At 43.3% G+C, this 144,179-nt stretch overlaps 2 protein-coding genes across 3 annotated transcripts; one reads left to right on the top strand and one right to left on the bottom strand.

Annotated features, from left to right (window-relative positions):
• Window positions 1-10,022: 10,022 nt before the first annotated feature.
• On the top strand, window positions 10,023-55,195 carry LOC147642102 (E3 ubiquitin ligase BIG BROTHER-related-like). Of its 2 annotated transcripts, none has more exons than XM_086802918.1 (7): window positions 10,023-10,578; window positions 10,986-11,190; window positions 11,288-11,325; window positions 50,777-50,809; window positions 51,037-51,158; window positions 54,636-54,744; window positions 54,871-55,195. In XM_086802918.1, exons 1-7 carry the CDS (start codon window positions 10,480-10,482, stop codon window positions 54,916-54,918), a joined length of 654 nt encoding a protein of 217 aa, XP_086659044.1. In that variant the 5' UTR covers window positions 10,023-10,479; the 3' UTR covers window positions 54,919-55,195. The 2 variants fall into 2 exon arrangements, with proteins under 2 accessions (XP_086659044.1, XP_086659052.1); XM_086802926.1 differs by having other exon boundaries at window positions 10,384-10,578; window positions 11,291-11,325.
• A 19,123-nt stretch (window positions 55,196-74,318) lies between these two features.
• On the bottom strand, window positions 74,319-137,660 carry LOC147642101 (protein TUNICAMYCIN INDUCED 1-like). Its single transcript, XM_086802903.1, has 3 exons — window positions 137,404-137,660; window positions 121,669-122,010; window positions 74,319-75,227 (listed from the first exon to the last, which is right to left on the bottom strand). Exons 1-3 carry the CDS (start codon window positions 137,536-137,538, stop codon window positions 74,403-74,405), a joined length of 1,302 nt encoding a protein of 433 aa, XP_086659029.1. The 5' UTR covers window positions 137,539-137,660; the 3' UTR covers window positions 74,319-74,402.
• Between the last annotated feature and the right edge of the window lie 6,519 nt (window positions 137,661-144,179).

The following is a 144,179-nucleotide window of genomic DNA, read 5'->3' as shown; positions in this document are numbered from 1 at the left end:
TCCTCCTCATGCTTATATAGGAATTTAGTGCTAAATTTTTCCACACACTTATGGGATAATTATCTAGCTCCCTCAATAGCCAACTACTTATGTGCCTTAGCCCATGGACATTGTTTTATGCCTATGCCATGGATGTAATCATCACCAAGGTGGGTGGCAATGAACATTATGTCCTTGAGGGAGATCATGGTCCTTTGTATGGCCAAGTTGTTTAATTACCAAATTTTTAAATTAATTCTTTGGTTTGATCCTTTCTACCTCATGATTTCCAGCATCGTCTTCCTTAGTCTCCTTTTACTCATCTCAAGATTCTTCTTCATCATCTTCTTGTTCCATAGTTAGTTTTGCTTCTTCTTCTTCAACACAAGAAGAAAAATTAATTCTACCTCTTCTTCTTAAGTTTCATTATTTTATATACCCACCCTGGAAAACCCTAAAATAGTATCAAAATCCCAAAAGATAATGTATAAAGTAGAATAACATAAATTAACAAGGAAGACTTATCTTTCAAAATGGGGATCATGATTGAGCCTATGAAAGAAAATCTTGCAAACCAAGAGTTTCCACACTACCCCATGATGTGTCATGATACCAAACCACTATGACAGATGGTTGGCCAACATATATGCCCAAACATGCTTTTTAGAGCTGCTAATGCCCTTGGAGGCACACATTTCTGCATGGTCCTATAGAGGCTATAGCATGCTAAGGCAGGTCACTCTACCTAACCAGCTCTCCAGTCTTCCATAAAAGACAAGGTTGAAGAAGTTAAAGATACAAGGAGTCCCTTTGGACTATATATACCCTTTCATGCCTTTGCATGTGGGATTACTGAGTATCCCTCTTCCCATCTTACAATCCCCACTACCCATGCAAGATTTACACCTCCAACACCCTCCTCCAATTGAGCACAGAGTAAAGTGGCATGGGACCATGAACTGGGGCTCTGATACCATCTTGGAAACCAAGATTAGCCACACCGCCCATGATGTGTCATGATAACACACCACGTATGACAAATGATTGGCCAACATGCCCACCGTGCTTTCTAGAGCACCCTAGAGGCACACACATCTACATGAGCCTACAAAGGCTCTTGCATGCTAAGGCAGGTAGTACCATAAAAGATAAGCTTGGGGGAGTTGAAGATAGGAGGAGTCCCTTTGGAATAGATATACCCTGTCATCTTCCACAGTGCCTTTTCATGTGGGATTACTTGGTATCCCTTTTCCCATCTTGCAATCCCCACTACCCATGTGAGATTTGCACCTCCAACATTCCCCTCCAATCAAGCATGGAGGGAAGTGGCACGGGACCATGAACCGAGGCTCTAATACCATCTTGGAAAACCAAGAGTTTCCACAGTGCCCATGACGTGTCTTGATACCATATTACATATGATATAGAGATCGCTAGCTAACATATGTGCCCAACATGCTTTCTAGAGCTGCTAGCACCCTTGGAGGCACACACATCTACATAGGCTTGGAAAGGCTTTGGCATGCTAATAAGGTAGGTCCACACTTTGCCTAACCAGCTCTCCAGTTTTCCATAAAAGACAAGCTTGGGGGAGTTGAGGATAGGTGAAGTCCCTTTAGACTATATATACCCTTTCATCTTCCACACTACCTTTGCATGTGGGATTACTTGGTATCCCTTTTTCCATTTTGCAATCCCCACTACCCATGCAAGATTTTCTCCTCCAACAAAAAAAGACATAAGAAAGCTTTATCAAAGAAGAAATGTGTTAAAGTGGTTTAGAAATAGAACAATATAAGCGGGCCTTTACCCAAGTTGCTACCTATGAGAAGATGGGTTAAACCTTGACATCTATGATATATATAGTCCTCGAAGAAGAGGAAGGTGAACAATATTGTTCCTCTTTTTCTTTGTGACATGAACACATAGAAGAACATGAAGATAAAGAAGAAGAAGAACATGAACACATAGAAGAACATAGAAGAACATGAACATGAAGATAAGAAGAAGAATTATTGATAAAGAGTATAAGGTTACCTTTGATTTCAAGAAAGATAAGTAGAAAGGCCTGCAAAGAACACAAGATAAGTAGAAAGATAAGTAGAAAGGCCTGCAAAGAACACAAGAAAAAATCCACAAGATAATTTTTGCAAGAACACATTATGAAGGTTATTATAAGATGTTATAAGGTTTCAAACAAGAGGATGGACAATGTGAACAATAGCAAAGTGTGAGAAGAAGGAAAGCAAACTTGCAAAATTAGTTTTGGCCACCATAGATCATTCACTTTTGTTTTATTTAGAAAGAGGGCAAAAAAAACTTATAGCCATTTAAAAAAATAACTAGAGTTTTGTCAATCATTTTATGACAAGTACAAGTTAGTTAAAGTAAAATTTAGTTACACTATTCTTAGCAATAATATAAACAACACTTTTACCAATGCCCATTATCTTTTTGTCAAAAAATTGAAAGAATCTTCCATAAGGCTTTGTAAAAACCATTGAAAACCAATTATAGTGAGAGTCTATCAAGGAAAAAAATCATGAAAAATCATAATACCCATTGAGATATGTGAGCTATCACTTGGAAGGTAAACTGATTCTTCTTTGGTTTATGTACTGCAATCTAGTACTCCACCTAACATTATGGTTGTTGATGCATAGCTACTATGATGATAGTTTTTTTGTTTAAGACATTTAATATGTATTTTTACTAGTGATGTCTAATTGTGTCATCGACAATCTGTGAGTATTGTATTAGGCCTGGTGTTGGTCTCATTATTACACAATGTGTCATGAGAATATATTTTAAGTCCTCTAGAAAAATATTATTTATCCCCTCTTGAGTAATTTGGGGACGCCTAGATTACTCTTGCGTCATGCCGGCTAGGTTAATATCGTGGGTGACACCACTATAAATATTAATACGTGCGGTATATGACGTATGTTTGAGGCCACCTATGATTATTTCAGTTAGGTTTGTATGGCAGGGTGATTCCTGGGGTACTTACGCCTGGTAGTCATGAGTTGGTGATGATTTGTGCCTGTTTAATATTTGTGGGATTAATTTAATAATTAATTGGGCTTATATTTTCAGGTGATGAAGACTATGGGAATTGAAGAGTTTACTTTGGAAGAAATGTCTTGGATCATCACATTTCATTTTTGGCAAGCATAGTAGCTTGTAACCTTATTAAATGATTTTTCCATTTTGAACTTTAGGAAAGATACATTTATTTATGTGGAATTTATTAAAGCCTATGGCTTTACCCTAGTCCCAATTTGACACTCTATTTTTGTTAAAGAAGAGTGCCGTGCTCTCTAAAAAGCACATCTTGTATTTTGGGAGCTATGGCCTAATTTTGGTGAAAAAGAAAGCTAATAAAGAAATACTCTTGTGTGGGGAGAGGCCACGCACAAGAGGGGGGAAGATTGCACCCAATATGGTCTTTTTGGAGCTAAGTATTTTTGTTTAAGTGTTTAATTTTTCAATTGATTTGATTTAGTTGAAGCTTACAAGCAATGGTTTTTATGATTGAATTAATTCTCTACTTTTCCACAATCAATTCCTAGAATAAGATTCCGGTTGCAGTGGTATAAGAGCTTGGGCTAGGAGATTTGTGGAGAAGGTAGGAAAGGGCTTCAACTTCTCAAAAATCAAGAAAGTGCAGGAATTTATCCAGTGGACAGAAGGGTGTTTTGCAGGTCTTTACCCAAAGGTCAAAGATTCAAAACTAGATCTACTCTCAAACCCACTCACCACCCTGCCACGGGTATCTCTCAGAAATCAGAAAGCTTTAAGGTTGAGCAACAGATTAAGCATGTAAAAAGCCATTAAAAAAATCTCCAAAAGAATTCCAAGCAAGAGGCGCACGGCGGCAACCTGCCGGCGCAAAAACGCGTGGGGAGGAGAATTTAAAAAAAAGAAGCTCAAAGAGCTAATTACTCCATAAGCCTAATTTTCTCTTAATCCTAATCTACTCTCACTTTTCCCAATCCCCATGCAAGTCCCATCACTTTTTGAACCTCTACTTTTCCCTATTTCCAAATTTGAGGAGAAATTCAAAGGTTTCCAATTCTGAAAATTTCTGGGTGCAGAAAAGTGATTTACAGGTTTTAAAAAGCTTCAAAATTGCCTAGAAAAGGCCAGAAAATTCCGAAATCGCTTCTGAAAAATTCTGAAAATTTCAAAAAAATATTACAGAGTTTGGGCAAGGTTTACAGGATTGTTTCAGCAGGTTTCAAAGTGCAAAAAAATTATTTCATCAACAATTCGACTAGCCCAAGACTCTCGAATCACGCGGAATCGTTCGAGATTTGTTTGAAGCGACGAGAACTCAAATTCAGCCATTGAACAGCATTTTCCTAAAGAGATTAAAGCACATGAGGGTACTTCTTCTAAACCATTTACTAAATCTTTTTATGCTTCAAAGAAGATGTATAAACCAGGTTATGACAAAGGCAAGGATGAGGCTAAAGGCAACATGAGTACCAATAAGAAAGTCAATGGTGGCGAACCGAAGACATCTCCTATCAAATGTTTCAAGTGCCACAAAGAAGGTCACATAGCACCGAATTGTTCGAAGCGTACCAAGAATTCAACACCAGCAGCAGCAGCTCGAGTCAACATGATTGAAGAAGATGACAATGAAGAAGAATCATTCAAGCAAGAGGGTAATTCCGATCCAGATTACTCAGAACAAGAAGGTAAACCTCATGTTCATTCTTTGCTTAAAATAAAAGGAACGATAAATGGACATGAAGTTCTTATTTTGCATGAAGCATTACCTAATGGGCTCTAAATTTCTTATCAAGACAGACCAACAAAGCATTAGGTATTTGCTTACGCAACCTCTTATTTCAGATAGGCATATCAAATGGGCAGCTTTCATTCAAAGTTTCCAACCTATGATTCAATATCAACCTGGAAAAGAAAATGTTGTTGCCGATGCTTTGAGTCGAAGACCAAATATCAACAACATTTCCATTATTGAAAGTGAACCATTTGTCCTCATGAAAGAAACTTACGAAGTTGATCCAGATTTTTCTCAAATATGGATCGAATTGCGTGAAAACAATTGGACACCTCAAGGAAGTTATTCTCATAATGATGGCTATCTTTTCTTTGAGAAAAGATTGTGTGTTACTCAACCTTACAGACAGCTTGTCTTGGAAGAGATGCACCAACCACCATTTGTGGGACATAGAGGAGTTTCCGCAACACTTTAACTAGTTTCTTGAGAATTTTATTGGCCCCATTTGAAGAATGATGTAGCTAAGTTTGTAGCTGAATGTAATATTTGCCAAACAATTAAAAGCTACAAAGGCAAAGCTTTAGGATTGCTTATGCCTCTACCTATTCCTGATAGACCATGGGAACAAGTGTCTATGGACTTCATTACTGGCTTCCCTACTACTTCCAGTCACCATGACATGATTTGGACAATAGTGGACAGATTTAGTAAGCAAGCCTATTTCATTCCATGTAAAAAGACACTAACTTCTTAGCAAGCCGCGAACATATTTGTTAAGCAAATTTTTGTTCATCATGGTCTACCCAAAGTGATAGTTTCTGATAGAGATTCTAAATTTTGTAGTCACTTTTGGGTTGCTCTTTTCTCAAACTTAGGCACTAAGTTAGATTTTTCCACGGCTTTCCATCCGGAATCGAATGGACAAACCGAAGTTACAAATAGCACTATCTTAGATATGCTTAGAGCCTATGTTTCCCAGCAACCTAGTGCATGGGATAAGTACATACGCCTACTCCAATTTGCTTATAATAATACTCCTCATACTGCTACTGGTCGAGCACCATTTGAGATTATCTATGGAAGAGCATTGCCTATTCCGACTACTAGACTCTCTCATAAGATTGAAGCTGCCGACCAATATGTTAGAGACTTTGATCGCATTTTATCTGAAGTGCGTGATTGTATTGCAAGAGCTCAAGAGAAGTATACATCTCAAGCAAATAGGAAGCGCAAAGATTTTTCATTTCAAGAAGGTGATTATGTACTTTTGAGAATTGAAAAACGTCGATTAAAGAGTGTGAAAAATTTCCCTGCAGTGAAGCTAGCGCCTAGATATTATGGGCCATTTAAAATCCTTCAAAAGATTAATGATGTGGCCTATAGACTAGAGCTTCCATCTAATTGGAATATCCACAACTCTTTTCATATCCATCTCTTGAAACCTTTTCGAGGAACACTTCCTACTCACCCAACATATGAGGAACCACCTCTTATTGAAGGAGAGGAAGAAGTCTTAGTTCCTGATACTATCATTGACCAAGAGATAACAACAACAAGGACAGGTAATCAATATTTCAAGTATCTTTTGACTTTTAAGAATCATCCACAAGAAGATGCTAAATGGATGCCTGAGAAATTTTTCCGAGTTTACCCTGAAATTCTTCATTCTTTTCAAACCCAGCAAATCCGCAATTGAGGACAATTGCAAACTCAAGCAAGAGGGATGTCATGAGAATATATTTTAAGTCCTCTAGAAAAATATTATTTATCCCCTCTTGAGTAATTTGGGGATGCCTAGATTACTCTTGCGTCATGCCGGCTAGGTTAATATTGTGGACGACACCACCATAAATATTAATACGTGCGGTATATGACGTATGTTTGAGGCCACCTATGATTATTTCAGTTAGGTTTGTATGGCAGGGTGATTCCTGGGGTACTTACGCCTGGTAGTCATGAGTTGGTGATGATTTGTGCCTGTTTAATATTTGTGGGATTAATTTAATAATTAATTGGGCTTATATTTTCAGGTGATGAAGACTATGGGAATTGAAGAGTTTACTTTGGAAGAAATGTCTTGGATCATCACATTTCATTTTTGGCAAGCATAGTAGCTTATAACCTTATTAAATGATTTTTCCATTTTGAACTTTAGGAAAGATACATTTATTTATGTGGAATTTATTAAAGCCTATGGCTTTACCCTAGTCCCAATTTAACACTCTATTTTTGTTAAAGAAGAGTGCCGTGCTCTCTAAAAAGCACATCTTGTATTTTGGGGGCTATGGCCTAATTTTGGTGAAAAAGAAAGCTAATAAAGAAATACTCTTGTGTGGGGAGAGGCCACGCACAAGAGGGGGGAAGATTGCACCCAATATGGTCTTTTTGGAGCTAAGTATTTTTGTTTAAGTGTTTAATTTTTCAATTGATTTGATTTAGTTGAAGCTTACAAGCAATGGTTTTTATGATTGAATTAATTCTCTACTTTTCCACAATCAATTCCTAGAATAAGATTCCGGTTGCACAATGGGGGATGGAAAATTAAGATAGATCTATACTATTTCCTCATTGTGTCATTATAAGTGTAGTTTATTTGTTCTTGCATTCTTTTCAATGGTAATAACACTATAGTTGAGCCTATTATGCTTTGTAGTATTTCTACCTTTTTGTTCATATATGTTGCAACACTTTACATAATAATCATTACAGCAAGTATTCTTACCAAACCTCTTTAAAAGACAAGCATGTGCTTTCACCAATCACCAGAATGTAGACTTAATTTTAAAAAAAGCAAGTCCATCTCTTTCTTGTGTAATGTAATATAATTCAAATAATTGTTTTCTTTTTAAAATAAATGTGTCAAACAACCATTGATACCTATTCATCTGTATGCCAACAAAATTACACAACCATTGATGTCTATTCATTTATATGCCAACAAAATTACATAACCATTGACGTCTATTCATTTATATGCCAACAAAATTAATTGACCTCTTTACAACATCACCTTTTAATGATATCTATTCATATGCATGCCAAAAAAATTACACAACCATTGACATCTATTCATTTGTATGCCAACAAAATTAAACAACCATTAACATCTATTCATGTGTATGCCAACAAAATTAATTAACCTCTTTACAACATCACCTTTTCATGATAGTTATTAGAAGAATCTTAATTTTTTTGACCAATTTAACACCCTTTGGCAAGTTGCCCATTGGAAAACAATTCATAAACAACACGAGTATCACTACATAGAGGTTTTTATCAATAAACACTACTTTACTCTATCTAAGAAATGTCTTTATGATAGATTTCTTCATCACAAATTGCTTCATAAAAATGTAAATCTTTTTGTTTTCCTAGTATTTCTTATAGAGAGAGTTTGAAATTTTATTTCAAAATTCACCCCTACCTCACAAAATTAAACCTTGCATTCAATTTCTTTCACTTGTTTTTTTAAAATATTAGAGCCTTCATAAGGTGTTGACGTATTTTCCTCCAAAGTCCTCCACCTTAAGTGTAATAAAAGAGTGAGCCCACAATTTCGATGAAGTCATGAAAATTCTATTACAAAATCATCAGTCTAAATTTAATCAAAATCTCAAGAAATTCTATGTGATTTTAGTTTTTTTTTCATTTTCATCATCTTGTAATTTCTTGACAGAGCATTACATGAGAATATAAGTATCTTCCTTTATCACACACCATCATTCGTCTCTTCTCTCTCTCACTCTATCTCTTTAAAAACCATTTGCAACTATGTGTCACATGACCCCTATACATTGCTTTCTTCTTTTGATGATTCAAGATTCTAAATTCCCAAATTTTTCTATAATGACAAGGCCACTAGTCATGTAAAGGTTAGAATATCTTTTTAATTATAGCCTTTTAGTTGCCTAATTAATATATTTTCAAAGACATCATATAAGTTACTCTTTGAAAGTGCCTAAATGTGACTAAGTTTCATTAGAAAATACAAGAAAAATAAATTTCCTTGAATTTTCTTTTTAACAAAGAGCCCAAAAATTGGCAATTGAAAAATGCAAGCATGCTGTACATATTGATTATGCCATACATACCGAAGAAGCTCATTACAATCATAACATTAGCATGCACTCTTCTAATAAGGCTAGGTGCATTCTTAATTTTTGCATAACCTCCTTATGCTTAAACTCTTTATGCTAAAAATATTGATTGTAGCTCTTTTTGCCACGAACTTATCATCTATGAGGGCCTACTTACAAAGGGTTTATGCATACCCCCCTTCCTTTCCACTTATTTCATGTTTTGCTCTCTCTCTCTCTCTCTCTCTCTCTCTCTCTCACACACACACACACACACACATACACACACACACACACACACACACACACACACACGCGCGCATGTATGCACACATGCACGCACGCACATACACACATATGTGCGTGCGTGCATGCACACACAATTAAGCATTTGAAATTCTTTGGTGTGAAATTTTAATTGAACATCTCTTGAATATTAAAAACACACGCACTATTATTATTCTTTGAGCCCCAACAACTATTTTGGCTTTCTAACATGCTTTACCTTTGGTTGTGATGTACACTATTTCATTTGAAAGGTACAATTGCATTAACTTTACATGTCCACTTCTATCATCAATCTGCTTTTAAAAAACTACGATGCTACATTTTTTATAATGATAGCATGCCACAAAAATAGAATCGTTTGACTTGTTAACTAGAGGCTTTAATGGATACCTTGCATCAAGCTTTACTTTTGTTCATACAGTGACTTTGCAATTACCAAAGTTGTTGTGGGTGTGAAAAAACCATGAAATGTATGGTGGCCAATGGATAACACATATCCTTGTGAGAAAATGAAGGGCATGAGTGTGTGGGAAATGGATAACAAATAAAATCACTTAGAGGGGCACACTGAACAATAGTGATGCATTATTACCATGAAGGTCTATTTCGAGAAAGGAGGCGAGGAAGGAGAAAGATGAACCAACACATACAAGATCCCCCCCATCCCCCTTCCCCTTTTTCTTAAACCTAGGACATTATTATTGGGAATACATTACAACTTGGTGTTGATCACCACCACATAAATATGTAAATGTGGCATGGGATTGTTCTCTCCAGTAAGGTTCACAAGAGTGCGCTTGCCTAAATAAATTGTTGAGGGGGCAACCCATGATTGGAAAAGTGGAATGTCCTCATATTTTGGGTGTTGACATTATATTGTAGCACACAAAATTTGGACATTATATTGTAGCACGGTGTGCCCAAGAAATGCATTTGCTAGACAATAAACTTGTAAGGATTGCTGGCCCCTCGTAGCTTAACCACCAAATGGTCTACAAGGATGCTTTGGAACATGCCCTAAGCTTGGTCACAGGCAAAGTGAGCCTTCAAAGGGTCTATCCTTTGATTGCGAGCTAGTTGATTGTAGTTGTCTGAATGTCACACAACCAAATGCCAAGAAGGTGAGTCATTGAGGGAAGGGAGAGAGAGAAAAAAAGAGTAGGGGGTGAGTCGTTGAGGGAGTCATAGGGAAGAACAAGAAAAAGAAGGTAAGGTGTAGGTGGTGTGTGGTGGCAAATAATTTTGTGCCTAGTGAGTGATGTTGGATGGATGTTGGATTGCGTTGTGCGCAACCTGACACTCCATATAAGAACCTATACGTTAAACTCACCTTAGAGCCACATTAGAGGAGTGGGATACCATACCTATCTTGGGTTTCCAAATATGGAGGGTTCGGGTACTCACGAGATGGTGCAAGTGCATTTTGTGGACGATCCCGGAGAGCTTCCCACTGAGCTCGATGCTGAGGCTCTCCAAGAACAGGTTTGCTTATACTTTGCCCTAAAGCTCCCCATCTTAGTCTAGAATCTTCTTGTTATTCAAACGCCTCTGTCTGACATCCCCAACAACAGCATTGGCAAGCTACGCTAATGCCAAATCAACCTTTTCCCTTTCATGTCCAACTAGCCCTTCATGTTTGATGTCCTCGGTTAGCCAGACTTTTCTTCGTTTTTCAATGGTTATGTTCAATCAACCATCCTACTCCTTGCGTGGCGATGACCTCTAATGTTAATTACGAGTCCCTATTAACGTCGAGTCTTATGTCCATCACACTCACAATGAATGTGGAGTCTTGACGTAACCATGCACAGCGGGGTTAGCCAATTTCTAGAGCGTTCTTATTATTTATAAGAAAACAGCATACTCAACCTTCTTCTTTTAACAAGCAGGATAGAGGTCAATTTTGGTCCCGATTGCAGAGTGCTTCCAATCATTTCGAGGCATTTGATGGGTGGGCAAGTAGCAGTTCCGTGTTTCCAGATCACCAGAACTTGAAATCGGTTTTACAGCTGAAAAGAGATGAAGCATTTTCCCGGGCTCTACAAGATGCAGATGACCAGGAGCAGTTCATGATAATGTTGTCTCTTCAAGAATGTAAGCCTCAGTTGATGGCTGATTGATGTTCACACCTTTTTTTGCTGATCACTATTACGACTCCTTACAAGTGTCGAATTATGGCTGAACTATGCAGCAGATGAAATGCCTCACATCGACAGAAACATCAGACAGGTAATGGGTTTGCCAAGCAGGTGTAAACTTGCCTTTGTCTTTCTGGATTATCATTGCTAACTACATCAATATCACTTTTTTACAATTGAATTCTTTCTCAATATATAAATTCTCTTGAAAGCACTGTGTGATTCCATCTTTTCTATAATGTTGAGATTTATAGGTCTCAAGATGTGAACCCACACCCCCTTCTGGGGTGATTCGATAGCCAGTTGGGCAAGGGCTGGCTGACTATGGTTTGTCTTGTTACCAATAGTATGGTTGCATAGTTGGTTTGGCTGATATCCACCATGTCTTGTTGCCTCTTGGTCATGTGCAACCCCACTTGAGTGCACGGTGACATGGCAGTAACTGTATATGCAAGTTTTGGGTTATTAATGTGCACCGTGCCTTTTGTGACCCCCAATCCAGGGACCAGTGCACTGGATGTGCACTGTGCCTTTTGTGACCGGTAGTTCCATGCAGTTGTATGTGTGCAAGCTCTGCATGGTTTTGTAATTGTCATGACTCTCCTACAGCTTGTGAATCCTGCCTCGTGCATGCTCCTGCTGGTGGTGTTTGTGGACTCACCCCCTGGCCGAGAGTTAGACGAGGAATCAAAGAACTAGAGGGCTTATTTGTAGGGTTACTTTATGCTCTTTTCATAGTCGCCATGCTCGACTAGCCCCCATGACTAGTTATTGAACCTGCATTTGCTGCCTGACCTGCCTGATCGCCTTCCCAGTCTGTCTAGATGGGAACTATTGCTGTGTGACAAGTTGTTTTACTATCTTGAATTGTGCATCCTACCTCTTACATGCTCTTGCGGATGCTCTGTGGACTTGCTTCCTAGGTGAGAGTCAAATGAGTAAGAAGGAATTGGAGGGCCTATTTATAAGACTGATTTATGCCCTTTCTCTTGGTTGTCAAGCTTGACCAGCCTCGACCAGCTACCCAATCTACGTTTCCTGCCCAACTTGCCCAGTCTGTCTACATGGGCTCTGTCCTTTGTGACAGGTGGTATTGCTATCTTAAAGTGGGCATCCACACCTTGCATGATCTACACTGATATCTAGTGCTGAGCTCTTGGGCTAATAAGGTGCCATACATCTATACCTGGGGCATAGTGATCATCACTTAACCCAAATGTCACCAGCTTGATCCCTTGCTTCTAGATTTAGTGGAGTAGAATCTTGGAAGATGGGAGATTGTCCAATCAATACTGCATTTGCATTATGCATGTTTGCTTGGGCATGACTTGTATACAAAAACTTGTGTTTTCAGGTGTGGACATTGCCTGGTTTTTAATGTCTGTGAATGTCCATGGATGAATGCCAAGGTAACCTTGTAGGCACGTGGTTGAACCTGTTTGATGCCTAACATGTGGTTTCCATCGGTTTTGCAGGTGGTAAGTATTGCCCCTTGGGCCATTTTCTTTCTTATAAGGGTTTATAACTAATGTGTGCATTGATTGGTACACACTTCATTAAAGTTTGGGCGGACAGCTTATAAACACGAAAGTTAGTTAACAAATTGGGTATCTCTTTTAATAGAGAATGCAGGCACCCATCATTTGGGCGCTCCTTTTCTTGTGTAGGTTGTGGGGTACTTCTGAATAGGGGGTGGGGCTGGTTGGTGGCCCACGACTAGCTCAATGGTTGGCACACAAGTTGGGCACAATATAAACCTATTCTATGGTTATTTTGATGATGTTTTTGGACCTGAAAATGGATGGCTGACCTAAAAACGACTTGCCATCCTATCCCTATATAAAGGAGGTCATTGTAAGATAGTTATTTCATAGATATCTTAGGCATCTCTCAGGTGTTGGCAAGAATCCGCGCATAGAGGCAGCTCTAGGTACAAACCCAAGCATTTGGAGAACACAACTAAGCTGTGGAGTCTAGAAGAGTAGCAGTGACATCGTCCTGTTTGTTGCACTATAGCAAGTGCCTGATTCTGTCCACTAGGAGGGAACCTTACTTGCTCCTGAGAAACAAGGATAGATGCCTCCTCCAAGAGGGAACCCATATCCTCGGCAATAGCACACCTCTACAAGCAAGCCTTTGTGCCATTGATGATCTGAACACTCCACAACCAATCTCCAACACTTCTCCAACGGAACAAGGTACGAGGAACAAACAACCCCCTCTCAAAACTGAGAGAGAAAGGGGCTGGACAATAGCAAACAGTCCACCAAAACTTGCCAGAAAACACCCACAAACGAGGTAGATCCATCGAAGAAGAGGTAGGCTGAAGATGCCACAAGTCTGTGACGCTCCACATGCGAAGAGGGGGACCACGAACCGCTGTCGAGGGCTCTCTCCAAATGCCAACACCACGAAAGCACAGGACCGAGCATACGGGAAGAAACAGCTCCATTGCTGCCCAAGGCTGAAAACACAGCCCATGCACTACCAACAACAATGGATGATGGTGGAGAAGATTGCAAAGGAGAGAGAGGTGCTGCCACCACAAAAACACAGCCACCAAAGCTAAAGCACAGCACCCGAGAAGAGAAACGCAGTCACCAATGTGAAAAACGCAGCCTTTAGGATGAAAATGCAGCAACCAGAGGAAAACACAGCCTTCAGGAGAAAAACGCAGCCGCCTGGAAATTTGTACAAAACACAGCACTCTGCTACAGATGTAGCAAAAACGCAAGCCTTCTTTTGCTCCCAAAACGCCAAACTTCTTGCAGCAAGGAAACTCACCGCCGCTGCCTTGAAGTGCCGGTCACCTAGCGATTGATACCATGATAAAGTTGCACAATGCGGAAGCAAAACATAGGAGATAGGGAGAGCAAAGGAGAGAGAGACATCAGACAATGAACATCATGTTATGTAGCAAGAGGCTTTTATAATGGCACTATCAGGCAACAGATGGTGTAGAACATGTGCTTGTCAAATAGGTTAGATGGATAACGAGTGAATACGGGAGGGCCCCTTTCATAGTGATGCTGGGAAGCCGATTGCCTCTAGGAGCTGGCCGATAGCCCACGACCAACTAAAAAGGAAGAAAAATAGGATAAAACCCATAAATAGGCATTTCCCCAAATACACTGAGATGCATAATTTCTAACAAAGGTTCATGCATGAAACTTGTGTAGTATAACGCGTAATTTATGATATATTGTTGCCGATCATAGGAGCATAAGAGCCAGGCAAGTTGCTTCAAGCAAAGTAAGATCACTGCAATGGCACAGTCAAAAGCCTTTAACATAGCATAGTAGGATGATCTGAATCCACCAAAAGCTAAGCAATAATGCAGCTACATTATTGAGCTAGTGTGCAAGAAATGGATAAATATTAGAGTTGAACGAAACTTCTGAAACGTGCACTTGAGACAAGTTGAGATTGTCTTCTTGAATTGTCCGGGAAGAGGTTATGTACACATGTACAAATGTAGATAGTGGGGCAGTAGAGTGAACAAAGTTCTTCACACCACACTGTCTAACTATGGACGATCTTGATACTAGTGACAAGCATCCAATGTCAAGTATGTGACATAGTTGCAATGAAAGGCATTTCAAATGGAATGAAACCATTTGTTCTTTGATGTGTTTTTTTCAGCATTTTTTAAAATAATGCTTTTAGACTCAAGCACCAAAACCCAAAGCACACACGTTTTCACATCCAATGTGGAACACATTCAAATGCAAGCACAAACAGAGTAGACGTAACCCTATCTATATATTATGCACAAGAATGATGTACAAATGAGTGTTGAAAATACAAAAGATATCCAGAAGGTGATCTCTAAGAGAGCCCAGACAGCTATCCCACATTGGCTATTGCAGATTTAATTCTAGCTTCTCCCCAATTGCCTTTGAGCTCCATAATAATGGGATGATAAACAATATCTCCCGCTTGGGTGCCACTTGGAATACTAAACCTAATTATGTGCAAGTATTGTGTAATGGGGGAGCGTGGATCGCAAAGCACTTAACCATTAACTTAATTAAATTAAACACACAATTAAGTATAAAATAAAATGCCAAAAATAAAATGCAAGTATTGTGTAATGGGGGACCGTGGATCGCAAAGCACTTAACCATTAACTTAATTTAATTAAACACACAATTAAGTATAAAATAAAATACCAACACCACACTGAGAGATGAAGATGGGTCGCCCCCCTCCCCCACACCCTTAGTATATTTATTACCAAGCAGTATTTTTAGTACAAGATTTTGTGGGTGATCAATAGACCACCGAATTTCTAGTACAGCGGTATGATGAAAACAATATCAAACAAGCGTGCCAATGTGGTGGGTTCATTGGGATCCTTCTACCAACAAGAGAATCCTCATCGTAGGCGTATCTGGAACACATGAAGTTCCTCCTAAAATACCCTAGTTCTCTCCTCGAGCTCTATCTCAAAAAAAATGGAGGGACTTCGTCCCGAAGTACTCTAGTTCTCCTCAAGCTATCACCAACCTAGACATTTCCAGTGTGAAACAGGGTTTGGTTGTAACTCGCCCGGGAAGCGCGGGAGTGGGCGTTCATCGCTTTGACCATGAGCATAATTAAACATTTCGGCATTTAATCACAGCCATTAAACAATCCACAAAGCTGAAAATAAAAGTTGCACATATAACACCCCATAGAGGCCGGAATGGGCCAACCCCCCCCCCCCCCCCCCCCCCCCCCCCCCCTTGGAGTATTTCATTATCCAAGGAGAAATATAACATGTACAAGCTTTGAGGGCCTTACTCTCCCCATGGGAGATGCTGGATTATCCATATACAATCATAAACTTGTCCTTCATCCAACTCCAGCATGTACCATAGCCTAACCAAGCATTTACAACAGTTAAATCGTGTACCCAAGCATAGATCACAATATTTACATGGCTTGGAAATTCCATTGGAGATTGCAAAAATAACATCTTTCCCTAAAATTTAGGAGATGATATCTTTGCGTTTTCCACCACATGAGAAATACATGTAAGCACCATGTAGAAACCTGTGTCATTGCTCGATCTCTCCCAAATCCTCAAGAGTTCGCCATACATACTTTCCACTTGTTACTTGAGCTCCAAAGCCCATTTCTATGTCTTAAGAAATCGTCTCGAGTGCGTGGACCAAGCTACGAACACTTGGTCCTCTATACTGTTGGTACTCTGGCCACATACCTTGGAGGAGAGTTGGGCTCAAGTGTGTAACATAAAATAAGGATCACTCACATGCATAGATATCCTGGTGCTCCATAAACATTTCTGCTACACATAGTTTATAGGCATTTCAGCCACCAATAGTTTTACAGGCATTTCGGCCATCAATAGAAATCCTCGATCCATGAGATAACCATGAGTTTCATAAGTCCAATGCATCCCAAATAAAGGGAACCAAAAGCATAATCCATCTCAATAAAGGGAGCTATGAAAAGAATTCATCCCATTAAAGGGAGCCATAAGTCCATAAAGCCATCAAATTGAAGAATGTCACAGGGTTCTCTAGGTTCTTGGTTTAGGTACAACACCCTCTCAGTAGCGGAGCGAAGGTACAGGGCAGGTATACGATCCTATTGGACAAAGTTTTTGGTGCCAGACTCATGTTTCGGGCGTGTTACGGGCCCCGTTTCGTCTCTGTAGGGTATTTTCGGCAATTTTTTGGAAGTTCTGGTAGAGAACTGTTTCTGCTCGAAATCTGGTTATTGTAGTGCAACAGTGCATTTTGGAAGTGCAGACAGGGTTTGCACATGTATCGTTGATACTGGGTGTATGTAACTGAGGGGGTGTTCTTCATGTACGACTGCCCACAAGGTTCTCTAGGCCAGACTGCGGTGGCCTACACTCTTTAGAGACACATCTGTTTGTCAAATGCTGTAACAAATGCCAAAGGTTTGCCCTTAGTCCCAAAGAATGATCGGATACCCCTAACCTAGTAATCTCGGAAGAACCATTTCAAAAATGGGGTTTAGACTTCGTGGGTCCCAGTAGCCCACCTGCTAAGGGAAACCATAAACATTCCATCATCGTTGCCACATATTACTTCAAGAAATGGGGTTGACTTCACGGGTCCATTAGCCCACCCACTAATTGAACCCATGCATATTTCATCATTATTGCTATATATTACTTCAAGAAATGGGCCAAGGTCAAAGCTACGCAAAAAACCAACGCGAGATCTATCACCAACTTTCTCTATGAGAATGTGTTTACTCGCGTTGGTTGCCCACTAGAAACACGGTACACATTTTATAAATGAAGTGGTGGAGTTCTTGTTCAAAGAGTTCCTTTTGGTGCACAAAAAGGCGACACCTTACTATGCACAAGAGAGAAGAGTCAAAGCCAAAAGAACAAACAAGACATACACTATTCCCAACAAGATGGTAGAAGTATTAAGGAGTGATTGGGAGAACAAGTTGTTCTCTACTCTATGAGCCTACCGCACGGCATACGAGGTGAATGTTAACATCACTTTTCAACTTCCATTTGCGCTTGAAGATGTAGTGCAAATGGAACACTTTGTTTCAAGCCTCTCAATTGTAGCTAGACATAACCTCAAGGACATGTTCGAGTGAAAAAGATAGCAAAGTGTGCTACGATAGGTTTGGTAAATGAAACCATGTTAACCAAAGTAATTAACATACTCTCCTTCCTAATGGTGACCACATCCTTGAGTCACCTAGATCGGTGGTGAAGCTTGTTGTCAAGTTGGAGAGGTGTGGATGGTTCAAGATGCTGGTGTGCAAGGTTAAGTGATAGATTCAAGATTGATCCACTATCGGATGCAGTGCATATTGGTGATAATGTTTGGAGGAACCATGGCTTACATCTCGCCATGGTTCCTCTGTCCAGAGATGTAGCAAAAGGATTATCTAAGCAAGGTTAGTTGCAAATGTACGTGTTTGTGCGTACCATGAGGTGCAAGATGTGAGAAAAAAAGAAAAGAGATTCCCTTAGTGAAATATACAACTGCCGTGCATGGTCAATGATAAAAGTTATTGCCCATGTGTACGTTCCTCCAATCTCGAAGTTTTCTTCAACTTGATTATTTTCTCTTTTTTTTTTATAGCTTTCTTTGACTATTACAAATGGTTAGATTAAATGTTAATGTGGACGAGATTGGCGAATAAGATGGTTACGAACAAGTTAAAGTTGTCCATGATAAATGAAGAATTTAGAATAACTTGTATGGCATGTACTCGATATGCGAGTCCAGGTGATGGGTCGTACCATGGGCCAGATTTGTGCTCACCATTATCTGCCCACCTAAAAAAGTACTTAGAGGGTTCCCATTGACGACGTTAGCTATGTGTACATGCATGCTCTTAACAAATCAGGTTTGGTTAATTGCGGAGGTGTGGGTGTAACTGGTCCAACATGGCCAAATAGATTCGAGTGATTCTTAACGCGTTTTGAAGTGTTGTGACTAATCGACCCTTTTACTTTGTGATAAATACCCATTATATCTCAACCTAACCAGTATATATCTGACCCTCAAAGACTTGCGTATACCTGGATCATTGCCAAGTGTTTTGAACACTGCCTTGGCTCTTTGTACAACAAGATTAACAACAATCAAAATCCCAAACTCCTCATCAAGGGTCTGCTCTAGGCCACTATCTCTAGTAACAAAGGAATGCCAATTAAAATGTCACACATTATGAAAGACTGATCCACCATTTTTTCCTTCTTTCGTGATACATGTGATTTTATTAAATTTTCAGCACTTGTAGTGTACCACTAAATGATGTCAAAATTTATGGCATTCTGTCTGATTCTTCTTGACCGATAGACCCACTACTAGAGGACTCTCTCTAGTCCACTAAGCACATGTTATTACTACTCTCCGTTCGTTGTAGCCACATTGTTGCTTACATCAGTCTCTATGGAATCCTTCACTGAAATACCATCTGTAACTTGGTTGAACACAATGCTAATCAATACACTTAAATACACTAAGATTTGATGGACACTTGCTCAAATACAAGAAGTAAATTGCTGAATTGACAAGAGACACACAATGAGTCAAATACAAGAAGTAAATTGCTGAATTGACAAGAGTCACACAATGAGCCGGAACGGCCGACCCCTCCCTCAAATAAAGTATATTGATCTTGGGAGAATCAAGTACATAGTGTCATGGGCCTTTCTGACCAGATTTCCATACCAATGCCTATGAATACAATATTGCAAACAAGTGGTTGTCGTTGTAGACTTGCAGTCCACACTACCCTCTCAAGTGCCCATGTTCCCTACCATCTGCTCTCTATTGTTCCACCAACACATGGTAGCAAAAATCTGCAAGAGAGCACGTAGGACAAGAGAACACTACACAGGGTATGTGATCTTGTAATCCGGTTCCTCCCTCCTGCTACTTGCTTCCATATTTAAGCATTAAAGCTTACCAATTGCAAGTAGAGTCGATGACAGCGGAAGTCTTCGCGATGGAAGTCCTTGGAGTGAAGAGATCTTTGATTTGTCGCAATTCTTCGCGACAAAAGTCTTCAAGAGGATGAAGGGAACCTTGGGAAAGCTTCCCCTGTGGTTCAACTTGAGAAAGGAGGGCTGAAATTAGGGTTTTTAGCCAAAAGACCAGAAATTACAGCAATAAAGAGAGTTGTTTTGCTGAATTTCAGTCATTGGGAGTGTGTAGGAGAGTGATTAGCATCCGGAATCACTCTTGGAAGCTTGAAAATCACCTTAGCAAGCTTGGAAATGGAGTTGGGAAGGAGAATGTGCAGAAAAATGTAGCCCAACAACCCTCATGAAGGAGGCGCCAATTTCTAGAGAGAGGAGGAGGAGAGAGGTGGTGAGTTGTCCAGTGTAGGTGGCAGGTAGGTGCTTTGTGGAGCAAGCTAGAGTGGACACATGGCTGGTTACTCCCTTTGTACAAAGCGGATAAGGTCTGGGCGGTGGACATTGGGTTATGTCCACCTCGGGACATCAGTGTGTGTAAATGAAACTCGCGGCGGGTGCCCGGGGGACTAGGGCCTTTGACACACTTGTTGATACCATCAATGCATATCAAAACACTTAAACATGGCCACAACCTTAACACATATCCATCATCACTTTGCATAAAACATAAAAGCTAGACAAAACATCCATAAATGCTGAAAGTGGAGCTTGCACGTGTGACACCGCATTGAGGCCGGAATGGGCCGACCCCCCCCTTGGAGTATTTTATTACCCAAGGAGAATAATATCATGTACAAGCTTTGAGGGCCGTACTCTCCCCACGGGAGATGCCGGATTATCCATATACAAGTGTCATAACATAGCCCAACACGAGGCTACCAGGCCGGAACATAGACTGTAGAAATGCCGAGCCAACAACATAATCCATATACCTCCGTGTGGGTATTGATTCTTCCCCAAAAACCACGGGTCTTCATGCAATAGAGTTGGTACAGCAAGTACAACTCTCCATTCAACCGGTACAGCAGGTACAATGGCTAGTACAGCAGGTATAGGGGTTGGTACAGCCGGTACAGTGGCTGGTAGTCGGTATGGTGGTTGGTACAGCAAGTACAACAAGTATAAATGTTGGTACAGCATGTACAGTGACTAGTACAACAGGTACAGTGGTTGGTAGAGTAGTAGAGAAGCTGGTACAACCGGTACAATGGGTGGTACAGTCGGTTCAATGGCTAGTACAGCAAGTACAAGGGCTAGTACAACAAGTACAAATGCTGGAAATCATAATAAATGATTAAATACCCTTGCCTTCAGTATTTCTTCACGATGGAAATCTCCAAAACAGTCCCCAACAGCCGGTATTCTTCATGGGCAGCCTTCAAGAGAGAGAGAGAAAGAGAGTAGCCATCATTAGGGCAGCCTGTAACGGTGGTAGAGGCTAGTGTGCAGCAAGAGAGCCTCCATTAATGAAAAGAGAGGGCTCCAATTTATAGATTTGGGCCTCCCATGAGCTAAAATGGCAAGAGAAGGCTACAATGACAAGTGGAGAGCCACACAATAGCTGAAGTGACAAGTGTGAGGCCACTTGTCTCACTTTGATCCACTTTTTGACAAGTGTCAGGCCACTTGTCTCACTTTGGTCCACTTTCTTGCCACGTCCCAATCTAAGAGATGGGTCCTTCCATAAACTTTATCTCTAAAAATATCCCAACTGGTAGACATTTTGTCATAGGCACTTTGCCAACTCTTGGTATCTGCTCAATTCCAGATGTACTGACGCGAACAGAATTTCCTCGGAGTCGGGCCAAAAATAGCAACTCTCCTAAATTTTAGGAATGTGGTCCTTTGTATTCTAGGATAATCCCCCATTCCCAAAGCTTGTACTTTCCAAATATTTAGGCATCCTGGAGTCCACCAGACCCCTTTCATACTGGGAAATGTCCAGGCTAGTGACATCCTCCCCAGCTTCTTAAAAGTTGTCTGCAACTTTAAGCTTCAAGCCATATATTCAAGATATAATCATGTCCCATTAAGTGGGGGAGACGAGACCGTCTCAAAATCATGTCCCAAAATAAATGGGCGAGAATTCCATGGAAGATATGCTAGACACAGACACAAGAGCCAATTGTGTCTCAATCACCAATATCAATGAGATAATCATATACCAATGAAAATCACGAACCAGGTGCTAAGACACTTAAATAAGTGCCATTCACACAAGAAACTAGTGCCTCGCACAGAAACATGTGCTATGCACACAAACTGGTGCCATTCAAGAGCACAAACCATGGTGACAGATATGCTGGTTCTCTTTAGTTCTGAAAATCCTTTCTCTCAATCCCAAGAGTTCCCATGTTCTCCCATACAATCCCAACTCTGATCAACAAGCATGGTGTGGAAACAATGAAACACTCACTCCACAATCGCAACACGAATCCACGTGTATGGTGGAGTGTTCATTGAATTGTCCTCTCACAATCCCAACATGAATCCACATGCATAGTGAGATGAACAATGAACCTCTTGGCCTCTGTATGGGGAGATAGTGATTCTAATATGGCTTAAAAATAAATAAATCCATGTCCCAAATAAATGGGCGAGACAAAATAGTCCCATAAGTCCAGATATCATAATCCAAGCTCAAAGCACACAAACATGTGCCAATCTACATGACCCTTGGCGTACACATAAGTCCCTTGCCAACTAGGTATCATGTCCACTTTACCACTTGCACTCCGTGTTGGTACTCTGACCACACACCTTGGATGAGTGGTGGGCTCAAGTAACAAGATAAAACAATCACTCATAGGCAGAGATAGCCTGGTGTTCCATAAGCATTTCTACTACACATAGTTTATAGGCATTTCGGCCACCAACTCACACTACCCTCTCAAGTGCCCATGTTCTCTTGCATCTGCTCTCTATTGTTCCACGCACACATGGTAGAAACAATCTTCAAGAGAGCACGTAGGACAAGAGAACACTACACAGGGTATGTTGTGCTTGTCACTACCCTTTGAAGTGCCCATGTTCCCTTCCATCTGCTCTCTATTGTTCCACCCACACATGGTAGAAACAATCTTCAAGAGAGCACGTAGGACAAGAGAACACTACACAAGGTATGTGAACCATGAGTTCCATAAGTCCAATGCATCCCAAATAAAGGGAGCCATAAAGAATAATCCATCCCAATTAAAGGGAGTCATAAACATAATCCATAAACCTGAGGATGGATCCAAATGGCCATGCTTAATAGCAATGATGGTAAGTGTGGTCCCCACTTGAGATCTTCTCTCTTCCTTATTGATAGGAGGAAGCCTCTGCTTCCAAGAAAGCCTATGCTCTGATACCAATGAAACTCGCGGCGGGTGCCCGGGGGACTAGGGCCTTTGACACACTTGTTGATATCATCAATGCATATCAAAACACTTAAACATGGCCACAACCTTAACACATATCCATCGTCACTTTGCATAAAACATAAAAGCTAGACAAAACATCCACAAATGCTGAAAGTGGAGCTTGCACGTGTGACACCGCATAGAGGCCGGAATGGGCCGACCCCCTCCCTTGGAGTATTTTATTACCCAAGGAGAATAATATCATGTACAAGCTTTGAGGGCCTTACTCTCCCCACGGGAGATGCCGGATTATCCATATACAAATGCCATAACACAGCCCAACACGAGGCTACCAAGCCGGAACATAGGCTGTAGAAATGCCGAGCCAACAACATAATCCATATACCTCCGTGTGGGTATTGATTCTTCCCCAAAAACCACGGGTTTTCATGCAATAGAGCTGGTACAACAAGTACAACTCTCCATTCAGCCGGTACAGCAGGTACAATGGTTGGTACAGTAGGTACAGGGGCTGGTACAGCCAGTACAGTGATTGCTACAGCCGGTACGGTGGTTGGTACAGCAAGTACAAATGCTGGTACAGCATTTACAGTGACTAGTACAGTAGGTATAGTGGCTGGTATAGCAAGTACAGAAGCTAGTACAGTCGATATAATGGGTGGTACAGCCGGTTCAATGGATGGTACAGCAAGTACAAGGGCTAGTACAACAAGTACAAATGTTGGAAATCATAATAAATGATTAAATACCCTTGCCTTCAATATTTCTTCGTGATGGAAATCTCCAAAACAGTCCCCAACAGCCGGTATTCTTTATGGGCAGCCTTCAAGAGAGAGGGAAAGAGAGTAGCCATCATTAGGGCAGCCTGTAACGGTGGTAGAGGCTAGTGTGCAGCAAGAGAGCCTCCATTAATGAAGAGAGAGGGCTCCAACTATGCCATATGTTTACAAATAATAATCACAATGAAAGTGAGTATCAAGAAAAAGCAAGGAGAACTTTTAAAATATGGATTATGAAATACGCAATTAATTATTAAGGATGCCTGCACCTCAACTTATAAATATTACATTTAAAAAAATAAGGGCCAATTGTCATGCGCTATTATGGATTTTCAGGTATTGGAAAAGATCGGTGAGGTGGCCTATCGTTTGAAGCTACCAGATCACTGGAAGATTCACAATGCATTTCATGTGGGTCTACTTAGACCTTTTCGTGGGGATGTGCCTGAGGATGTATCAGATGAGGCTCAGCCGGAAGTGGAGGAACTTGATGAGGTTCTTATTCCTCCTCCTGAGCAAATACTGGCACATAAGGAAAGAAAGGTACGAGGTAAAGTTTCCCGTCGCTATCTTGTGAAGTTCAAGAACTATTCATCGATGGATGTGAAGTGGATGGAGGAGGGTGACTTAGCAGATTCACCTCAGGTATTGTAGCTTTATTGTGATGCCTTTGAGTTGGAGCCGACTCTTGCTACGGCTCATTCAGGTTCAGCAGAGCATAGATCTGGAGCATTGCCTGATGCTCAAGAGGGGGGTAACACTTCCGCTCCCTTGATACAGACAGGCTCAGATGTCATTTAGAGGTTGCTTGGTGCAGCTTTTGTCTCACCCGAAGGTACTGATAGCTGACATCTGCTTATGGGACTTCTGTGATATATGTGTACTAGTCACATTGGATGTTGTGGTTGTGTATGGTTCACAGTGGTATACAACTTGGACTATTACTACACCATTGGTTTGCAGTGAATGTTGTTACATATGCATGGCTTAGAGAGATTGGGACGTTGATCTTGCCATATTGTACTTTTCGCTTTTAGTTGGATCACATGGTTGATATCTTACTGTATTGGGCAACCTTTGTTATCAGTGTGGTTCCGCTTGGATGTCTTGCTGTATCACCAGAATGCAATCGAGGACACTTGCCATTTTTCAAGAGGGGGGTATGTCATGACCCTGTGAATTTGTGCAGCATAAGTGTGAGCATGGTGGTCGGTGAGCAAGATATATGTTTAAGGTTTATAACCTTGTGGACAACCCCATGTGTGGATGTTTAAGGTTTATAACCTTGTGGACAACTCCATGTGTGGAGGAGACAAAAAGGAATAAAAGTTTAAAGGTTTATAACCTTTATAAAAACTTTTTTTTATGCATCGTGGCCCCTAGGTTAATTTGGGGGCCTACACTACTTTTGGAGAGTGGAGCTAGCACGCTTCCCCTCTCTCACTCTTGCTTTTTGGAAAAGGGGAGCTGGCGGGCTTTGCAGGAATACAAACAGACGTAGTTGCATATCACCGTGGGACTTGCTTTTTGGAGAGAGAAGGTTGGCCGGCTGCAGTACTACAGTACACACCATAGTCACATGGGATGGGGACGGGGAACGGCAAAAGGCGGGGAACGGGGGGGGACGGGGACGCCATATGGAATATGCAATTTATTGACTACAAAGCACACTAAATAAAATAATATTTATGTTTTTACACTTTGAACTTTCAAGGCATCACTTTAAATGTACAATACGTGGCGCAAACACCGAACATGCGCTAATAAGTACACCGACAAAGTTCAAACCAATATATAAGCATGGAATGATGATCGCTATCAAATAACAAAAGACTAGTGTTGAGTCAAGACTCAAAAGTAAAAACAATGAAACATAGCTTAAATGATAAATTATAGAGCCTGCAATGCTCAATCGAAGGGTGGAGCGTGAGAAGTACTGGCGTCATGATCATGGTTGCCTACATGACCAGTCTGAAAGGTAGTGGCATCGTCCTCTGGGCCCTGTTGTGTCTCCACCTGCTCATTTCCCTCCTCTTGCTCCATCTCCCACTGAGTAAAGGGATCTGCCTTTTCAGTCACACCCTTGCAAAGCATTCGCAAGTTTGCGCTTACAAAGATAAGATCATTGGCCTTTTCTACACCAAGGCGGTTCCTCTTCTTTGATGCAATATGGCTGTAAGAACTACAAAACTGCTCCAAACAAGAGGAGCTTACAGCTTGGCTGAGAATGCGGATAGCCAAGTGTTGCAACTCAGGCCCATCTGAACGATAGTCTTCCCACCACAAAGCAGCCCCAACCTTCAACCTATCCTCCTGTTGCATCCGCACAACCAAAAGCACCACGAAAGGACCTGTATGCAGCAAGCTGGTCTCTGATTTTGCGCCTAATGCCTTCATCTGGCACTAGACGATCCAAGATGCGCCCCCAACCATCATTGACCTCTCTGTCACTCTCCTGTCCATTACCTTGAAACTCAGGGTCCACCATATATATGCAGCTACATGCAAGGGAGAGGCATCGGAGTTCCACCTCGTCACACATAAGGAACGAATCTCCTTGTATGTGTCCTCATCGGGCTCTAACTCTTGGAACTTCTCTATCATTCTATCCATCACCTCATACACCTTCCCAATGCATGGCTGCATAGCATCTACAAGCCTCAACAAGTGGACAATAGGCCTCACCATAGCATCAATGCGTTTCACATCCTCCCAAAAGGAAGTGCTCTTTGCATGCTCCCTGCATAATATGCCTATGGTTGTCGAAGCCAATGTAGAAGTGGTGAACTCGTCTCGCTGATGAAGAGCTGCCTCAAGTGGGCCAGCATCCAGAAGTTGAAGGCAAATCAGGTGTTTCATTTGAGAAGTGAGAGCCTTGATTTCTTGGAGAACTTGTGGCGGAGGAACTAGTGGTTCAAGACAAATGTTACCATTTGATTGGCCTCCTGAATGATAAGCTCAATCCATGACATCTTTCCAATATCCTTTAAAAGATTGTTCAAACAATGTGCCATACAATATGACACAGTCATGTGTGGATACATGCCCTCAATAATAGCTCCAGTTGCCCTATTTGCGCCCTCGCCATCTGCAACAAAACCCACCACACATTTTGGGCCCATGAGCTCAATGCCACTTGCCCACTCTGCTGCAAGCACGTCTGCACTCTTCCCTGTTCCTGAGGCATCATGTGAAGCAATAAAGTACATCTCGCTGCAGGAATATGCAACGAGACCATGGATGGACCACTTTCGTATGTCACTCCATCCATCTGCAATGAGTGACACTCCATTCTTTACCCATAGCTACTTTGTGTTCTCTGCAGCTTGCTCGACAAGGTGCTTCTCCTTGTCGAGCAATGTGGTGCGCAAAGACTCTGGTGATGGGGGGATGTGGTTTGGACCATACTCCCCAATCCTCTTCACCATAGTCTTGAAGTACTTAGATCTGATTACAAAAAGAAACAAGTGAACTCTCAAGAATGGAACTTAGAAAAATCATGTCAAGAGGGAAGAGTCAAGGCTTACCTAGCAGTATGGAAAGCAATATGGTCATGGAACAAGAAACGAGTCACAACGGTATAAACCTCTTCCTTCTTCTTAGGATCCCAACTTCCCTCAAGTGTACTCTGTCGCCGCGCGGGTGTGGGCATCGTAAAGGAACCTACACCATGTGGCCGTGGTGTAGATGTGGTAGATGCACCCCCTAACCCTGAAACAGACCCCTCGGGTGGTGTCACAAATGCTGCAGGATCCACAGCCACACGTGCCGGCCTTGCAGCCCTCAAAGCCTCATGCCCGGCAATGCGCTCAAGAAGCTCCCTTCTCTTCTCTGATGTGATTCCCGTGCTAAATCGAACCTCGTGCCCGGACTCATGCATAAGGTGGGCTCTCACTTTGTCTGACCCACTCGTCTGCCTATAAGGACGTGAACCTCCTCCACTTCCAGGGCGGTTGGCATTAACCTCTTCCCACCATGACCAACCGTCGGTTCTTCTAGCACCACCACGACGTGCGGAGCCGAAGGTTTCTTGTGAAGACGATGCCATGAGAGAGGGTGAAAGTTGAGAGAGAGAGAGAGAGAGAGAGAGAGAGAGAGAGAGAGAGAGAGCTTAAGGCTTAAGTGGGAAGGCCAAGCACCTTTGAGAGAGAGAGAGAGAGAGAGAGAGAGAGAGAGAGAGAGAGAAAGCTCTCAAGGCTTAAGGCTTAAAAGTTAAGAGGCTAGAGCCTAGAGAAAGCTTGCGGGTTGAGAGAGAGAGAGTGAGAGAAATGAAATGAAATGAAATGATTATTAACGTCTTCAGAAGGCCAAAATGACCTATGAGACCAAAAAGGTTACAACAATTGGTGGATCTGATACAATGTCTGTGTAAGGAAAGCTAAAAACAACTAAACAACTAACTGAAAGTGAAACAACTATGAGGAAAAGTACGGTACTGGGAGCTCCTAATGGATAACATCTGGGAGGAAAACTCCAGCAACAAAGGTAAGCATCATACACATCACTATCCAAAGATGTCTCTCATCGGTCGATGGCGGATATCCTCAATGTCCTCCATGGAGAGTGAGGGAGTGGAAGAGAGAGAGAGAGAGTCTAGAGAGAGAGAGAGGGGGAGTGGGAGAGAGAGAGAGAGAGAGAGAGAGAGAGAGAGAGAGAGAGCTTGCAGCAGTAGAGAGGTCTACTGTTTCGGCTCATCAGTGGATATTTGGGATTTGTCCTCAAGTCATTACTTCGGACAGTCACCTTGTGATATTCCATTTCCTTAGATGGACAAAACTTTGGCATATTTGGACTACACGGAATGGGTTCATCTTTGATTCCTTGTCTGGAATACATGGGCACATTCTACGTATCCGCGGTTTGCTGCTTTGGCAGTTTTCTTCTCTTCTCTCAGCTCAGCTACTACTGGATGGAGATGTTATTTCGTTATGGTCTACGGGGGCTCGGCTGGCTCATCTTTGATGCTTTTATCTGGGATGCTTATTTGGCTAGGAGGCTTTCTTATTAGTGTACAGGTTTGCATGGTCATGATCCTTTAGAGGATCTTTTGTGGGGATTTTTTTGGGGCCATAGGTTCTGTGTGAGCCATGTGGCTGATGTACATTTTTACATATAATATAAAACACCATTTCACGAAAAAAAAAAGAGAGAGAGAGCTTGCTGCTTAAGCTCAAGAGTGGGAAGAGGGAGGGGGGCGGTTGGCCAAGAGTGAGAGAGTGGGAGAGAGAGAGGAGAGCTCAAGCCTTATAGGCGGCTCCAAGCATGGTGTGGGTCACAGTGCCAACGGGAGAAAATGGGAAGAAGCAACAGCCATAAACAACCGAAAAAACGGCGGGAAAAAACCAGCCAAAAAAAAAGGCAAAAAAATAGCAAAAAAATCACACGTCCCGGCCGTCCCGTTCCAGACCCGTCCCCGACAAGCTATTCCCATTCCGCCGTTCCCGGGACGCCGTCCCCTGGTGACGCAGATGCCTGAGGGGTCCCCACATCCCCAATCCTTGTGAGAGCGCCATGTCGTTTCGGGACGGCGTTTCTGCGTCTCGGCCCTCCGTCCCCTCCGTCCCCTGTGACTGTGGTACACACAGGCACATATTTAATCTCTCTCTTTGGCTTTTGGAGGGCTGGCTGGGTGTTGCGCTACAGTGTATGCGCCAGCTGAATCTCCCTTTTTCCTTTGCTTTTGGCAAGAGGTTGGTTGCACTGCTGTACATACAGGCAGAGCTGGACACAGGCATGGACTGTAGGAGGGAGTGCAAGGCTGGACAGCAGGTTCACCCACAAGTGTTCTCTCTCTCTCTCACGCGTTCAATCTTGTGCTGGACTGCAGGCGGCTGCAAAACAAGAGGGCAGGACAGAACATGGTTTTTTCTCACGCCTCCTCTCTTGTGAAAAGCGACACAAGGACTGTAAGTTTCTCTCTCTCTTTGTGAGCAGGTACTGCAGGAGGTGTCACACTTAGTCTCTCTTTTCACTGGCTCGTGACTGTTTCGGAGTCGTTTCTCTGGCCCTTTGTGAGAGGAAGGGTTTGCAGTTCGGAGGGTGGAAACAGGGCAAGTTTGTGGACTGATTTGGAAGAGTTTGTGGACTATTTTCATGGGGGGCTGAGTTTGTGGCTATGTGCATGGGCCAATTAGATGCATATGCAAGGCCTCATGGATGCACTATCTTAGCAGATTAGAGGAGATAACAGTGTGGTGTTTTTGGGACACAAAGCTGTGTGTAACCTCTATGCTAAGAGGTCCAGAGGATTGGCAGATTGGACATGCAGACATACAAGCCATGAATGGCCGTGTTGTACTCATTTAAACTTTTCCATTGAATTTGAATAAAGAAATACCGAAAGGGACGCCAAGCTTTGGGACCAACAGATGTCGTTCTTCTTTTCGTGTTGGAGCACTCTAGCGCCCATATATTTGTTTTATCTGCTGGACTACAATTGGTTTGGGTGACTGCTAGTCTACCACACTTTGGTTTCTACTAGAGGCCGGTTTCATAAACCATGAAGAATAAAAAAGTAATAGCTTTGTAACCTCGATGATACTTAGCTCTTCTTCTTTGCGAAAACATCATGAAGCCATGAGACAAATAGAACTCCATTATAGCTTGCTTGAGCTTGAGACGCAACTTCCATAATACAAAGACAGAAGATAGATGCATCCTCACAGACTCTAAGAAACCATAATGTTCACTTCCAATTATGCCTGGTACTGCTATGTATAATCCTACCAATGGCCATAGTATGCATCCTAATAAGATCGTTCTCACATAAGAATGAGAGAAAGCCTTACGCTCTGATACCAATGTAACTCGCTCAGGAAGTGCATCGCTTTGAGCATGAGTATAATTAAACATTTCGGCATTTAATCACAGCCATTAAACAATCCACAAAGCTGAAAATAAAAGTTGCACATATAACACCGCTTAGAGGCTGGAATGGGCCTACCCCCCCCCCCCCTTGGAGTATTTCATTATCCAAGAAGAAATATAACATGTACAAGCTTTGAGGGCCTTACTCTCCCCATGGGAGATGCGGGATTATCCATATACAATCATAAACCTGTCCTTCATCCAATATGGCTACCATAGGTACACAAACATGTATAAGAATCCACATGGCTCTTCTATACGCGCATAAACTTGTATGACAGCGCATATGGCTCTTCCATGAGCTCAAAAAACGTGAAAAACCAGTACATGTGGCTCATCCATGAGTGCATAGATACATCTTGCATCTCTTCTCCTGTTAGACCATGAATAAAGAAGAGTTAATGGACTCCTCAAAATGTCATCCTCATGCCAACAATCTCTGCCATGAATGGAGAGTATAAACCTCTCCCAAGACGCTCTTTCAAGAGGATGCACCAAGCCCTCATGTCCACCTCTTTTATCCGTTGGCATCTCAACCATGTTAAAATCCCCACCAATAATCCAATGGTCGGTAAGAGGCATCAGTGTAGTGAGAGATTTCCAAAAGGCAATCCTCTCACCTCTATTGTTAGGAGCATAGAGGTTGAGAACACCAATGCGTGTAGTACCCTGCATAAGAAGGATCCATTGCGCTCTCGCAGGCAAAATGACACCATGTCCAATGATGCAAGGCAAGATCAAAGCTGAAACAGAGATACAGACACCACCCTTGGTACCAACAGCCGGTGACCAAAAGGTGTGTCCCAAGAGAAGCTTGCGTGATCTCCCACATTGCTAGCATCCAGTTTATGCTCTTGCAAGAGCAATACATCCATAGGTCCACCTTTGACTGCACAATGAAGCTGGGTTTTTACAATTTGTTTCCGCCGATGCGGAAAAAAACCCCCAAGACCCTGAATGTTCCAAGAGACAATCCTCATCAATGTTCCAAGAGACAATCCTCATAAGGACTCAGAGTAGGAACGACCAGATCTTGTGGTTGACGAAGGACCCCCTTTAGAGGCGGAAGTATGTCTCGCATAGGTAAGGGAGGGAAAATCTGACGATGTAAACCTTACCTCTCTCTCCCACTCCGGGAAAAAGCCAGGGCTAGTCCTCAGAACTGGAGAGATACCATGACAATGCGAATGCGCAACATTATCCTCAAGGGTACAAGCATCCTGTAACTGTAATGCAGCATCCTCCTGTGAAGGATCCAGATCATTTGCCTGCAAAGCCTTATCCTCCAAAGACGGATGAACATCCTGTGAGGCAAGAGCTGCATAGGGGTTAGGGTGCTCCACAAGGGGTGTGGGTGAAGGGGCAGGTACGGGGGTCCGAGGGTGCTTTCCATCCCTAACCACAACCCAATGCTGTGTGGTCTGCAATGGCAAAGGAGCAACTGGAGTCTCGGCATCTGCAGAAGGCCTCTGATGGGCAGGCCCATTCCGCCTCCTAGCATGGCCTCTCGATCTGAGACAATCTCTAGCAATGTGACCGTGTCGACGACAAATCCGACACTGGTCAGGTCTGCCTGCAATCTCCATCCTCTGGCAGAAATGAGATCCGTCATGTCTCTGAAGCATAACATGATCATTAGTAATCGATGGATCAAGAACAAGCACAAGGACCCGAGGTACACCATCAAGAGTGGTGGTAACGGCTGCGGAAGTTGAGGCGGGAGAGCTCGGAAGGGCTGGTACCTCTAGAACCTAGCCAAAGGATGCCCCTATGGAAGCTAAAAGCTTCCAATAGGACCAAGGAAGAGCAGGGAACCGTAGTGAGACCAGGGTAAGGCGTTGATCCTCCGCCGCTGGATCAAAGCCCACCTGGTACTGAAAGAAGAAAATCTTCTTAGGACCAAGAGGAAAGGGGTTGCCAGCCAAAACCTGAGAAGTAGCTTCTGAAGAATGAAAGTCCACTTGGAAGAAGCCTCGACCAAGCAAACGAGTATCCTGAAAGTGCACAATCTGCTCCGAAAGGAGAGCTGCTAGAAGCCATTCACGGGCTTGTGAACGAGAGGGGTGGGAACCATAAACTCTCGCAACAAGGGTGGTTTGGACCTCAAGGTCAATGTCATGCTGAAGAGAGGTGAGCTCGTCTTGTGAAAAATTGATGATTCTCCCGGCCAGTGGGGGTGACGAAAGATTGGCTGCGGCAGAAGAAGCCATAAAGCCAATCAAGAAAAGTGGGCGGCCGACTTGAATCCAGATAAAATTGCTGTTGAAAAAGAGGCGGGTGTAGAGGGGGGAGCAGAAGGGCACCCCCTCTGCAGCTCATAGTGTGCAAGAGTCTGAAGAAGATAAGTTGATGAAGGTGCAACCATGGATCCTCCAGCACTGCGAATATTGGAATCTCCTCGGAGAGAGCACCCGCCAACCTTTCCTCAAAACAAAATGCCACCACGAACAGCAAGGAACTTTGCTTGGCTACGAATTCCCACACGAGTGTGTAGTGAACTCCAAGAATAGATGATAAGTTGTTGGACACACCGCGCTCATAGTCCCCAACAATGGACAAAAAACACATCACGTCCCAAAAGCCTTGAACAATGAACTTGGAATAGATCTAGTTCACTCTCCCGCCCACAAGCCTCCTGTGGTTGGAAGCACATGGGGGGAACTGCATGTATACTAGAGAAGTACACCATCTTGGTCGTCGTGAGCCAGAAGTGCCCTAGGAGCCCTATATGTGTTACTAGAGGAATATGTATCACTGTCGTTTGTCGTGTCTTTGTCCTTTTTCTAAGATGAAGACTTGCCCTTGGTCTTGTCCTTCTTCTTGGACAAACAATCCTTGGAGAGATGTCCACTCTTCCCACAAGAGAAGCAGCGACTCTGACCTTTCTTCTGAACTGTGCAAAGTGCCTGGTCAGAATTGTTGAGAGACACCTTCATCTTACCGTGTGAGACTAGGATGGACTCTTCCTCCAAGAGTAGGGAGCTAAGATCATCAAAATCCAAGTGAGTGGTTGTGACTTGGCACCGAGAAATCACATCATACTCCGGGGGAAGCTTGGTGAGGATAAGTGCAACCAGCTGAGCAGAGGACAAAGCAACACCCATTGCGAGTAACTGGTCATGGATAACCTTGACCTTCATGAGGAACGACTGCATGGAACTGCTACAAGAAATAACAAACCGTAGAGTTGCCCTTGGAAATTGCCCTCATCGACGAATATAGAGCAAAGAGATCCTCCAATTTAGACCATACCTGATGAGCACTTGGTGAGAGTTTGCACAACTGGTGAGACCTCCTATGTGATGGTCTACACAAGCACTGAATGCGCCTTCGAATCACGTGAGTCCACCTCCTAGAGTTCTGAGGATGCTCGGGCTTCTTCTCACTGCCCTGAACAATCTCCCACAAACCCTTGTGGATGAACCAGATTGCATTTGTAGCTTCCAATGGGCAACTTGTCATCCTTGTTCGTACAGGGGGGAGCCATATCCACAGCAACAAAGTACACAAATCTCAGCTCTCCAAAACTCCTGTCGAGTGCTTTCCAACAAAGCAAGGCATTAGGACCATACAGCCCCCTCAAATCTGAGAGAGAAAGAGGTTGGACAGCAGCAAAACAGTTCTAGAACCACCGGGAACCTCCTACCAGAAGGGCAGGGACTCATGGAGGAAGAAGAAAATGTAGTGCTCCTTGTTTGGCAACACCTCATGCAAGAAAATCACTTTCAATAGATGTTGAAGCAGAAAACGCAGCCACAACTTCACACCTTGCTTCTGTAGAACAAAACGCAGCCTTGAGGGCTGGCCGACAGCAAGAAGATGGCTGGAACAGCAAGGTACACAGTAACGTAGAATTGTTGATGCTGATCTGCAGCCAGGAGAAGCGATGGAAGCAAACGCACAGCACAGAAGAAGATGGTGAGGAGATTGCAGTAGGATGGAGCAGCTTGAACCTAAGCGAGTGATACCATGTTGGAGAATGCACAGGCAGAAGGATAAACTGAACAAGAGAGAGCTTGTGGACAAGATCACCTTTTATAATAGCAATGAGCTTTACAATCGGAACAGTCAGCAAGAGATGTTGAACAATGTGCAAGGGATTTGGATGGTGAAGTGAAAATGGGGAGACTCCTTATATAGTGAATATGGGAACTAGTCGGCAGCCCCTAGGAGCTGGCCGACTGCACCACGACCAGCTACACATGAGAAAAATAGATAAAAGCCTATAAATAGGCACTGCCCAAAAACACTGAGATGCACAAATTCTAACAACCACGGCCATGACATCAGAAGTGTACCATGACTTTCAGTAGTTCAGACGACCTCTCAGAGACGAAGAATTTCTTGGTTGGAGAACCAAGAGGGAACAAGACCAAAGAAGGGCTCAAATGTTTGCAGATTTCATCAAGGATTGAGTCAGTGAAGTCGAAGGAGTTGAAGCTGCTAAAGTCTATCTTCAGGCCAAAGGAGTCACCATTGTAGAAGGATCTAGAGCTACCCATTCTATTTCTTATGGAGGAGACAAGGAAGCTACTCGTAGGCTTCCTCTCTCAGATGCAGCTTCCTGGGGACAAGTAAGGAAAGGAAGGCAAAGAAGCCAGAGAGATCGGAAGATCATGAGATTGACATTATGCGATGAAGTTCGACGAGTGGTTTGCAGTGGTGTTTAGGCCATTGCATGTTTCAACAACGAAAGGCATGGAATCTTTGTGGACCAAATTTGAAATAGAACTCTTTTGAAGCATTGAGACTTTATGCTAGCAAAGGACCGGTGTTGGTTATTGTAGACGTTTTTGTGGTTGAACATGATAAGATTGCATTGGAGCAGTCTTGAACCAAGAAGGCCATGCTGTAACTTATGAACGTCAAAGACAACAAGGTAGCAGATGCATTATCTCGGAGACCCCTGAGCCATGCAGTTTCTATGGGTTACCATATCAATTTCACTTTGATGAATGATCCTTATGCTTCCAAGGAGGATTTCAAAAGATGTTTTGGAATAGATTCCAGAACGAAGATTTGGTGACTTTTTATTTCATCAAAAAGGGTTTTCTTATAATGCAAACCCGCTTATGTGATTTTGAGGCCAAAAGTTACCAAGTCAAGTTTGGGAGAAGCTACTTCTATTGGCCTAGTAGAAAGGACATTAAGCTATACGTTCTAGAATGTTTGGTTTGTCAAAAGGTTAAGATTGATCGACAAAAGCCAACAGGATTATTGCATCCATTGAATGTCATATGGGAGAATATTGCTATGAATTTTTATATTTGGATTGCCAAAGTCAAAGAATGATGGTATATGAACCTTTTTAGGTTACCAAGAAGATCAATAGTGTATGCTATTGGTTGGACCGTTCAGATCACTGAAGGATATATAATGACTTCCATGACAATTTATGGAAACCATGTGTAGGGTTATTCCCACAAGAGCTTGTATTGAAGGATCCTGTTGGGGTAAAGGCATTATGCCCACCCTCATAGTGTGTACTAGCCCATGTGTTTTATAGTACATAGTACACTTAGTACATTTAATGTACTAAGTGCACTATGTGTACTAGTGCAATATACATGTGTGATAGGGGAGTCACACACACACACTTGCTTGAGTTGACTTATCCCCACAACTCTCTCTCTCTCTCTCTCTCTCCCTTCTTCTCTGTGTATGTCTCCCACATGAAACCCTAATTAACTCTCCCATTCAACTGGTATCAGAGCCACGGTTGTGTCCGTGTGTGTGCGGGTGTACAGAGCCATCTTCATCGCGAAGAAGAAGCTCGGCTATGGAGCCTTGAGCTTGGCACGAGCAGAGGAGCTTTCTGGAGCACATGCGCTGCAAACACTTGAAATCGACTGTGGAAGAGCTACGGGCAGAATTGCAGCGATGGAAGTTGCCTGTGCGCAGAGCTGTTGAACCATTCGCAGGCAGGTGGGCGGAAAGAGAAGGGCAGTAGTTTAGCGGCGCTCAGCTCATCCATATTGCTATCCATATTGGCTGGCTACTAGGCGAAGTTGGCGGCAACAACAACGAGCGAGCACCCGTAGCGCGAAGGGGAGGCAGGCGAGCGAGGAGTTCTACGCGTAGCTGGAGGAGTCGGGAGAGGCTCCGTTCCATCGGCGCCTTTGGTGCTGCGTTCCATCGTCACCGACCTCACTAACGCAACTCGCCTCAACAACTGGCGTCCTCGCATAGATATGGCGTGAGCGAGGGTCTTTTGGGTGCTCTTCTTAGAGAGCTGCTGCACGATGGCGATGGCCGCTGCTGCGACTGTGTGCAAGTCGTCTCAAGCTTCCCGTCTCCTCCTACAGTCTCGCTTCTCTTCAGCCAACGGTTTCTCCGCCACCGCCACCGCCGCAGCGCGCTGCGACCATTTCTGCAATAGCAGCACCAAATTCATCTACCCCTTTTTTTGCAACAAAAAATCAGAAATTACAAGGTATTCTGCCTCAATTTTTTTGGGATTTGCAATTGAGCAGGTACAATCACCAATTGAGTAAGTACAGGTGCCAAATTGCTCAATTTTTTGAGCAAAATTGGCAAAATTGGGTGACTTTGGTCACAATCAGGATCAATTTGCAGGAAATTGGATGTCAAAATTTGGGGCTTTTGATGTAATTGTGCAATTAAGCATTCATACATGCTGTATGATGTGAGAAATCGCACATTCGGGCAAAATTGCAGCAAATTGCAGTGCAAATCAAGGGGCTTTTGTGCCGATTGGATTGATTTGCATGCAGGCACTCGCATTTGATGCTTTAGGCAATGTGTTGATGCCTGTCAAGCACTCAATGTGCCTGTAAATCAAGGGGCTTTTATGTACTGGATGTATATGTGGCTAGGGGGAAGCATTGCGAAGACTCTGGATGCCTTCATGTGCGTCAATGTACCATGTATGATCAGAAATTGATCTTAAATCAAGGGGCTTTTCAAGATTTTATGCTTGTTGAGCTTGGCAAAGCAGCAGGCAAGACTTTTATGCCTTGAATCCTCAGAAATCAGCTTGCAGTCAAGGGGCTTTTGCCCAATTTCTGTTCGGGACTGTTGTATGCAGTGTTCGGGACTGTAAAAGTCTGATTTTCACTCATTTGGACAGCCAGGAGAGCATTTATTGCTACTGTACCTGCTGGTACAGATTTGGTACAGCTTTGTACAAGTTTTGGCATGGCTGCACATTGATTTGAGTGAGCAAAAATCTCAATTTCAGCTGCTGTACTTGTCGGTACAGGTTTGGTACATCATTGGTGAGCACTTAGTACTTCTGTACAGTACTTTGGAAGGGGAACAGAGCACATTTAAGGTGCTGTCCTAAATCTGCAGCAACCAGATTTTAGTGATTTCATCACATACAGTGGGAGAAAGGTTGCATTCTTGCTTCCGCAGTGGGAGATAAACTTTGGGAGAACAACTGTGAGCACTTTGTGTGCTTTGGTGCAGTGTTTGCACATCTTGCAGGGAGTCAGGCATTGACTGTGACAGGTTGCATATTGGTATGGCAACCACAGGTGAGAGCTCTTCATTGCTTCACATCAAGAAGCTTGAAGGCTCAAATAATTATGACATTTGGCAAACCCAGTGCTATAATGTGTTGCTCCAGAAGAAGCAGCACAAGCCCATCAAAGAAAGGGGTGTAAAGCCCGCTTCTCTTACTGCTGAAGAGTGGGAAGATATGGATGAGCTGGCAAGATCTACTATCATGTTGTCTGTGTCAGACTCTTTACTTTTCAGCATTCGTGAAGAGAAGACAGCTTGGGGAATGTGGCAAAGATTGCAGGACTTGTATGCCCAGCAAAGTGCCTCAAGCAAAGTGTATTGGTTGAAGAAACTCATAGGTCTTTAGATGAAGGAAGGGGCGTCTATGGCAGCCCATCTAAATGAGTTTAATGGTATTGTCAGCCAAGTTATAAATCAAAAGTTGGCAATGGACGATGAGTTCAAAGCCACTTTTCTCTCATGCACTTTGCCAGAGAGTTGGGACACATTCAGGACAGCCACTAGCAATTTGAATGCTATGCTGTCATATGCAGATGTTGAGGGTGCTCTTCTTCAAGAAGAGATGAACAGGAAAAACAACTCTGTTGGAAAGTCCAATGCAATGAATGCACGTGGGAGATCCCAGCAAAGGGGTAAAAGCCAAGAACGGGGAAGGAGCAAGTCTCGCTCCGAAAAGGATTTGGAATGCCATTATTGTGGCAAGAAGGGACACATCAAGAAACAATGCTACAAATGGAAAAATGATCAAAAGGAAAAGGGAAAAGGCAAAGACAAAGACAAAGATGAAGCCAAAGATGTAAAGCCAAAGGGCAAAAGTGGAGTCAAGATTGAAGAAATCAATGTGTCACATGCAGGTGACAGTGAGGATGAGGTCCTATTCACGTCTTCACTTGATGCCCATTCACTTCTTACAGGAGATGGTCATGGTATGCACTCATGGATCATTGATTCAGGTGCCTCCTTTCATGTCACAGGTTGCAGAGACTTGTTTGTCAAGTATACTGCTGGCAATGAAGGAGTAGTTTATTTGGGTGACAACCATGCATGCAAGATTCGTGGCAGAGGTGATGTGAGGCTTGTGTTTTCAGATGGCTCACAGCTTATGCTCCATGATGTCAGGCATGTGCCTGAGATCAAGAAGAACTTGCTTTCTACTGGACAGCTTGATGATGCTGATTATGTTACCACATTTGGTCGTGGAAAGTGGAAGATTAGTAAGGGCTCACTGGTTGTTGCCAGAGGCTCTAAGGTGGACACTCTTTACTTCATGCATGCTGGTGTTTGTCACCATGCTAATGTAAATGCAACCGAGCTGCCGGAAATCTCTATGTGGCATAGCCGGTTGGGACACATGAGTGTCAAAGGAATGGAGCAATTGTCTCGTTTGGGTTACTTGCCTTCTCTAAAGTTTTCAAGTTTTCAGTTTTGTGAGCATTGTATATATGGCAGGCAACTGCAGTGCCCCCACAAGAAAGCTCTTGGACAGAAAGATGCTCAGTTAGAGCTTGTGCATACAGATGTATGTGAGATGCCTCAGGTTTCTTTGGGAGGGGCAAAATATTTCGTGTCTTTTATTGATGATGCCACACGCAAGGTGTGGGTTTATCCTCTTCGTTTGAAGAGTGATACATTCTCAATGTTTGAGAAGTTTGTTGCTCATGTTGAGAATCAAACTGGCAAAACACTGAAGGCTTTGCGTTCCGACAATGGTGGAGAGTATATGTCCAAACAGTTTCAGGACTTTTGTGATGCTAAAGGCATCAAGAGGGAGCTCTCTACTCCTTATGATCCTCCACAAAACGAGTAGGACCATTCAGGAGAAGGTCCGTTCTATGTTGTCACATGCTGCGTTACCTCATGGTTTTTGGGCTGAAGCTGTTATGACAGTCTGTCACGATTGTGACGTGTTTATATATCAGATTCTCTCTTCATTGCTGATTACTGTTGCAGATACAAAGAGTTACCAGCCAAAGGGAACCCCTACCCTCGACTGGTTGCGACTCTTCATCAAAGGATGTACCTCTTCATCGAATAGCCACATCTCTTCGACGAATGGTTGTATCCCTTAGTGAATGGTTGTGCCTCTACATCGACTGGACACATCCCTTAGCCTAAAAGTTGTACCCTTTCGTCTAAGGTCATGTCCTTTCATCAAAGGACATGCCTCTTCAAATGTGTCTCTTCATCCCCTACATAAGAGACCTATTGTACTCAGTTTAATAACAACAAGTCAATTCAATCTTGTCTCAAGTGTTCTCCTGAAGGTTCTTGTTCTAAGTTAATTACTTAAGTAGTAATTAGTACACAATATGCAAGATTAACAACATAATCCTCACAGTGGTATCAGAGCAAATTTTTTCCTACCCGTGGGTTGTGAAGCCCTCACCCTCTCCGCGGCACTCCCTCATCCACTCCTCACCCCGGTGTTGTATGGAGGCGGAGGAAAGATCTTCTGACCCGCAGCAGATGCCTAAAGATTAAGCCTCGCTGAAATTTTTTCCCCATCCCAACCCGATGGAGTTCTTGCAGCCGTCCCCCTCTGCCCGCGCCCTCGGTGGTCCCGTGAACGCGCCTCGCGCACCCGGAGTCACCGCCCTCGCGCCTCGTACCTAGACGGGTCCTTGCTGCCCTTCGGCCTTCGTGCGTGGCCGCCTTGCAGGCTAGTTCCACCCCTGGCGGTACACCTACGGGCGCTCACTTAATGTCCTTGAAGGTTCGGCATGGCAGTGTTGGCAATGCCATGTCCCGCGTGGGGCGTGGAAGTGCTCAAACTAGCCCCCTCCATGTTCCTTTTACCCTTTCGGAGCCTCTCCAAGTGATGCACCCCTTAGAAGGGACACATCTTTTAAAACATGCCCTTTCACATTAAAACGGCATGTTTTATAAAAGAAAAAAAGTGACCCTGGACTTTTTTTTAAAAAAAACCTGACCATTGGGCGCCCTCTCCTCTTCAAAAAAAATAAAAATAAAATTTCAGCCCCCCTCTTTGACACGCGAGCATATCAGCCTCCTTTCCGCGTGCACGAAAACAGCCCCCTTCCCCGTTTGGGTGCGCCTCATCAAGGACCAAGCCCCCCCCCTCTCTTCGCCTCTGCCAGCGTGAGCCCTTGCTTGCTGGAAGCAGCTGCCGGTCGTGAGCCTAGTTGATACATGCAGGCTGCCGACCAAGCGCCTCATCGCCGATTCGCCACCTTTTCGCTTTGCTGACGGCGCCCCTACGAAGCGGCGCACCCCTTGCTGGCCGTCACCTTACACCTAAACTCAAGCTTATACTTAAACCTTTATACACGTGGCTTCCACCAGCCACGTGAGCAGTCGGCAGCCAGCACCCAACGGCCACCCGCCAGCGAAGGGCAAGGAAACCAGCCGCCGACCAGCGCACATTAAAAAAAAAAACAAAGGAGTACCCCACGGCCAGCGATCAGCACAATCTTTAAAAAAAAAAAAACCAACAGGCGTGCGCTAATGTGAACCGGCACCCCCCCTTTCCGTTGGCGATTTGGCAACCAGACCCCCCAGGATGCAGCCCTCTTCATGTACGCCTCTCTTGTCTCCAGCAATGGCTTTCTTGGCATGCATTTTGACTACCTTTCACACTTCTCCGGCTACCTTGTCTATTTCGAAGGTTTCTTTGGCGCTTATGCTCGTGGTAGCACATGTTCCATTGAATGGTTCTTACTAGCGCAATCAAAATGAAGGCATTTCAACTACTCTTGAAGCCTTCTCTGGCAACCTGTTCGTCACACTTGATCCATGGTGAGCCAAAGCCTCCTCAAGCTCCCGGCAAGCAACTTCTCGGCGTACAACACCCACAACAGGTTTCTTGTCCTCAGCACAGTTCTGTAGAGACCACCAGACATGAAATACCTTCGTTCGAGCCTCTGCATGCTCGTCGCAAACATTCTCAACATTACAACAGTTATGAGAAAGATCCATCTTTGAATCACTATCAGCAGAAGCCAAAGCAGCAATATGAAGCTTTCAGAAGATCTCCCCTTGAAGAGTCATCAATCTCTTCGAAGTGGGCTCACATAGTGGCACATATTTGCGACCCTAGTCGAGTACTCGGTCGTGAATGCCGCAACACTGGACAAGTTCCCCCTTGCGAGCCATGCCATGCTCCTCCTACTCTGGAAGCCTTAATACCCGCTGATAAAGCTGAAGATTCAAGAGGTTCTGGTTCATGTGTGGCATCCCAAATGCACACAACTTCTTTGGCTGTGGTCCAGGCAAAAACAAAAGCCTTGTCACCGCCCCTGCAGAATGAAGTCTTTGTCTCTTACACAATAACCGATGCAGTTGCAATGGTGAATGAAGATTCTTCAAGTCTGAAGACTCCAGTTCTTACCTTGAATGGTACAAAGAATAATTCTCATACAGACTCTTGCAACATGACTTCAGTTGTTACAAATAAATCTTTGGACATAACTTGTTCCGAGAACAACTTTCTAAGCAAAGAAAACCATATGGAAGATATTTCTTCTTCATCTACGACAACCTTTGAAGACATCTGTGTTACAGACAAGCCAATGGAATCCCTTTCAGATTTCCAAATGATGGTCACTACCCAAATGCAAAGTTTGGTAACACAACCCTTGATATTGGAGATTCAAGACAGTTTGCTTATGGTTTCTCTAAAGGCAAATGAAGATTCAGTCTTTTCTTGGACAAAGCTCGAAGTTACCAATGATGTTAACAAAAGTTCTACTCAAGTTACAGATATGATTCTCGTGCTTTTGGTAAAGATGAGACAAGTTGCAGATACAGTTAATATTCAGTTTGGTATGTGCAAGATTGTTATGGTCAACAATAATGCCATGACATGGGATCTAGCAGCTAGAGCTTTGGATGCAGAAGCAATTCAATCATTTCCCTTCTTCCAGAGTCTCAACAACCACCCCTGGGTTTTATTTTAAATGGGAGGGAATGTCACGATTGTGACGTGTTTATATATCAGATTCTCTCTTCATTGCTGATTACTGTTGCAGATACAAAGAGTTACCAGCCAAAGGGAACCCCTACCCTCGACTGGTTGCGACTCTTCATCAAAGGATGTACCTCTTCATCGAATAGCCACATCTCTTCGACGAATGGTTGTATCCCTTAGTGAATGGTTGTGCCTCTACATCGACTGGACACATCCCTCAGCCTAAAAGTTGTACCCTTTCGTCTAAGGTCATGTCCTTTCATCAAAGGACATGCCTCTTCAAATGTGTCTCTTCATCTCCTATATAAGAGACCTATTGTACTCAGTTTAATAACAACAAGTCAATTCAATCTTGTCTCAAGTGTTCTCCTGAAGGTTCTTGTTCTAAGTTAATTACTTAAGTAGTAATTAGTACACAATATGCAGGATTAACAACATAATCCTCACACAGTCGTTCATCTTATAAACAGGTCACCTAACACGAGGCTTGGTGGGAAAGTGCCAGAGGAAGTATGGACAGGGAAGCCTCCGTCATACAAGCACTTGAGAGTGTTTGGTTGCGTTGCGTACGTGCACATACGCAGGGAAATGCGCACCAAACTTGATCCTAAGTCTCACAAATGCATATTCCTAGGATATGGTGACAAAGGTGAAATGGGGTATAGACTTTGGGATCCCGTGAATAGAAAGATTATACGCAGCAATGATGTCATTTTTGATGAAACATGCATGTATAAGGAGCCTGCAAGGCAACAGGAGCCTGGCAGAGTCATATCTTTGATGATGATGGACATCATGGACAACAACCAAGGGCTGTAAATCAGCCATTACAGCAGCAAAACCAGCCCTTAAATGGTGCTGAAAATGGTCCAAATGGACAGCCAGAGATGGCAGAAGATATCCCTATGGATATACCACAGTTAGAGGAGATACCGGGCATGATTTTTCAGCCTTATGGCATGGAACAGGAGCCACCAATAGGTGATATGCAGGCTGGACAGCAACCTGCAAATGATGGTCATTGGGTACGGAGGTCCACTAGACCCTCCAGAGCCCCTGACAGGTTTGTTCCAGGGGTTGACTACTTGATGCTCACTGACTGTGGGGAGCCCTCATGTTATAAGGAGGCTTTACAGAGGGCAGCCAAGGCTCTATGGGAGCGTGCTATGAAGTCAGAGATGGATTCTCTGCACAAACATGGAACATGGAAGTTGGTGCATTTGCCTGCAGGCAAGAAGGTTTTGCCATGCAAGTGGGTTTACAGGCTCAAAGTTGCACCTGATGCAAAGCCAAGATACAAAGCCAGGTTAGTGGCTAAGGGCTTCAAGCAGGAATATGGTGTGGACTTTGATGAGATCTTCTCTCCAGTGGTCAAAATGACCACACTTAGAGCTGTATTAGCTTTGGTTGCTCATGATGATCTGGATTTGATTCAGATGGATGTGAAGACTGCTTTCCTTCACGGTGATCTCCATGAGGAGATATATATGCAACAGCCAGAGGGTTATGCAGTAAATGGAAAGGAGAAGCTTGTATGCAAGCTGAAAAAGAGTCTTTATGGGCTCAAACAGGCACCAAGGGAATGGTATCATAAATTTGATACATTCATGAAATCACAGGATTTCAGGAGAAGTGACATAGATCACTGCTTATACACCAAGAAAGCTTTGAATGGCAGTCTATTGATCCTCATCTTGTATGTTGATGATATGTTGATTGCCGGGAAATCTCGTAAGGAGATGGATGCCTTGAAGAAGAGGCTGCATCAAACCTTTGATATGAAGGATTTGGGTGATGCAAATCACATTTTGGGTATGCGGATACTTCGGGACAGAAATCAGCATGTGTTGTATTTGTCTCAGAAGGAATACATTGGCAAAGTTTTTCAAAGGTTCAATATGGATGGGGGGAAGAAGACTAGTACTCCTTTGCCTCCATATGTGAAACTCAGTGCTATGGACAGCCCACAGTCAGATAGTGGCAGGGCTGATATGGCCAAGATTCCGTATGCTTCAGCTTGTGGCAGTCTCATGTATGCCATGGTTGCTACTAGGCCGGACATTGCATTTGCAGTGGGAGTGGTTTCTAGATACATGGCCAACCCTGGCAAGAAGCATTGGGAAGCAGTGAAAGGTGTCATGAGATACTTGAAGGGCACACAGCATATGCTTTGGCAAACAGGATGCATTAGTGCATGGTTACACGGATTCAGATTATGCCGGTCATCCAGATAACCGGAAGTCTACTACCGGTTATGTGTTTACATTCACAGGAGGTGCTGTGTCATGGATATCCAGGATGCAGAAGTGCACTGCCTTATCTACTACAAAGGCCGAGTACATTGCAGTCACAGAGGCTTGCAAGGAGGCATTATGGCTATCTCGGTTAGTGGTTGATTTGGGTTATACAGGGGATATTCCATTGTTGCATTGTGACAGTCAGAGTGCCATCTAGTTGGCAAAGAACCCTGTCTTTCATGCAAAGACGAAGCATGTGGATGTGAAGTATCACTTCATCAGAGAGGTGATAGAGAACAAGCAAATTCAGCTTGTTAAGATTCATACGGATGACAACCCGGCTGATCTGTTGACAAAGAGTTTGCCTCCGGAGCGGTTTGCTCATTGCAGACACTTGATGGGCATTGGATGAGGCTAGTTTCAGCCTTGATATGGCCAAGTATATTATCATGTACATGCTGATTTTTCTTTTCCTTTACTTAAGGGCACTTTGCCTTTAAGTGGGAGGTTGTTGGGGTAAAGGCATTATGCCCACCCTTATAGTGTGTACTAGCCCATGTATTTTATAGTACATAGTACACTTAGTACATTTAATGTACTAAGTGCACTATGTGTACTAGTGCAATATACATGTGTGATAGGGGAGTCACACACACACACACTTGCTTGAGTTGACTTATCCCCACAACTCTCTCTCTCTCTCTCCCTTCTTCTCTGTGTATGTCTCCCACATGAAACCCTAATTAACTCTCCCATTCAGATCCACCGAGGGTGGAAGAGCGAGAACAGATTGAGTTTCATTTTGTGAGAAAAAGAGGAAAGACAGAGGTTAGAAAGTTCCTCATGCACTTTGGGAATTATTCGCTATTGAATGCGAAAGGGATGCGAGAGGAGTACTTCTAGGACTATCCAGATATACTTCGAGTTTATGAGGAAGTGGTTGGTTCAGATATATTTGAAGTTCAGGTATATGGACGTCTTGCGATCAAGAAAGATTCAAGAGGGAGGGATTGTACCTCTAGCCCTCTTCATTGTATATATATATTGGACTAGAATTGATCATTATTCTGCTTTTAATGATTACTTGGACATGCTCTAGTTTGGGTGGCAACGATGCGCGATAGCCCAAGGAGCAAGATTTGTATTTGGGTGACAACAATGCCAGATGACACATTGGACGGCAATGATGCTCGAACGAGATTTGTATTTGGGTGGCAACGATGCTTGATGACCCATTGGACGACAACAATGCCCGAACAAGATTTGTATTTGGGTGGCAACTGTCACCACCCTGGACATTTCCCAGTCTGAAAGGGGTCTGGTGGACTCCAGGATGTTTAAATATTTGGAAAGTACAAGCTTTGGGAATGGGGGATTATCCTAGAATACAAAGGACCACACTCCTAAAATTTAGGAGAGTTGCTATTTTTGGCCCGACTCCGATGGAAATTCTGTTCGTGTCATTACATCTGGAATTGAGCAGATACCAAGAGTTGGCAAAGTGCCTATGACAGATCGTCTACCAGTTGGGATATTTTTAGAGGTAAAGATTATGGAAGGACCCATCTCTTAGATTGGGACATGTGGCAAGAAAGTGGACCAAAGTGAGACAAGTGGCCTGACACTTGTTAGAAAAAGGATCAAAGTGAGACAAGTGGCCTCACACTTGTCACTTCAGCTATTGTGTGGCTCTCCACTTGTCATCGTAGCCTTCTCTTGCCATTTTAGCTCATGGGAGTATAAATTGGAGCCCTCTCTCTTCATTAATGGAGGCTCTCTTGCTGCACACTAGCCTCTACCACCGTTACAAGCTGCCCTAATGATGGCTACTCTCTTTCTCTCTCTCTTGAAGGCTGCCCATGAAGAATACCGGCTGTTGGGGACTGTTTTGGAAGCTTCCATCGCGAAGGAATACTCAAGGCAAGGGTATTTAATCATTTATTATGATTTCTAGCCATTGTACTTGTTGTACCAGCATTTGTACTTGCTGTACTTGCTGTACCAGCCCTTGTACTGGCTGTACCAACTTCTGTACTTGTTGTACCACCCATTGTACCGACTGTACCAGCTTTTGTACTTGCTGTACCTACTGTACCAGCCACCGTACCGGCTGTAACAGCCACTATACCAGCTGTACCAGCCCTTGTATTGGCTGTACCAGCTTCTGTACTTGCTGTACCTGCTGTACCAGCCACCGTACCGGCTGTACCAGCCACTATACCAGCTGTACCAGCCCTTGTGTTGGTTGTACCAGCTTCTGTACTTGCTGTACCTACTGTACCAGCCACCGTACCGGCTGTACCAGCCATTGTACTTGTTGTACCGGCTGAATGGAGAGTTGTACTTGCTGTACCCTTTCTATTGCATGAAGACCCGTGGTTTTTGGGGAAGAATCAGTACCCACACGGAGGTATATGGATTATATTGTTGGCTCGGCATTTCTACAGCCTATGTTCCGGCTTGGTAGCCTTGTGTTGGGCTGTGTTATGGCATTTGTATAGGGATAATCCGGCATCTCCCGTGGGGAGAGTAAGGCCCTCAAAGCTTGTACATGATATTATTCTCCTTGGGTAATAAAATACTCCAAGGGGGGGGGTCGGCCCATTCCGACCTCTATGCGGTGTCACACGTGCAAGCTTCATTTTCAGCATTTGTGGATGTTTTGTCCAGCTTTATGTTTTATGCAAAGTGATGATGGATATGTGTTAAGGCTGTGGTCATGTTTAAGTGTTTTAACATGCATTGATGGTATCAACAAGTGTGTAAAAGGCCCTAGTCCCCCGGGCACCCGCCGCGAGTTACAGCAACGATGCCAGATGACCCATTGGATGGCAATGATGCCTGAACGAGATTTGTATATGGGAGGCAACGACGATGCCAAATAACCCATTGGATGACAACGATGCTAGATATCTTGGACTTTACAGTCAGGCGGTCCTAGTGACCAGATGGCCCAGATGACTATATTGGATTTCATAGTTGGGCGGTCAATGCGACCTGATGGCCCATATGATTATTGATGAATTCTCGGGCGGTCCTAGTGACCAGATGGCCTTGAGCGAATTCTCGCGGTCCTAGTAACTAGATGGCCTTGAGCGAACTCTCGGGCGGTTCTAGTGACCAGATGGTGCAAATGACTGTATCGATTTCATAGTCGGGCGGTCAATGCGACCAGATGGCCCAGATGACTATTGATGAATTCTCGGGTGGTCCTAGTGACTAGATGGCCTTGAGCGAATTCTTGGGCGGACCTAGTGACCAAATGGCTTCAGCAAACTCTCGAGCGGTCCTAGTGATCGGATGGCCTTGAGCGATAGTTTGAGCAGTTCCCCTCGGGAGCTAGATAGCTCAGCATGGCAGGACAATCCATGAACAGGAGGATTATTACTTGTGCACTGCAAATTTCTTTGACTTTGTGATGTGTGGACAATGCTTGGATTTATGGTATGTGATAGTCCACTGGGCTCCAGACTACCTAGCCAGTATCTGGAGTACCCAGTAGACGCGAATGATGCATACTTGTTTGTTGACTAGTTTTTGTCTAGTTTTTGCAAAAGGTAAGTATGCATTTATTATATCAAACACATGTGACAAGCCCTAAAGAAGTACCATCAAGAACAAAGCCATTCATCAAAGATAAGGCATAGAGATGTTGCCAGATGAGCAGATGACACACCAGATATAGGGAAAGCCCAGGTGCACAAGCTCACCCGATAGGGCTAGTATTGGGAAATATTTGAAATATATGGATATAGTTGATGTACTTGGGACACATGGATATACATGGAACATATAGATGTACTTGGAACACTTGCAGTCCACAGTTGAGGACAACTGCGATATAAGAGGGAGGGATGTAACTATTTGGTCCTCCTAGCTCTATTTCACATGATGGAAGCCTTGCCCGGACACCAAACAGGTAGAAGAAGGCATGGAGACAAGGACCATAAGGTTTGCTTTTGAAAAAGCACCATTTTTTTGGGTCAAAAAGTAGGAAAAAGCAAAAAGTCAAACTAGGTTAACTGCGAGCTAGGGGCACCATTGGCAAGAGGAGACTCAACTGGACCGAAAATCTAAAAGCCGCTTTTTCAAAAAAACTGCTCCAGGGCCAAAAAGCAAGGCCCTGAAGTTAGAAAAGCAAAGTTAAAGAACTTCGACAAAAGTCAGTAATATTTTATTATAAAGTGGAAAGCAAAAGGAAAAAGGAAAAAGCAAAAGCTTGGTTAAGCTTTTGGCAAAAAGCAAAGCCCTCTTCTTCAAGTATAAAAGGGCTTAAACCTCTCTTGCAGCATCATGAACAAGATCATTGAAGGGGTGACAACCATCATCAAGCTTTGGAGTTCACCATCATCAACTTCATCAAGATCGTGGAGATCATCCTCTTCATCACCATCATTCTCAACAAACTGCTGCTATTGCCTGTACTGCTACTCCTATGGATTGAACCACCTCAGCCGGCTGCGCCACCTGTGCCGCTGCCCTAGAGCCGCCACTTGCCAATTGCTTCACTTGCTCTGCCGCCCACCAGCTACGCCACCTGCGTCACCAACCTGGTTACGTCGCCTACTGCGGGCTATGCCACCTACGCTGCCGCTTGGCTCCGCTGCTGTCGCTGCCGTTGCTGCGGCTGCCGCTCGGTTCTGCCACCAACCAGTTCCAACATCGTCACCGCCGTCCTTGTGTGCCATTGCCGCCTAGTGCCGCCGCCGTCGCCCCTGTGCGCCGCCACCGCCACTGGCTCTCAGTCGCCACCACGGCTCAAGTTTTTCTCAGCTTTCCGGTGGAAGACCTCCTAACAAGATTTGGATTAGAACTTGGACTTGGACTTGGACTTGGTTTTGGATTTGGACTTGTACTTGGACTTGGACTTGGACCTAGACTTGGATGTGAGTTTGGACTTGGATTTGGATTTGGATTTGGACTTGGACTTGGACTTGGACTTGAGTTTGGATTTGATTTGGACTTGAATTTGTATTTGGACTTGGACTTGGACTTGGATTTGGATTGGATTCAGACTTGAATTTGCGTATTGGATTTTTTACTAGCCCGGTGAGAGATACTTGTGGGTCATCCCTCTGGTGTGCTTGGCATCAGAGATCTCGGTGCCTCGACATCGACTCCTTGGGTTTCCACACCGACATATTTGTTTGATTTTTTATTCATTGGTTGTATTGATCCTGGCCAGCGTGCTTGTGGATTGTTCTTGAATAAATTCCTTCCCCGCTCAGTGTGTACTGTGCAAGATCCCTATTCCCTTCTCCCCCCCCCATCTTTCTCTTTATCTTAACTCTCGGACACGTGGTTGAATCTATCACGCCATGCCCCACTAGGCTTACGCTTGAAAGACTGCAAGTGCGGCCATGCTTGTGATGAATGTAATCTGCATTTTGGTAGCAGTTTGAATCTTTATACTGAGAATGCTGTGGTTTTTCTCGTTGGCAGGAGGATATTGACCCGGATTCGATGTCATACGAGGTTTGCTTCTATTCTTTTCTTGAATAAAATGTCATTTTAGGTTGACAAGTCAAAGGCGGCTTGCGTAATTGAAAAGACCTTGTGGATTCTATTGAAGAAATGGAGAGTTAAAACTTCACGCGTGAAAGGCACACCTAATAACCTAGATCTGTTTAGATTACTCATTGAAATGTTGGTTTGCTGGGAAAAGGTTTCTATAAAGCTGCGAGATTCTTTCGATTTCACAGGAGCTGATGGGTTTAAGTGAAGCGCTTGGTTCTCAAAACCAGGGCCTCACTCCTGAAGAGATCAACAGGCTTCCAGTGAAAAAGTTCAAGAAGTGTTTTTTTCGAAGCAGCAAGGATGAACAGTAAGTGTTTAACTTTCTTTCCTACCCTTACATCTCTGAAAAAATCACCTCAAACAATAGTTACAATTCAAGTTCAACAAGATTTGAGGTCAACAAGTTGTTAAGACTGTTTGATGGTGGTAGATCTTGATCAATTGACGCATTCAGCTGGATAGCACTAGTAAATTCACGAGGGTGGTCTTAACTATTTATCTTGGCTTAGAAGCACTGAATTGTGTCCCCCCCCCCCCACCCCCAAAATAAATAAATAAATAAATAAATCAGTTTCATGTGCATATTGCCCCTCCAGACAGAAAACGTCCCCTCTTGATTTTCTGCCTTCCATTGATGAATTCACGGCCGGCCCTTCCCCTCTTTTACTGTGTTGTCCACCGCCGCACACCTTGACATCCAGCCCCTCCCCTTCTCTTATTCTGTAAGTATTCTTGTCTGCCCTTTTGGCCCAAAACATTTACGCTTTCTACTGCAAATGGCCAGTAGCCCTCAGGCCAACTTCGGGTCCACCCACCACTGCTTACACATGGACAGCCTGCTACCTGCAGCTGGCCAGTGCTGTTTTTCTGTTTCCTGGTTCTTGGGCTGCAAACTGCCCACTCAAGTTCACCTTGCAGTCTGAACGGAGATAGGTGCTGTAAAACGCTTGTGCCTATGTGCTAGGGTTCTGAGAGATGGAAAAGAGTGCAGCAAAGTCACACATACTGCACACATGAGTCCTAAACAATTGTTTGTATGTACAAGAAATAGTGTTACATGCTCGGGTAGAGAGCAAACTGGCTGGCTTCAGAGAGTAGAGAGGACAGTCGATTGAGCTTCGTGCGCTGAGACCCCCCCCCCCCCCCCCCCCCAACAACCCCCCACAACACCACCCCCCCCCCCCAGCCTGAGCCCCGCGTCCTTCCACCTCCCTGTGCTTTTTCGTCTTCTCCGTTCTCCTCCGGCAGCATCCTCAGCTAGTAGGCAGTTTTTTAATCGGCAAGTCTTGGCCTCTTCTGGTCTTCGCCCGCAGGAGGACTCCATGGCAGCCGCTCCATCATTCCCGACCGAGGCCATTGTTACTTGCTTATCTTTTTCTTAAACGGACCTACAGGCTATTGCGTCTTGCTACGACTATTGCATCCCTAGAGGCCTCCACTCTGGTATGGTAGCCGCCCCACGTGCGGACAACTCAAAGATCTTCAGGCTAGCCTCCTTGGTGGACCTGCAAAGATCATAGACATTCATCCTCTGGGGCATGGCTACTACTAGGTTGAGTTCGACTTGCTAGAGGTGTCAGATCTTGTCATGCAGCTGAGCCCCATTGCATTGCGCACGGCCCAAGCCTTCTTTGCACAGTGGCAGCCCCCGACTTTGACCCTGCATCTGACCCTCTCGCTGGTGTTTCAGGCTTTCCCGTGACAATCTGCTTCCCAGGCCTCAGGAAGGAATACCTTCCTCTTCTCTCGGTAATCGGTGGAGCCATTGGGAGAGTGATGGAATCCCCACCCACTACCGCTTCGTCCCTTGCACGGGCAGCCGGAATTCCATCCCTCCACATCTATATCACCTTGCCGGAGGCAGTGTCCCATGTCATGTCCATTCCTTGCCTTTGAGGAGATCCCATCATTTAGCGAGTGGAGTACTCAGGCCTTCCCAGCCAGTGTTTCATTTGTAGGAAGATGGGACACCTTGCCAGAGCTCGACGTCATTCCAGGAGACTGCCTCCGGTGGTCCCCCCGGGCCCCGTTTAAAGCCACACCAGAGGGTAGAGAGAGAGGCAGGCCCTTAGGCAGCCGAGCACTAGGACCTGACCACGGATGACTTTGTTGCCAAAGAGTGGCGAACAGTTGGCCAGGGCCAGGGCCGTCAGCTGACTAGGCGCGCACCAGGCTGGCAGAGTACAGGAGGGTTTGGTTCTATCAGAGAATCATTTCGAGGATTTATCACAACACCCACCCGTTGGTGATGGGCCCCCTCCAGTCACTACGAGGGTCCCTCCAGCTCCTCCGGTTTGGTGGTCGCTTTCCCGTTGAGATTCCTCCTCCGGTTTTTAGATTCTAGTGAGGCCAGTTGGCCCTCCACATAGGCGGGCATGCTGTTGGACAACCTACAGCTGGGCAAAGTCAATGAAGCAAAGGAGTAGGTGATGAGGTCATCGCACAAATGCTGCAGAACAATAGGCATAAACTTGGAACTTAGGAAGCAGGCATGTGGTTGTCTAGGAAACACCAACAGCAGCAGGAAGCAACCGTCCATGAGTGGCGTGCAAGTAGCAGCAAAAAGGGTTTATGGGCTTTGAAGTCCGGGAGTGAGCCACACAAGTGGGGCATCCAAGCCCACAGAGCAGGAATAATGCCATGGGTATACACATATGGTATGGCATCTCAGAGCAAAAAGTGCCCAACATAAACGGGCCCAAGCTGTGTGAGGAGACTCATAAGGAACCACCACAACTTGTGCATGACATCGGAATTGAATCGTGTGCATGTTCAAAGTCGTCTGCATAGATGTAGAGAGGTTTGCAAATGTATTTGTAGAATTTTATGTGGTGTATGCATATGATCATCAAAAGTGCTCATGCTTTAAAGTGCATTCAGAAAGTTTTTATTTGTGCTTGAAGAGTTCTTAAAAGATATGCATCTAAAAGTATAAGGGTTTAAAGGGACAAGCAAGATGAGTACATGAGTGTGGTACACGAGTGTTAAAGTGAGTATCACTTTGTGGGGTGTGTCTAGTGGGACACAAGGAGTGTTAACTTTTGAGGAGTGGTGTGATAAAAATCTATGTTTCTATGTGTGTGAGTTGTCATGGGTCCTCTGCTCAGGTCGTCCTCGGAAAAAGTTTTGTAATAAGTGCTGGACATTTATGTCAGTCTGATATGTGTTTGTACCGTCTTATGTTTTAAAAGGCTCCACTATCCCAGTTTATCCTTGTTTAGGTCCGCAGTGTGGGGGGGAGGGGGAGGTGCGTTTGTTTTAGTAGACTAATGTAAGTGAACATCATGAGTGGTCAAGCTCTTTTGGCACCTGTTCCCTAGACCTCTGAGTCTCTGTGCGTCCATGCTTATTAAGCATGTGATCCATGCTTGTTGAGCCCCTGAGCCTAATTTGCCAAGCTCACTGTCCTCTGAACCATGCTTACTAGCCTCTGAGTCTTTAGTAGGGAACATGTCTTAGATGAAGCATTAGAGTGCAGTGTTGAGCCCAAATCACAATGGCTATTGAAGGTCTATCTTGGGACATCTCCACCCTCGCTCCGAAGGGGGGTTTGTTGGGTATTTTGGCAGTGATTTGCATTCATATGCTGCCATGTGGTCCCACGCTTTACGTGCGTGTCCCATGCGTTACCCACGTGTCTCATGCTTTACAATCGCGTCCTCATTAGGGTCGGAACAACATTTTGAGGTCAGAGGTCTACATGTCATAAAGTTACTTTGCTGTCAAAGGTTTTAATGTTATCAACTCATTGAATATCTTGCCAAAAACTTTCTTTTCTATGCAGTTGTGTGATTTGCCAGCAACGGTATGAAAGTGGTGGCTACGTAATGATTTTGCCATGCAAACATCCATACCATGCAGATTGCATTAAAAAATGGCTGGAAATTAAGAAGGTGAGCAAGAGTTCTCCTCGATTCTGGAGGCAAACCCATGCTTATGGTTTCAATTTTTGATGTCTCGGTAATTTTTGAATGGTTTCTGGAATGCTAACTGATAGCATGGGCTTTTGAATCCTGCAGATGTGCCCCATCTGTAATGTTGAGGTGGTAGCCAGTAAACGGGATTAGTATCAAATTATAGAGTTGTAGTATAAAATAAAGTCCTTAATGAAAGGCAAAGCATCAAGTGAACTTAGATGTGCCCATGCGACATCAAATTATCTTTAAAATGTGAGTATTATAACTTCTACTCAGTCTAAGATTAGAAGTTACAAACTGATGCGTGATTCAGCTATGGCACAAGCTTTTCCTTACATAATAGCAGAATGAGAAATGAAAATCAGGTCAGTGAATTGATATAAACTTGAATTTCTTAGTATCAAACAGGTACAATTTTAAGCTTAAATGTTTTAGTATCAACATTTGATGTTTATGTAGTTATGATAATTGCACATAAATGGGTGAGGAGGTCAGTTATACACAAAGGTCCCCCCCACTCGTAGGAGGGACCCATCATGATCGTCAGTAAGACTTGGCAAGACAATCTTGCTTGTAAGCCTCTCAGCTCTTCCATGGGTGGGTATCCAACTTGGATAGACTTCTTAAAAGTGTTTGGGTGCACTACGAATGTACATGTACCAGATAAGGCGAGAAGCAAATTGAATCTCAAGGCAAAACAACATATCTTTAACAAACATTTCCTTGAGCAAAAAGGTTATAGATGCTATAATCCCAGTGTACGTGAGATGCTAGTGAGCATGGATGTTGTGCTTGATGGGATGGTATTTCAAGAAAGGATTCCATAGAGGTTGATGTAAGCAACAATGTGGCTACAACGAATGGATAGTAATCACATGTGCTTAGTGGACTAGAGAGATCCTCTAGTAGTGGGTCTATTGGTCAAGAAGATTCAGACAGAATGCCATAAGTTTTGACATCATTTAGTGGTACACTACAAGTACTAAAAATTCAATAAAATCACATGTATCACGAAAGAAGGAAAAAAAGATGGATCAGTCTTTCATAATGTGTGACATTTTAATTGGCATTCCTTTGTTACTGGAGATCGTGGCCTAGAGCAGAGCCTTGAAGAGGAGTGTGAGATTTTGATTGTTGTTAATCTTGTTGTAAAAAGAGCCAAAGCAGTGTTGAGAACCCTTGGCAATGATCCAGGTATATGCAAGTCTTTGAGGGTCATATATATAGTGGTTAGGTTGAGATACAATGGGTATTCATCACAAAGTAAAAGGGTCGATTAGTCACAACACTTAAAAAAGAGTTAAGAATCGCTCGAATCTATTTGGCCATGTTGGTCTAGGTACACCCACACCTCCGCAATTAACCAAACCTCATTTGTCAAGAGCATGCATGTACATGTAATTAGCGTCGTCAATGGGAACCCTCTAAGTACTTTTTTAGGTGGGGAGATAATGGCGAGCACAAATCTAGCCCATGGTACGACCCATCACCTGGAGTCGCATATCGAGTACATGCCATACAGTTTATTCTAAATTCTTCATTTATCATCGACAACTTTAACTTGTTTGTAATTGTCTTATTCGTCAATCTCGTCTACGTTAACATTTAATCTAACCATTTGTAATAGTCAAAGAAAGCTTTAAAAAAATAAGAGAAAATAATTGAGTTGAAACTTCGAGATTGGAGAAATGTACATATGGGTCATAACTTTTATTATTGACCATGCACAACAGTTGTATATTTCACTAAGGGAATCTCTTCTTTTTTTCTCAAATCTTGCACCTCATGGTACGCACATACACATACATTTGCAACTAACCTTGCTTAGATAATCCTTTTGCTACATCTTTAGGAACCATGGCGAGATGTAAGCCATGGTTCCTTCAAACATTATCACCAATATGCACTGCATCCGATAGTGGGTCAAATCTTGAATCTATCACTTAACCTTGCACACCAGCATCTTGAACCATCCACACCTCTCCAACTTGACAACATGCTTCACCACGGACCTAGGTGACTCAAGGATGTGGTCACCAATAGGAAGGGGAGTATGTTAATTACTTTGGTTAACATGGTTTCGTTTACCAAACCTATTGTAGCACACTTTGCTATCTTTTTCACTCGAACATGTCCTTGAGGTTATGTCTAGCTACAATTCAAAGGCTTGAAACAAAGTGTTCCATTTGCACTACATCTTCAAGCCCAAATGGAAGTTGAAAAGTGATATTAACATTCACCTCGTATGCCGTGCGGTAGGCTCATAGAGTAGAGAACAGCTATTCTTCCAATCACTCCTTTATACTTCTACCATCTTGTTGGGAATAGTGTATGTCTGGTTTGTTCTTTTGGCTTTTGACTGTTCTCTCTTGTGCGTAGTAAGGTGTCGCCTTTTTATGCATGAGAAGGAACTCTTTGAGCAAGAACTCCACTTCATTTATAAAATGTGTATCGTGATTACTCAGTCTTTCTACTGAGCAACCGAAACGAGTAAATACATTCTCATAGAGAAAGTTAGTGGTAGATCTGATGTTGGTTTTTTGCATAGCTTTGACCTTGGTCCATTTCTTAAAGTAATATATAGCAATAATGATGGTTTACACATGGGTTCGATTAGTGGGTGGGCTAATGGACCCATGAAGTCAACCCCGTTTCTTGAAGTAATGTGGCAACGATGATGAAATGTTTATGGTTTCCCTTAGCAGGTGGGCTACTGGGACCTACGAAGTCTAAACCCCATTTTTGAAATGGTTCTTCCGAGATTACTAGGTTAGGGGTATCTGATCGTTCTCTAGGACTGGCAAACCTTTGGCATTTGTTACAGCATTTGACAAACAGATGTGTCTCTAAAGAGTGTAGGCCACCGCAGTCTGGCCTAGAGAACCTTGTGGGCGGTCATGTCCTTAACAAAGTGTCGTCCATCTATGCAAGAATGGGCTAGCTTAACAATAGCAACAACAAAGTCATCTTCATGAATGTATTTCCTCATGATGCCATCTTGACTCTTCTTGTAAAGCATTCCCATTATCAATTGGATAGGTGGCCGCCTTTGGAATGAGGTAGTGCCTAGCTCTATCCGTCTTGATGGGACGATCGATGGGAAATCCAATGGCCAAGAAGTGGGCGATAGCTTCACTCCTCTTTTAGAAATACACTGGCATAAAGGGAATCGCTCAAACACACCATCCTTTTCTATGAAGGCGCAACCATCCAAAGAGAGCCATCACACGAATCCCAACAAGTACGAACAAATGATGAAAGAAGAGCTAGACAAGCTACAGTACAAGTAGTGGTTTGACGACCAACTCAAGGTACTATGTATCATGTCAAGAACACCAAAGGCAAACTTAAGTATAGAGAGCAAGGTCCTTTCTGAGTCACAATTTTTTTTTCTCAAGGCGCAATGAAAATAGAGACCTTGGATGGGGCTATGATGGAAGGATACTTCAATGGTAGTGAGCTGAAGCACTACTATGGACCTCTCATATGAGGACACACTCTTATAAATTTGTAAGAAAAAAGAGAAAAAATGAGAAGCTGACAATGGAAAACAGAGAGCACGCCTCAAAGCGTACAAAAAAAAGAGGAGAAACGAGTAGGAGGTCCATTTGGAGCTTGTGTCTTAACAACCAAGTGGAAACTCAGGTGTATCATGCTCCAGTATGACCCTCAAGGGCAAGTTGTCGTGAGGACTCTAGGGTAGTATCCATGGGGGCTTATCCTACGGATGTGGTGGAGGTAGGTGACTTTATGAAAAAGTGTGTCTGCCACCATCGGGATTGTTGTAAGACAATGAACTGCTTGAATGATTGCTTGTTTGATCGATGGTTTGCTACAAAATATGCGAGAGAACATGATGACCTAGGCCTCTCCACACGTTGCCAATCTCAGTCTGATAGATCTGGTCCCTAAAAAAGTGCTCCATACATCAGGCTAGTGTGATGACAGTGTTGAAGAGCCAACCCTTCTTCTTGGGCTCTTGGAAATGGGCCGAGAAGCACTATCGCTCAAGTAGGGCCAAAGCTGCATATCCCCATGTCACTCTAGCATGTGATGTTGTGGTCATGGTAATGGATCCAATGTACACATATGATGGGACAATCTCCACCGAGCTTACCCTATACCTAAAGCTCAAGTAGGGCCAAAGCTACATATCCCTGTCTCACTCTAGTGCATGCTATTGATGTAGTCATGGTAAAGCACCCAAGGGGGGGGCACTAAAAGTAGCTCTGTTGTACACATATGGAATAACCTGCATCGAGGCGGCTCCCATATACCTAAAGCTAAATCTAGATGTGTAGGGGCAACAGGTGTTGAAAACCATGACCTCAGTTTTACCAACGTTAATAGTGAGATCTCGCTGTGTACAGAAAACCTGCAAAGCATTGAGGTGTCTTTGAATCCCCTCGGCTAAATCTAATATGAGCACAATGTCATTTGCATAGAGTGGAATGAGTATGAGTAGGAGATAGCAAGAGTGTGAGAGGGGGAAGAGGGGGGAGAGAGGGAGAGAGAGAGAGAGAGAGAGAGAGAGCACATGTGAGCAAGAGAGAGAAAGAGAGTTTGAGAGGGCAAGAGAAAGAGAGGGTGTGAGGTAGGGAGAAAAAGAGAGGGAGAGAGACAGAGACAGAAAGATTAAAAGCTTCTTCCACCCACCGATCTCCCCCCGCCGTAACAAAAGCCAAGGGCTTCAACGGACCCCTGCAACATAGCCCCTGGCCTCATTACCAACACCAAAACTAGCCCACCAATGACAATCCACTAGCAAAGCAATGCACTACCGCGAACCGACAAGGCCCCTGGCGCGCCACCAAGCAAATCCACTAGCAAAGCAACAAGCCTTCCATAAGAAGATCAAGCACCTTAAACCCAAAGCCGGCACACCACACGGCACCCCCTCCCCAAAAGAAAGAATTGGGAGCCGACAAAGCAAGCACCCATTGGCATGGTCAATGCACATCACAAGAACGAGACAATGATAACAAGGCAAAACTGCCGGAGACAAGAAGCCATCGTGCAAGAAGAAGCAACCATCGGCATTTCAGCAAGCGAAGCTCAATGCAACATCGCTATGAGAGTAGTGTAGCATCGGGTTAGTTCGTAATGCTGCAAATATGATGGGACAATCTTCACCGAGGTTCCCCTACACCTGAAGCTTAAGTAGGGCCAAGGTTGCATATCCCAGTGTCACTCTCGTGCATGTTTTTGTAGTCATGGTAAAAGCGGGGGCCACTAAAAGTAGCTCCGATGTACACATATGATCAGACAATCTTCACCAGGGCTCTCGCATACTTAAAGCTCAATCTAGATGTGTAGGGGCAAAAGGTGTTGAAAGCCATGACCTTGGTTTTACCAACTTGGTTAACAGTGGGTGTATAGAAGAAAACCTGTAGACGATCGAGGTGCCTTTGAATCCCCTCGGCTAATACTCATATGAGAACAATATCATCTGCATAGAGTAGGAAGGGAATGAGTATGAGAGGGAGAGAGAGAGTTTGTGTGAGAGAGGGGGATGAGAGGGAGAGAGAGAGTTTGTGTGAGAGAGGGCGAGAGAGTGTGTGTGTGTGTGTGAGAGGTAGGGAGAGAAAGAGAGGGAGAGAGATGGATTGAAAGCTTCTTCCATCCCACCGAATCACCCCCCACCATAACAAACCCCCAAGGCTTGATTGGACCCTTGCAACATAGCCTCACCACCAACACTGAAACCATGCAGCCACTGACAAAGCAACGCACCACCACAAACCCACAAGGCCCCCCACACGCCACCAAGCAAATCCGTTGGCAAAGCAACAAGCCTCCCACAAGAAGATCAAACCCAAAACCGGCACCCACGGGGGGCCAAGAAAGTATCCCTCGAATGTCCAAGAGCTTCTACTTGGCAAGTCCACACCCCTTTCTAAACATAGCCACCTTGCCAGGCCACTTCACCCAAACCAAGCACTAACCCGGTGCCGCACTACTCTCACACAAACGACCGTGCACTTACTTAAAACTAGGAATTTAATTCATTTCACAAGGAACCTTTGCACACACACACGATGGCTTACAAAGCCATGTCCACGTCATCACCCCTGAATCGACCTTTGGATCTCTTGGATCTATTCACCAAAATGCCCCTCACCATTCTGGATGATTTATGGTCCCTAGATTCCAAAATTCTATGCACCGTCCCCGAGGATGCCTTATTCATGCCCAAGTCAAAACACCCCTCAACAACATCTTTAGGGTCACCTGCCCATCAACATAGAGAATATCATGCTACGCTCCATTCACCTGAAGTAGCCTCTTACCTCAACAAGGTCGGTCCTAGGGCCTTCATGAGACAATAGATTAGACCACTTCACTCGACATCATGAAATAAGTTGTTGGACACAATGAAGATAAGAACTCCTAATATGACTCGTTCTCGAAGCCTCACAACTCCAAGGATTAAATTCATGTTTCATGAAACCATCGACACTTCCCCACAAAAACTTGACATCGATTTGTAAGATTAGTCGGGACTAAGATTACATCCCTATTCATACTAAGTGCAAAATTACTTTTGGGAACTATCAATGATTTGTAGTGAAGATTCCTCAATTGAGGATTCAAACCCCACCTTACCCACAAGCTCTCAACCACAAAAAGGAAACCAAAGAGAAAGCCTAAGAGGTATGTCTTCATTGCCCTTAACTTTCAATATGTTGAGGCTATAAACTCTCACGAGACCTACACAAAGCAGTGGAAAATATAACTAACTTTTGTCACACTTCTAAACAAGCCAATGGCCACTAGAAATGATAAAGAGCCAAGTGGCTTAAAGAGGAAGCAAGTAGCTATAAATTTGAGATGAAAGTTCAATAAGCTTAAGGTAGTAGATGCAAAGAGGGAAGCAAAGCTCAAAGATCTTTCCAAGCCTCCAAAAAATGTCTAAGGCAAGTACCCAAGTACTTTAAGTCCAATAATATTAGGGACAAAGTGGTACATGCCCAAAGAATCCCAAGTAGAAAGCCTATAATTCTTATGATGACCAAGGTCAAATAAGTAAATGTTGTTGGCCCAAGTAAAGTACTTGAGCAATTATTTATTCCTAAAGACCTCACACCTAAATAAGAGACAAAATAGATATCTCTTCTCTAGAAATACCACCATTATGTCTTCACCTAGAAATAACACCATGATATTGTCACCTAAAACTACACCGACATGAAGGGAATCCCTCAAAACTCGTAAAACATACCAATCCTATCATGGAAAATGTAAGAAATTTCAAGCAAAGGTCTTATTCCATGAATTCAAAATACAAACAAATGGTTTTGGTGTGGATAAGCTCATTAATGTGGGATTCATTGCAAAAAATTGAGTGTACCAAATGGGTATGGCTAATTGTGATCATTTTAAAGAAGAATATACCATCCCTTTCACGGAAATATGTAAGACTATATGACCACAAATGGTCACAAAGACAAGCAGCTCATTAATGTGGGATTCATTGTAAAAAATTGAGCATATACCAGTAAATGGGTAAGAAATTTTGATCAATTTAAATAAGAACCAAAAACGGGTATGGCTAAGTTTTGCAAGCCCCATTACTAGAACAATGTTGAGCATAAATACACTACCACAAAATGGGAAGGCATATACATGGTACATGTTGTAAAAAAATACAAATGTTATCTCCTAGCAAATAACTCAAGTGAACAAGTTCTAATCTTTGTCAACCATTAAGCATTGTTGTATGTAGTGAACAAGCCTTGCATGGTAAGACAAATTACTAAAATCCTATTGGAATTTGGTTTCTCAATCATGGTACAAAAAGGGTTAGTGCATATCCATGTTGACCACCTTTTTAGAATTCTAAAAGGAGTGGAAGATAATCTTCTCAATGCTCCTCTACTTCACCTTGATAATGGAATGGAGAAAATCCATCACTTTTACCTTACCAATAGTCTTCCTCCTCCCCATCAAAAAGGATAAAGCCAAATTCCTCATAAAGAAAGCTAGCCCCTATAAATTGGTATAGCGGGAATTCTTACAAGACACTCCAAGACAGTATCATAAGAAGGTGCATTCTTGTATCATGAGAAGGTGCATCAAATTCCTTGCCTTTCTTAAGCAACCTCATCCTAGCGTCATAAGAAGGTGCATCCATAAGGATGAAAATTCCTTGCCTTTCTTGAGCAACCTCATCATGGCATCATTATAGGATTCCTTCTTGAGCAACCTCATCCTAGCATCACTGTAGGATAGCTCTAAAGGTACTTTAGGCTAGCCTATAGTAGCATACGCTCTTTAGAGATGTAGCAAATTTTGTTAGGTCCTACAACGAACACTAAAGGTTTTCTTGTCCAAGAAAGGACCGCATGGCCCTCACTCCCATGAGATCACTTCTAATATCAACCACTTGTTGAGAAGTAAGGAATAGACTTTGGTATCAACCACTTGTTGAGAAGTAGGACATAGAATTTGTTGGTCCTATTACTTTGTTCCTTTAGCCCATCGCGGCTAAAGGAACATAGACACGCTATATCATAGCTGCACCACTAACTACTTCAACAACAACATAGGCTAAAGCCATGTGAAAATTTGACACGCGATCTACCACAGTTTTTTATGAGTATATATACATGTTTCAATCACTTACTCTAGAAGTAGTGAACACACATATTTCATAATAGACGTTGACATTTTATGAGAATGTGTATAGACGTTTCAATCACTTACTAGAAATAGTGAACACACATATTTCATAAAAGATCTACCACAAAGTTTTTTATGAGAATGTATATAGGCATTTCAATCACTTACTAGAAATAGTGAACACACATATTTCATAAAAGAATTCCTTGTGCATATAAAGTTAAGACCATACTACTCATAAGCAAATGGCCAAGCCAAGAGTAAACAGAAAATCTTATGTGCAATCCTAACCAAGATGGTAGAGGTTGCAAGAAATGAGTGGGAGCAATTACCCTTTCCTATGGGCCTACCACACCAGTAGTTTTCAATAGCACACCTTTCCATATAGCATTTTCACTTAGCATTTGCACTCATCACAATCATGCCAATGGTGGAACATTTGGTCCCAAGTCTCCAAATCATAGCTAGGAATGAACTTCAATGGAATCCCCTTGTGGAAGAAAGACTCATTGCCCTTGAGTATTGAATGAGTAAAGATTTCATTCCACTTATGGGATGGTGTTAAAAACATATGGTGCAAGAAACCAAATTAATGAATAAAAACATGAAAGATGGTGACATGGTACTCATGTATAATGCCAAAAACAATAATTACGCAAGCAATACCCCATTATCACTAACTAAACTTCCAAGGATGTTCCTCCTAAAGCAGGCTCTAGTCTTAGTTTGTAGGTATGTAACTTAGCATTCAAAACCTAAGTCTTAGTTTGTAGGTATGTAACTTAGCATTCAAAACCTAAGTGTACATATCACACACCCAATTGCTTGGAAGTCCATATTAGGGAGTTTGGAAAAATTCCAATTTCCATTTTTCAAAATCAAAAAATGGGGGCACGGTAAACCCTTTTAAGATTTTGTCAAAACCCCATCATATGACATATTGTTGGAAAGCTCTTGAAGAATAGCTTCTAAATCCACATTCTCCGACAACTTTGGAATTGGTATGCTTAAGATATACCAAAAATTAGATTGAAAAGCAAATTTTCAAAGTAATGGGATTTTTCCAAACTCCCTAGTATGGTCTTTTGGTGGAGAGGACTAGAAGCTATTGAAACTGGTAGTTAACAACATGGAGAACGCTACGAGGATTGAGAAGCAAGTGGTATCTTCTCCCACAAAGCTAATAGCCAGGACTATTTGGATTAATAAAACTAGAAACTGAAAAAGAATCACAATTATTTGACTATGGTCAATTCAAAACCACCCCCTCCACGCAAACTAGATTAAAAACCACACTTTAAAGAACAATGAGTAGGAAATTAACATGTTGAAGGATAGAGAAACAAGAAAAAGAGAAAATAAAAAATCAAGCCTAAGACAAATCTAAAGGCTAATGGGACCCACAAAGTCTAAACCTCATTTTTCAAATGGTTGTTCCAAAATTACAAGGGTTAGATTCATTTGGCCCTTCTCCTATGGTAAACCTTTGGCATTCTTCATGGAATTATCAAACTCAAGTGCATCTCCAAACTCCGAAGGTCTTGATTCTTGCATCTTGTACGACACCTAAGAAGGGTTTGGTTGTATTTCCATTGGCAAGCTCCACCACAAGGATTATCCCTATGAGTGGTGGGCTACCCCATGCCTCCTAGTAATCCTTGGTGATTATGGCGACATCAGTACCATCGCAAAGATGGTAAGGCCCTTATATACGACTGGTAGCACGACATTCATTTTGTCACTTTTTTCAAACAGTGTCCTAGTTTGTTCATGGGCACTTTTGGTTGTCCTTTGGTTTTGGTTATGGAGGGAGGATGTTCAATGAGGCATGGCTCATTCTCCTCCTCCTCAAGTTCAGGTTTATCTATGTGGTAAATTCCCATTCATAGGAGGCTGTGAGGCATGCTATGTGCCTTAGGTAATAATTGCACTCACTTGGTTCATACTCACTCTGAGGTGGTCTAGAACCTTCCAATGTGTAAGGGATGTGCAGTGGTCCTTCCCTAGGAGCTGGTGGCTTTGAAGGGAACAAGATAAAGTTGTCGTTGACCTTCTTGGAGAAAATGTTATGCTGGCGATGGTGGCCCATGGAAAACCAACTTTCACCTCCCACTAAGTCCTACCTCACTACATCCAGCAATGTAGAAATTGGTTGAATTGGTTTCAAAGACAAAGGCTTCGAGAACTAGTTCTGTTTTGTGGCCTCTTGAGAATGGTTATGGATCTATCTAAAGGCATTGGGCAAAATTTGATCTTCCCTTATATTAGTCCTATGATTGGCTCTTAGATAGGGTCTGGGATATGCCTAGGTGGGGTTAATGATTCGTACTCATCCACTTGTTCTAGCACTGCTCTAGTTCTGTACCTTCCTTATAAGCCGTTGGGATACGAGGTTGGATTACTCCTTGAGTTTCTTCGAAAGGTTTTTGTAGTCCTCTATAGGTTTCTTATCTTTGGAAAAAGTGGGTTTGTGCATGAGATCATTGGATGTCTCCGCCAAGAGGTAGCTCAGAGCTCTCATCTAAACCACTTTCAATGGTCCTCACGATGTCATTGCCCTTGGATAACTGACCATGTGTTACATCGTTTTCGTATGCTCTTTGAGGTATTCTTCTTCTCGACCTCAAATTTTGATTCATAGCTCTTTGGGGATTACCTATGGATATTTGGTTGTTTGCTTCAAAGTTAAAGCATAGGCATTTTGCTTATTTGGTACCCTTGGATGTTCCTTTATTGCTGCCTCCATCTTGGCTTGGATCCTTGTGATGGTATTAAGGATGGTATTAAGGAGGATTGTGTGAATAATTCTTCCTTGTACATTTAACAAGTTAAGGCTCATCAAAGTGGAAGGAGACGCTTCTACACTCTATTAGGGCAATCCTTGTAATAAGCACGGTCAAATCCGCACTTATAGCATGTGCCTCTATAAGGAATTGCATTAGGATTTGGCATGGGATTCAAAGTGCTTGGAGCACTCAGGGGATTTGGTGCAAGGTCTTTATGTGGCGGCCCTCTGCAATACAGTGTGTGGCCCTTTGTATTGAAAGCATTACATCGGTGGCCTGTGCACAATATTGTTAGAGGTCTCCTCTCGCTCTTTGTTGCATGATGGCTTCAAACAAAGAGGGATAGTCTATGGGTGAAAGCCTCTTTAAGAAACCCATACAGATAATACTGTTCATATGGGTCTTGTTGGTCATAAGACGCATATCTCTCTAATTTGTTGTTTTTTGTTTCTGCAAGAAGGGTCATTGAGTATTGTTGTGTCGGTGTGATTCTTGGAGGAACCGGTTACAGTGGTAGTACCAGATGTGGATATGGAAATTGAGGGGTCTATACATACCTCATGTAGGTAAGGGGTCTTGATAGGTAGGCACTAGAGCTTGTACCTAACTACTGAGGAGTGAGTGGTGGGGCTTAATACGGGGAGTATCTATCGTGGTGGGGCTTAATACGGGGAGTATCTATCGTGGTGCCAGAGTTCACCCTATTAAGTTGCCTTGGTAGCATAACAATGAGCTATGTCATGGTTCCTATGGCACTAATAGTGAGCACAAAATTGGTGTTACCTAAGCCTTGGCATTGGACACTCTGTACTTGTATAATTTCATGGTAAATTACACACCAAACCATATCTCTTCATGGGAATAAGTGTGGGTGTCCTTCCTGAGAGGTGTTGGCTAAGGCTACTAGCTGTGTGAGGTTTGGGGCTTAATACAGGGAGTATCTATTGTGGTGGGGCTTAATACCGGGAGTATCTATCGTGGTGCCAAAGTTCACCCTATTAAGTTGCCTTGGTACCATAATAATGAGCTATGTCATGGTTCCTATGGCACTAACAGTGAGCACAAAATTGGTGTTACCTAGGCCTCAGCATTGGACACTCTATACTTGTATGATTTCATGGTAAATTACACACCAAACCATATCTCTTCATGGGAATAGGTGTGGGTGTCCTTCCTGAGGTGTTGGCTAAGGCTGCTAGCCGTGAGGTTTCCCTTGGGGCCAGCACTGCAGTTGAGAAGATTTTTGCCAACTCATCCATGCTCACATCTTTGACTAGGACTCTGGCTAGTATTGGTTGGGCACCCTTGGCCAATGAGGCTTTTGATGATGCATCCACTATCTCTTGGTTTGGGTAGACGACTTCTACATCCTTGTCTTACAGGTTATCGACTAGGTATATTGCCTCATGGGCAACACTCATCAAAGATGTAGTTTCTAGATGTGGAGAGATGGACGTGAGCTTCTTGCCCTAAGAGCAATCATAAACTGATGGATGAGCGATAAATCATCCAATCTTTCACTGGTGTTACATCTTATATAAAGATACTTGATTCTAGCAATGTAATCTTGCATTGTTTCTCCCTCCTCTAGGTTGAGGTTATAGATTTGTGCAATGGGGCTCCATCTCGCTTCACTGGGCGAGAATCCCAAAATGAAACTGTCTCAGGACCTTGCAGTTGGCCTTTTCAAGTGGGTTTAGAGAACTAAACAGCTAGCTTGCTTTGCCTTCAAGGCAAAGTCCAAATGAGTAAATCTTGGTGGGACCACCAATCCATCCCATGGCCTCACAAATTTAATTGAACTTTTTTATACTGAATATGGGATCTCCGGTTCCATCAAATTTTGTCATCTTCCTTGAGATGTGGATTGGCTTATTGTGCCTAACTTTAAGCCTCTAGGTGTTATGTTGGTTGCCAACTCCCTTCCCCTTTCAAACGTCATCCTTAATATGTCTTCTGCATATTCACGAGACCGTGGAACGTAAGGAGGTGGTTGTGCAAAAACCTCTATTTTAGGGTACAAGATCTCTTACCCCATGGGGTTGGGCTTTGCAGTTTTTCCAATGGCATGTGTCCTCCACTGGTCTAGCTTTGAGGCTATGGGCTCACAGGCAACTCAGGACACATTCTGTGAATGCCCTTGTGGATCCCTTTGTGTTAAGGTAGTCCCAAATACTCCACTGGTCTAGCTTTGAGGCTATAGGCTCGCGGCAACTCAAGACACGTTTTGTGAATGCCCTTGTGGATCCCTTTTGTATTGAGGTAGTCCCAAATACTGGCTCTTTATCCTTCCCTATGTTCCTTGTTCCCTCGTCCAAATAGAGAAGAATTGAAACTTGATTTTGTGGCAAAGGCACTTCTATAATAAGCTCCTATGGAGAGGAGGACTGTGTGATTAATTTTGTATATACTGAGGAACACATGTCCACGATAAAGATGCTTCTATAATCATGAACTCTTGTGGATTGGAGGATTCATGCTTATGTTGTGTGATTGATTTTGAGTGTACTAAGGAACGCTTATCCATGGTGGTACAATAAAAGAGACCTGTCTCGATTTTTCGTTGTTGGTCGTAGTCTGCTCGGGGTAAAACCAACTCAAGATCGACACCAAATGTTTGAAACATTGTGGCATCGAACATGGTTTGACCACTTCTTATGGAAGCAAACAAAACCTTGAAGTTCCTAGTCCTGGTCCTCCTGCTCCTCCTCACTAGAGCTTTGCCCAAAAATAGGGTGATTTAATACGTTCATAATAAGATTTATGATGTTATTTACAGAGCCAATTGGTGAATCCAAATCTCGAAGGACCGTGGTGGCAAGTGTTCCACTATTTCTCCGCTCACGTCTATGTTTCGTTGGCTCATTTCTTTCCAAAGCTTATCACACTGGTGGTGGAGGTGGATCCAAAGGAGTCTAGCCTTCTTAAGAGGGGAGCCCTCTACTGATTATTGATGGGATGAAAGCTTGGTGGGGTTGGGGAACTGTGGTTTGATGAGCTATAATTGATTGTATTATCGTTTCCAATAATTAGTCCAAAGTGGGTTCCCATCAATGGTCCTTAGCACTTCAGATGCAAGTCTAAAAATGGTTTCAGACATTTTTTTTTTCAATCAATTGTATTATTGTTTCCAACAATTAGTGTCATTGGATCTTTCCTTAGAGCCACAAATGTAACTTCCTTATGTGGGTGCACTAGCTCGTCCTATTGCATCCTCACTCCGTTGTCACACCAAAATACTCCTTTGCTAATGGGGTGAAGGGAGCTCTCTATGCCTAGATGGAGGCAACAAGAGATGGCCCTTCGCAATGATTTTCTCTCACAAAAGGCGGGGAAAGAAGAGGCTAATGGAAGAGGGAAACCTACAAGCAAACCTATTCAAGAAAGCATCCATCTAGCATGCATGAATTCAATAGCATACAAACAAGCAAGAAGAGGGAAGAGGAGAGCTCACAAGTAAACTATTGCAAGGGAATGATTGTGTATTTCTTATTGTCAAAAATGACTTATATACAAGTGAGTAGTTCTCACACTAGGACCTCCAAACTTAAAAATAGTACGGCCTCTTTGTACACTGACTCCGTAGACTTTCCCTATTTGACATTAAGCACATGGTAAGGCTGCTTTATATGTTCTAGCACCGTCTTACAAAAGATAAGTGCCTGTTCGAGTGGGTAAGATGACAAAGAACCATATAGTAGGTCAGACCGTTGAAACCATGTTAACCTACAGAGTGGATAACAGGCTCTTAGAATACATTCAATATGTTTTTTATTTTGTACCTATTTTTCACCTTTCATATATGTTTAAGAAGCCTATGAATGCTTTTTTGAACTATTGGTATCATAACCAGTGCTTTACTTTTGAATCGAAGGTCTTTTATTTGCATCATGCAAGCAAGGTATTTACAGTCGTGCCACTCAGACCACATTGCTCTCTTGTGCAATGTCAGTAATTGTTTACCTAGCTTCAAAAGATGGCAAGCTTTTTTACTTATACTAGCAAAAGCCATAACAATATTCTTCAATGGAATGAAGAAAAAGAAGCACAGAGGGTTTGGTCGGCGATTGCACACCTCTTTGGTAGGATTAAGAGGGATGCTATCATTTCTTTTGGTTCTATCATTTGATTGACACAGTCTGGGCCCTCAACTGAGATTCGAGGGGACTGATAGGAGCTTGTCCATTATGGTTAGGCAAGGAGTTGCTCGGCAATGTTGTCTTCAGGATTTGCCACTTTCACACTTTGTCCCTCCAACACAAAGGTTAGATAGTTCTTGGGAGATTATTGCTAGCATCTCAGCCTGGAATATCTGGAAGGCTAGATGCACCGAGGCCATTGAGGGTACTCCCGTTCTTGTTTCTCAGTGTCTTTGCAGGATTTGGAGTGATATTATTCACACCATCATGGCTACCTCGGCCAGAATCAAGGGATCTTCGAGGGCTGCGGAGAGGAAGCACGGCCAGTTTATTATGAGAGAGTGGGACATTGGTATCTTTTTCATGTCCTCTCATTCGGGACCCTATTGGCAGCACAGGGCTCCTGATTGGTTGAGATCTCCACCTTTTTTGGTGTGAAATCTCCATTTTGTAAAAATAAGCACATCCCAAAGAATATATATGAGGTTTCGAAGCACCAACTTAATGCCATTTGGGAACTCCTCAAATTTACACCTCATCAAATCTAACAGCTCAAAAAAAGGTGTTTGCTTAAGGCCAATATGTATTTCATCATCCATGAAAAACAAACGTAATGTAAATAACTCTACTAAAAGGATGACCATTTCATTATCTTTTAGATTTGCCTAGTGAAAGAGCAAGGGTTCTAACTGAAGCATAACTATGTTCATTTAGCTTTGTAGGGATAGTCCCTTTACTTAGAAAAAGTTTTCCACCATCTTGTTTAGCAACTAATTTAGACACCAGGCATAGGAATCTGCTAGACGATCCCTTAATGGATGGTCTACTTTATATGGAGCTTACATCTAACTTCATTATTAGCCTTTTAGATCCATATTTTGAAAACCCCCCTCCATACCCCATCAACATATATGTCTTATTTATTGCACACGTGAATGAGAGACCTCCCATGGTGGTATGTCCCCCTACACTAGCAAGCCCGTGTTTGTGGTAGGATTCCATGGTCAAGCTTATGTATTTGCTCTTGGCTATATAATAGGTGTGCATGCATTCATGTCTTACTCCAAAGATCCAAGCGTTGAAGTGTCTTCTTCTAACTCAATCTAGGGGTTATCTTGGTGAAGCGCATTGTAAAACATGAATCTTTATAGGCTGTGTGTGTGTGTGTGTGTGTGTGTGTGTGTGTGTGTGTGTGTGTGTGATTATGGAACTAAGAAGAGGTGGTTGTCAAGGTATATCACCTCATATTCATGACCTCTTTGATCATACACAAATCCTCACGTTAGGATTTTCCATGACCATGCAAGCAACATCACTAGTTTATCTGTTGTTCATTATGAGGGAAGAATAGAAAGTGCACTTGCATGTGTCCTTTTCTAGTATCCTTCGAACATAAAGTCCTTAAAGTCTCTTCCCAATAACACATTTTTGCATTATGTATAAGCTCCTCAAGATCCACTTCCATGTACAAAGAGCATCCATTGTAGTTCCAAATCATATTCTATTGTACATATACATATATACATATATATACATACATGTGTGTGTGCACAGACACACACACACACACACACAATATATCTACTATAATATATGTACACACACACACATATATACTATATATCTACTATAATGTGTGTGTGTGCGCGCGCGCGCACATATATACTATATATCTACTAAAAAGTGTGTATACTCTCTCTGCGCGTGCATGCACGCACACATTTATATATGTGTGTGCGCGTGTGTGTGTGTACACGCACACGTGTACGCGTGCGTGTGCATATACACACTTGTTTTTGGTGAAGTCTATTTATATTTATGTCACAGTAAACAGTATGCAGAAAGAGGACATAAGCTACAACATCAAAAGATAGCAATGTATGACAAGTACGCAAGGTAATCCAAATCACAAGAACGATTGTCGCAGAGACGCCCGAAAGAAGTGGCATTTAGCTGGAGACGGATCACCAAATACTCTATGGTTTCTGGCTTTCCATAGAGTCCAAAGAGCCCAGTAGCAAACCCAAGTGATAAAAAGATCATACCCTTGCCTAGCAGGGAGAACTCCAAATAGCCAGTAAACCTTGCCGAAGGAAGCACTAGGGAAGCGTGCCCGCAGAAGCTACTGAAGAAACTGTAAGAAATCAGAAGTCTCAGGGCAATGCCAGAAGAGATGGGCCATGGACTCCCACGGGGCCATACATCTGTGAAAAATTGATGGACCAACGTGTCTACGTGCCAAAACCTGTCCAATTGGGAAAACCCCAAGCATGACCCGCCATAAGAAAACAACCCTCCATCTAACTTCATTATTAGCCACTTAGATCCATATTTTGAAAACCCCCCTCCATACCCCATCAACATATATGTCTTATTTATTGCACACGTGAATGAGAGGGTATGTCCCCCTACACTAGCAAGCCCATGTTTGCGGTAGGATTCCATCATGAAGCTGTTGTATTTGCTCTTGGCTATATAATAGGTGTGCATGCATTCATGCCTTACTCCAAATATCCAAGCATTGAAGTGTCTTGTTCTAACTCAATCTAGGGGTTATCTTGGTGAAGGGCATTGTAAAACATGAATCTTTATAGGTTTTGTGTGTGTGTGTGTGTGTGTGTGATATATATATATATATCTATATTTATATATATGTATATATATATACATACATATACATATATATATGTATATATATATGTATATGTATATGTATGTATATATATACATACATATACATATATATATATGTATGTATATATATATATACATGTGTGTATATATGTATACGTACATATATACATATACATATATATATACATACATATACTATATATATGTATATATAGTATGTGAGTATATATATGTGTGTGTATACATATATATATATATATATATATATATATATATATATATATATATATATGTATGTATGTATGTATGTATGTATGTATGTATGTATGTGTGTGTGTGTGTGTGTGTGTGTGTGTATATATATGTATGTATGTGTATGTGTGTGTGTGTGTGTGTGTGTATATATATATATATGTATATATATATATATATATATGTATGTATGTATGTGTGTGTGTGTGTGTGTGTGTGTACACACACACACACACACACACACACATATATACACACACACACACACACACACACACACACACACACATACATATATATATACACACACACACACACACACACATATATGTATGTATGTATGTATGTATGTATGTGTGTGTGTGTGTGTGTGTGTGTGTATACACATATACATATATATACACATATATATGTATATGTGTATATATATGTATATGTGTATACACACACACACACACACACACACACACACACACATACATACATACATACATACATACATATATGTGTGTGTGTGTGTGTGTGTGTGTGTGTGTACACACACACACACACTGTGTGTATATATATATATGTATGTATGTATGTGTGTGTGTATATACACACACACACACACACACACACACACATATATATATATATATATATATGTATGTATACAGACACACATACATATATATATATATGTATATATATATACATATATATATATATGTACACACACACACACACACACACACACACATATATACATACACATACACATACATACATACATATATATATATATATATATATATATATATATATATATATATATATATAGCAGATTAAGAATGCATATACACAAACGTAGGTTATGACTCCTAGATTTATCAAACAGCACCAGCCATTCTACCATTCTTTACAAGTGGACAAGGGGCATCAGATCATGAACAAGATGACACTTTCGACAGGATCAAGCAAGTTGAACAATCTAAGCTTATGAGCTTCAATGCTTGAGAGAACTTTAAAGATCGAGAGCCTCTCTCAATCCTCGACTCCACCTCTTTAGCTATTCCTCATTTTTTATTTGATTAATCTGATGGCTCCGATGGTCAAGAAAAAAAAAGCAGTGGTGCAAACAAACAATATACAGCATTAATTAAAAGCCTCAAAAAATAGTAATGGAAGAAAAGGTTTCCATGGGGCATGCAAATGGACCTCAATATATATCAAGCGTCATAGGACTAGACGGTACAAGGTATGAAGAAAAACTCGTATATGATACATTGGATGTGACATCCCTCCATGTATATGTTTCAACATTTTTGTAGCGCTTCAAAGGTTGCACTGTAATGGGGACCAGTGTGTTGTCTTGCACTTTGGCTAGAACTTGGAATCTGTATGTTTTAACATTCGGCCTCGTCTTCCACTCCGGCCAGAGTTTGGGCTCAAAGTCCTCTTTGTTAAGTATTCTCTCTATCTCAAATTCAAACAGTACAAATGTCAATGCAGCCACTTTAGCATGAAGAATGGTGAAAGATCTTTTCCTGTAGCTACTAGAGCCCAAATATGCTTTTAGCATTTCTTCAAGAACCGACAACCTTGGATCTGAGCTATTGAGAAACGGGAAGGGCCATATTGAGGCTTTATCAAAGCTCTTGCTAAAATCTAGCGGTGGTGGGCCGGATTGCCCACCAATGTACTCACTCTCCCTCGTGTAGAGCAGTTTCACGAACCCAGAGTCAAGGTCTTCTTCTGCTTGGTGTAAAGGTAAGTCAAGGCCTGTGATGCTAGCCACCAAAGTAGGCCCTGTGATATGCAAAGACAGTCGAGCAGCAACATCCTCATTCTCTGAAGCATGACTTCTTGTATAAGCAGCTATGGACAGAATACTTGCTGCCAAGCTTCTGATTGGTGAGCTCCTATTGATGGGCAATGATAACTCCACAGGGTGTGCAAGACAAACTTCACGTGCTCCCCTGACTTCAACTGAGTTTCCAACAGCCAAGTTTACTTTTTTGAAGTCTACGATGTCTTCTCTCTCCTACAAATTCAAAAAAAATCAACAATGAATCAGGTTTAAGATCCATCTTTCTTCACAATTCAATAGTCCCACTGTTTTCAGTAATGGTATATTGACTTAATTTGCAACAACAAAAGAAATATTTTGTCAGTTTGTAGGGGTAATTTGTCAGTTTGTAGGGGTAACTAATCTACAATATGTCATTCGGAAAATGAATGTGACGCTCCTGTGGATGCCACTAAAGGTCAAATGGTTCTCTAAAAGTACAAAGATGGACAATAAGCTCTCTTCAAAAAAGGATTAAACAATTTGACGACGACTCATTCTGCAGATCTCCTCAATGACAACTATTTCCACAATGTCCCAGCCAGACGAGTCCGTCCTGCAAGAGCGACATCGCAACAAGGGCTACCACCAACCCCAACTCAGATTGTAATTTATCATCTAGCTTGCCATCAGTATCACTACTCTCAAGAACAAGACCCACTCTACAACCTTAACTTGTCTACCCGCTGGCCTCAATCAACACCTTGTTCACACACAAAAAAAAAAAGCCTCCTATCTTAACCATGCACTCCACATCACAGCCCAACATAGCTTTCCATGTACAATTGAACCCACCAAGAAAGCCCCCAGAAAGCACCAGCCTTCACAATGGATGGTATGAGGAATCTAGGCCTTATACCAGAAATGAATGAAGAATTCTTAGTCATGCACTCCACACCACAGCCACAGAGCCAATACAGCCAAGTCCACCAAGAAAGCCTGAGAAGGCACCACCACTCAAATGGAGGGTATGATGAGGAATATAAGACATTGCAGAAAAGGAATAAAGAGTTCAGCCATCACCACCCACTAGCCAGCCAAACAAAGCCATATAGGTGTCTCGTTAGATGTAAGAAACAGGAGTTTCTCGCAAAAAAAAAAACGACTGCTAGGCTTCTTCAAAAGGAAATCAGCCTGCCCCCTCACCATAGTCACCAGAAACGAGAAACAGGAACAGAAACGTTCGAGAAATGGAAACGGGGAAACGAGTTTTTAGGGGTGGAAATGGCCGTTTCCTGTCACAATGTCACTTGGGAAATGAGGAACGGCCATGGAAATGGATGGGGACCTGAAACGGAGAAACGTGTTTCTAGGGACCAAAACATCCGTTCCCTATGACTATGCCCCTCACTCACCCAGCTATACACAACCTTGCATGGGTGTCACAGATATACCATGACGACTACATCTGCACTTTTCACCACTGAGTCATAACCCAAGCTATCCGGAAACTCAAGAATGGCAAGGCGAAAAATCCAAACGCCCACAAACTCCTCAATGCAGCCAATCAACCCTGCATGGGTGTCCTATTGACTCTGATCTTTTCCCTTGCTAATCTTCAGTTTGGGGATAGCTTGGGTCATGACTCATGACTTGGCCGTGGGTCTTGACTCTTAGTTATTTACCAACGGCCAACAGTTGTACTAGCCTCACTCCAATCCTAGCCAAGATTTATACCCATTCAAGGGAAGAGACACAATGAACTCACAAAACGACTAAACCATTATGGTAGGCCATAGCGAAGATATTTGGATCAGCAGTAGAGGCGATTGGGCAGAAAGACATGGGATTCATGGGCTAGGCAAGCTTCCAGCAAGATCACTCCACACTCGACCACATCTACACACCTCTGGCCAAAACTGAGGAAAGCCAAGCATCAAGGAGAAAAGTTATTTTTGTGGATTTGCACAATGTTCACACGGTGGTCTTCCACAGGGTTATCACAGGAGCTGCAGAAATACACTTCCTTATATGTTCTCTCTATAGATGCTTTGCCACCCACCATTTCAGTACCTTGAACAACGCCACGCATCATCAAGGCAAGAACAGAATACTCATCACAAATGTCCTCTGTCCACAAGACATGGATACATCAAGGATGAAACCCACCTAACTGAGGATTCATGCACATGCACTGAGAATCTCCATGGGAAGCTCCAAGTGTAATCACATTGAGGCCCCAAGTGTTACGTACCTAATGCTAACCACATGGATAGTGGGGCCTAATCTGGGGTTAGAGGACCCTGAGGATTAGTGCAGCAGACTGTGATAACTTGGGTTAGATATAAGTGTTATCCCATTAAGTTATAGCTACTTATGAGTCAGCGGCTAATTATAGGTTGACTAAGGCTATATAAGTGGGGTGAGCTTTTTGTGTGGACAGACCATATTGTTTGCTATATCCTACCGGTGTGGTCAGATGGCAGGATGCCTATGCCTAGGCTTGGGATATGGTCCACAGAAGCCTTAGCCCAAGGGCTCGGGGATGGTCTATGGATTTAGACCTACGGTTGGGAGGTGAGCTAGCCTACACCCCTTCTATTTGGTGCCGATATTGTTGCTTGTGTTTAGGGAGATCTTGAGGAATCTTATACCAAGTCTGTCCAATGAAATGAATAGCTGCAAAGATGCACAAATATGTGATATGCATGAGGTAGTGACCAAGGAGCACACCATTCTTCAAAGCCTAGTGTACTATGAAATTAGAGGCCGCTTTCACTGCCTATTCAAAGAGCAATTTGGTCCTCTTCATCGAGTGATAATGTTAGATCCCTAACTTGCCCTTGGGTCAGTGTTAACTGTTGGGGTTTGAGAAACCCTAATGTTCAACAGAAATACATAGAAAACAGCAAGAGTGTTGGCTCAAGAGCTATGGTGGGTGTGTGCGCAAGAGAGCCATGGCTAGAGAGATAAGGAAGAGAGAGAGTATAGATAAGACACGGTAGTGTGGGCACAAAGTACACTGCTTGATTACTTGATTGATTAATTTGTGAGTACATTGGTGCCCCTTTTATGGGCTGAAAGTACCACCTCTTCTTTGACCTTATTAAATGAGGTGTGACATGACTACTTACAGAGACTGTTCCCACACTTACCTCCGATTTCCCAACAAACCCCCCTTCGGAGTGAAGGAGTGGTGAGACCCTTATGCAAAAAAGTTTCATTACCTACTCTGCTTTCCAGTCCCCCCTCGGCTGATTCACCACTCAACACCTCCCGAGGTAGAGTATAGCAACTCATCTTTGTCACCCCCCCTTACTCCTGGCTAGGATTTATGAAAGCTCAAAGTTTGGAACATACAAAATAAATACACATTTTGGGGGACGACCCGGGCATAGTACCTCTATTGACTCAAACACACATAGCTAAAACATAAAAACGTGGAAGTTGTAGGAACTTCCTATGTATGATGTTTGCCGGTGTAGATCCTCTTCCGGCGGCGACACCAAGTAGTGGACACTTGGCTCGTCATTTCAAATTAGGTGTTTGCAGGGCCTTTAATTACGGGTTAATGGTACAATTTTTTGAAAACCCCCAAATATTATGATAGCTGTAGCATCTAATTAGACAATTTTGGAGAATTCCAAAATGCTGCAAACCCTAATTTCTCACAGGTACAGTAGATACCCTATAAGTACCAAAACACTCGCCTCACATCTTGCCAATGCTTTGACCCTCGGCTGTGCATAAACTTACTCAACTGAAACACCCCATGTTGTATGTCCAGCCTTGTATTACACAAATATATAAGGCAGCCCGTCGCTTGGCTGTAATATGTGCTATCACAAGACTCTCCTGCATCATACATACTTAGCCTAAGTCCGGGTTCTACCGAAGTAGAAATAGGCTTGCAATCCTGAAATTTAAACCTTTCCAACAACCCCTTTATGTACTTGGTTGTAGCAGCACAATGCTCTCATCTGTTTGCATAAACCATATGCCCAAATAAAAGTGCAATAGGCCGAGATCTCACATCTCAAATGAGGCCTCCAAATCAACCTTGAATGCTGCATTTTTATCCTCATTTGTCCCAGGGAGTATCATGTCATCCACAGAGAGGATGGCCATATCAAATCCTCTTCATCCACCTTAACATAGAGGGTACATTCAGTCAGACTATTTTGATAGCCTTGGCTAGTCAAATAAGCATGTATCTTCTCATACCAAGCTCGAGGAGCTTGTTTAAGACCATACAATGCCTTTTTCAATCTACATACTTTTCTTTCTAACCTTTTGCCTCAAATCCAATGGACTGAAATACATACACTTCTTCTTGCAAATCCCCATTAACAAAGGCCATCTTAAAATCCAACTGATATACTTTCCAACCATAATGGATAGCCAATGCAATCATGCATCTAATGGTGGTCATTCTAGAAGTAGGTGCAAAAGTTTCATCATAGTCTATGCCCTTTTGCTGCGCATATCCTTTGGCCACAAGCCTTGCCTTGTACCTATCAACAATACCATTAGCTTTCCTCTTTACTTTGTACACCCACTTAGTGCCAATTGTCTTCTTGCCAATAGGCAAATCCACCAAATCCCAAGTGCCATTTTTACGTATGGCATTCATCTCATCTTGCATAGCTTCCATCGAATGCTCATGTTCTTGAGCTTCTTCAAATGCGCCTGGCTCATCAACATCACACAAGCTAATCAACCAAGCAACAACCGCATGATGTGGTTCATTCCTAGAACCAGCCCATGTCCTACTACAGAGAGGAGCTCGGACCAGCCATCTAGGGACTGATCTAGCCTCCTGTATAGTTGTCCGCTCTTCTCTCACAACCTCTTCTACATCATCATGCATAACAGGCTGTTCATTTTGCTGAATTTCAGCATCCACATGATGTCTATTTGGCTGCAACACATGTTCCATTGCCAATTGTACTGTTGTACCATCAATTGCAAGTGGAAGTAACCCTTCAAACATGTCTTGTTGACCCCTGTACAGCTGTCTACCAAATTCAGCCATAGGCTGATTTTCATTTTCAGCAAACACCACATCTCTACTCTCAAAAATCCTCTAGTTGAGCGGAATACAGAGACAGTAGCCTTTGCTACTACTGTTGTACCCTACAAAAATACATTTTGTTGCCTTGTCATTAAGCTTGCTTCTCATCTGTTGAGGCACATGGGCATATGCAAGACAACCAAAAACCCTGAAGTAATCAACTTTAGGCTTTTTATCATACCAGGCCTCATATGGAGTGATGATTTTCAAAGCTTTTATAGGACATCTGTCTAAACATGCGTAACAACACATGATTGCCTCCATCCAGAATATATGAGGCAAACCCTTGCCCTTGACCATACATCTAACCATTTCCATCAAGGACCTGTTCTTCCTTTCTACAACACCATTCTATTGTGGTGTGTATGGCATGGTACACTGGTTCTTAATGCCTTTTTCAACCAAGTATGATTTGAAAGCATCAGACATATACTCCCCTCTCGATCTGTACGGAGAGTTTGCACTTTGCAACCTATTTCATTTTCAACCCTTGCAACATAATGCTGAAAACACATAAATGTCAGCAGATTAGGGTTAGAGTTAGGTTTCCTGCACGGTTAAGGGGGATGAAAGATGTCCATGATGTGATGCACAGAGAGAGAGAAAGAAAGAAAGAAAGATATATTAAGCGTCTACTAAAGACTCAATGGGCCTATGAGAGAGAGAGAGAGAGAGAGAGAGAGAGACTACTCAAGAGAGTGTTATTTTGTTTGTGTTGCTGCCACTAGCGTGAGAGAGCCACACAGAGAGAGAGAGAGAGAGAGAGAGAGAGAGAGAGAGAGAGAGAGTAGAGACTTCCTATACGCTGTGCACAGTTGTCGATTTGTTGCTTGCACGCCTGCCCATACCTCGCCATACATCTGTGCTGCCTGCTGGAGATTGTTGTACGCTTGTACTCCTCTGTGCAGGTTGTTCGGTGGGGAAGGTCTGTGTATTCCAACATCCAAAAGTTCATCCAATTCCAGTGTCCAGTAAATGGAGTTGCTCTTGGTTTGAATTTCATTGCTGCTCTTGCAAACGGTGAAGCTCCGCTGACAGCTGTACAGACTGCTGAATTAGGGTTTGCAGGTGCTGAATTAGGGTTTTCAGGTGCTGAATTAGGGTTTGAGAGAACGGGTTTTCTTTGCTTTTGTACATGGATTTGGATGACTCGGCATGGCTGCCAATAGCCTTAACATGGATCTTATTGAGGAGATGATCGAGAAGGATGTGGGTTATGCTTCAGATGCCTCAAGGCTTGATGTTGATGCAAGCTACACTCCGTTGAATGTTGGAGAGAATGCAGAGGAAAGTTCTTAGGTACCTTCTCCGGAGTTTGCACGTTTGCTGCAGATCACTAGTGAGCTTCTGCAAGAATATGTGAAGGCAAACAGCGTGCAAATGGCTGCAGTAGATAATGGTGGTGTGGCTGATGTATGCATGGAGACTCCTTTGTTGCTACAACAACTAGCAGATTTTCATGATCGTGCTGCTATCTTCTTCTTTACTGGACGTATTCCGTTGTTGCCTCGTCTTAGAGCATGGTTGGGCCGCTTGGTGTCGCCTGAGACACTTGAGGAGATTTATGATGGTCCGAGAGGCTTTTATGAAATACTTTTTCGCACTTCGGAAGCCCGTAGGGTAGTCTTGGAGCAGGTGCCACTCTTTTTGGATGGGCAGTTGGTTCATGTGGTTCCGTGGAAGCCTATGGCAGAGTACCAAGATATGTTGCGCCAGGCTTGCCCAGTTTGGGTTGAAGTGAAACAATTCCCACCAATGTTTTGGTGTGTTTTACCAAGTCTCATGCGAGGTATCGGTGATGTCTTGGTGGTGCCTCGAATGACATCTAGAAACCGAAATCGTCTATGCATGTTGTGGGATACTGGGAGACCTAGGCCGACACATTTGCGTGTCAATATGGCTAGGCTGCAACCTTTAATGTATAAATTGAGGTGGGATACATTTGCTGGCCACTGTTTCAAATGTGGTGAGATGGCCACTTTGTCTCCGAATGTCCTAAGAAAGAACAAGTTGTTGCTACCAAGGATATCGTTGATGGGCAGTTGCCCGTGGAAGATGAGCATGATGCTCCTTTACATGATGCCCAGCACATGGATGTACATGTGGATGTTCAGAATGAGGTTGAGCAGCCATGGGTGGAAGTACGTGGTAAAAAGACACGATTTGTTGCCCCGCGGGAGGATTTCTCAGCTGCTGTTTGGCGGGGGCCTTTGCGTACTCATCAGGGGCCCTTGCATACATATGCTCGTCGCCCTTTGGGTTCAGGTGCCCAGCAACAAACCAGGATTGAGAGGCCGGGAGGCCAACTTTCTCAGGGTACAGGGGCTCTTGGGGTGGATAGAGTAGAATGCTATCCTATTAGAAGTCGCCTAACAAAAGAAGCACAACAACAATTGCCTCTTGTGTTTGGTTCGAAGGGTGAGGTCATCTCGCCATGGGATGGTCATTACCCTTCTCGGCACGTGCTCGAGAACTCCAAGGGCAGTCTGAGATCACAAATACCATGTCTAAAAATGCAATGCTTCAAAAGGTTCATGATTTGGCAGATTGTCCTGGGCCTAGTACACCGCCTTGTTGATTCCTTTTCTGGGAAGGCTTATGAAAATTGTACAATGGAATGTAAAGGGTATTTCTTCGCGCCAAAAGCAGTTCAAGCTTTGGTGTACAACTTTTTGTCATGGTTGGGATGTTTTGTGTGCAGTTGAACATAAGCAGCATAAGTTGGCTGGCAAAGCCTATGTATATAAGGGGTTTCATGTTTTCTACAGCGGACATCCTGCTTCGCAGTCAGGTGTTATGTTTGCTGTTCGTTCGCAGTTTCAACCTTCTCTTGTGATTCAAGATGTTCATGGAAGATTTCTAGTGATACAGATTGTTTGGGATGATACGCCTTTATGGTTGTTAGGGGTGTATGCTCCAAATAATGCTCGTGCACGCCATTTGCTGTGGAATGACTTGTGTGCTCTTTCAATCTCTCATCCTGGCTTTGCGATGGGAGACTTTAATATGTGTGTCTCCAAGGAGCAAGCCACGTCGCCTCGTTCTGTAATGGATGGCCCGGAGAGAATGGCGTGGGAAGCTTTTGCAGCAACGTCGCTAAAACAAGACATGTGGTCTTGGTTGCATCCAGATGAAAGGGGTTACACTTATGCCTCACAACAGTTTCGAGGCACTTATGCTAGTTGGATAGGATGTATATTTTACATCAAGATCTCTTTTTGCCAGAGGTTCTTACTATGATGGTTGATCAGCAACCCAATAGGTTTTGTCGGATCATTGGCCGCTTGTGTTTGAAATGGTCTATCATCCTATGGATGCACATAAAGGCTTGTTGGGACGCTTGCCTTTGTGCTTAAATCACACTTTTTTGGAGCATGAAGTTTTTGATGTTTATATGCGTCAGTTGATACGACATTTCTCCACAATAGTGTCCATGGCTGATTATCATGCTTGGCCAGTGTTCCTTACCAACACTCGGAAATTAGCGCGGCATTATGGTCTTGCTAATGCCTCTATACAAAAACAGCATGTGGCTGTCCTGGCTGCAAGGAAGTCATTGTTTGCTGAAGTACAATATCAAGTTGACCCTGATGTGGCGGTTCAGCTTGATGCTCCTATTACTCAAGGGGAAGTGGAAGTTGTTCTCTCCAGACTTCCCATGGGAAAGAGCCCTGGTTGGGATGGTTTGACAAATGAGTTTTTTCGAAAATATGCTGATCAGCTTGCAGAGCCTTTGACGCTTATTTGTCAAAGGGTTTGGGATGAGGGATATATGCCTGCCGATTGGAAGTTGGGCATACTTCGTTTGTTGCCCAAAGTCCCTTCGCCTACTTCTTTGGCTCAATGGCGCCCGATCTCACTTATAGGTATTATGTATAAAATCTTTACAAAGATTTTTGCCAATCGCTTGCAGAAGGTGCTTCCTACTCTTATTCATCCATATCAATATGGATTTGTGCATGGCACGAATATTTTGCATAATATTCTTAATGTTCAAATTGGAGTGGATTATGCCAAGGCAAAGAAGCAAGCGATTGTGATGGTGCAGCTGGATCTTGAAAAAGCTTTTGATCATGTCAGCTGGTCTTTCCTTTCTCAGTTAATGACAACCATGGGCTTTGGTCCCAAAATGGCTAATTTGGTGCATTTACTTGGCTCTGGCTCTATCACGCGGATTATGCTCAATGGAGGACTTTCGGATGGTATTTCTCTCACCCGTTCTCTCCGGCAAGGCTGTCCTCTTAGCCCTCTTTTCTTTGCCATTGCCACTCATCCTATGTTCTCTCCTAGATGCTATGGCATCGCATGGTGAAGTGGTTGGTTTGCATCTCCCTCATGGCAAGCAATTGGTTGCTCAAGTCCTTGCGGATGACACTTTTATGTTTCTCAGGGCCGAAAAAGCCAATATAGATCGAGCAATGGAAGCTTGAAATAATTTTGCATTGGCTTCTGGGCTGAAAATAAATTCAACAAAATCAGCCCTCATTGTATGCACGGAATTTGATCTTGAGGCATTAGGGTGGCAAGGCCGTGTGGTGCATACAGGAGACATTGTTCGTCATCTTGGGTATCCGGTGGGTGTGGATGTGGACCCCCAAGCGCTTCTTGCTTGGATTTCTGCTCAGATCTCGGATAAATTTATGTATTGGAAAGCTCAAGGGTGGCCTATGCACGTGAGGGTTAAGGTAGCTCAGGTTATTATGCTTAGCATGATTTCCTATTTTTTGTCTTTGCTACCTTGGACGCACAAATCTCTTCTCTGTTTGGTTGCTCCCATTCGGTTTATGCTGTGGAAGAGGCAAGGAAATATTATGGGTCAAACATGGATAGCTTGGAATCACATTACGACGCCCAAAAGAATGGGTGGGGCTGCTTTACTGGATGTTCGCTTGCATATGGTGGCGCGTAGGTGGGCACTTTTTCAGGATATGTGTTTGCAGGAGCAGCCTTGGGTATTCATGGCTCGTGACTTGATTGAGTTGGAGGGATTGTCACATGGACGGATACGTGTGCAGGCTTCATGGTGGGACATTGTGAATGTGGCTCATCCTGTCCGTATTCACTCATCTCACATTTTATCGCATATTCTCCTTTCTTGGCATGAAGTTCTACTATTGGCTTGGTGGGATCCTGGTCATGAAGGACTACTTTTGAACTCTTTGCAGTTCGAAACATTTGTGGAGTCGCGTGTCATTGTTTGGCCAGACAGAGATGCTTCACGCATACGACTCAACCGCATGGTCAGGTTAGGCTTGGTTAGAATCCGAGATACTGTGATACCTGGTCGTGACAGGCCGTATTCGTTTCGTTGTATTCGGCAGCTCTTTAGGGTTCCTCGAACATTTCAACCACTATGGGTTGACATCATGCATGCAATTGAGCCTTTTACTCCATTGCCTCGGCCATCTGCAGATCAGCCTTGGCTTGATTGAATCCTATGTAAATCTGGTGACTTGATATCACTTTCAGCTAACCAGGTCTATCATAAGCTCGTATCAAAGAAAGATTGGGTTTCAGCCAAGGCCAATAAGGTGTGGGGATTGCACAAGTCTAAATCATGGTGGCAGAAAACTCTTATGCGTGGTTAGCAGTCTAAACTCCCTTACCAAGGTAAGGTTTTTATTGGATCTGTATGTTCAGTCGACTAGAGAAGCTACAGGAGTTTGAAGATGAAGGTGTCGAAGAGGCAGCTGAAGGTCTTGGACAGGTGTTATGTGACATGCATCCTTCGGTAGCACCGCCAGCCTTGGTCGAGTAAAATGACAGCTGGGCATTGATGAAGGTTTAGGCTGTGTGCAAGTGCGCAATGGCAACACGTTTTTTTATTAAGATTATTTTAAACTTAATAAAAAAGAGTAGCCAGTGATTAAACGATGGTGACGGCCAAGTAGTAAAGGGCAGTGAAGAAGTGACGAGTAGTTCAAAGAAAAGCAGAAGGCGGCAGCGGCGAGTGGCGAAAATTGTTAGCGACCAGAGACGAGGGGTGGCACTTGCACACTTGCAACGCTTCCGGTACTGTGTTGGCTCTAGGCAACGTACAATAGCAGCTACAATAGTCAAAGCGGCACATAAGCGCCAACACACAATAGCAAATAGTAGTGTATCCTAGCTCTAATACCATGTCGGATTAGGGTTGGGGTTACGTTTCCTGCACATCTAAGGGGGATGAAAGATGTCCACGATGTGTGTGTGGGTGGGTGTGTGTGTGTGTGTGTGTGAGAGAGAGAGAGAGAGAGAGAGAGAGAGAGAGAGAGAGAGAGAGAGACCACTCAAGAGAGAAGCATTTGCATGTACAATGATGTTGATTGATTGATATCATAACTTGCACCAAGTACATGCTTTTGAAGACAAACCATTAGTCAGTGACACGTCACCCACGGTAATATCATTGCTTAGGTCACAGTCTGTAACAACACTGGCACCCAAGTAGTAATAGCAATCCTAGTTTGAATATACTTGCAAACCAATGAGAAATTGTACACTGAATGGAAGCTAAACTCTCTCAACACATCATTGGGGCCAGAACAAGCCACCCCCCCCCCCCTTAGGAAAGACTTCATTCCAAGGAGTATTTCTTTGGTACAAGTATGAGGGTGCTTTTAACACCATATTTCTAGTACATGCATGAAATCAATAACAAAGAAACATAAGAAACTTTATCCGAGCTATACAGCCAGGACTAGGTATATCAGGGTATTTTCTCCTCATGAAGCCTTCACTGAACCATTCTCCCACTTGGAGAGTCTTCTGTGCAGTACTTGTCTCCCTTCCTTGCAACCCTTATTGAGAAGCTCTCAACAGCGTGTGATCCTCTCTTTCTCTCCACCAACCACCTTGTTCTGCAAAGCCTAGCAACAGCTTCCACGACCATACTAGCTTCTCTTTCCCTTGCTTTGCATTGGTTCACAGGCACCATGGGATACCTTTGCTCTTGCTTTGTGTTGCAGCCATTGCTTGGCCTCACCAAGGGACGTCTTTACCTCTCCACACCTTGCAACTAATTAGCCGGGGCCGCAAACTAGCCACGTAGCACTATTGTGCAACCCCTCAATGGCAGCCACCGTAATATTCTTGCCTTGTGTGATAGCCTTGCACTCCCTGGCAGCGGGTACAGCAGGTAGGTACAGTACAGCACCTGGGAGTCTGGGACAGGTACAGCTGGTACAGTACAGTACAGCACCACACAGTCGGCACCTTGATATACGTACAGCAGTCGGGTAGCAGGCACAGCAACAGAGGTAGAGCTAAGTATCAGAAGTAATGGCTGTGATCAGCCTTACGACAGGTACAAAGTTGTGCAACTGGCTCAATAATTTGGGAAATGTACTGACAGCAAATATAACCCCTTTACAGCCAGTACAGCAGCCAACACCTAAGAATCAATCGTGCAGCCGGTGGCTGGGTTCAACCGTACACCAAGCTGTTTGAAAGAAGAGCATCGCTCAACAACAGCTGGTCACCTAGAGAATTACCGTACCAACCCGCCTTCGTTTTATCATCCCCACAAGAGAAGGCCCCATCGACTTGCTTTAATGGGTTCAGGGTGGCCGAATTTTGGAAAGCCACGTAAAGATGGATTTTTCTTTCTTTCTTTTGAAGACACTTGGCAGATTCTATTCGATTCCTCCTCTCCACGAGTCTTTATTGCCAAATAAATTGCCCATAACACAAGTGATGCTTGACCTCAATAATAATAATGTCACCTTCATTTAAATGAATGTGAGCACAAGTGATGCTTGACCTCAATAATAATAATGTCACATTCATTTAAATGAATGTGAGCACAAAAACTTATAAGTTGATCACCATAAAAATGTCCCCTTTTTGGGCCTCTTTTCACATACTTTGAACCCTGTAAAATGTGATAAATTTATCAGCAGACAAGGGCACTCCACTGGGGTAAGTAGTACGCAATGCCAGGCGTCCCCGGCACTACCTATCCCTTTCACACATCCATGCAAGCAGGACACAAAAACACATCATTCTCTAGCAAAATTCCTCTGACACATTCACATGCATCCATGATTTATGCACATTCATGTGGGGATGGAAATCCCCCGTTCTAAACACTTGCACTATTTTGGGGCACTCTAGAATTCCCAGAGTCCTTTCACATAGGAACATGCCCACATTGGTGACACACACACTTATCTACTCATAGGAGTAGGTTCACACACATATAAGCACACTTCCACATATAAGGGGTGTTCACACCTATACACTTACAAATTGGTGAACACACAAGGTGGACCCAGGTGAAGGACACACATACGAATCCCAACTCCGAATTTGCTTTCAAAGGTTATACCCAAGCAAATCTGGAGTAATCATCTATGAATGTTACGAAGTACATACGCTTTCCAAGTAATGGTGTCCTCATAGGACCACATACATCACTATGTATGAGCTGTAATTTCCGATCAGCTCTCACCAAACCATCCTTTGGGAAAGCATTACGATACATTTTGCCAAGAATGCATCCCTTACATACATGTCTGGGAGGTAGTTCAACATGTGGCATGTCATGCACCATTTGTTGCTTTTGCAAGAGCATCACACTACCATAATTCACATGCCCAAACCTGGCATGCCACAACTCTGCCTCTTGCATGAAAGGAATAGATGTAACCACACATGCATCATGTGCTTTCTTTTCAAAACTATCAAGATAATAGAATCCATGGTATAGAGCCCCAAAAGTGACTATCACACGGTCCTTTTCTCGGTCTCTCATTATGCATCTGTCATCCTCGAAATTTATAAAAACCCTCTTTGAGCAAAAGAGGACACTAACAACAATTTCTTCTTAATCCCACGCACATAAAGCACATCTGACAAGCATAAATCTCTACCATCAGCTCATGTTAAGTACAATCACACCAATGCCTTTCAAAGGATAAGACTGATTATTTGCACATGAGACCTTAGCTTCTAAGACAACCCCTAGCTTTGTGAATAAATCCCTCCTAGAGGTGATGTGTCTAGAGGCCCCACTCTATAAAAATATTTCTCATCCACACTCAGAGACATGCTCTTCAGAAGCATCGTAATTGCATACAAGAAAAGCCCAATCATCTTGCACATAAATTGCTGATGCATCATCTTCACCTGCAGAAGTAGTAGAAGAGTCACCAACAACCATAACAAATTCTTTCTTCTCCTCTTTGGCTATCCTCTTTCTGCATTCATCAATATAATGCCTTGGCTTCTTGCAATAATGACACTTACCCTTTTTCTTGGGCTTGCCTACATCATCCTTCTCCTTGTTTGATGGCTGTAAACAGAAGGGGCAACTGAACACAGAAAATCTAATCAATCATGAAATCTGAAAATACACATATGCATGGCAGATAAAACAAGATGACAAATCTGCACAGTACGCCACACTAGGGGCCAAAAGATGGGCTGAACACCCCCCCCCCTCCCCCCCTTATGGTTAGATTACCAAAAAGAAGTCTGTTTCCAATACAACTTTGCGGGTGCCCAGGGTTCACCACTGGCTGCACCTGTTTCTTCCAATACAATATGAAAACAAGAAAACATCACATAATCTGAATTTGCTGACAATTCTCAGCACAAGTGAGCATTCCCGGCATCAAGCACATGCAGGACAACTATGGACAGCCCATAGCACTCCCACGTCAGCCCGGGACAACTCAACATCTTCATCTTCTTTCTGTCTGGCTCATAGGGTAAGTCGACCAGCCCTCAGAGGCTGTTTTCAGCAGTCAACCAGCCCTCAGTAGCCACAGAAGAAAACGACCAGCATTTGTGCACAAGCCTGCACACCTCCGGTCGGAAGGAAAACTGTCGAGAAGCCCACGACCAGCTCTTCCTCCCTGTTTTTAACCTCTGTCCAGCCTCTATTCAAGCTGTAGATCAGCCGCCCAGCAATGGAGAACATGCAGCAAGAGTCGGCCAGCTTCTCCCATGCATCCGGTGAACTTTAGTCGCGATGGATGGCTGTAGAAACTTGCCAACAGGTTGAAAACCAGCCGACCAGCCCTCATGCACACCTGAAAAGCATACGCCCCCCCTCCATCTGGAGTTTTTGTCAATATTGGAGGCTCCCCTGCTGAAAATAGCCCACACGTGTGCTTTTCTGGTCTAGAAAGAGGCGCCTACATGAAGGGGATCCAAATAATGTCCAGTGCCCGGTCTTTGGCCGCCACGTGTATTAAATAAGTCCTGCTCAATGTGTACTCACTTATAAGTTGTCCGGTCACTTATAAGTGAGTGTGAACCTGCACCCATAATTATTAACATGTGAACTCATAAAGCTGTAAATTGAGTTTTTGGGAATACTTACCACCTGCAAAACACATGTAGACCACCTGTCAGTCCCAAACAGGTGTGCACATACACGTCCACAAGGTGCCCAGGCGTCCTCAGCCCCATGGACAACACAAGCAGAAATCTCAGGCATTGTCCAGGCAAACAAGACAAGTCATCCAAAGATAAAATCAAAGTCATGCACACACGAGTGCAATTATATTGGAAGAAACACCCATCTGTTCAGTTGTATCCGATAAAATGTCCAGGGCTCATGATCCTTCCGGAACCTTCCCAAAACATAAATACACAAGATCTCCAAGATAGCTAGTCCCAGAGACTTTCATCATGTCAAGCTCCATGGCCATACATGTACACCATGTCAAGCCCCACAAGCCACACACGTACTATCATGTCAGGCTACACCAGCCATACATGTACACCATGTCAAGCTACACCAGCCATACATGTACTGTCATGTCAGGCTCCATATGCCACACAGACACACCATGTCAGGCTACACCAGCCATACATGTTACAGGACTGAGTATTTTACCTCTTTGTCTTAAGCATTGTAAGTATGATCTAAGCATGTTTAAGCATTCACTAATCATGTTAAATCCAATAAATGTCTGTACATGTGTGTGGATTCAGATACATGTTTTGGTTGGTGTGTGTGTGTGTGTGTGTGTGTGTGTGTGTGTGTGTGTGTGTGTGTGTGTACATGTGTGTGCATGTTCATATGCATATAAATGTTTTTTTTTCTCTTATCTTGTTGAAGGAGCAGCATCTTGTGCGTCAGCCCAATCAGCAGCTGATGTGGCACTGCCACGTGGCACACGTGCAACTGACGTAGCAGCTCACTCGTGTGCAGGTACAGCTGGACTGTACGTGTGGCTAACTAGCGTTGACACGTGGCGGAAGATTGCTGAGGCGGTTGCTGGTGGTGCCACGTAAGCAGGCGCCAGGCGCTACAGAGCAGCCAAGCGCAGGCAACAAGCATGGGCAGTAGCAAAGCGTAGGCGCTATGCAACAAGCGCAAGGCGGGCAGCAGCAAAGTGTGGGTGCCAGGCAGAAAAACACGAAGGCAGCAAAACGCGAAGGAAAGCAAACGCGAGGAAAAGTGCTGGGCAGCGAAAAAAAATCAATGTGGATTTTTTTTTTCGAAACGCCTAAGCGCCATGTATTTTCTTTATTTATTTATTTTTTTAAAGAGAAGAGAAGAGCTTTGCGATAGTCTTTTTGAGAAAAGCTCTTCTAGTAGATTTTTCCAAGGGGAAAAAGTTATGCTTTTTCCCCCAAACTTGTAGAAATAGAGGCCAAGGCCCTTGTATCACACAACACATCTTGGGTGAAACCTTGAAGGAGATCTCCTCCCCGTGGATCAAGAAGGAATCTTCTCGGGAATTGTACAAGGGCTATGCCGACTTTGAGTTATAAATATATACCTGCGGGGACGCCACGCTTTGGGGCCAATTGGTCTTTTGTGTAGGAGCACTCTAGCTCCACTTAATTATTTTCTTCTTCTTTCAAATTTATTATTCCAGTTCGTAAAGTGATTAAAGTGTGATTAAGTGTGTTCACCACCCGTCAAGTTGCTGAAGGCCGGTTTCAAGGTTCCATTGTCGAGATCCATCGTCAACTTTTTCAAGAGGGCAAGCCTGTGGTCGACACATTTAATTCTATGGCTGGAACTAGTGCGGAGATGAAGGATTTATCTTCGAAAGAGGACGACTACTACTTCGATGAAGACGAGGAAAGTGAGCAAGAAATACCTTCCGATATGCCAAAACTTGAAGATGATGATGCCACCTATGAAGCAAAGATGCAAAGTTTGATGGAGGGATTAATGGAACTCGCGAAGGACTCACGTTTTCCACGAAACTTCAAAGCTGATTCCAAACCACGGAGGCAAGGGTCTGAGAAGAAAGCTAAGCCTCAACATTCAGCTCCCATCCACCCAAATTTTCAGCCATACCCCGATTCTTCTTCTTCTTTTCCCCCACCTATCCATGGAAACCCTTTCAATACTTCTCATCCTGGTTACTTTGGCGGAGGCTCTGTCTTTCATTCCACAACGGGTGTACCCAACATGGGCATGACTAGGAGCTATGGTATGCAACCAGGTATGCATGGAGGTATGTATGGAGGTATGCCAAGAGGTATGTATGGAACTTATGGTGGCGGTGGTGTTAGTGCTTTTGGTATGCCTGGTATGGGAGGTGGTATGATGGGATCTAATGTTGTGGGCAATTCTTTTCTCAAACCACATCCCTATGATAATCTTGTTCAAGGCGAGAAGCCAAAAGATTATAAAGAGGGTGGTGCTGCAGTAAAGTTTGATACTTTTAGTGGTGCAAAGGATCGTTTGAAGGCTTTCACCGTCATTCAACAGTTTGATGCGGCATTTTCTGGTGGTAACTTCACAGAGGCATCTAAGGTACGAAAGGCAGCTTCTTTCCTAAAGGGTAATGCTCTTCAATGGTGGTCGACACTTCTTCATCAAGGAATAGCACCTAGCACTTGGGTGGAGTTTAAGCAAATCTTCTCTTCCCTATGGTTGACACCAACTTTTGAGGTGGATGTTATGACAGCTTGGCATCGATTAGATTCCAGAGATTATAACAATCTGGAAGAATATAACAAGAAATTTTGGGATGCTCTACTACCGGTCACATCCTTTAGGCCCGTGTCACTAGTTGAGCAAATAGAGACTTATTGTTGTGGGTTACCCAAGGAGCTTCGAGACAGAGAGGATAATTTCTTCATTATGCCTTTGGAGAGTTGTGATGTTTTGTTGGGTACGCCTTGGTGCCATAAGGTTAAAGCGGTAGTAGATACTTTCAACGAGAAAATTATTGAGAGATATGTAATCGTGGTGTTGTGTGTATGTTGGAAAGCACCCTAGAGGTGCAAGATATTGTGGTGAGATAGGAATGCCACATGTAATATTGTATGGTGTGTGAGTGTTGACCAAAAGAGTGGAAAAGGAGTTGCCACATGGATGATGATGTGTAAAGTGGGATAAGGCTAGAAAGCCTATATCATTGTATGGTTCATTGTGATATGAAAGTGAATAGAATTGAGTGTTGAGTGTGCAATCTCTCTCTCTCTCTCTCTCTCTCTCTCTCTCTCTCTCTCTCTCTCTCTCATGGAGTTCTTAGCACCTTAATTATGTTGCTTAATCTATGTCCTTCACCATGATCAATCCCATTTCTAGATTGTTAACATGGTTGGTATCAGAGCTTGGATGGGCTCTTGGTCATGGTGATTATTATGTATATCAGCTTGGTTGTGTGTTTCTTTGATTAAGCATTATTTTCAGTTTATTATGGAAAAAATTTATGCACACTCATATTATCATTTGGATTTGCATTCGTGAGGATTTGAGAGGAGATTTGCAACAAGGAGGTTGCATAGAAGCTGCCCAAGAGAGTTGCAAATGGAGTTTTGCAACATGGAGAGCTTGGTCATCATCAAGGAAGCTGAACATGGAGAGCTTGCTCATCATCAAGGAAGCTGAAAATGGAGATTTCAGCATTATGAAGGCTATGGAGTCTTCATCATCGTCAAGGAGAAGCTGCCAAGAGAAGATATGCTGCTGATTATGCCTCAAGAAGGTTGGTTTTGTGAAGTTTTGCCTCAAAGTTTTGTGTTTGAGCATGGAAGAATGCTCTATGAAGGGTTGCTATGTATGGGATTTGTGTATCCCATGAATCTTGTGTGGAGGTGCATGCTTGTCAAGATAATGGTAAGTGAGATGGTGAACTCAATGGAGTTCACATATGTGTGCATCAAGAAGAGGATGCACTTGTGGCTGTTTGCTCAATGAAGGAGAGCAAAGAAGGGGATGGAAACCTTGGCAGTTTCCACATGTTTATGCACCTTTGGTTTCTTATGGAAACCTATGAAGAGAACCCTTGAACTTTTGGCATGAAAAGAAGAGAATCATGTGTAATTGATGAGGCAAGGAATCAAGTTGCATGTGAAGAAGAGCATGCACATTGAGAGATCAATGGGGAGCTCACTATAGCTTGGATGTGATGTTGATAGAAGTTACAAAATAGCTCCTTATAAAGAGTAGACTAGCAGTCTCACTTTAATATCTCAATGGTTGCGGAGGAGGCAATAGTAGCTACATCACTACAAAGAAAGATTCAGTGTGAAAGAGACGTGTGGGCAAGCAAGAATAAGAAGAGGCGACAGTAAAAGCAGCTAACAATTGCTGTAGCAGAGGAGGAGAACCCAACTCATGCAGGCCCCAAGGAGAGTCACGGTCGTGTCAGCAAAGGAAATGAAGGCTACAAGTCACAGTGACAGAAGTGCGCATAGTGGGTTATTTCACTCTGTGCTCGCACGCGGATTGAAGGTAGCGACGCCAAGCTAACAGTTACAGCCTGCACGTCCAAATTCGCAGGCGCCAGTACCTGACGCGTAGCTGCCACAATAAAGAAATTAAATTTCTTTCTGTCTGGTTCTTTAAACCCTTATTGATTATAAGGGTGCATTCGCACACAAATGAATTTTTTCAAGTTCTTTTATACACACAAGGTTCACTCAAACCGACGGCAGAATGAGTTTTTTTCAATGCCCTGAACTAGCGGGCTTGTAAAAATAAAGCCCTTGGAAATTGTTTTTTTTACCAATTGGAGTTTAACGGGTGACCTGCCCTTGCATAGCGCATAAAAGGGTCTTGTAAAATCATCTCACCCACATTTATGAGGGTAACCGTGCCCGAGCTTGCGTGCTCAGAACTAGATGTGTATTCACCTATTGGTATGAGGGTTGCCTGCCCGAGCTCACCGAGAAGCTCAAAATGGTTGTTGTGATGTGTGCAAGAGCGATGCACGTGTGAGGTGCATGCGCATGGGTTGGTTCCCACCCGAGCTTTCATGTTAAAATCGGACTCAGTGGTTCCGCTCTGAGCAAGTCGGCTCAAAATGGACTAGGTGTCTAAGATGGTAGACACGCACACACATGTTTGGTTGATGGATACTCCAATGTATCATTGAGGGGGAGTGTTGAGAGGTAGCAATTGCGTTTGTGCAATGCTACATTGATATGGGTGATGGATGATGGGTGAGTTGTGGAACACCTCGATTAAGAGGAGGTGTTGAGAGATATGTAATCGTGGTGTTGTGTGTATGTGGGAAAGCACCCTAGAGGTGCAAGATATTGTGGTGAGATAGGAATGCCACATGTAATATTATATTGTGTGTGAGTGTTGACCAAAAGAGTGGAAAAGGAGTTGCCACATGGATGATGATGTGTAAAGTGGGATAAGGCTAGAAAGCCTATATCATTGTATGGTTCATTGTGATATGAAAGTGAATAGAATTGCGTGTTGAGTGTGCAATCTCTCTCTCTCTCTCTCTCATGGAGTTCTTAGTGTGGTTTAATCCACCTTAATTATGTTGCTTAATCTATGTCCTTCACCATGATCAATCCCATTTCTAGATTGTTAACAAAAATCTCTCACACTAATAAGAATAAGGAACACACTCTTGATGTAAAGCTTAAAGGGGAATCTATTCCTGTTGTATCGGCCTCGGCCATTTCTCGTCTAATAAAGAAACATCTTTCTGTTTACTTACTGTTTGTTAAAGAGAATCAGGATACCACAGATTCTAACCTATCTAAGTTGGATAAGGAAAGATTGGATATTGTTTTTCAGAGGCTTTGCCAAGGGAATTGCCGCCTGCTAGGCCTGAGGATCATGGGATTGATTTGATTCCTGGAAGTTCAAATAAGCCACCCTATAGGGTGAGTGCAGCCCAACAAGAAGAGATTATGAGCCAAGTGCGTGATCTGTTGGACAAAGGGTTGATTCAGCCGAGTTCTTCGCCCTATTGTTCACCAGTGCTTTTGGTACAAAAGAAAGATGGTTCTTGGCGGATGTGCATTGATTATAGGGCACTGAGCAAGATTACCATCAAGAACAGATTCCCTATACCTCGAATCGATGATATTTTGGATCAATAACAAGGAGCAGCTTACTTCAGTCGCATTGATCTGAAGAGTGGGTATTATCAAATTCGCATCAGGCCAGAAGATGTGCACAAGACAGCTTTTAGGACAACTTTTGGACTCTATGAGTTTCTGGTCATGCCTTTTGGTCTTACAAATGCTCCAGCGACTTTTAACAGGATGATGGATCGGATTTTTCGACCCCAACGTGCTTTTGTGGGCACTTTTTTTAATGATATGATTGTGTTTTCTCACTCAAAGAAGGAACATCGGGAGCATTTGACCAAAGTCTTTGAGGAACTCAAAAAGCATAGGTTGGTTGTCAATGGAAAGAAGAGTGAATTCTTCATGCAGGAGGTTCACTTTCTTGGGCACATAGTGTCTAAGGATGGAGTCAGGATGGATCCAGCAAAAGTCGAAGCGATAAAGAATTGGCCGGATTTGCAGACCATACATGATGTGAGAAGTTTCTTAGGACTTTGTTCATACTACAGGAGGTTTATCCGATTCTTTGCAAAAATTGCTTCACCTTTACATAACCTGACCAAGAAAGATGTAAAATTCCGATGGACAGTAAAGGAAGTGGAAGTCTTCAACAAGCTTAAGGAAAAGCTAACCATTGGTCTAGTTTTGGTTTTACCGGATCTTCATAAACCTTTTGTGGTACAGTGTGATGCATGCGGGAATAGCATTGGAGCTGCTCTTATGCAGGAAGGACATGTTATTGCTTATGAGAGTAGAACTTTGTCACCAGCAGAAAGGAATCTACAAGTATATGAGAAGGAGCTTCTTGCGATTATTCATGCTCTTTCTACTTGGAAGCATTACCTTCTTGGGGCTGATTTCATTGTTCAGAGTGATCATCAAACTCTTCGATATTTCCTTACCCAAACGAAGCTTTCAGAGAAGCATATGAGATGGGCAAACTTTTTGTCCATGTTTCACTTTCAGATTGTTCATGTAGATGGCAAAAAGAATGTGGTAGTGGATGGCTTGTCTAGGAAACCACATGTGGCCGCCGTCTCCATTATCTTTCATCATGAACTTGATGATATGCAAGAACAGTATGTTCATGACTCAGATTTTGAGCAGATTTTTGATCGTTTGACCGAAGGAGAACGAGTTGATCATTATTCTCTCAAGGAAGAATTTTTTATGATGCATGACAAATTGTGTGTCACATCTCAGTTGAGGCAGAAGGTTTTGACAGAATGCCATGCTCCGCCTTATGCAGGCCATCGTGGTATTGAGGCTACAGTGAAGGCTTTGGAGGCATTCTTTTATTGGCCTACTATGTGCAGGGATGCTGATGCTTTTGTTCGTGATTGTATCATTTGTCAGAAGGTGAAGTATGACCGTCAAAAGACACCTGTATTACTTCAACCTTTGCCTATTCTCGATAGACTGTGGGAGAGTATTGCTATGGATTTTATCTTTGATCTTCCTAGGACAAAGAGTGGAAACGATGGCATCTGGACTATCATAGATCGTTTCAGCAAGCAGGCTCATTTCATTCCAGTCAGGAAGAAGATTAATGCAGAGCAAATGGTGAGGATATTTTTGACGAATATCTTCAAGTACCATGGGATGCCCACATCTATTGTCAGTGACCGAGATCCTCGAATGACGAGTTTATTTTAGAGAGCATTGTTCGAGAACATGAAGACTTCGTTGAAGTTCTCATCGTCTTTTCATCCACAAACAGATGGGCAATCAGAAATTGCCAACTCAGTTGTATTGGATCTTCTAAAATGTTATGTTTCGGATCATAAGGAACAGTGGGAAAAGTATCTTCCTTTGGTGGAGTTTGCTTACAACACCACCATTCACACTTTGACAGGTAAGGCACCTTTCGAGATTATGGAAGGCAAGAAGAAAGTACCTCCGATCCTGCATACAAAAGATAAGATCTTCGAGGCAGATCATTTTGTGGAGAATATGGATGAGGCTTACAAAAAGGTCAAAGTGGCTCTTCAAAGGACTCAAGAGAAACAGAGGAAAGCAGTAAACCTTCACTGTCGATCATTAGTTTTTGATTTGGGTGATTGGGTGCTTTTGAGACTTAAGAAGGCTAGACTCAGGAAAATGAAGGATAAACAGAGCTTATATCCTAAATTGAGTATGAGGTACTATGGACCTTTTCAGGTGATTAAGAAGATGAGTGATGTTTCCTATCATCTTCAGTTACAGGATCTTTGGAAGATTCATAATGCATTCCATGTGAGTCTTCCTAGACCTTTCAGAGGTGCAGTGCCTACAGAGCAGGTTGATGAGCCGCAACCAGAGGAGGAAGAACTTGATGAGATTCTTCAACCGGAAGAGATTTTGGCACATAAAGAAAGAAAAGTCAGAGGAAAAGCTTCACGTCGATATCTGGTGAAGTTTGTGAACTATTCACCTATGGATTCGAAGTGGATGGAGGAGGGTGACTTGGCAGATTCACCGAGGATACTACAACTTTACCTCGAGGCTTTTGGTTTGGAGCCTACCTTAGAAAGTGCTTCAACAGGTTCAGCTATGGATTCTGGAGTACTACCTGTTACTCAAGAGGGGGGTGACTCCGCTCCTTTGTCACAGAGTTCACTTGGATGAGATCTAGAAGTCGCTTGGTGTTCTTATCAGCACACCCGAGATACTGACCTGACAATATATCGGCCTATGGGATTTCTATGATATATGTGTGTACTAGTCACATGGTTTGATTCATGGATATACGAATATCTTCAAAGAATGGGGATGCCTATTCTAGACTTTCATTTGATATGCATCAGTGTTTATTCCTGTTCATGATGTACTGTGGAATGGCCATGAGCAGAGCAGGTAAAGCATCCTGTGGGATGGTCATGAGCAGAGCAGACAAAGCATCCAAGGGGACATGATTATTCACAAAGTGGATGCTCTCGATTTATGTATTACGATGTTCTGTTTCAGTTGGCACGACATAGATTTCTTGTTGCTCTCTTAGGTTCTGTTTCAGTTGCCAGATCCTTTGAATGAACAATTGAGAACGATTGCTTTGTTTTAAGAGAGGGGTATGTTACAGGACTGAGTATTTTACCTCTTTGTCTTAAGCATTGTAAGTATGATCTAAGTATGATCTAAGCATGTTTAAGCATTCACTAATCATGTTTAAGCATTGTAAGTATGATCTAAGCATGTTTAAGCATTCACTAATCATGTTTAATCCAGTAAATGCATGTGTAAGTCTGTACATGTGTATGGATTCAAATACATGTTTTGGTGTGTGTGTGTGTGTGTACATGTGTGTGCATGTTCATATGCATATATATGTTTTTTTTCTCTTATCTTGTTGCAGGAGCAACATCTTGTGCGTCAGCCCAATCAGTAGCTGACGTGGCACTACCACATGGCATAGGTGTGTTGAGATTCAAGCTCGATGTCAGCTTGTGCCAATTGCACTATGTGCTGGCATGTTAGGTAGTAACATGTGTGAGACATAAATGACTGCGTCCAGCTGGTCAGTGTGTGTGGACATTAGCTAGGGTTAGCAGTGTGTGGACACAATACATGTAGTGTGTTGTAGATTATGGATTATGGCTTTATGCATTGTGTGGGAAGAGAGATGGCTTCCCTCTTTTAGGGTTTTGATAATACATTAGGGTTTGCTCTTGTGTGTGTGTCTCCTCTCCCTCTACTTGTTTTTCATCATGGTATCAGAGCCTAGTGCTCTCTATTAGGGTTTATGAGTGAGTGAGAGAAGAGGGAGCAGAAGCTGTGAAGAAAAGCTGTGAAGCTTGCCATTGGAGCTGTGAAGCTTGGAGCACACCGATTTCCATCAAATCTGAGAGCTTGGCCTACCGAGTGGATTGCAAGTGCAAAAACACAAACAACACCAGATTTGAGCAAAGAGAAATTTCTCTTTTGCAAGCTCTCCATTGAAGCTTGAGTGTGGTGAATGTATGAGGCAAATGGTTGCAAATCTGACAAAGAATCATGTATCTAGCAAATGGGAATGTTTTGGCAACTCATGTGCAAGCCTTACATTGAATTTGGAGCAAAGTTGATGCATTTATGTGAGTGGAAAATCACTGGTTTGAAGCCTTCACAAAAACAGAGAAAAAGGGTCCATTGTGGATGAAATTAAAGCTGGTTTTTTGTAAAAATCAACTACTTGGTGAATAGTGCACATGCCTTGGAGTGTTGGGTAGCTATATATGCTCTCAAATATCACAACAAACCTCTCAATCTTCCTCTACAGCAGGCGGCGGAGACTGTCGAGAAGAAACAGAGCATATTTTCATTTTTTTGCTAGATGGAGGCTAAAATTCAAGTCTTGTGATTGATTAATTCCAAAATCTCCTTAGCAACTCTGTGGTACACACACTTGAGAAGAATGCTATATGATTGGTTGAAGCAATTATGCATTTTGGAGCTGATTATGAGCTGATTAAACAGGCTGTCTACAGTGATTAGTGAAGCAGAGGGTGATTAATCGGCTAATTACTCTCTCAACTTAAACAATTGGTCTGATTCCTTTTACATGGAATTAGTAGACATCAATGCTAAGCTAATGAATGCCTGGTCTCTCAATTTGGACAAGAATCAAAGGAATTATAGCACTTTTACTACTGGTTTTACTGGTTTTTCTCAAAACAGAGAAGGGGATTTGATAAATTTGGTATGTACGCACCTTGGATGGTGTTGATATGCAACATTGAGCTTATTTAGGTGTCAATGCAAGTTATCCACACTTGATTGAACCACTACATTGCAATTTGAAGCCTTGGAAAGCGTGCCAAAACAGGGTACTTTGGACTGCGTATGCCAGTTCAATTTGTCAGAGAGAGCATACAAAGTTTTGCATTACTTGTCTATATGTATCTCGGATGCTATACTCATACATATACATGATGCTGAGAATCCCAAGGATGCATGGGATACTTTGGTAAAGCTGTTTGATACAGATACTAGTGCTCGTTAAGTCTCAGTTGAAATGACAGATTCATAATGTGAAGCGCAAAGGAAGGAGTATCCATGATTATGTACAAGAGATAAAGAAGTATGCAGATACATTGGCAACTATCAATGCCCTCATGCCTGATGATGATTTGGTAGACATTGCCTTGCGTGGTCTTGGCAAGGAGTACAAGTCTTTTGATACATCTAATTCTGTTCGGAGTACAGGTTTACCAGATTTTGATGAGTTGGTTTCTCTCTTACTTGTTGAGGAAATCAAACTCAGTGACTCGTTTCATGATGCATCTACTAGCCATGATGATAATGGCAAAAATCAGGCTTTCTATTCACAAAGGGAATTCAGAGGCAGGGAGAGATTTGCATCACGTGATTGTGGTAATGGTCGTGGATGGCAGGATAGGTCACCACAACAGAATTTTCAGCCTACATATGGTGCTAGAGGTGGTCGTGGATATACACCTCAGAGAGACAGAGGTAATCCTCGTGGTAGAGGACGTTGGCAAGGCCAACAAACATCTATGCAAAATATGGAATGCCATTACTGTGGGAAATTTGGTCATATGGCACGTGATTGTTTCCGCAAAAAAAATGATTAGAGAGGGGATAGAGCACGACATGGTGGACATTATGCACAATATCGTGGAAATAAGCATCAAGCAGTAATGATGGCAGCGCAAATCACTTGTTTGCCATGAAACATGTTGTGGAATCTATGATGACAAATGGTGAAAGTGATGACACTTGGTATATGGACTCTGAAGCATCAAACCATATGACTTGTCATGGCGAATGGTTTGAACATATGAAGCCTATGGATGCGAAAGGCTATGTGGAGACAGGAGATGATACCCAACATGCTATCACACATGTTGGAAGTGTACCATTGGTTATGCACAATGGTGAAACAAAGTCTATGACAGATGTCTTGTATGTGCCTTCTATTACAAAAAGTTTGGCCTCAGTTGGTCAAATGGTGGAACAAGGTTTACAGGTTCGTTTCAACGAGCATGAATGCTTCGTTGAGGATTTAAAAAATGGATGTAGAGTCATTGCCAAAGGCAAGAAAGAAGACAGGTTATTTAAGTTGGATGCTGGGATTCCTGAGTTGAAATCAGCCATGTTCTCTAAAAGCCGAAATGTGATACAGGACATTCACATGTGGCATAAAAGGATTGGACATGTGAACATACAAAGGTTAAAGAACATGCAAGCAAGAGGCATTGTAAGTGGACTGCCTAGATTCAAGTATGATGGGAATATGCATGTCTATGATGCTTGCCAGTTCGGAAAGCAAGCAAGGTTGCCATTTCCTAAAGAAGGCAACATGAGTAGCAGGCCACTTGAGATAGTTCATAGTGATGTATGGGATCCTGCACAAAACCCATCCATTAAAGGCAACTTGTATTATGTGACATTCATTGATGATTTCAGCAGAATGACTTGGATTTACTTTCTCACAGAGAAAAGTGAAGTGTTAGGAAAGTTTATGGACTTCAAAGCTTTTGCAGAGAAGCAATATGGCTCTTGGATAAAATGTTTGAGGACAGATGGAGGTGGTGAATATACCTCACATGCTTTTGAGAATTTCTTGAGAAAGCATGGCATAAAAAGGCAGTTAACTTACAGGTACACACCTCAGCAAAATGGTGTTGCTGAGAGAAAGAATAGAGTCGTTTGTGATGTGGCCAAGGCAACGCTCAATGAAAAGAGCATGCCAGACTATTATTGGGCAGAAGCGTGTGCCACCGCGGTGTATGTACTTAATAAGACACCCACAACAGCCATACATGGAAGTACGCCAGAGATGCGGCTTACAGGTTTTAGGCCAGACATTGGATACCTCAAAGTGTTTGGTTGCATAGCTTATGTGCATGTGCCTGATGAGAGGAGGAGGAAGTTGGATCCTAAGGCAGAAAAGTGTGTTTTTGTTGGGTATGCACATGATCGCAAGGCATATAAATGTTACAATCCGCATACTAGGCAAGTGGTTATCTCACGAGATGTGGTGTTTGATGAACTTGCTAGTTGGTACAAGGCAAAGGATGAGGGTGTCATTGATTCCGTTGATACTGATGTGCATGTGAACTTGCCACAAGCAAGTTCTATTTCTATGTCTGGGCCAACAGAGTCTGAGAGTAGCACTATACGTCCATGGTCAGGACACTTGAGACATGAGAGTGTGAGCACTGGGAGTAGTGCTGTGGATAAAGGAAAAAAGAAGATTGAAGGAATTGGCATTACAGGTTATGAGTCGTCAAGTTCAGAAAGTTTGGATGAGGAACTTGGCATACCAGTTTTACGCACAACAAGTGCAAGGCAAGATAGATATGTGCCTCCACATGCTAGAGTGACAGGTGTTCAGAGTGATCCGCATGCATTGCGGAGATTCCAAAGGGTCAGGTATCCAGTTGACAGGTTGACATATCGTAACTTTGCTATGCATTACGCATATATGACCTCTTTGGTGAAGCATGTGGAACCTACATGCTATACAGAAGCTATTGGGATGCATGTATGGAAGAAGGCAATGGATGTTGAGATGGACGCATTAATGAAACTTGGGATTTGGTTGCCTTACCACCACAAGGCAAAAATGTCATTGCTTGCAAATGGGTTTATAAGGTGAAATGCAAATCAGATGGTTCCATTGAGCGCCATAAAGCGCGGTTGGTAGCTAAGGGTTATGCACAAATCCAAGGCTTGGACTATGATGAACCATTTAGTCCAGTTGCAAAGATGGAAACAGTGAGAGCAATCATTGCTATGGCTGCAGCAAATGGTTCGGAAATGCATCAAATGGATGTGAAAAATGCATTTCTAAATGGTGATTTACAAGAGGAAGTTTATATGACACAGCCAGAAGGATATGTACACCCGAGGTACCCCACTCATGTATGCAGATTAAAGAAAGCATTATATGGTTTGAAGCAAGCACCTCGTGCTTGGAGTGATAAGATAAGCCGATATCTTATCTCCCTTGGATTTCAGGTTTCTTCAGCAATTCTTCACTCTATGTGAAGAAGACAGATCATGGGATTGTCTTACTTGTCATCTATGTGGATGACTTGATTGTCACAGGAGATCATGCTACAGATGTTATGCATGTCAAGAAGGCATTGAGTGGGCAATTTGATATGAAAGACTTGGGCGAATTGAGATATTTTCTTGGGATTGAAGTGATCAAAGACCATGCAGGGACATGGTTAGTGCAACACCAATATGCATTGGATATGTTGGCAAAATATGGGATGACAGGGTGTAAGCCAATGAGTACACCTTTGGAGCAGAATGTGAAGCTGCGGGCTAATTTTGGTGAAGAGTTGGACGATCCATCTATGTATAGAAAGATGGTTGGCAGTCTTATTTACATGACTATCACACGCCCGGATCTCAGTTATACTGTGGAGCTAGTAAGCCAATTTATGCAGAGCCCCAGAAAACCTCATTTGGATGCAGTGAGACGCATTATGTGCTATGTAAAGACCACTGCACATTATGGTCTTCTTTATGAGCATGGTAAAGGCTTGGATGTACACGGCTACACAGACGCAGATTGGGCAGGTAGCTCGTATGACAGGAGGTCTACTAGTGGTTATGCCTTTACATTTGGAAGTGCAGTGGTGAGTTGGAGCAGTAAGAAGCAACCTACTGTTGCTTTATCTAGTACAGAGGCTGAATACAGGGGTGCAGCCATTGCTACATGTGAAGAAGTATGGTTAAAGAGTCTCTTGGCTGATTTGGGTGAGCCTATTGATAGCAAGGTTGTCATTCATTGTGACAACATGAGCAGCATACAGTTGGCCAAGAATCCAGTTTTTCATGCGCGGACCACACATATAGAGGTCCACTATTATTTTGTCAGAGAGAAAGTGTTGGATGGTACAGTGGATTTGCAGTATGTGAAGACTGAAGAGCGGGTGGCCGACATCTTTACAAAGCCACTTAGCAAGGAGAAGTTTGAGTATTTCCGTACTATGTTGGGAGTACATGGGATGAGCTTGAGGGGGACTCTTGAGAGCTTTGATAGCCCAAGCTCCTCTACATCTTCATCTATGGCAGTACATCATGAGCTTGAGAGGGGCTATTGAGATTCAAGCTCGATGTCAGCTTGTGCCAGTTGCAGTATGTGCTGGCATGTTAGGTAGTAACATGTGAGAGACAAAAATGACCGCGTCCAGCTAGTCATAGTGTGTGGACATTAGCTAGGGTTAGCAGTGTGTGGACACAACACATGTAGTGTATTGTAGATTATGGATTATGGCTTTATGCATTGTGTAGGAAGAGAGATGGCTTCCCTCTATGCTTAGGGTTTTGATAATACATTAGGGTTTGCTCCCGTGTGTGTGTCTCCTCTCCCTCTACCTGTTTTTCATCAAGGTGCAGCTGACTCATGTGCAGGTACAGCTGGACTGCACATATGGCTGACTGGCGTTGACACGTGGCAGAAGATTGTTGAGGCGGCTGCTGGTGCTGCCACATAGGTGTGGCTATTGGTGCTGCCACGTAAGCAGGCGTCGGGCGCTGCAGAGCAGCCAAGCACAGGCAACAAGCATGGGCAGTAGCAAAGTGTAGGCGCCGTGCAGCAAGCGCAAGGCGGGCAGCCGAAAAGCGTGGACGCCAGGCAGAAAAACGCAAAGGCAGCAAAACGCGAAGGAAAGTAAACCCGAGGAAAAGCGCCAGGCAACGAAAAAAAAATAAACGTGGATTTCTTTTTTTTTCGAAAACGCCTAAGCGCCATGTATTTTCTTTATTTTTATTTTTTTTTAAAAGAAGAGAAGAGCTTTGCAATAGTCTCTTTGAGAAAAGCTCTTCTAGTAGATTTTTCTAAGGGGGAAAAAAATAGCTTTTTCCCCCAAACTTATATAAATAGAGACCAAGGCCCTTGTATCACACAACAAATCTTGGGTGAAAGCTTGAAGGAGATCTCCTCCCCGTGGATCAAGGAGGAATCTTCTTGGGAATTGTACAAGGGCTACGCTGACTTTGAGTTATAAATAAATACCTACGGGGACGCCACCCTTTGAGGCCAATTGGTCTTTTGTGTAGGAGCACTCTAGCTCCACTATATTATTTTCTTCTTCTTTCAAATTTATTATTCCAGTTCGTAAAGTGATTAAACTGTGATTCTTCAAGGCGCGACAATAAGACGAGGGCTACCTCAGAATCCCAACCTTCTCTCACCGATAATGACTCCTTACAGCCATATCCAGCATCATATTAGGCACAACTGTGTAGAAAGCCAGGCTCTGATACCAATGTAAACGAAAGAGACAACTGAACACGGAAAATCTAATCAATCATTAAATCTGAAAATACACATATGCATGGCAGATAAAACAAGATGATAAATCTGCACAGTACGCCACACTAGGGGCCAGAAGATGGGCTGACACCCCCCCCCTCCCCCCTCCCCCCCTTATGGTTAGATTACCAAAAAGGAGTCTGTTTCCAATACAACTTTGCGGGTGCCCAAGGTTTACCACTGGTTGCACCTGTTTCTTCCAATACAATATGAAAACAAGAAAACATCACATACTCTGAATTTGCTCACAATTCTCAGCAAAAGTGAGCATTCCCGACATCAAGCACATGCAAGACAACTATAGACAGCCCATAGCACTCCCACATCAGCCCGGGACAACTCAACATCTTAATCTTCTTTTTGACTGGCTCATAGGGTAAGTCGACCAGCCCTCAAAGGCTGTTTTCAGCAGTCAACCAGCCCTCAGTAGCCACAGAAGAAAACGACCAGCAGTTGTGCACAAGCCTGCATACCTCCGATCGGAAGGAAAATTGTCGAGAAGCCCACGACCAGCTCTTCCTCCCTGATTTTAACCTCTGTCCAGCCTCTATTCAAGCTGTAGATCAGCCGCCCAGCAGTGGAGAACATGCAGCTAGAGTCGGCCAGCTTCTCCCATGCATCCGGTGAACTTTAGTCGCGATGGATGGCTGTAGAAACTTGCCAACAGGCTGAAAACCAGCCGACCAGCCATCATGCACACCTGAAAGGCATACGCCCCCCCTCAATCTGGAGTTTTTGTCAATATTGGAGGCTCCCCTACTGAAAATAGCCCACACGTGCTTTTCTGGTCCAGAAAGGGGCGCCTACATGAAGGGGATCCAAATAATGTCCAGTGCCCGGTCTTTGGCCTCCACGTGTATTAAATAAGTCCTGCTCGATGTGTACTCACTTATAAGTTGTCCGGTCACTTATAAGTGAGTGTGAACCTGCACCCATATTTATTAATATGTAAACTCATACAGCTGTAAATTGAGTTTTTGGGAATACTTACCACCTGCAAAACACATGTAGACCACCTGCCAGTCCCAAACAGGTGTGCACATACACGTCCACAGGGTGCCCAGGCGTCCCCGGCCCCATGGACAACACAGGCAGAAATCTCAGGCGTTGTCCAGGCAAACAAGACAAGTCATCCAAAAATAAAATCAAAGTCGTGCACACACATGAGTGTAATTATATTGAAAGAAACACCCGTCTGCTCAATTGTATCCGATAAAATGTCCAGGACTCATGATCCTTCCGAAACCTTCCCAGAACATAAATACACAAGACCTCCAAGATAGCTAGTCCCAGAGACTTTCATCATGTCAGGCTCCATGGCCATACATGTACACCATGTCAGGACCCACAAGCCACACATGTACTATCATGTCAGGCTACACCAGCCATACATGTACACCATGTCAGGCTACACCAGCCATACATGTACTGTCATGTCAGTCTCCATATGCCACACAAACACACCATGTCAGGCTACACCAGCCATACATGTATGTCATGTCAGGCTCCACATGCCACACATGAGCAGTAGAAAAAATAGAAGCTGTAAGGAATTTTGTGACAATGGCTGTCCAAAATCAACCCTTGGCTGATACCCAGGGGTTTTGCCTTTGCCTTTGCCTTTGCTATGTGCCACAAATGCCCGATCATGGCCACACATACCCATAGACACGTTCGTCCTTGTTTGCTCTTCCTACAACAAAAGCCCCACCATTAGAATGTGAGTGGGCTAGGGTTTCCCCTCATTGAAGTGTTTAGGGATAAGACATGAAGGCAAGGGGACAAAGTGGCACACATGCATAGATCGCAACACCACATTTGGAGTGGAGTCAGAGACATGGCAAGGTTTTCAGTGAAAAGGTTGCCAAGAAGGAAGGATGACAAGTTTGGAAGTCCATGAGGAGACAAAGGGATGTTGATTGTCATCCAAGGACAACGGTTGGAATCCCGTCATCAAGTTTAGCAGGAGGGGATGTTATGTGCACACGGACATGGATGGCTGTTTTCTAGGCTAAATCCTGGTTGCGAGGCAGATAAACAAACGTTTAGGGCAGTAACCAGGCCTTGACAAGCACCAGAAGGTATTCTGTGGGGGGACAATGACCACATCGGCCAAGCTTGTGAGGTGTCGGGTGCATTGATATATTTTATTTATCCCATGGAACTCGCTGACGAGCAGTCGGCCAGTTGGGAAGGCTTCCAACAGCCCATAAAAGGCTTGGCATTGATCATTTGCAAACCATTTGACTCCTCATAGTTGGGGCAGGTCAAGAGTCAATTCTTATGGTCTTTCTGCTGTCTTTTGAAAGGCCAAAGGCCACAATCTTGTACAATCTTTTGTGCTGTATAATATACTGAAAATACAACTCTCTCTCTCTCTCTCTCTCTCTCTCTCTCTCTCGGTGAATTGCATCAAGGTTCTTATTTAGTTGCTTAGGGCTGAAAGAAGACACTAAGAGCTTCCACACATGTCACATATCTTTCTGAGATAACCCTCTTTGATCACATATGAGGCATGTGCGTAAGTCAGCCCATAAAGTGGCAAAATCCTATGATATAAATCATGCATAGAAGACAAGTCTCCATGAGATGCAACCAAAATAGCTGCTACATTGTCACATATCTTTCATGACATAACCCCCTTTGATCACATATGAGGCATGTGTGTAAGTCAGCCCATAAAGTGGCAAAATCCTATGATATAAATCATGCATGGCAGACAAGTCTCCATGAGATGCAACCGAAATAGCTGCTACATTGTCACATGCACCCAACATTGTGGTGCTATGTGACACACTGGCTCATCATTCAATGTAACATTTTACATCAATAGTACCCTTTCAGGAACATTTGTCGTATGGAGTGGCCCCATTGTGAGCCCCAATCTAGGATATGTCACACACAAGCTACGTAGGTCAGTCTCCCAGCCTTAACCCACTTGGAGAACAAAGCATATAAGTCATCTGATGCTACACATAGTAGAGTCCGTCCATTAGATCCATTAAACCAAGCATATAGAGGCATGTAGAGGTATAAGTACATGGGCCAGCCCATTGGCCAGCCCATGGGGCAGCCATGAGGCATAGGATGCCTTACATATGATGCCATGCATCATTGGCAGCCTATAATACCCAGTCGGCAGCATTTCCAGCCATTAGCTACAATTGGGCAACGTAATATGCCAGTCGGCCAGCATGCAAGCATTTAATGCTTATAACACTGAGTCGTGGGCATATGTGGCAGGCCGACAACAGTTACAGACCACCGGGCAGCCCATACTTCCTTGCATAAATCATCTCATTTCACAAAAGTTCATCAAGCAATTAGTGAGCATGTATGCCTAGCAGCCTTCGCGTTTTTTTAGAGCATACGAATCAGCCTTCAAGCACCCTAGGCAACATAGAAAATCCTCTCATCTTCAGCCAACATATGTGCATATCCTAAGTAGATGTCGACTTGCATAAGTGGCTTCATAGTGTCATGACCTTGTGAAATTGGAACAACACAAGTGTGGGCATGGTGGTCAGTGAGCAAGATAAATATTTCACGATTCATACTTGGGTGCCCGGACAAATGGTAACATGTGTGGACATCCCCAAGTGTGAAGGGGGACCAAGGGATTTAATATTCTAATGTTTTAACCTTGGGTGGCCCCTAGGGATAAGTTTTAATAAACTTAAAAGGACCTTAGGGCCTTAGAATTTCTTATGGATAAATTTGGGGAGAGGCTACTCCATTTTTGGAGGTACACGCCTCTCTCTCTCTCTCTCTCTCTCTCTCTCTCTCTCTCGCTCGCTCGCTTTTGGAAAGGGGAGGGCAGCTGGCTGCGTGGAAAAAAAAATGTGCAGGTCGGCTACTGCAAGTCGGCTGCTACAGGTCGCCTGAAGGGGAGCCGTACAGAACAGTTGCAGGTCGACTGGTGCAGGTCGGTTGGTGTAGGTCGGCTACAGGTCAGCAGCTACATGCGGCTGCACGTCAGCAGCTACAGGCGGCTGCTGCAGGTCAGCTGGTACAGGCGGCTACTGGGCAGTTGGCGCAGGCGACCGCAGGACAACTGATACAAGCAGTTGCAGGACAGCGGGTACAAAAACAAGAGAAGGGTGGTTGACAAGACAGCAGGTGCAGCCTGAATTCCAACATGGACGGGCGACAGTCATACCGGATTACAGGGAGAGCATCTCATCTATGCTATTGATACATTGGCACCATTTCTTGCTCATCTCTTCAACAGAGCTCTGTCAGAGGGGTTTCCGGCTGAGTGGACGATGCACACTATTGTGCCGATCCATAAAGCGGGAGATGTACTAGACCCTGGGAACTACAGGACCATCATGATTGACCATATATTGGCCAAACTATACGGGGCAGTTTTGGAGGCAAAGCTGAGCACTCATGCAGAGGTTGGGGGATTGAGGACAGCAGGCCAGGCAGGCTTCCGTCGAGCCTTCTCGACCATCGACCACATTTTTACATCGAGGTGCCTGATTGATCAGACCAAGGCACGGAGGCAACGGCTCTATTGTTGCTTTGTGGATTTCCGCAAGGCATTTGATACTGTGCCCAGTGAGCGTCTCTTTTGGCGACTACAGACACTAGGCATACCTTCAGACATGATGTGGGGCATATACAGGCTATATGAGCAGGTCTTTGGGAGAGTCCGATACCCAGGAGGCTTGTCCGACACAGTTGCTAGCACCATTGGTGTGAAGCAGGGGTGCCCGCTCTCCCCCACGCTCTTTGGGCTCTATATTGATGAGGTGGTCGATTACATCACACAGGGAGGAGGTTCTGGGGTTGAGCTATCAGGTATTACTGTCCATGTTATGCTTTATGCTGATGACATCGTCTTGGTATCCGACACGCAAGTTGGGCTTCAAAGACACCTTGTGGCTCTTGATGACTTCTGCGCACAGCAGGGGCTCACAGTGAACCTTGGGAAAACCAAGGTTATGATCTTCCACACTTCACCCGCAATCAGGAGCCACACTACTCTCACATTAGCAAGAGGGCGGGTCGAGGTGGTGAGCTCTTATGTTTACCTTGGCATCACATTTACTAGCTCAGCTAGACGCTTCTCCATGGCTCAGGCAGTCCGAGACACAGTGACCCGGGGGTATGCAGCTCTTGCTGGCCTTGAGCGTCAGTGTCATCAGGCACATTTTCAGGAACCCCGCACAAAGGGGTGGCTCTTTGATACATTAGTGACACCAGCCTTGATGTATGCAGCAGCAATTTGGGCACCAGGGCATGCAGCCTCCACATGGGTACAGCTGGAGAGACCACAGATCTTGATGCTCTCGAGGATGATACGCAACAAACCATCCGTCCCGCACGACATTGTTCGAGCTAAGTTTGCTGCACCACCTATGGCAGTGGAGGCATGGTTCCAGACGATCTCCTTTATATACAGGATGAGGGAGATGCCCATGGAGAGATTATCCCACCGAGCTTTTGAGGCATCCAGACAGCTGGCCGAGGCTGGACACACTGGATCTTGGCATGCACAAATGCTACAGTGGTTCTCACATCATGGTATAGACATTGAGCGGTTGCCACCTTTTCAGTACGATCAGTCTGCTCCACGGGGTTACCTCTCTCTCAATGAGAGGAACAGAGTGATGAGACAGGACATATGGCAGCACTACATACAGGAGACATGGACAGCACCAGAGAGCCCACTACCACCGAAGATGCTGTATTACAGAGACCACTTTATGAGCATCTCAGGGGATGGGTTCATACATCGACCGCGGTACATGGATGTATACATGCCACACAGCTCTCGCGTTGCTATTGGACAGCTACGAGTCTCATCACATCAACTAGAGATAGAGGCTGGGAGAGCGGCACGGGTTCCTAGAGCTGAGCGGATATGCAAATTGTGCCGCGAGGAGATGGAGACTGAGGATCACTTTGTATGTAGATGTAGAGCCCACCAGGGGGTCAGAGATAGATATGCAGGATTGTTTGAGGAGCACTCTTCACTACATCAGTTGATGGAGGCCTCGGACCAGCGACAGCTTGGCAGACTACTACTAGAGCTTCATAGTTCTCGAGAGAGACTCCTACAGACACCCGCTCCCACTAGGGGTGGGAGACAGTCCCAGCTCACAGATTTCTTCCAGAGAGCTATGCCAGTGCCAGCTGATGTACCACGTGGGGTGACCGCACAGAAAGCAGAGGAATTGAGAGCCAGGAGGAGACCTAGACAGATTGGACATAGAGCACCCCGACTCCGTCACCGAGAGATAGCAGCTATCCGATGAGACACCAGATGGAGACACAGGAGAGGCTAGCTCGCTTTCATTCAGACTCAGGGTACATGTTCATGCCATTCACAACCTCAGCATCGGCGATGTATGATATCTTATATCCCTCTTATGGCACTAGATGGAGTTAGACATAGATCTGCATAGCATGCTTGTACTACCCCTTCAGCATATAGAGATGCATCTTGCCTTAGCACTCCATCCACATCCACATCCCCACCCCCCTTATATTGTTTGTATATGGGCTCCACCGATCCATGATGATTCACAGTTGTATCCAGACACATGCACACTTTTTCTTTTGTTTCTTTTCTTCCGATGACCGGAAGAACACAGTTGTATTATTTTTTGTCTCATAGGCCGACTTTGGCCTCTCGTAGACGTTAATATATCTTTCTCTCTCTCTCTCTCTCTCTCTCTCTCTCTCTCTCTCTCTCTCTCTCTCTCTCTTCCCCTCGTGTGAGCTCTGGAGGGCAAAGGTGGGTGGCTGCAATTCAGGACAGCATACTCTATACTCCCAGGGCTGGTGTTTTTGAGAAGGATTGGACTGAGGGACAACAGTGTACCTGCTGAATATCTCTCTCTCTCTTTCCACTGGCTTACGACTGCTTCAGAGTTGTTTCTTCTGGCCCTTTGTGAGAGGAGGGTGTGCCAGTTTGAAGGGTGGAAACAGAGTTAGATGGTGGACTTGTTCTTTGGCTGAGTTTGAGGCTATGATCATGGAATAGCCAGATGCGTGTTCAAGGCTTCCATGTTGCATTGTTTTGGTTGATTAGAGGAGACAGCAGTGTGTTGCTTTTGTGGGACAGATCTGTATGTGTATCCTCTATACTAAGAGGTCTTGAGGGTTGCCAAATTGGACATGCAGGTTTCTTTTCCTTGACTGGCTTCGTTGTACTCAGTTAAGCTTTTCCATTGAAATTGAATAAAGAAATACCGAAAGGCGCGCCAAGCTTTGGGGCCAACAGGTGTCGTTTTCCTTTTTGTTTTGGAGCACTCTAGCTCTGCTTTATTTGTTTAATTGTCTGGACTACAATTGGATAGGTGACTGCTAGTCTACCGCACTTTGGTTTCTACCAGAGGCCGGTTTCAAGTTTCCGTTGCCGGGACCCATCATCAACTTTCTTAAGGAGGTAAGCTCGTGGTTGTCTCGAGGAAAGCCATTGCTGAAAATTTCAGCAACATGTCAGACACAGAAGATGACTATTTTTATGATGAAGAGGAAGAGCACGAGACCTCTCCTGAGAGAAATGAATCTAAGGATATTCTTGCAGGAGAACAGGCTGCAGAAGATGCACGTTATGAGGATGTAACGCAGCCAGAAGACATGCCAAGTCAAAGCTCGCTTGGCAGGCGCAGTGAATGTGTTTATGCAGCTCACACAAGGTGAGAAGTTTGTTGAATTTATGAGAACCCCTTCTGAACCTAAGAAGAAGAAGAAGAAAGAGCGTTCTAGGAACCCACCTCAGGGCAATAGTGGTGCCTTCCCAGAGGATCCTGCTTTTGGACCGTTTCCCGACATGTAGAACACTTTTGGTGCAAACCCACAGAGTTCCTTTTTTGGACAGCCACCTATTCCGCAACAGTCTATGCATCCAGGCTATTTTGGCGGTGGTTCCGTGTTCCAATCAATGACTGGGGGATACCCTCAGGGAGGCATGGGAATGCAAGGGAATTTTGGAGCTAATTTTCAGCCTCGTATGCAGGGGAATATGTATGGTGATATGCAGCCCGGAATGCAAGGAAACATGTATGGCGGCATGCAGCCCGGTATGCATAGTGGTATGTTTGGAAACATGGGGGGATCAGCAGGAATGTATGGTATGCCAGGTGTGGGAACTGGCAACGTTGACCCTATGATGGGCATGAATGCTGGGGGTAGCAATCTTGTGAAGCCACTTCCTTACAATAATCTAACGCCTATGGGTAAGGCGAAGGATTATAAGGAAGGGGGAGCTGCAGTGAAATTTGACACGTTCAGCAGGGCCAAAGACAAGCTAAAGGCACATGCTGCTTTTTCTGGTGGAAATTACACGGAATCCTCTAAGGTGAGAAAAGCTGCGACTTTTCTCAAGGGCAATGGTGGTCCACTCTTCTTTTGCAGGGCATAGCACCATCTACTTGGATACAGTTTAAACACATGTTCTCTTCCGTGTGGCTCACATCTACTTTTGAGGTGGATGTAATGACAGCATGGCACAAGTTGGATGCAACAAAGTGTGAAAATCTTGAGGATTATAATAAGAAGTTTTGGGAAGCTTTACTCCCAGTTACTTCTATCGTGCAATGCCTTTGTCTGAGCAGGTTGAGAAGTATTGCTATGGGCTGCCCAAGGAAGTGTGTGACTGTTGCATAAAGACTCGAGTAACAAATATGTCGCAGATGATAGAGACTGCTATGACGGCAAATGCGTTACTCACCGGAGTCTCATCTGGATTTAAAGGAAGTAAAAGCTCAAGCAAGAAATCTGAAAAGTCAGGGCATGCTTCGCATGATGCAAAAGGGTCTACAGAGAAGCGGTATAAGAAGTTAACTAATGCCCAAAAGAGCTCCTGAGGAGAGAGAGGCTTTGATGGATGCTAGGAAGTGCTTTTTCTGTACTGAGGAGGGACATATGTCTTTTAATTGTCCCAAGCATAAGTCCCAAAAGAACTCTGACACCAAAGGGGAGTCCAAGTCTAAGAAACCAAAGCCTTTTGCAAGTTTAGTTCCTGATCTTGTTGGGGAACAGCCAGGTGGTGAAGAGACTGAGTTGTGCAGGGCATGGGGCAAAGTGAGAGATCAGAATGCCTTGATTTTCTTTGACACAGGTGCTAGAGCCAACTTTATCTCACCGGATTTGGCTGGCCGATTGGGGATCCGCGCAGAAGAGATGGGGCCTTTGTATGAGGCTAATATGGCTTGTCCTGGGTATGTAGAACCCGTTACCCCTATTATTGGGAAGCTCAGGCTTCATGTGCAGGGTTATGTGGACAATGAGGAGTTCTTTTCATGCCACTTGATGGGTGTGATGTTTTGTTGGGTATGCCATGGTGCCATAGAGTACATGCGGTGGTGGATACGTACAACAGGAAGATTAGTTTGACTCATAGAGAGAAAGAGCATATTTTGGATGTAAAGCTTAAAGGGGAATCTGTTCCTATTGTATCAGCTTCGGCCATTTCATCGGTAATGAAAAAGCATCTTTCCGCGTACTTGGTTTTTGTAAAGGATGCAAAAGATGATGAGTCTAAATCTAATTTGTCTATGTTAGATAAAGACAGGACTTATTTCTTACGTGAGTTCCAAGATTGTTTTTCCGAGTCATTGCCAGGAGAACTTCCTCCGGAAAGGCCAGAAGATCATGCTATTGATCTAATTCCGGGGAGTACCCCACCAAATAGACCGCCGTACCGTGTTAGTGTAGCCCAACAAGAGGAAATTATGAGCCAGGTCCAGGAGTTGTTAAAAAAGGGGTTGATCCAGCCTAGCTCATCACCCTTTTGCTCACCTGTGCTCTTAGTGCAAAAGAAAGATGGTTCTTGGCGCATGTGTATAGATTACAGGGCGCTAAACAAGAACACCATCAAGAATCGATTCCCTATATCCGAGAATCGATGACATATTGGACCACTTACAGGGCTCCACAGTCTTTAGTCGGATAGACTTGAAAAGCGGGTATCATCAGATACGCATTAGATCCGAGGATGTGCATAAGACAGCATTTCGGACCACTTTTGGGCTATATGAGTTATTGGTCATGCCCTTTGGTTTGACAAATGCTCCTGCCACATTTAACAGGATGATGGACAGGATTTTCTGGTCTCATACAGCGTTTGTCTCGGCACATTCTTTGATGATATGATTGTGCATTCACGCACAGAGGAGGAGCATAGGAAGCATTTGGTCATTGTGTTTGAAGAACTCCGGAAGCATAGGTTGGTCATTAATGGCAAGAAGAGTGAGTTCTTCTTGGAAGAGATACACTTCTTGGGGCATATCGTGTCTAAAGATGGAGTCTGTATGGATCCTTCGAAAGTGGAAGCAATTCTCAATTGGCCAGATTTGAGGACCGTGCATGATGTACGCACCTTTTTGGGATTGTGTTCCTATTACGGGCGGTACATACGGTATTTTGCTGAGATTGCTTCGCCCCTTCATGCCTTAACTAAGAAGGGAACTCCGTTTCGATGGGCTGATCGGAAAATTGCATCCTTTAAAAAGCTTAAAGAAAAGCTTACTTCAGATCCCGTATTGGTATTACCGGATCTCCGAAAGGCTTTTGTTGTCCAATGTGATGCATGTGGGAACAGCATTGGGGCAGTTCTCATGCAGGAAGGACATGTGACAGCCTATGAGAGTCGTATATTTCAGAATGCCAAGAAGCATTTACAGGTTTATGAGAAAGAGATCTTGGCTGTAATTCATGCTCTTTCTACATGGAAACACTATTTGCTTGGGGCTGATTTCACTGTGCAGACAGATCATCAGACCTTACGTTATTTTCTCACGCAAACTAAACTGTCTGAGAAGCATATGAGATGGGCCAACTTTTTGTCTATGTTCCACTTTCAGATTGTACATGTAAAAGGCAAAAAGAATGTTGTGGCAAATGCTTTGTCACGCAAGCCACAGGTCTCAGCAATTTCACTTGCTTATCATCGTGAGCTTGATGAGATGAAAGAGTAGTATGCCCAAGATGAGGATTTTGGAAGGCTTTATGATCAGATATCTGAGGATCAGCTATACTCTCAGGGATGGCTTTTTGTCGATGCATGGTGGATTGTGTGTTACCAGGCAGTTACGACTCAAGGTTATGATTGAAAGTCATGCTCCACCGTATGCAGGTCATAGAGGTATTGATGCCACGGTAAAGGCAGTTGAGGCTTTCTTTTATTGGCCGACCTTGAGAAGAGATGTTGATGCTTTTGTTAGGCAATGCATCGTATGTCAGAAGGTGAAGTTTGACCGTCAAAAGACACCAAGGTTACTTCAGCCTTTATCTATTCCAGATAGACCATGGGAGAGCATTGCCATGGATTTTATATTTGATCTTCCGAGGACACAAATGGGAAATGATGGCATTTGGACTATCATATGCAGGTTCAGTAAGCAGGCTCGTTTAATTCCCATGCGTAAGCCGATCAAAGTTGATCATATGGTGAAGTTGTTCATGGCGAACATCTTCAAGTATCATGGCATGCCTTCGTCTATCATTAGTGACCGTGATCCACGGATGACGAGTTTATTTTGGAGAGGGTTGTTTGACAACATGGGTACAACTCTCAAGTTTTCATTATCGTTTCATCCACAAACAAATGGTCAATCGGAAGAGGCTAATTCCACAGTGTTAGATCTTCTTAAGTGTTATGTGTCAGAGCACAAGCAACAATGGGAAAAGTATCTTCCTTTGGTGGAGTTTGCTTATAACAACACCGTCCATACCTCGACGGGCAAGGCGCCTTTTGAGATTGTGGAAGGAGGGAAGAAGGTACCACCTATTTTGCACACAAAGGATAAGATCTTTGAGGCTGACCAGTATGTGGAGAACATGGATGAAGCTTATCGGAGAGTTAAGTTGGCACTTCAGAAAACTCAGCAAAAGCAAAAGAGAGCAACAGACCATCACAGACGTGCATTAGAGTTTGCATTGGGTGATTGGGTTCTTTTGCGATTTGAGAAAGCTAGGCTCAAAAAGATAAAGGGTAAAGAGCGCTTATTCCCTAAGATGAGCATGCGCTATTATGGACCTTTTCAGGTATTGGAAAAGATTGGTGAGGTGGCCTATCGTTTGAAGCTACTAGATCCCTGGAGGATTCACAATGCATTTCATGTGAGTCTACTTAGACCTTTCCGTGGGGATGTGCCTAAGTGTGGGACACAGATCTGTATGTGTATGCTAAGAGGTCTTGAGGGTTGCCAAATTGGACATGCAGGTTTCTTTTCCTTGACTGACTTTGTTGTACTCAGTTAAGCTTTTCCATTGAAATTCAATAAAAAAATACCGAAAGGGGCACCAAGCTTTGGGGCCAACAGGTGTCGTTCTCCTTTTTGCTTTGGAGCACTCTAGCTCTGGTTTATTTGTTTAATTGTCTGAACTACAATTGGATAGGTGACTGCTAGCCTACCACACTTTGGTTTCTACCAGAGGCCGGTTTCACATAGAGTCTTCTACATTGCTATTGGGTCAGCATATGGTTCAGCCCATAGTTGCAAGCATTCTTTGCATTCGTGCATTCGCATTCGAGAATGCCGAGTTTGCAAAAGAATGCATCGAGGGTGGATGCATTCGCATTCGTGGCGGGTAAAAAATTTATTTTTTTGGGCATAAATAGAATGTTCAAAGTCAATGCTTGAAAACACAATGAAAAACTTGAAAGCTTGAAACTTAAAAGATGTTAGAATTTAGAACTTAAGACTCAAGACTCAAGAGTGCTAGAAATGTACTCAATACTCATATTATCGCATAAAGAGTGAAGTACATAAGTCAGAGTACTAGACTGTAGTCCCGAGGCAAAGAGCCCAACACACTAAAAGTGAAGTGTGCTCACACGGGGAAAAAACCCTTGTCCAGCCAAGAAGGTAAAAAGTGCCCGTGTGTGAGAGGTCATGTACATGGTGAATCGTGATCATTCATCATCTTCCTCTTCAGAGGAAGAAGATGAAGTAGCATCCTCATCTATCTCAACAATATCAGGTTCAGCCTGCTCAGTACCAACTGCATGCATGTCCTCTTCTTCCTCATCCTCCATAGACTCACGAGCCTCTTGTAGAGAAACAAGTCTCTCATCATCTTTCTCCTTGTTGATCTCGAAGGCTTGAAGGCAGGAAGTCCTTCACTCGGTAGTAGAGAGAAGCTCGGGAGTCGGAAGCTCGCGGGCCGGAAGCCCCTTGGGCGGCTGGGCCTCGCCGTGGGTGAGTAGAGACGCGCAAGGGAGCCGAGAGCATAGGCGTGTAGTGCTGGTCGACAGCGCGCAGGGAGCGGAAGTGTACGCCAGAAGAGTCGTTATGTTAAAACTGCCCAAAATTGGCCGAATTTGTAAGTGTTAAAAAAATTGTAGGCAAAGTTTGCAAAGGGATGCAAACTGCAAACGTTTGCAAACGTTTGCAAACGTTTGCAAAGCCTTGCATTCGAGAATGTTTGCAACTATGGTTCAGCCTGCATTCGATCTTCCTCGTCCTTGCGTTTGGCAATCCTCAGTCATCATTTACATCATTGTACAACTTCTCGAAAGTGGGGGCGTGCCTTTAGTGGGTAATTGGGACCCAATCTGGTGTTGACTCTCATCTTCTCTCTCAACTCTTCTCTCTTAAGTAAAGTGGATTGCATAGTCTCGCAACTTTCAAGAAGGCTTTGTTGCATGTCACAACAGTCTACCTATGGCATGCTACATACATACCGCTTGCAAGACAAGGCATCTACCACTACATTCTTCTTCCCCGGCATTGAGAGGAAGTTGGCCATCAAGTCTACGGTAGTATGAACATAATTAAGGGAATCAATCTTTATCAGCAAATATCGTTGTCAGTTATTCCACATTGTAGGAGCAGATTTGGACATTTTTTTCAACATAACATTTGGGCTTCTTTGCCTATCGAAGCTTCAGCATGAGAGGGTCCTCTCCTTACCCCTCCCATATGTCTTGTCCAGAATGAGAGCTTGACTTGTAGAGTAGGTTTAGAAAACTGATTTTCAAGTTAGCCATGATTTCTTCACAAGAGATGATCCTTGAGAATACCTCTTGATTGTCTACTGCATGAAGCAGTCAGTGCAACAACTCGATCCACTTCTTTCATCGCGCAATGCGAGGTAGAAGAAGCACAGCTTTCACCTGCCATGCAGCTCCTTGGCAAAGCTTGAACTTGTATATGTGGCATCATAATGTCAAAAGGCTAAGGCTGCTGGTGGGTTTCAACATGATATGCTTCTTACTCAAGCAAGTAAATGTCTTGTAAGGCATTCTAGCAAATAATTGTTTTGTAACATTTGGCATTTCATTCACTTCCAACACTTGCTTTTGAAGTTTAACACTGCATGTAAGAGGCATAGTTGCAGAAAACAGTGTTCCCAGGTGGGGTTTGGTGAAACACAGTTCTCATGACAAAAGTGCACGAAAAAGGAAGGGAGGGGGGTGCGAATGCGATGTTGCAAAGTCTTTTCCACAATTATCATACCACGTGACCCCTGTTTTACTTTCATACCAAACCATTGGAAACATGGCCCAAATGTTTACATGTTTGGGTGCACCCAAACATGTTAAAAGGGGATTTATCATCAACAAATGAGCTGCAACTTCAGCGGAGACAAGCCTCACATTGTTTACCTCAAAGTGGTTAAAGCAGACAATCGTCACCTGTGTGAACTTCAAATCAAGCTGCCACAGAGCAGGATGAAGCCAGGTAGCCTCTGCCAAAGGCAGGATTTCAGCCATGCAGGAGGTTTAGGCCATGAAAACAACAATGTGAACAGAGCGGACAGCAGCATCAATGGGGCACCGGTGGAAGGGCCACAACCATACAATCAAGGGCTGGACAGTGGGTGGGCTATTCGGTGTTTCCCAATATCCTGATTCCTAACCATGACTTTATTGTTTGTTCCAAATTCCCACATGGACCCAAGGATGTCAATGGAAATACTCTTATCAAATTTAGGACAGTCAAAACTCTTAAGCTCAAGTTTGTGGACATTTTAAGTTTTTCCTTAAAAGAGACAAGGCAAAATATCCTAACCATAGACTTTATTGTTTATTCCAAATTCCCACACGGACCCAAGGATGTCAATGGAAAGAATCTATCAAATTTAGGACAGTCAAAACTCTTAGCTCAAGTTCGTGGACATTTTAAGCTTTTCCTTAAAACAGACAAGGCAAAATGTTTTGGGGTTAAAATTATTGCCTGTGAAGAATCTTGTAACGCCTCTGAACTTTCAAATGAAAGATCCACAGGTCCATTCAACTGAAAGGGTGCCAAAACAGATTGCAAGGCTTTTGAACCCCATAAAGCCTTTGTAACCCTCTCTTGAGGATGTTGATCTCTAGGGCCCACATCCAAATCACCAAGACGCTGCCAGTTTGCAACCTCATCTATAAACTTTGCAGGTAGGATTCGATCACCAATTTGTATATCTAGCTCATATACAGTAGCTTTTGTAAATCTCACATTTTCCGAGTCAATATTTAAGATGTGAACATGATCAAGTTTCCAATTTCTGCTTGTGCTTATACTTTGGACTATATCCTGTATCAAACAAAAAAGTGAAACTCACATCAATGTAAAGCACGAGAGACTTCAGCTGCATGATATTTTGTGAACTCTCTCTCTCTTCAGCTGCATGATATTTTGTGCTCTCTCTCTCTCTCTCTCTCTCTCTCTCTCTCTCTCTCTCTCTGTGTGTGAAAACACCCTAGAGATCACATCAACGTAAAGAATGACAGACTTCCTTTCATGTTTTGTTGGCATACAGTTACCCACAGATGATGTGTATTTTTTACAATTTCTTTCATTTTTTGCATTATAGACTCTTGGAAACTATTCCCAGCGGCCAACTGCTGGTTGGCCAGCCTAGTGATGCTGAGACTGGACACTCCATGTCCTTTCCACCAGTGAGTAATAGTCTAGATTTTTACACACACACAACTCTACCAGAAATAGTCTTACTCTAATAGGGTTTTTTTCTTTATTCACTTTCGTAATTTTCGGAGGGAAGTAGTCTTCACCTCGTCCCATGAGGCTACATGATTTTTTAATGTCTTAGTTTTCTCTAGTCTCATAGACCCTTTAGGTCTTTTGCAGACATAAATATGACTCTCTCTCTCTCTCTCTCTCTCTCTCTCTCTCTCTCTCCATATCCACTTTCAGCCACATTCATTTTCACCAGGACCTAGACTTTGTTTATAGGATCATCTATCCCGTTGCATTTCCAACATTGATCTCACATTGCCCATCTCCACCCTCACATCATAGCTCTCTTCCATCATTCATGAATCTCCCAAGCCAATTTCCCTCACACCGCTTGCTTCCCCCGCCGCCTTTGGGCTCTCAGCCACAAAATGGGTGGCATGATGAGGAACGTAAGAACACAGTTTCACATCCTACGGAAGCAGACATACAAGCAGATCTCTGCACTAGAAATGCAGAGATCCTTTTGTTGTCTTACCCGTTCGAAGAAGTGTGCGTTCTTGGCCCAACGTAAGGCAGAGTTGTTGTAACCAGTCGTCACCTAAACTGTTCAAGTACACACAAAGTATCACAACAGAAAGCCACAAAAGGTGGACAACACACTGAGCCGGAACGGCGGGCCCCCCCGTAGGTAACTTCTTTATTAATCAGAAGTTGTTACAAGAAACTCAAGGTGAGGGTGCTTTATGCACCAGATTTTCCACATTTTCGGTGAAGCTTCCCACAAAGTTTGTAGTATAAGCCCTCTTCACAAGCCCAAATATCCTCAATCTTCTGTTGGAGAATGCATAGGCAGAAGCATAAACTGAACAAGAGAGAGAGTAGAGAGAGCTTGTGGACAAGATCACCTTTTATATTAGCAATAGGCTTTACAATGGCAATTAGCCAACAAGGGATGTTGAACTTGTGCAAAGGAATGGATAAATACAAATGAATATGAGAGGCCCTTATATAGTGATATGAGGCACTAGCCGACTACTCCTAGAGTTGGCCGACTGCTCCACAACCACCTAAATCAAGGGAAAAATAGATAAATGCCCAATAAATAGGCAAAGTCCCATAACACTGAGATGCACAATTCTAACACCCCCTCTACAGCTCATAGTGTGCAAGAGTCTGAAGAAGATAAGTTGATAACGATGCAACCATGGAACCTACAGCATTGCAAATACCTGTTTCCTCGAAACAAAAAATGCCACCACGAACAACAAGGAACTTTGCTTGGCTATGAATTCCCACACAAGTGTGTAATGAACTCCAAGAATAAGATGATGAGCTGCTGGACACACCGCGCCCATAATCCCCAACAGACAGAAAACACATCACGTCCCAAAAGCCTTAAACAATGAACTCGGAACAAATCCAGTTCATAATCTCTGCTACACAAGAGATAACCATGTCCTCCCATATGTCTAATGCTCGGAACTCCGAATCACAGTTCCCATGCATCAGTAACTGGAGCTGTAATCAGTCCGCCCACAAGCCTCCTCTGGCTGGAAGCACATGGGGGGAACTGCATGTATACTAGAGAAGTACCTATTCCTTCTGAACCGAAAGTGCCTTAGGAGCCCTAGAAGTGGTACTAGAAGAATCTGTATCACTATCATGTGTTGTGTCTTTGCCCTTTCTCTGAGATGAAGGCTTGCCCTTGGTCTTGTCCTTCTTCTTGGACAAACAATCCTTGGATAGATGTCCTCTCTTCCCACAAGAGAGGAAGCGACTCGGACCTTTCTTCTAAACTGTGGAAAGTGCCTTGTCACATCTGTTGAGAGACACCGTCAACTTACCTTGTGAAACGAGGACAGACTCTTCCTCCAAGAGTAAGGAGTTGAGATCATCAAAATCCAATAACTCGTCATGGATAACCTTGGCCTTCATGAGGAAAAACTGCATCGAACTGCCTGCAAGAAATAGCAAACCGTAGCGTTGCCCTTGCAAGGTAACTGCCCTCATCGACGAATCTCGGGCAAAGAGATCCTCCAATTTAGACCATACCTGGTGAGCACTCGTGAGAGTTTTCATGGTCGGTGAGACCTCCTCTATGATGGTCCGTACAAGCACTAAATGCGCCTTCGAATCCCAATTCTCCCAGTCTTATAATTCCGCAATGAATTCATCCTCTTGATCTTAAGTCCACCTCCTAGAGTTCTGAGGACACTGGGCTTTGAAACTCGTGAGTGCCCAGGGGACTCGGACCTTTGACACACTTGTTGATACCATCAATGCATATTAAAACATTAAAACATGGCCACAGCCTTAACACATATCCATCATCACTTTGCATGAAACATAAAAGCTGGACAAAATGTCCACAAATGCTGAAAATGGAGCTTGCACATGTGACACCGCATAGAGGCCGGAATGGACTAACCCCCCCCTTTGGAGTATTTTATTACCCAAGGAGAATAATATCATGTACAAGCTTTGAGGGCCTTACTCTCCCCACGGGAGATGCCGGATTATCTATATTAAAATGCCATAGCACAGCCCAACACGAGGCAACCAAGCCAGAACATAGGCTATAGAAATGCCGAGCCAATAATATATTCCATATACCTCCGTGTGGGTACTGATTCTTCCCCAAAAACCACGGGTCTTCATGCAATAGAGCTAGTACAGCAAGTACAATGCTCCATTCAGCTCGTACAACACGTACAGTGGCTGGTACAGTAGGTACAATGGCTGATACATCCGGTACAGTGGCTGGTATAGCAGGTACAGCAAGTACAAATGCTAGTACAGTAGGTACAATGACTGGTATAACAGGTACAATGGTTGGTTCAGCATGTACAATGGCTGGTATAGCAAGTACAAAAGCTGGTAAAACCGGTACAATGACTGGTATAGCAAGTACAACAAGTACAAGGACTGATACAGCCAGTACAGTGGTTGGAACAACAAGTACAATGGCTAGAAATCATAATAAATGATTAAATACCCTTGCCTTCAGTATTTCTTCGCGATGGAAGCCTCCAAAACAGTCCCCAACAGCCGGTATTCTTCATAGGCAGCCTTCAAGAGAGAGAGAAAGAGAGTAGCCATCATTAGGGCAGCCTGTTACGGTGGTAGAGGCTAGTGTGCATCAAGAGAGCCTCCATTAATGAAGAAAGAGGGCTCCAATTTATAGATTTGGGGCTCCCATGAGTGAAAATGGAAAGAGAAGGCTATGATGACAAGTGTAGAGCCACACAATAGTCGGAGTGACGAGTGTGATGTCACTTGTCTCACTTTGATCCACTTTCTGACAAGTGTGAGGCCACTTGTCTCACATTCATCCACTTTCTTGCCACATGTCCCAATCTAAGAGATTGGTTCTCCCATAATCTTTACCTCTAAAAATATCCCAACTAGTAGACATTCTGTCATCATAGGCACTTTGCCAACTCTTGGTATCTGCTCAATTCCAGATGTAATGACACGAATAAAATTTCCATTGGAGCTGGGCCAAAAATAGCAACTCTCCTAAATTTTAGGAGTGTGGTCCTTTGTATTCTAGGATAATCTCCCATTCCCAAAGCTTATACTTTCCAAATATTTAGACATCCTGGAGTCCACCAGACCCCTTTCATACTGAAAAATGTCCAAGCTGGTGACACGCTTCTTCTCAATGCCCTAAACAATATCCCACAAACCCTTGTGGATGAACCAAATCCGCATTTGAAGCTTCCAATGGGCATAGTTGGGTCCTGTCAACTTGTCATCCTTGTTCTTAAGGGGGGGAGGGAGGGGGGGGGGGCATATCCACAAAAACAAAGATCACAAATCTCAACTTTCCAAGACTCCTCTCAAGTGCTTTCTAACGAAGCGAGGCTCCAAAACCAATCAGCCCCCTCTCAAACCTAAGAAAGACAGAGGCTAGACAGTAGCAAAACAATCCAAGAACCACCGGGAACCTACTACCGGAAGGGCAAGGACTCGTGGAGGAAGAAGGGAAAAAAAATAGTGCCACGTGTCTAGCAACACCATATGCAAGAGAACTCACCAACAACCAATGCCGGAGCAGAAAACGCAGCCAAAACTCCAACGCTTGCCTCTGTAGAAGAAAACGCAGCTAAGAACCTTCATAGCTTGCCTCTGTAGCAGAAAACGCAGCCAAGAAGACTGGCCGACAGCAAACAGAGGGCTGGCTGGACCAAAAAACGCAGCAAAGTAGTGAAACGCAGCTACTGTTAAGGACCGATCTGCAGCCAGGAGGAGTTATGGAAGAAAACGCAAGGCACCAGAAAGAGATGGCGGGCAGATCTGCAGAATAGTGGAGCAGCCTGAACCTACACGAGTGATACCATGTTGGGGAATGCACACACGGGAGCATAAACTGAACAAGAGAGAGAGTAGAGAGAGCTTGTGGACAAGATCACCTTTTATATTAGCAATAGGCTTTACAATGGCAATTAGCCAGCAAGAGATGTTGAACTTGTGCAAAGGAATGGATAAATACAAGTGAATATGAGAGGCCCTTACATAGTGATATGAGGAACTGGCTGTCTGCTCCTAGAGCTGGCCGACTACTCCATGACCACCTAAATCAAGGGAAAAATAGATAAATGCCCAATAAATAGGCAGAGTCCCATAACACTAAGATGCACAATTCTAACATCTTCAGCCATCAATTCAGTGCAGTCCAGATCAGCCCCGTAAATCAGTCCATAACAGCCCAAGATAGCCCGAGACATGGTGGCAAATCAGTCCCAGAAACAGCCCCAAATCTGCCCCGCGGCAGTCCACTGTTGTACAGCCAGTTTTGAGGACGAGAGAGGAACACAGATAAGTGGTCGCCTATGTCCTGCCAAGCCTCAAGCTAGAGAGAGAGAAGGTATAGCAGCTGCTTCTGGTCTTTTTTAAGCAGCTCACCTGTTGCCGGCCTGATATCTCTAAAGGAGGCTTTTGTCAAATCCCCAAGGATCTCCTCGTAGAGCAATCTTGAAACACGACTCGAAACCTGCAAAACAAAGCCAAACAACGTCACAGGGGTGCAGGCTTGACTCACCACCCAACCACGATAGCCGTGGGCAAAACCCACAAATCTTGGTTGTCCCCACCGAGCCACGAGCTGAGCTAACTAGCAAGACGCACCGACCAATCTCTACACCGTGACGTCCCATACCGACAGGCATAGTTGTCAGGTACGATACCGTACGGTTCGTATGATACGATACCGTACAAGAAAATACGGTACAATATAAATTTTTTTCTTATTGTACGATAAAATACGGTGTTTAAAAAAAATACTTATAAACTTAGGTATTTCCAATTCCAAATATGGAGTACTTTAAAAAGGAGGGAAGCATTATAGTATAGAGGAAGCTCAAACAGCCATAGATAAGCAAAAAAAGACCATTACCTCCCAAAAAAAATAATTTTTTTTGGGAAAAAAAAAGATTTTGAAAAAAATAAATTATTTTTTTTCGTGAAAAATTCCATACGAGTCCGTATGGTATCGTGCCGTACAGTATTATGTACGATAAGCCATCGTACGCCATACGGAAACAACCATGCCAGTGCTACCCTTGTGGGTCTCAAGACTGCTACTGGTCGCGGCTGCATGAAGCAGGTGCACCAAATCCAATCTCTTGACCGCAGAGCTCTCGCAAAGACTCGTGAGACTCTGACCAACTGACTGACCTTGGCCACCCTTTTATAGGCTCTTGGCCGGTCACCGAGCGCCCACACTTCTGCGCCCGCCCATCAAGGCCTTCCCACTTGGGCACTATCTCGTCAGTCTATCCCTAGCCTAGCTCACCAATCAGCCTACCTAGCTCCAAGCTACCCCAAGCCTCGAAGCTAGCCTTGTGTGCGTCCTGCACACGGTAGATACACTCTGTGCACGTGACATACTCTCCTTCCTCTAAGAGCTCACTCTTGAGCTCAGTAAGAACCCACGGTAATCCCTCTGAAGGGTAGTCAATGTCTCCCATGTAGCGTCCTCCTCAACACGATCCTTCCACTTGATCTTGTATTCCATGAGTAGCGTATGCCGCAATCGTCTTTCACAAAATTCAAGAATCTTTTCCACAAATGTCATATCCTCCACATCTATAATTTCTTGAGGAGTAACTAACTGGTCTGCTCCACCCACTACTTCCTTAAGTCTACTGACATGAAATATGGGATGAACTTTCACATGAGAAGGCAAGTCCAGTTCATATGCAACTGAACCAATCTGACCTTTAACCCGAAAAGGTCCGCAGTATCTAGGGAATAATTTTAGAGATCATCCTATCCGTAAAGTCTCAAAATCTTTCGGAGCTCGTAAATACACCATCGTTCCTTCAAAGAACTCTCTTGGTAAAGGATGTCTATTAGAATAAAATATGTCTCTGTCTTGAGCGCTTCTAATAGATTCCTTCGCAACTTGTAACATTTCTTACATGTCTTGCAAAAAAGTACGCGCTGCATCATGCTGAAGTCCTAAAAATCCCACAGTAACAGGTGATCTGGGTTGAAATCCGTACATAAGCATAAAAGGACTAAAACTTGTACTCGTATGCTTAGTACTGTTATACGCAAATTCTAACATAGGAAGATAATCCTTGCATGAACCCTGTCTTTTGGAGACATGCACGAAGCATGTCCTCCAAAGTCTAATTCATCCTTTCAGTTTGGCCATCAGATTGAGGATGATCTGAGGAACTCAGATTCAAAGTTGTTTCTCATCAAAAACAAGCCTCCAAAAGTCACTTGTAAACTTAAGAGTCTCTATCACTAACTATGTCCTGCGGTAAACCGTACAGTCTAAACAATTACTCGATAAACTACCTTGCTAATTACGTAGTTGTAAAACAGTCTTCCATGTAGGTAAAAATCTAGCCATCTTTGTCAAAGCGGTCCACCACAACCCAAATAGAATCATGGCCTTAACGTGTTCTTGGCAATCTGGTAATAAAATCCATGGAAATACTTTTCCACTTATTACCCAGAAACATCCCAGCTTGTCTAAAGCATTCAGCTTTATTTACTTGACAAATCTGACACTTGAGGACATAATCTTCTACATACCCTTTCATCTTTGGCCAATAGAAAGTGTCTCACTGTCTCCTAAGTAACACAGGCGACCCTAAGGTGATTTACTTGGACGGATCTGGCCCATCCTCAAATAATCTGCACGTTGTTTAGCCAACTCATTTTCCTCATCCTGGCTCATCCTATAAGGTGGAATGCTAACAAGTTGAGCGCCAGGGACTAGATCAATACGATGATCCACTACCCTTTTGGGCGGTGAACCCGATGGCAACTCCTTAGGAAATACATCTTGAAACGAGTCAAGTAACTTCTTTAATTCTTTGCTTTCAAATACACTTAATTCATTAACATTCATAGTAGGTATGAGAAATGAAGAAAGTGGAATCAAGACACAATGGAAAGCAATATACAAAGAAGAATTCGTTATATTTTCAAAATCAACGATATTTATAAGAGGTCCCTGAGAGGGATGTATACAATCACCTAGGATACAATGCTGGATGTTCCTATGTGCAAAAGAAAAAGAATGACTAGACTAATCTATCTGGACCTTAAGGGTCTTAAACCACTCAATTCCTAATAGCAAGTCTACATGCTCTAGATGCATAACATAGCACTCCAGAATATCTTTGTAGTCCTGAATCTGGATCGTTAGCTTCTCCACCTTTCAATCCCACACTTGCCGACCCACAGGTAGGCGTACCTCGTAGGTATGGTCACTAGGCGTAGTGTCCAGACCCGATTTCTGCACAAGTTTGTAATTAACAAAGTTATGTGAGCTTCCAGGGTCCAAAAGAATGTGGATTCTATGGCCATTCACTTCTCCATAAACTCGGAGAGAAGATCGTGCAAGCGAAAAAGTGCGAAAAACTTGGCTGCAAGCAAGAGATGGTGCGAGAGAACTCCCAGAGAGAAGTGCTGCTGAAAACTAGAAGCCCAAGCCAGGTTTTTTTAAGCCCATAAAAGCTTTTGTGCTTTTTTGCTTTTGATTTTTTTTTTTATACATGTGGTGTAAAAGCCATGCATCAAACGTGAAAAAGCCATGCTTTTTTTAATTTTTAAAAAAAAACCATGCTAAGCGAGTTTGGAAAAAAAAACACGCTGCTTTCGTTATTTTAAAACCCATGCTAGGCGTGTTTTTCACTTCGCCGTCACCTGCAAACAGCAGCGTCGCCCGACTGCGCGCCCAACAGACCTGGCTGCCTTCACGCACAGCCGACAGCTTTCTCTCCCACACACTCTTTCTCTCGCTGATTCACACAGCCGACAAGCTGATTCATAGCTGACTAGCTCTCTTGCTTCTTTCTTTGCCAAAGAAAAGACTCTTCACATGCAATTCAAGTCGACCCTTTTCAAGACCACGACCAAAACAGCAGTCAACTTGAACTCATACCTCTTTCTTCTCTACCTACTGACTTGCACGCTCTTGGAGGCATGCTCTGATACCACTGTCAAATCCCCAAGGATCTCCTCGTAGAGCAATCGTGAAACACGACTCAAAACCTGCAAAACAAAGCCAAACAACGTGAAGGGAGTGCAGGCCTAACTCACATCCCAACCATGATAGCAGTGGGCAAAATCCACAAATCTTGGCTGTCCCCACCGAGCCATGAGCTGAGCTAACTAGCAAGACGCACCGACCAATGTCTACCCCGGAGCTACCCTCGTGGGCCTCGAGACTGCTTCTGCCGGCCTCAGCTGCATGAAGCAGGTGCACGTCTACACTAGATCCAGGCTCCTGACCGCAAAGCTCTCACAAAGACTCGCGAGACTCTGACCAACTGACTTAGCTTGGCCACCCTTTTATAGGCTCTTGGCCGGTCACCGGGCATCCACACTTGGGTGCTCGCCCATCAGGGCCTCCTCACTTGGACACTCGCCCGTCGGTCTATCCCTAGCCCAGCTCGCCAATAAGCCTGCCTAGCTCCAAGCTACCCCAATCCTCGAAGCTAGTCTTGTGTGCGTGTTGCACATGGTAGATACACTCTGTGCAGATGATAGCTATAGGGCATGCTATATGTGTCCAAGAGAGAGAGAGAAAGAAAGCAAGTCGCCTTCTTGCCCCCCCCCCCCCCCCCCCCCCCCCCCCCCGCCGGCGATTCTCTCTAGCACCTTAGCCCAGTCCCCCCTTTTTCGAGTCGGCCAGCTCAAAAAGGGAGTGGCCCATGCTTTTATCCCTTCCAAAAATGGGTATCCATGCTAAGAATGTCCAAACTTATGCTTTCTTCAGCCAAAGATGCTTTAAGTGATAAAAGTCGGCCATCATTAATATCCATGCTAAAAAAATATCCCCTAGAGGTGGGCGCCCAACTTTTGTTGCCCTTGTAAGCCCAAAAAACTTTCCCGCATGTCCATGTATGATACCCATATACCCATTTAATGTTACTAAAGTCCATAAAAATCCCTTGTTAAGTGCCAAGCCTCAAATATCAATGTGAACACCTGACACCTTCTTCAAAGAAATGATTTTATTCTTTGGCATCTCCCATCTTCTGTGGAAAATCCCCGTTCTCACCTTGGTCTCCTTATGTGCGGGCTTCTCCCAAAACACTTGTCGGGGGGGGGGGTAAAAAGGCCAAATGGTGACATCCCCTCCCTCTTATAAGCAGATGTCCACAACTGTATAAGTATCCAAAAATGATCAACTTCAGTTTGAACTTCGGTATTGCCCTTCAAGAGTTCATCCATGGGTCACTAAACCACTAAGTACCGCTCAAGGCTGTTAAACCATAATTTATGAAGCACACCCACCAGGTGTCTTCTTCAATGCCACTTGTCATATTTTGGGACTACATATAGCACCACCATATAATCTAGTATACATAATCAAGCTTCATCTCCGTGTTACTCAGTCATGAAGCTAGTGAGTAACAACTCACTCTGTAGTCACACCACCACAGCCCCATAAGAGCAACGCTCTTCAAGTTTAGGAGATCCACTCCCAATCTGTAGCATCCAGCCACCGCCATAAGAGCTTTGCTCTTTCAATCAAGGAGCACCGCTCCAAATCTATAGCATCTCGCCATAGCCATGCCAAAGAACACTCCTACCAAGAGTTTCTACAGCCACCAGGCACCTTTCATACTGGGAAATGTCCAAGCTGGTGGCATCCTCCCCAACTTCTTAAAAGTTGTCCGCAACTTTAGGCTTCAATCCATATATCCAAGATATAATCATGTCCCATCAAGCGGGCAAGACGAGACAGTCTCAAAAATCCAATATAACTGAAAGTATCCATATCCCAAATAAATGGGCAAGACAAAACAGTCCCATAAGTCCAAATATCGTAATTATGTCTCTCTGTCCATACTCCAAATCGAATCCAACTCCAAGAAGCAGTTACTCATTCCCCAATCCCTAGTGTCATGTCAAAGGCATGCTACTCTCCACTTGCTTCCATGCTTACACATGCGAAGACTAGGCCAAGAAATAGAAGACTGATTGACCATGCGCGCGGATGTAGAACTTCCACTAGATCTGTGCACAGACATCAAGTCTCCAAGATACCGAATTCCAATCCACTGACACTTGGCGTAGACATAGTCCCCTGCCAAAACAACAAGGTGTCAGTCCACATGACCCTTAGCATAGACGTAAGTCCCCCACTAACAAGGTGCCATGTCCACTCTACCACTTGCACTCCATGTTGGTACTCTGACCACACACCTTGGAGGAGACTCCAGAGATGGGCCCAAGTCACATGCATAGATATGAAAGAAGTCCAAAAGACAAAGTCCAAAAAAATCCGATATAGAATCTCTTTTCCTAAGACGTAGGAGATATTTCAACCCCAAAAAAAAAGTAGTTATAGGCATCGTGGCCACATCCCATTGATATATTCAAAATTGTTCCATAAACCTATTCCAAACTTGTCATCCATGAATATCGTCCTGAAACACATTCAGAACATTAAAACAAAGCAAAAAGCAAAAGAACTGAGCATATATATATATATATATATATATATATATATATATATATATTTCAACAAAAAGTACAACTTATATCTAGTATGGTACTTAACTGAAAATCAATAACAAATATCAGAGGATTTGACCAAAATCATGGAGCCCACAATACTGACAAGCTAGATGTGAAGCCTACTGCTCTCGGGTTTTCGGCTGTCCAAAAGATCGAAGTATCGTATCAACCTGAAACTGAACATCACTTTTGACCCTACACTCGGGCTTTTTAACACAAGACCTATCCCCAAATCTAGGTGGTAAGTTAGGGGTCGTTTCCAAATCTTCGTTCTCAACCGGAGTTGTCACTGAAGAAAGACAAGGTCTCTTCTTTTCATAACTCTAGTGAGAGTCCAAGCTATCAGTCTCTTATATATACCTAGATGAATCCAAGAACATGCCCAAATTCACCTGTTAGGTACGTGTAGAGGAGGATATGGGATCATATGCTGATTAATCAGGTTTACCTCAATATCCCAGTTTCTCCCATAAATATCGATACGCCAAATCTCTAGGGTTCTCTGCAAACATCTGAGCCAAATCGCCAAATATATCCATAAATGTCCTGTTGCGGGCCACATTGCCACACATAATAACTTATCCACGACGGTAGCATCTCAGCAAAGCCTCGCGATCAGCCAACCACTGCAAGAGTTTATCCAACTTGTCTGTAAAAAAGTTATTTTGAACATCTAGAGTCTTTTGAAACTCTGAAGCCATACTTTCAAACAATTTTTTCATGTTATAACCCAGTAAGGCCAATCTTTCCATAACGTGAATGTCTGTGAAACTATGCCAATCCAGATCTTTGCTCTTCTCCAGTCAGCTAGAGAAGCTGTGCTCTGATACCAATGTAACCAGTCCTCGCCTGAAACTGTTCAAGTACACACAAAGTATCACAACAAAAAACCACAAAAGGCAGACAACACACTAAGCCGGAATGGCTGCCCCCCCTAGGTAACTAATATATTAATCAAACGCTGTTACAAGAAACCCAAGGTGAGGGTGCTTTTTGTGCCAAATTTTCCATGTTTCCTTTGAAGCTTTCTACCAAGCTTGTATGGGACAAAGTATAAAAAAGCCCAAATAGCCTCAATCTTCAGCCGTCAGTTCAGTCCAGATCAGCCCTGTAAATGAGTCCATAACAGCCCAAGATAGCCCCCGACACGGTGCTGAATCAGTCCAGAAACAGCCCCAAATCTGCCCCGCTCTGTTGTACAGCCAGTTTTGAGGGCGAGAGAGAAACAGAGAAGCTCCTGCCAGTCTGAACTAGAGAGATGCAGATGAGTGGTCGACTGTGTCCTACCAAGCCTCAAGCTAGAGAGAGAAAAGGTCCAGCTGCAGCTGCTTCTAATCTTTTTCATGCAAGACAGAAAGAGAAAAGCTATGTAGCCAGCCCGTCCAGATCACCCACCAAGAGAGCAGCCCGACTAGAGGAGTGGGTTGAACTGCTGTTGTACGGCCTGTATATGTGTGTGAGAGAGCCAGAGCGCAGCTCGCTGCCGGCCTGATATCTCTAAAGGAGAGGGCTACACGGCATGCTATATGTGTCCGAGAGAGAGAGAAAGCAAGTCGCCTTTTTGCCCCCCCCTTCTCTCTAGCACCTCAGCCCAGCCCCACCTTTTTTAGAGTCGGCCAAGCTCAAAAAGGGGTGGCCCATGCTTTTTTGCCTTCCAAAAATGGCTATCCATGCTAAGAATGTCCAAACTTATGCTTTCTTTAGCCAAAGATGCTTTAAGTGATAAAAGTCGGCCATCATTAATATGCATGCTATAAAAATATCTCCCAAAGGTGGGCGTCCAGCTTTTGTTGCCCTTGTAAGCCCAAAAAGCTTGCCCGCATGTCCATGTATGATGCCCTTAATGTTAACTAAAGAAAATAAAAATCCCTTGTTAAGTGCCCAAGCCTCAAATATCAGTGTGAACACCTAACACCTTCTTCAAAGAAATGCTTTTATTCTTTGACATCTCTCCCCATTCTCACCTTGGTTTCCTTATGTGTGGGCTTCCCTCAAAACCTTAGTCGCGGGGGGTGGAGGGGAGGGGAGGGGGCGGGGCGGGCAAAAGGCGAAATGGTGACGGTTGTACCAATTCTTCTTGAATGTGGAAAACTCGGACACTTGATGCATTCTTGAAAAACAAAAAAACCACCCATGCCCATGCATGACACCTCTATGCATAGTTGTCAGGTACGCTACCATCCAGTTTGTACAATACAATACCGTGCAAGAAAATACGGTATGATATAAATTTTTTTCTTATCGTACAATAAAATTCAGTGTTTTAAAAAAATACCTATAAACTTAGGTATTTCCAATTCAAGATATGGAGTATTTTAAAAAGGAGGGAAGTATCATAGTACAGAACAAAGGAAGCTCAAACAACCATAGACAAGCAAAAAAAGGACCATTACCTCCCAAAAAAATATTTTAAATCTTGGAAAAATCCATACGGTATTCCATGCGGTATGGTGTCATACACTGTACGGAAACAACTATATCTCTATGATGTGGCAAATCAGCCCATACCACAACCACACATTCCCTACCCCACTTCAACAATGTCACAGGGGTCCTATCACGGATGTATAATGATTGGGCTCAGAGCCATAAGGATCTTTGTGCAAACCACTTCGCACATGGGCATAACACCTTGGCACCCATCCTAGCAAAACTCTTAAATAGGGTCTTGTGTGAAGGCTTCCCCCTGTCCTAGACCACCAACACCATCGTCCCCATCCATAACGCAGGAGACCCCACTGACCCAAACAACTACACTTACCATCATGATAGGCCACACAATGACCAAGATTTATGAGGCTGTTTTGGAGGCTCAGATTAGTTTTTTGGCAGGAAGACAGGGACAAAGAGCCAAAGGCCAGGTAGACTTCAGGAGGAACTACTCTACCCTGGATCATATTTTCACTCTCTAGGGAGGCAAATGCACGGAAGCAATGGTATATTGCTGTTTTGTGGATTTCCAGAAGGCCTTTGACTTTGTCCCTCGATTCCAACCTCTAGATTGCTTGCAGGGGCTTCAGTTTCCATGGCATGATATGGAGCGTTATGGCCTTATATGAGGCCATGACTGGCAGGGTCCAGGTACCAGGAATCTCAGGGAACATCCACAGTACTAGGAATCTCAGGGGACATACACAGTACTATTGGGGTCAAAGAGGATGCCCGCTCTCTCCTACACGGGGCAGAGGAGGCAAGAGGATCATGGCCAAACACTCCCCACATCCTTTATGTTTGGCAGTGCCAGGCTTGAGAGCCAGATGTGGTGAAGGTAGAGAGGGTTAGCCTAGAGCACAAGCCATTGTGCTACAAAGATGAGAATCTTCCTTCGAACAAAAGCTAATGCAACTGTTGGCTCCATAGCAGAGCACACAAGTGTACGTGTATATTAGTTTCTAACGCAAACTTAACTGTGTCTTATGAGTGTCAAAAAAGCTCGTGAGTGCATAAATTAGGGCCGAAACTTTAGTTTAGCATACACGCCTACGTCCTCTCCAGTGCATCCTGGCATGAGAGAACCCCCTCGAGATGCACAAAATCCTTCCTGCACCCTGCAAGCTGCTCCTTTTGAGCACATCTCTCCTTCACCCTCTCTTCCTTCGCTTCACTTTTTCATCTTCCACAAGTCCCCATACTTCCATTGCTCACACTGACCTGTGCAAACTCCTTACGGCCCGTATACTTCGACCCAGCACAATTACTCTCACCGCTCTCTATCTCCCTCTATGCGGTGAGTCGAGCTCAAAACCCTAACCCTAACACCATTTTGATGACCCGAAAGAAACCGTAACCCTAATCAACTTTGGGCCTTATGATCGGCAGCACCGCAAGGTCCAAGGAGGCGATGTGGAGGACCTGAGACGCTCTGCAAGGGAGATTTCTCAAAGCAAAAACTACTGCAAAAAATACTGTATGCATGTCTATCGATTGTGGGAGGAATTGAAGAATTGAGATGCCAACAAGACTGGTATCCTGTTCAATTGACGACAAACAAAACGCCGAAAAAGAGAGTACCGATACAGCGTCGAACACCGAGATAGCCGATTCGTCCTCCTCCTTCCAAGCAGAAGACGAGGAAGAAGCGATGCCACCACATGAGAACGAGAGAAGAAGAACAAGAAGAAGGAGACTCCCCTTCCAACCCATCATCACATGCGCAGAATTCTCAACCAGATCTCATCAATCTCTCCAAAGCTTCGTTCATTTGTGATTTTGATACCAACTGATTGAATATGCCACGTGGATTATCGCTCTTGGATCATCATCGACGTTATCTCCCATTGGTTTCGTGAGTCATACCTTTCACTCAAAGAACTTCTCGATTTGGTAGGAATCTTGTGATATATATCACATGTAATAATTGTCGCACTAGACTCTTTTTTCCTCATCCTTTTTGGCCTGCTATGGGCAAGGCCTTAGTGGTAGGTTCCTTTTTTTTTTGGCTAAGGAAAAAGAATCAGTAGTGGGCCCGTTCAAAGTCTTGTTCATCATGGCTTTTTGTGGGTGGTAGTGCGTCGTTTCCAAGGTTAGTTAGGCTTCTTTTTTCCTATTGGCTGAAATGGGAGCGAAGATTAGGTTTTAGAGGCTTTATAAAGGGATGCTCCTCCATCGGGAAGCTTCGGCCACACGTCCCTCCACCCACCTCTTGTGCCTCTGTGATGTGAATCCATGGTCTATCGAGAAGCTTCGGTCATTGCCCCTCCACCCACCTCTTGTGCCTCTGGGATGTGAATCCATGGTCTATCGAGAAGCTTCGGTCATTGCCCCTCCACCCACACTTGGGCTCGTGCCCCTCCACTCACCTCTTGTGCCTCTCTGATGTGAATCAACAAACCTTCATGGTTACACGTCTCTATTAGGGGCAAGCTGATGCTGACTGCTAAGGCTTTCATGCCAATGATGCTTTGATTTGCTAAGCTCCATAGGCCTTCATGCTGACGCGTCCGTGTTAGGGGCGGCTGATGCTGAGGCCTTGATGCTGTGATGCTTTTAACTCAATGCTCCTATTTATTTCGCAGAGAGAGAGAGAGATAGAGAGAGAGAGAGAGAGAGAGCAGAGTTTGAACAAAGCTATGCGCTTGCATGCTGACGCATCCGTGTTAGGGGTAGCCTAATGCTGAGGCCTTGATGCCTATGATGCTTTTAATTCATGCTACTACTCATTTCCCACGGAGAGAGAGAGAGAGAGAGAGAGAGAGAGAGAGAGAGAGAGAGAGAGAGAGAGCAGAGTTTATTAGATCGATCTATAGGGTGCTAAAGGCATGTGTTAATTGGAGCCGAGCTAAATACATGGCATTAACCTGCCGCCTGCCCATTTTTCCAAGAACCTACGAGGCAAAATAATTAAGAAAAGTATAATTCTAGTGACCTATAAATTGTTTATTAATACGTTTTTGTTTATTTTTCCAGTGTAATGTTGTTTTTTATGTGCAATTTTGTTTTTTCTGTGCAAAAGAAGTCTTCAATGAGACTATGTGTGTGAGTAAAGGTAGAGAGTGGGTGCTGATTTTTGTGGTCAACTAATTTAATTAGCGAATGTGAGATTTTATGTGTGATTTCTAAAGTCGATTTGTAAATCTGAGGGTAAGGATCATTATTATTATTATTATCTATTTCATTTATTTTTCTTGTAAAAATTATGTTTTAGAAGCTATGTGGCTTTAATCATGGGAAATTTTTTTTATTGCATTGAAAATGCATATTGAGTTTTCGAGCTTGAAGAAAGTCGTAGCTCACAATCTTCTGTGCTTTTGGAAAAAGCAAAAAAAAATGAAATTATTAAATTCATGAAATTCATGAAAATATTAAAGCACGTGTGCCCAACTACTATATAAAGAAGCGTCTCATGCTTGTAGGTATTTTGCCTACCAATTTGGAAAATTCCAACAAGCATGGAGCTCTCCAACATGGATTGGGACAATGGTAAATTTACTCATTTACGATGGTTGGCACAACTGCAATGTAATTCTTGGCATGGCACTTACAAATCCATCTACATACAATTGTTTTTGTTCAAGTTAAGAGTATAAAAATATAAAAAAGTAGTGAGTGGTCTTTCTAGATTGGTACGCACTTGAATACATCACACTTAGTAGCTTTGATGATAGTAGGGTGTGTGAAGCTACCACACCTTGTTTTTTAAGGGTCCCCACCATTTCCTCAAATAACTTCCCAAAATTCAATCTCTTAAAAATATCTAGAAATTGTATTTGGTACTTATTTGTAATTTTTGTAAGGACTGTCACACCTTGTGCTCCAATCTCATGCTATTCATCTTAGCCAATCTCTGAATTGACTTGCATTTGTTGCATTGCCATTGAAAGTGTTATTAATACAAGATAAGGTGCTTTGTATATATGAAGAAAATAGAAAAAATAATAATTACTTATTCTTTGTGATTTGGAAGTCATTGAGCCTCTGGGAATCTCTATTAATCAAGATATCCAAAATCATACCTTTTTGGTCATTTGGCACTGTGCTGGATGCCCAGCTTTATAATCTATCCTTCGTCAAACAATTTGATTTGCTATCCCAATTTACTTGCATTAGTTGACTGCTCTACATCACATAACATCAATCAAACTGCAACACTTTGAAACATTATATCATTACCTATCTAAATGAATAAAAGAGAGGGACATAGATTTTCTTGCTCAAAGAAATTATCTCCTTGGGTAGGGTTTGCAATCATGGCTAGCCATCTAGTAGCATGCCTCCACTTTCTCTCATCTTTATAAAAAATAGTTCTCCATTTATCTTCAAACTCCTTTGTTTTGCAAGCAGAGTATCTACACCAAGGGGTTCAATCTCTCTAGGTATTCATCTTATATTTCACAAGTTACTTCATTTACGAGAGTATATGGATGCTAATCTTATATTTTAAATGTTACAATTATTTATTCCACTATAGGTCAATCTCTCCAGGTATATATCCTATATTTCACAAGTTATTTCATTAGTATGAGAATATATGGATGCTAATCTTATATATCAAATGTTAGAATTATTTATTCCATTACTAAATAATATAAGAGAATGTACATGGAATACTATTTGGGATAACTTTGAAAGTTCACAATTGTACCAAGATGGGCGACCTTTTTTTGGGGGGGGGGGGGGGGGGGGGCTTTGCGGCATACTTCTCCATCCATGCCTTATGAATCACTCTTGTATGCTTCATTATTATTTCTCTTTTTGTTGATCCAATCAACCTAATGAGGCACACCTTGTCCATGAGGGAAGATGAAACATAGCCCACTTCATTCATCCTAAGACAAAAAGATTATAAGTTATGGCACACCTTATCCACCACAAGGAATGATAAAACATACCCCACTTTATTCATCCTAAGTCAAAGAGATTTAAAATAAATGACACCCTAATGTATATGTTGCCTTACTTGTTTAAGAGTGCTATGAGGATCTCTCCCTCACTATCCTCGTTAATCTTAGATTAGATGGGTCAAATTACTCCCTATGGAGTTTTATGGTCCTTATGTCCTTGTAAATGCCTTATGGGGTCATGTCAATGGTGCGATGAGCCCCGCTTGGCTAGGCACACATGTAAGTGGTTTCTTACAATGGGCTGTTTCAAGTTTACTCTTGTTCATTTATGGGTGGATTCTTACCATGGGAGGTGTTTCAAGTTTAGATGGGTGCATTCTTACTATGGGGTGTTTAAAGTTTAGATGGGTGCATTCTTACTATGGGTGTTTAAAGTTTCATCTAGGTCATTTATGGGTGGATTCTTACTATGGGGGGTGTTTCTAATTTAATCTAGTTCATTTAATTATTTAGTTAACTAGGTTAATCAATTCATAGTTAAGTTGAATCACCTAAAAGCTAGGCAATCTAGATTCATTTAGGCACAATAAAGCTCGATTATGATAAAAAATAGACTAATTTAGACTTCATTAGCTTATTTTAGAATCACAATTAAGCAACTAAGCAAACTTAATTAGCCTAGGTTTAAGATAGATTGAGGTAAAGCTCATAATTACTTTAGATTAATTTAGGGTAGACTAGGTTAACTTTGGTTTCAAATTAGATAAATTTTAGGTGTCACTTTTGTTTTAAAATTTATTAATTTAGTTAAATATATTATTTAGATAGATTCTAGTTTGACTATATTAAGATATATCTAAATATATTAAGATATATCAAATTAAATTAGGTTAAGCATATCTAATTTATGATAAAAATAGGTTGGCCTAGTGTTGATCTAGCTTTAAGTTAAATCAATTTAGTTTTGATTAAGATCACATTAGGCTTAAATATATTAGTTTATATTTAATTTAGGTTAAATTTAGATATTAATTTAATACAATCTCAATTTAGCATTAAATTAAAGCACTTAGATTGTATTAAATTTAGATATTAATTTAATACAATCTCAATTTAGCATTAAATTAAAGCACTTAGCTTAAACTAGAATCGACTACAAGTTTTGTAGTCTAGGTTAGGTTTAATTAGGTTGATATAGATTAAATTAGATAAGGTTTAATATGTTGATATTGATGATAAATTGCATACACTAGTTTAGGTTTAATTAGGTTGCTATAAAATAAATTATATTAGCTTTATATTAAAATAGTATTAAGTTAGAATTTATTGAGTTTACATTTAACTTTATGTTATATGTACTTTAGGATTGATTAGTAATAATTTAGTCTGGGGGGGTAAAAAAGAGGTAAAGGAAAAACAAGCACAAACTAATAACAAAATTTTCATAAGGGAAAAAAGAAATGTTTTTAAAGGACAATAATCCGAAGTGGATATGATGAAGAAATAACTTCTTTAAGTAATTTGAAAATTGTGATATCTTTAATCTCTCTCTCTCTCTCTCTCTCTCTCTCTCTCTCTCTCTCTCTCAATTCAAAGGGTGTTTCACTCAAATTGTTCACAATACAACTAGCCTCATGTTTTGCAAGTTCCATGTAGTTTTACAAGTGTGATCCAAGAGGAAGTCATCCTTAGAGGGGGTTGGGTAAGCAAAGCCCCAGTTGACAATACGGCCACCTTACAACTTTCCTATGGGCAAAGTAACAATACGGCCACCTTACAACTTCCCTATGGGCAAAGTAACAATACACTTCTTTGGGAACTCTCTCTCTTTGAGTTCAAAGGGTGCTTCAATCAAATTGTTCACACTACAACTAACCCCATGGTTTGCAAGTTCCATGTAGTTCTACAGTGTGATCAAAGAGGAAGTCATCCTTGGAGGGGGTTGGGTAAGAAAATCCCAAGTTGACAATACAGCCACCTTACAACTTCCCTATGGGTGAAGTAACAATACGGCCACCTTACAACTTCCCTATGGGTGAAGTAACAATACGGCCACCTTACAACTTCCCTATGGGAAAAGTAACAATACGCTTCTTTGGGAAGGGGAGATGATAAAAAGTGCAATCCATGTAATCCCTCTAGCAACATGTACGGTCTCTAAAAATTGCTCTTTGAAAGTTCAAGATTTTGTGATAAGCATTGGTTGCCCATCATCAACTCCTATGGAGCCCTAATAGGTCTAACCGAAAGGAGATAATGAATGTGAGTAATGGTTTGAAAGAGGGCATATATGACCAAAGGAGCGGCTCTAAACTTTGCTAGCACAATATCATGTTTCGTAGATGGCTTTAATCCTAATCATACATGATATAATCATCACACAGAGTCTCTCTAAGCTCTTCCAACTTATGTCATTGAGATCCATCACTAAAATTCGATCCCTAGAAGGAGGCTCCATACATCGTTTTGTTGAGATGTCAAGCTAAACATGAGCTGACACTCACGAGGTGCCTGTATGACCGTTCGACATTTATATCACTGGCGGGTTTGGTAGCTAGCACCGACATATCTTCGCTAAAGATTCTACAACTGGACTACATCAACTAGTCCAAACCTACCCACTCCAATTAGCGTGTTCACATTATGGACCGCTTGTATATACTCTATTATGTGTGTTAGTCACTTTATCTTCTTTGTAGACCTCTTTTGTTGTGTGAAGAAGAAGAAGAATTTTCAGCCTCTCACCTTGTGTGCTCTTCTAGGGTTTGTGTTGCTTGCAAGAGCTCAAGCTCTCTTCTCCCCTACATCTTTTCATGGTGTCAGAGCTTGGTTCATGCTAAGGGCTAAGCGGGAAGCACAGGAAATGGTACGAGGGTAAGAGCTTCATCTACTCTTCCCTCTTTGTGTTGGCTACTACACCCTTGTTGTGGGAGCTCTTTGGGAGGCACCGACAAACGAACTCCAATTGAGGAGCTTTCTTCGCGAGAGCAGAACCAAAGAGGACTATATAACATCCATTGGACATAATTTTTGGGCTAAAAATGCATTTTGCGTGCGTCTGGACCTTTGTTTTTCAGTTCGTAGGTGTTCGGGCACTGGAGTAAGTTTCGATTCTCTGCAGAACTTTGTTTTTGGAACTATAGGAAGGGTGATTGGTTGTGCAGACACTGTGTGTACTGCAAAGAGGTCTCAAAGTTGCCATTGGGTGTATGTATGTAAATTAAGCTCATTGGTTGTGACAGTTCGGGTGTAGTATAGTACCGATGCAGAGAATATAACACTTTGTCCAGGTCAAACAAGAGTGCTATTTTTGGTAAATTTGTGTTATAGGGTCGTTGCAAGATCAGGGTGCCCAGTTTTGTCCACTCAAGCACCCTGTAAACAGTAAAAGAATAGGCATTTGTTTACCTTTAGTGGCCAATCTCTCCTAGCTAACGAAGGAATTTCCTTTGAAGTTCTTTTGTTAGAACATCACATGCAAAATTACAAATATAGTTGCATAAATTG

The sequence above is a fragment of the Cibotium barometz genome, chromosome 1 (assembly GCF_041138505.1).
Source record: "Cibotium barometz isolate CiBa-2024 chromosome 1, ASM4113850v1, whole genome shotgun sequence".
NCBI lineage: Eukaryota > Viridiplantae > Streptophyta > Polypodiopsida > Cyatheales > Cibotiaceae > Cibotium > Cibotium barometz.
This window is presented reverse-complemented; position numbering and strand designations above follow the sequence as displayed.

What these genes read in the sequence shown, in the direction of transcription:
- LOC147642102 (XM_086802918.1), top strand. Translation starts at nt 10,480, where the DNA reads ATGGAGGGTTCGGGTACTCACGAGATGGTGCAAGTGCATTTTGTGGAC. An exon ending in CTGAGGCTCTCCAAGAACAG is followed by an intron (nt 10,579 to 10,985) that starts GTTTGCTTATAC and finishes TTTAACAAGCAG; the next exon opens with GATAGAGGTCAATTTTGGTC. An exon ending in AATGTTGTCTCTTCAAGAAT is followed by an intron (nt 11,191 to 11,287) that starts GTAAGCCTCAGT and finishes TGAACTATGCAG; the next exon opens with CAGATGAAATGCCTCACATC.
- LOC147642101 (XM_086802903.1), bottom strand. Translation starts at nt 137,538, where the DNA reads ATGATGGGTTGGAAGGGGAGTCTCCTTCTTCTTGTTCTTCTTCTCTCG. An exon ending in CGGTGTTCGACGCTGTATCG is followed by an intron (nt 122,011 to 137,403) that starts GTACTCTCTTTT and finishes TGTTTGATACAG; the next exon opens with GATATAGTCCAAAGTATAAG. An exon ending in CGTTACAAGATTCTTCACAG is followed by an intron (nt 75,228 to 121,668) that starts GCAATAATTTTA and finishes TTGAATTTGTAG; the next exon opens with GAGAGAGAAGACATCGTAGA.